The sequence below is a fragment of the Hemicordylus capensis genome, chromosome 1 (genome assembly GCF_027244095.1).
Source record: "Hemicordylus capensis ecotype Gifberg chromosome 1, rHemCap1.1.pri, whole genome shotgun sequence".
NCBI classification, from domain to species: domain Eukaryota; kingdom Metazoa; phylum Chordata; class Lepidosauria; order Squamata; family Cordylidae; genus Hemicordylus; species Hemicordylus capensis.
Window position 1 is genome coordinate 68,668,597 of NC_069657.1, and position 122,442 is coordinate 68,791,038.

At 43.1% G+C, this 122,442-nt stretch overlaps 1 protein-coding gene and 1 long non-coding RNA gene across 4 annotated transcripts; one reads left to right on the forward strand and one right to left on the reverse strand.

The window, feature by feature from the left end:
• Window positions 1-666: 666 nt before the first annotated feature.
• FSIP1 (fibrous sheath interacting protein 1) lies at window positions 667-120,749 on the reverse strand. 2 transcript variants are annotated; one of them, XM_053257562.1, is made up of 13 exons: window positions 120,628-120,749; window positions 118,678-118,810; window positions 117,624-117,798; window positions 116,796-116,897; window positions 111,600-111,772; window positions 108,139-108,232; window positions 85,336-85,428; window positions 81,948-82,060; window positions 79,428-79,538; window positions 77,430-77,594; window positions 61,435-61,569; window positions 3,968-4,505; window positions 667-871 (listed from the first exon to the last, which is right to left on the reverse strand). In XM_053257562.1, the coding sequence occupies exons 2-13, from the start codon at window positions 118,801-118,803 to the stop codon at window positions 867-869; spliced, it is 1,830 nt and encodes a 609-aa protein (XP_053113537.1). In that variant the 5' UTR covers window positions 118,804-118,810; window positions 120,628-120,749; the 3' UTR covers window positions 667-866. The 2 variants fall into 2 exon arrangements, with proteins under 2 accessions (XP_053113537.1, XP_053113527.1); XM_053257552.1 differs by lacking the exon at window positions 667-871 and having other exon boundaries at window positions 3,924-4,505.
• LOC128328032 (uncharacterized) lies at window positions 64,967-77,489 on the forward strand. Of its 2 annotated transcripts, none has more exons than XR_008308955.1 (4): window positions 64,967-64,997; window positions 74,461-74,531; window positions 76,354-76,558; window positions 77,386-77,489. It is a non-coding gene; the product is annotated as an uncharacterized LOC128328032 (long non-coding RNA). The 2 variants fall into 2 exon arrangements; XR_008308956.1 differs by having other exon boundaries at window positions 64,982-64,997; window positions 76,351-76,558.
• Window positions 120,750-122,442: the final 1,693 nt, after the last annotated feature.

The window sequence follows — 122,442 nt, forward strand, 5'->3', positions numbered from 1 at the left end:
AATAATGACAATGTTTGGCTAGATGCTGTCACAATATTTCATCTGCGCCTATATATATATATATATCTGTGTTATATGAATTAGTTCTCATAAAATGAAAACCTATATGCAGCATCATAATTCATACATTTATAACAGAGGGATCCTTTCTAAAAATGCTTTTGTTTAAATCATTCCCACATAGCAAGATGCAAGAACAAACATGTCTTGATCCCTTTAAGTAGTAGGAAATCAAGCTTTGGTTTTTAGCATCCCATGCCCTGCATACCTGCTGTTCAGATAAACTTGCAAAATACTTCATCTGTTCATAATTAAATGCAGCTCATTGTAAGGAATGTGGACCCTATTCTCAGTTACATAAAGCCACTGCTATACTGCATGTATAATGATGCCCCGAGAGTATACATGTGCATGTAGTTTGTGTCCTAAAACTTTGAGATTTTATAATTAGAATCAGGCAGAGAAGCTTATATGACTGTGCACTGCCCTGAGTTATTTTTGGATGGGCAGTATATACATGAAATGAAATAATATATCTACATCTTTTGGGATTTTTAAAGATGGGCATAAATGCAAGCTATTTCCAAATATCAATTAACACCTTTTATTTAGAAGTGTGACCTCAGCAAGAACACAAGACAAAAAAGAATCCAACAAAACAGAAAAAACCATTGTGAGACAAAGGTTTTTATTGAACAACAAGCTTTTAGGTTCAGGTGTGCATAATAATTTCCGAAATGGTCCTATGTAAATCAATAACCAGGGAACTAGAATTTACCAACGTTGGTTACGTTGGCTGGTTTAATGTCAGTTAGATTGGTTATGCCAGCAGCAAATAACTCTTCATGCACATTTCCCCCTTTCAATTAATCTGCAGAGAAACAGAACAATTCTTGGATTACTAAAAGATCTACAGTCTCCAAAAGTACAAGTGAAAAAGCAGCTGGATTCTGTCAGTCCCATCAGCCCACACTGGGTACTGGATTAGATACAGCGCAGCCAGTAGTAGCTTACATACTGTGCAGCAAGCCACACATCCAAGAGGGATGTGGGCTCACTGCTTCCATGGCACTTACCAGACAAGCCACCTCCCCCCCATGATAAAGAACTGCACCAAGGTGGTGCCAGGACACCTGGGAGACTCCAGGACAGGCATGCTTTTTGGCACACCTTTCTTCTCAGTCATGTGGGCTGCTTCGGCAGAGAAAAGTAGCATCCAAACCCGCCCCCCATGAAAGTCAAATGTTATATCAGAATTGATCCAAAAGTATGTAATGGACAGAACTGATCCAAGGATATTTATAGACATCTTGAAAAGATATGTGCTCTCTTTTAGCATGTAAAGAGATAAAAATGCAGACGATAGTATTCAGATGACAGACAATCACATATTTTAATGAGTGTTAGTGAGGTTAACTAAATTCCTGTTGGCTTACCTTTCTGGTATCCTTTACATAACCCAAAAGCCCCCAGTTACTAGCCATCTTAATCATCCAAATGGTCTTTTATTTTATTTTACTTTATTATAGCTATACAAAGAGAAATAGACACTGATTCAAAGGCCACAGAAATACTTCAATTCTGTTTAAAAGACCACAGCTCAGAACCTTCTTATTCTTCCAAAGAATCACATGAGTCAGACTTTTTGATTACCACTAACTATATATCAACCATAAAATGTGTGTTTCCAGGAACAAAATTCTCCTCATACAGGTGTGAAACAGCTCCTAACATATTTATTTACAGGCCCTTTTCCTTCTCTAATTTGTATCATTAATGTCAACTTATTAGGCAAATCCCACACTTTCAAATTCTGTTGTTGCATGTTGGCAGAATCAGGCCATCACTTATTATATTACAGTTATTAGCTGGTATATCCAGACTAATCTTGTGCTAAATAAATGTAGCTGCACCAGCCAGGATGTAGCACACAGTTGTGCAAAGCAAATCATCTCTAGAAGCATTCTTACACAAGTGCAACTTGTTGTACAATTCTTCTACACACCCATATAGATGCAAATAGAGAACTCCCTGTGCACTGTGCATTCGGGTGGCTCTTCCACTAGCAGTAGTGCAACTTGGCAGAGCACCACAGCCACAAAAGGTCCTTCCATAAGTGCCATTGCAGATGCAGTCTGTTATGTTTATTTGGTCTTTGTACACTGCCCTGAAAACTCCTTTAAAGGGCTGCATTAAAAAAAATTAAAAATAAGCAATCTCCAATTCTGTGCTACCAGTATTTTAGCACCTGATAAACAAGATTACGCCAGATATTGTTGAAGGGACTAGCTCCTTAGGAATACCCAGTAGCATCTTTATTATACCTAGCAGAATATTAAACATTGACATTTTCATTTATCACTGATACATTTTCCCAATAGTACTGTGGGTACCATCCAGCCACAGCCAAGCACTTTTACGTCCATTTTAATGGCAGAATTAAGAACAGGCTTAAACCCCCCCCCCTTTTCTAATTTTGGGACGCTTAACTGATTAACTCTGAAACATAATCTGTCTACTGGTTAGCCTATGTGTCTGAAACCCTGTCACAAAGTCATTATAGTATTTAAATAATAATAATTCCCAAACAGACAATCATGTATCATCAAAATACTGCAGAGAAATAAAATTTGCCACATTTAATAGAGCAATGCCCTTATCTTCCAGATATTTCATTGGATAAAATATTGGGGAATCCTTGGGGAATTCCTGCTCAGCTATATTCTCACTGGGTGACCTTGGGACGTCAATTCCATTTACTGCTAGAGTAGAGTAGAAATTTGCATGCTCACTGCTTTGGTTACCAGAACATGGATGCTACAGCTGAATGGGGTTTGTATATGTGGTTCCCCATGCATTGCCCCATCTTCAGATGTGGGCCTGATCCTCTTGCCACTGACACACACAACAACTTGTTATATTCGTGAAAGAGCAAATTCACCTGGACAGCTTTCACTACATCAAGAAAATATTTTTCAGGCTCATCTTCCCATGTGAAAAATGAGAATAGTAATCAAAACAGCTTAAACCCTTAATCCCCATCCTCAGACCAAACTTTAAGCTGGTCACACCTGTTCTTGCCCACCTTCTGCATGGCACCATGTAAACCAATGGCCAGGGCCACAATCCTGTACACAGTTAGGTCTAATTAAATCCCATGGAAGCATCCACAATCCACTACATTATTCTTTTGTGCAAAGTATTAAAAGCAGCAGTTCCAGTCCAGAGGGCCACACACTAAGCTTCTCTTATATATGGCTCCAAATGCCTTTTCCACTTCCCAGGAGACCCCACACCATTTGTCAGACTACTTTTACATCTTGTGTTTCAAAAGTGTGATACAGCATGAGGAGCAACGGTTAGAAGAAAAAAGGTAGAAGCTCTGCTGAGTGCTCAGAAAGCCTTGGCATACCTAAGAGGATCAGGGCCAATATATATCAGTTCCTTATTTGTGTACATTATAATATTACTGCATGCTCCAAAAAGAGCATTTTTCATATGCTCAGAAAAGACCCCCCCCCTTTATAACTGGATTTCTTTGTCAGATTCTTTTATTTTCTTTTAGTTTAGTGCTTTTTATGTTAAAGAAATGCAATGAGTTGACCTTTTGTGGAACCTTTTCATGCCACTTGTTGACACAAAGAACAAAAGAAATCTGTTTGCCTATTATTAAAGAGATAATTCATGTTTATATCCAACTCCATTGATGGCTGACATAATCAATCATTATTTTTAGTGCTTTTTCTAACAGAACTAATCTCGCAGCTATTTATGTCAGTTCAAGAATGTCAGAAAACATTGTGAAATTTTGTGTTATTTCTGGCATAGTTCTGTGCCTTATGAAAGGGCTTTTTTTTGCCCCATCAGTGTAATCATAATACATTAGTGCATACCTTTGGCGAGAACCTGCTTGGGTTTTTAAAATCATAATCAAAAGCTTATTCCAAAGGTTTATTAAGAACCTCACCTCCTCTGGTTTTCAATGGTATGCTGGGAATGTCGGCATCTGTGGATAGCTCATTGTTCACACTGATACAATAAAAAGGTTCATCAAGAAAAGAGGGCTTTTTCGGCCTGTCTCTGCTGATGGCTCTTGACATGAAGTAGTCTTCAGCACTGCTAGTACGTGCTATCTCCTCTTGGCCTTCTGGGTTATCATTTTCTTTTTTCTCAGTCATAGATTTCTCTGACGGTTGAGATTCAACTAATGTCTTGCTGAGAGCAGAGTCTGGGATTTCCATCATTTCCTTTGAATATATATCTTCATCTTCGGCTCCAACCATTTCTTGGCTTGTCAACATTCCCACACTGTGGGCACCATCAGCTGGTTCATTTCTACTGTCCAGAATGGTGTGTCCAGATGTGTCACAACAGGGACTCATTCCATCAAAAAGAGATCCCTGAGATTTTGGCAGGGCAAGCCTGTTTACTGTTCTTTGGGACTGCATGCATTCTTCCAGAAGGGCATTGAGCTGCTCTTCTGAGAGACAAGGCAGTCCCTCTGGCTGGAAAACAAGGAAAAGGTTCTCCCTGTCAAAATGTAACTGTAAATAATGCCATCATAAAACAGCTTGAACAACACAAGAGAAATAATGGAAGTGCTGATCTCTGATGCCAAAGGGCACACTCCAGGCTCCAAAACAAAGGGAAACTGCCAGACAATGAATTGAGAAAATTTTAATCTGTCCAACAACAGGAAATAAATTTGTCACCTGTGTACTTATTTAAAAATACAAGTGTGAACTCATTACCAGCCTGATCTGTAGAGCTTCCCTAGAGACAACACTTCCCCCCGCATCTGCCCTGCCACTAAAAGATGAGCCAAGAGCCACATTTCATCTTGGCCGCATGAGAAGTCCCACCCTCCAGTGGCAGTAACATCCAGCACTACCTGCAGCACACTGCCTGAATGGGGGTTACTTCATTATGGTGCCTTGCTGCAGTTACCATAAGATTAGCAGCAGCAGTGGCAGGAACCCTAGAGAGCTAGGAAGAGACTTTGACTTGATGTCCCCCAAGCATTTCTCTTAGCTGCCCTATCATCAAGAGATGAGCTAATGGCTCATTATAACAATGAGCTCATTATAACAATCATTATTGTATAATGATTATTGTTAGAGTAAACAGATGATTATAACAATATGTTATAACAATACAATATAATTTGTTGCAAGTCACTTTGGGGGATCATTTGATCAAAAGGCAGTTAGAAATTTTTAAAATAAATACACAAATAAACAAGATGGGACATAAATACCCTTTGATAATGTGCAGACAAAACTGGTCCCCTTGTGAATATGCTAAAAAATGGGGGGAGGGGAGATCAACCAATGTAACCAATGCTTCTTGAAGAAACATTCATGTTTCTTCTCTTGTCTCAGCTTAAACATAGTCTGTTTAATGACATTCTAAGGACTATATAGAGGCCCAGTAATTGTAGTGTAACCATGACCACAACCATCGGCCATGCAATCATGTACTTGAGCACCCAACTAGGGATGTGCCGAAATGTGATTTGGTGTCTGAATCATGGGCACGTCCCTTTAAAAATGAGGGCTCACACAATCCTTTTAAAGCAGAGGAGAGCAGGTCCATACCTGCTCCTCCTCTGATCTCTGCCATTGCTGTAATCCCAGTGCTCCCCCCAGCCATGCCCACACACCAGCGGGGATTCTCCCAGATGCCCCTGTGCAACACCAGCATACGGGGCAGCTGGGAGATTCCTCACCAGCACAGCTGTAGGGAGCGCTGGGATTATGGCAGTGGCAGTGATCGGACCAGAAGCAGGTATGGACCTGCTCGCCTACTCTTTAAAGGGTCTGTGTAAGCCCTTGTTTTTAAAGGGATGTGCCTGCGATTTGGGCACCGAATAACTTTTTGAGCACATCCCTACACCCAATCACATGGAGGGTGTTTACTGTGATGCTGCTACTAACATGGGTTCCACTGAACTCATTTCCAGTGATTGTAGCTTTTAAAAGAGTAAGCACCAGGGCTGTAGCTGGCAGCAGCTCCAGGACAGGATGGGAGGATGGTTGCCCCTTCCACTCCCTGCTGCACCTACTGTTGGGTGATGCATCTGCCCTAATCTGCTACCAGGTGCGGTACCCTGTGCTGGACATGCTGCTTCTGCCTGCATCAGGAAACCAATGCAGAGGGTGTTAGCAGTGCCAGGCACAGACATCTGGGCCACCCAGCCAGTGAGCACTTCCTTCTTCCTTCTTCTCCCTCACTTGTGAGAGAGGAGTGCCCGGCTGCAGCTGTAGCACAGGGAGGATGGCACCCACCAACGGTGGTGCAGCAGCATGGGGGGGTGAGGACAAGGGTGTGAACTGGGGGAGGAGGCGGGGTCTCCTGGCAAACTCTGCTGCCCAGGGTAATTGGTTCCCCCCTTGCTCTACAGTGGCTACCCCACTGGTAGCGACAATCATGAAAATGGTTGTGAGGGCCTGCTCACTTCAGAATAAATGGCTGCTTCATACTGGAATATCTCCCTGCAGTTGTAAATATAAGCACATTTCTAACCTTCCCGCTGAAATCAAAGGGATTTAAAAGTGTTTTGCTTTGGCTGGAACTAAAGTGGTGAAAATATTTTAGCTTATTTTTGACAAGGCAATTCATAGACTGACAGAAAACACACCCTTCTGACATGGCAATCATCACTGCTCTGAAATAAAGAAGCTATTGTTAGTGGGGGGAAGTACACTGTATTAGTGTTCCATTTACTGGACTACTGATATAAATATGGATGTTATATGGTATTACTAAACTATATTGTAAATTTCTGCAAATCTAGGAGTGTGTGTGTGTGTATGTAAGGTTCTTCTCTAACATTTCACGAATCTGATGACAGGCAGAAATTCAGCAGATGAAACTCCCCCCACCATATGGAAACATTCACTTGGTGAGCTTCTTCCTGTCAGTAGTTGCTAAAGAAGGCACAATACCTCTTTCAGGAAAAGGTGGCAACAATACTTGGGGAACTTGGGATGACTTAGTCTTCCCATCAGTAGTTGACTGTTGCAAAAATTGCAAGAGTGGGATGGCCATGGGAGTCAGCTATCTCTTTAGGTGAATACAAAAGCCATTGTTTGGTCAAACAATGGTTGTGTGAATCCATTCTTACTTCAAGTGAATGTGCTGAATTTACTTACTTCAAGTTACTTCAAGTTAATGTGCTGCTTTGTGTCCCATGAACTAATGGAAGCTGCTTCTGTTCAGGAAGGAGCTTCTGTTCATGAAGCACAAGGTTAGGATCCAACCCAATGTCTTTAGGATATGTATGTAATTCCCCTAACTATAGTCTTTTGTCTGTGCCTCACCACAATTGCCTATTCAGTAGATTTAACAATAAAAGAACTCTTCAAACCCCTCCCTAAGGGGTTTTCCTCTCTTCTTGTATTTCTTGCTGGCCTCCGGAGACAAACAGTCCTTGTGAAGAAGTAAACCAGTGAAGGCAATCAGCACACAGGCTCACATTTGGGTAAATAATTAGAAGATTGGGTTATACTTGCAAGGACATCTCTCCCGCTCCCCCTTTTAAACATGTACTGATAGAAGCACACTGCAGCTGTCTCAATATCTTAAGATTTTAGAAGTGTCAGATATTTGCCCAGAGTTTATTGCAATGTTTTAAAATGCACCAAAGCATTGAGCAAGGCCGTAGCTAAAGCAACTCCCACCTCATTCCTTTATTTCCCTCTTGCCAGTAGTACATTGCAGCATCCTGAGTGTTATGGATGTGACTGGCCCTTACAGTAGCCTAATGAAAAGGCACAATCCACCTAAATTGAAGCCCTTTTAGGTCCCATTGGTTTCAATGGGAGAGATTTAAGTACATGTCAACCCCCCCCCCCACTGAAACCAATGGGACCTGACCTCACTACTCACCTTCACATGGCCTCCTTACCCGACTGCTGCAATCAGAAGGGATTTTTTTAATTTTAATTTTTACCTCACAACAGGGAGCAACAGAAGGTGGCAAGGGGATAGGTGGAATTTGGAATGGAAAGTGCCAGTGCTGTAATGATACATGAGAAGTTATTCCCATTACGCTGGAGAAACAATTATCTGTCACAGCTCTTAAACAGTTTCACAACAAACAGAAATTCAGCAAGTGAAGCTTTTTTTCACTGCAGCATTTATGCTGGGAAAGTTACACCTGGTGAATGTCTGCCCGCCATATAAGCTGTTAAAGGTCACAGAACCTACATCGGAAGGAAAATATCCTACTCTGTACTATTACTCATTGCCAATTCTCTTTTTCACTGTTAACGATGCCCTCCCCTTCCCCAGGAAGCCTTCTGTGCCATCTGAAAATATGTCTCTGAGGGTTGCCCAGCCCTTAGGGACATATTTTTGGGTGGCACAGCGGACTTCCTGGGGAAGAGGAAGGTATCAGAAACTGCCACGCCCGCTGCTCTGGTGCAGTGAGTTGGAACATTCTGTGGCTGCTCTCTCACTGCACTGGTGCATCCTTGCTCTATATGTCAGCCTCTGGCTATGAGTGTCTTGGGTACCTACTCTGTACTATTTGTGACATTCCCATGGATGAGTGGTGGTGCAACATCTCTGCACAAGTTTGTTAAAGTACTATTGTGTTTTTAAATGTTATTTCCTTTAATGTTATTCCCCAGTGCACAGACTGTGAGCTGTGTGTTCCTAAACAGTGTGCATACAATAGCCACTCTTGAAGGTTGGGGACCCTAATGAATGGCATGGGATGGGGCATGGGAAGCTGCAATGGGAGGGAGGAATCCATGGAAATTCAGCACAAGTACCTTCCATAGGCAGAACTCCTCTCACAGAAGGTGTCTCAGCCCAGTTTCCAGAGATTCCTCCCACTGCACCCCCCATGCAATATCTAGGCTGCTCCTGAGAGTCCTCTTACCCCCCAGGTATGATTTTTAGGGGGCTTAGGAAGCTGCAGTGGGGCTCCCTACTAGGGCTACACTTACCCTCCCTGCAGATGAGCAGTGCTGCCTCCTTGGGCGGGTGGCTCTTCCGCCCAGGCAAGCACTGGCTCCTGCTGGTAGCTCCGGGGGCCAGGATGCAATGCCCTGCACCAACCCGGAGCTCCAATAATGCAGCACATGAGTGCACAGTGCCTTATGGGAACTCCCCTCCCCTCCCTGAGTGTGTTAGCCATGGCTTCAAGCAGCCACGTCTGACACACACACACACAAATGAGGATAGGGAGAGCTTGCTCCCTTAACCTCATTTTGAAGGGTGGCTAAATAGCCAGCTTTGCCACTGTGTAGCCATCAGGATCAGCCCAATCCCAGTGGTTCACACACGTGTGGAAAAACCAGGCTGGGCTACCTTAGCCTAGTTATGCATGCACGTGTGAATAGCCTCTATGTGTTTCCTTAACATTCAAATCCAAGTCCAATATGAAGTTGCTCCTTTACATTTTTTTCTGAAGTGTTAAACATCAGGGAGGCTACCCACCTCCTTCCACACACTCCAGCACTGATGCCTTACCATTTGTGAACAATTAATTCATTCAGTTTAATTTCACTTTATTCCTTGAAGGCAGTGAGCCTCCCCATCTCAGACTAAATCAAACATCTTGCCAGATCCTTCTGAGAACAGGAGAGAAGAGCAGCATGACTGTTTTCCACGCAGCAAGGCTATCCAGTCAGCCTCTTACGTGCAGATGGGATATCTTGCTATTATCTCTGAACTAAGATTTGTGTAAATCACTGCACAAGGCTAAAGAGAGGCAGGGGCTCAAACTATGTGTGACAATAACAGCTCAATGTATTTAAATCCAGATCTCCCCCAGACGCTATAAAGCTGGAAAGGGGCAGTTTGAAGGGGGTTCACAAGTTAGCACAGAGCCCTCTTCCTGCCTCCTGCTTATGCCCCACAAGCCCCCTCTCCACGAAGTGTTTTTCTCCCAGCTGGATTCACTTCTGGTATTGGAAGGAATCACATCATCACCCCCTTTCATTTCTGTTTTACTGAAGTAGATCCGAATTTAAGACACAGATCTGTTGCTTCACATGCAGTTTGAGCCTTACTGTACAGAAAAGGCCTGTTATATTTCCTTATGTAATGCAAACAGATACCTCCCCTGTCTGTAATTATTTAGCATTATATGTCAACAGATTTTATAAGACTAGAATATGGATCTTGTTTCACCATATACTGCTTAGCTGTGGCTTTGACTTTTAGTGAAAGGAGCACAGTAAGCCAAGAATGCTTAGATGTGGTTTTGGCTGTTTTAAATTACAAAAAAACCAATAGGCTTATCTAGTTTGCACGTTTGCTTTTATTTTCCAGCAAGTTAGATATGAAGTGGCATCAGCGCCCACTATCTCCCTGCTTATATTCTGGCACAAACTACTGAAAGATGTGAGGAAGATCCAAGAAAAAAAAATCATTCTTTTTATACCCTTTCTTAATATTTCAGCGTTTGTTAATTGATTGCGTGGGTAACAAGGAACTCTGACTAATGCTAGTATACGTAACCGATGCTCAAATGGTTTCTTAAGTTTAACAAAGCCCTCAATGAGCTTTAATTCCTGTAGTGGTCGCACTGCGAGGAGTTACAGGAAGACCAGTAGTATCAAAAAGGGGAAATATCCTAATCCCTACACTGTGTTTCTGCAGTGCTTACAGATGGAGGGCCTGTTCTTCCTTTTCCAAGGCTATCTGTTCACCAAGGTTGGCTCAAGACATTTGATCAAGACATCAAGAAATAATCAAATTATACTATAAACTAATGATTTAATATAATAGTAATAAAAATATATGAAGAAGAAGATCGGAGGAGGTGAGCTTTGACTCGTTACCATCTAGCCTCCTTTGTTGGACAGCTGGGAGTCTTTGAGCTGCCTCCCCACACCCTTGGTTTGCTGGCCGGAACAACTCAGACCAGCACAGTCCTGCTGCCTGACTGGGAACCTCCCTGCCTGAACTGTACCACCTGCAGGCACTGACTGATTACATCAGCCTTGCCCAGAGTCCTTCATGAGAGGAAGGAGTCTGGAGGCTTTTTAAGGAAGGGGCCTTTGGTGCTTGCCTTTGGTGCAGAGCTGAGGGTTGGGCTATACTATATTCAGTTTGGCTGTTTGAGGAGTTGCAGCGGTAAGTGTGCCAGCTTTGTTACTGAGATTGGGTTGAAGTAGTTGTAATGGGTCTGGGTTTGTCTGGAGATGGGGAGACAGGGGGCGCCTTCGCTGAATGTGGGGAAGCTATTCCGGTGGTGGTGGGGAATAGAAGAAGTAACGTTGGCAGGTCAACAGGCCATTCCAGGGGAAGGATAGTCAGAAATTTAATAGCTGTCTCCTCCTCCGGCTGACCTGCAAGCTCTGTGACCTTGGGAAGCACTGCCAAAAACCCACATCGCCTTACCTTGCTCCTTTGCAATGCCAGGTTGGTCCAAAATAAACCTGAACTCATCCATGATTTGATTATGGATGAAGGGGCTGACCTGGTGTGCATCACTGAGACTTGGTTGGAGGAAGCTAGTGGCCCAGTTTGGTCCAAGCTTCTCCCTCCAGGGTATTCGGTAGAGGAGCAGGTATGGGGATGTGGGTGGGGAGGTGGAGTGGCCGTGGTCTATAAGGATAACATCTCCCTTACCAGGGTCCCTGTTGGGGTATCACAGCACATTGAATGTGTGTACTTAAGTTTGGGGACCAGGGATAGATTGGGACTTCTGTTGGTGTACTGATTGCCCCGCTGCCCAATGGAATCCCTTACTGAGCTCACAAACTTGGTCGCAGAACTCGTGTTGGAGTCTCCCAGACTTTTGGTGCTGGGGGACTTTAATGTTCATTTCAGGACCAATTTGTCCAGGGCAGGTCAGGAGTTCATAGCAGCCACGACAACTATGGGCCTATCCCAAGTGGTCTCTGGACCGACATATATTGCAGGTCACACGCTTGATTTGGTCTTTTACTCTGATCAGGGTGATGTTCCATGGCCCATGGTTGACTCCTGTGATTTCCCCATTGTCATAGACGGATCACCATCTGGTCAAGGTTAGGCTTACAACCACTTTCCACCTCCACAGGGGTGAGGGGCCTATTAGAATGGTCTGCCTGAAGAGGTTATTGGATGCCATAGGATTCCAAGAAGCCTTGGAGGGATTCAATGTTGGCTTTGCCGGTGATCCTGTTGATGCCCTGGTGGAGAACTGGAACAACATGCTCACTAGGGCAGTAGACACGATTCCTCCTAAGCTTCCCCTCCAACCTGCTTTGAAACTGGCCCCTTGGTATATGGTAGATCTACGGGGCAGAAGCAGCGAGGTAGGTGACTGGAGAGCAAGTGGAAAAAGACTTGATTCGAATCCGACAGATTACGACATGGAGCACATTTAAAGATCTATGCTCGGGCAATACGTTTTGCAAAGAAGCGGTTCTTTTCTGCCCGTATTGCATCTGCGAGTTCACATCCAGCAGAGTTATCCATGGTTGTGAGGGGGCTAGTATGTGCCCCCCCTTCCTTGAATCAGAATTTGGAGCCATCAGTTACCCACTGTGATGTGTTTAAAGAATTTTTTGCAGATAATATCTTTCAGATTCGGGCTGACTTAGATGGAGACTCCACAACTAATTTGATGTCTGAATTGGAGGTGTCCGGCAACTCCTCTTATGTGGTTTGACTGGATCGTTTTCAGTTTGTAATTCCTGAGGATGTGGACAAGCTGCTTAGAACAGCGAGGCCTACCACATGTTCTCTTGACCCTTGTCCAACATGGCTTGTTCTATCTAGCAGGGAGGCTGTTGTAGGAGGCCTGGTAGAAATCATAAATGCTTCTCTGAGGGAAGGCAGGATGCCTCCTTGTCTTAAGGAGGCAATTATATGATCTCTTCTAAAGAAGCCTACATTAGACCCCTCAGAGCTGAGCAACTATAGGCCTGTCTCCAACCTCCTATGGCTGGGCAAGGTAATTGAGAGGGTGGGGGCCTCTCAGCTCCAGGAGGTCTTGGAGGAAATTATCTAGACCCATTTCAAACTGGCTTTCGGATGGGCTATGGGGTAGAGACTGCCTTGGTTGGCCTGATTGATGATCTCCAATTGGGAATTGAGAGAGGAAGTGTGACTCTGTTGGGTGGGAGGCACTGTTCTACAGTGGTTCTGCTCCTACCTCTCAGACAGATTCCAGATGGTGTTGATTGGAGATTGTTGCTCTTCGAAATCTGAGTTTAAGCATGGTGTCCCTCAAGGCTCCATACTCTCTCCAGTGCTCTTTAACATCTACATGAAACCGCTGGGAGAGATCATCAGGGCATTTTGAGCGGGTTGTTATCAGTATGCTGATGATACCCAGATCTACTTCTCCATGTCAGCTTCTTCAGGAGATGGCATAACCTCCCTAAATGCCTACCTGGAAACAGTAATGGGCTGGATGAGGGAGAATAAACTGAGACTGAATCTGGATAAGATGGAGGTACTTATTGTGCGGGGTCAGAACTCCAGATACAATTTTGATCTACCTGTTCTAGATGGTGTCACACTTCCCCAAATGGAACAGGTTCACAGTCAGAGTACTTCTGGATCCAGGTATCTCAGGTTGAGATGGTGGGCAGAGGGGCTTTCTATCAGTTTCGGCTGATACGCCAGCAGCGTCCATTTCTTGACATGAACTACCTCAAAACAGTGGTACATCTGTTGGTAACCTCCAGACTTGACTTTTGTAATGTGCTCTATGTAGGGCTGCCTTTGTATGTAGTCCGGAAACTTCAGTTGGTACAGAATGCTGCAACCAGGTTGGTCTCGGGGTCATCTCGGAGGGACCACATTACTCCTTTGCTGATAGAGCTACACTGGCTGCCAATAGGTTTCTGGGCAAAATACGAAGTACTAGTTATAACTTATAAGGTACTAAATGGCTTAGGCCCTGGGTATTTAAGAGAACATGTTCTTTGTTATGAGCCCCACCGCCCATTGAGGTCATCTGGAGAAGTCCGTCTTTAGCTGCCGCCAGCTCGGCTGGTGGCCACATGGGGACAGGCCTTCTTGGTTGCTGCCCCGAGACTGTGGAATGCTCTCCCTACTGAGATACGATTCTCCCCATCTCTGACAATTTTTAAAAAGCACTTGAAAACCCACCTCTTCACTCAAGCTTTCTCAGCTTTTTAAAATTTTAGGTTTTAATCTCTGGTTTATTTTTAAATTGTTGAATTGTTTTAAAGTTTTTGTATATGTTTTAACTTGTTTAATGCTATTGTTAACTGCCCAGAGATGAAATTTTGGGGCCGTGTACAAATTTGATAGATAGATAGATATGGTTGAGAACTATCTGGACTATATTAAATATAATGAATCCAAATCAATACAATATATCTATATGCCACAATAAAGTTGGTGGGAAATGATCAATAACATTTCATTACAATAGTCTATAGGTCTGATTGAAAAGATTAGACTGGATAATGCATTTCCAAAAAGTCGTGTCAATGAATGGGAGAAGTTTGACAGATGTTCCCTTGTAGTTGCAATGTCGCATTTTGATTGAAAGATAAAATTGAAATCTTGGTTTTGCCAATATCTAATCAATCTTGTGATTTTGCCAAACACGTTTTGACTGGACTAAGTCTTCATCAGTGGCAATTATCTGCAACTTTCATACTTCTACTGGCAGTCTCCAGTCCCAACATGGGGATTAAAATTGCCAATGTAATAAAATATAAAATATAAAATTTATATTTTAAATGTGGTTTTAGTCTGGTCTTTTAACTTGTTTATTAATCTTTTCTTTTCCATTGTATCTGTTTTGTTGAAGTTGTGAGCCGCCCTGAGCAGTAGTATACTGGAGGGGTGGGGTATAAATATTTTAATTAATTAAGTAAGTAAGTAGATACAATCAATAGCAGTTTAAAAAGAAAAGCAGCTATAAAATCAGTAAACTCCAGCAGAGTTGTACCTGAAAATTAAACCAGCTATAAAACATGTTGAAATCCCTGGGCAAATTAGAAATGTCAAAAAGGCAACTGAGTGAGTTTCCTTGGGCATGGGATTCTACATACAAGGTGCCATGACAAAAAAAAAACCCCATATCTGATCACCACTTGTTTAATTTTAGATGGAGAACCTGGAGTAGGGCCTCAGATAAAGAACCAAGGCTTCAGGAAAGTTCATGTGGAAGGCTACTACTAATACTATTATTATTTATATACCAGGGCTGTCCCTAGGGCATGGCAAGCAAGCGTGACCACCCCAGGCTTTGCTCTTTTAACCACCATTAGATTTAACTGGAAGGGGGCCCCGCACTGGCTGATTTGCCCCAGGTCCCACACCCCGCCAGGGCTCTCTAAAGACATCCCTGTTATATATTCCTACATGAAGGCTGCCCTTCAAGTAGCCAGGTCCCTAGTTTAGGGTTTTATAGGTAGTATCCATCATTTTGACTCATGCCTGGAGATGGACTGGCAGCCCATGTAGCTGTTTAGGTATTAGTGAGATGTGTATAGCTGGTCTCTAGCAGCTGTGTTTTGTTCTAACTGACGTTTCTGAGAAGTCTTCAAAGAAAGCCTCATGTTTAAAGCCAATGATTCGGATCCTAACTTACCACTCCATGAATGAAAGCTCCTTTTGCAAGGTGCCTGTCCATGAGCATAATTCTTCTTCTGTTCCACCAACAGAAATTAGTTTCCATTCATGGACCAGTAAGCTAGGATCTAACCCAGTATGAATAATGCAGAAATAGGGCACAAAGTCCTGAATAAACCCTATAGTTGTACACATAGACAATGCTGTTAGGTTAGATCAATATGCATACAAGATTACACAATTCTGTATTAGTGGGTTCTTCACCAAGTGAGGTTCTGCATGTAATTAACTACTGAAGACCAATGAAGGAATGAGCAGGCTACGTGCCCTATGTGCATAGTAGGAATAATCATGAGGAGCTCCCAGGGAATGCTATGGTTTTGCGGTAGAATTCATGAATTCCACTTATGGTATTTTATAGAGAAGCTTGCAGTAAAAATATCTTGTGGGCTTTTAGGGTTCTTTATGGAATAACTCTTCAGTAGAGAAACACCTCTGCATTTTAAAAGGTAGAACAGAACGTCATGCAAAAACCAGTGTGGTGGAGTTAATACATGGTTGGGGTTGGATATGTAAATAAGAATACTAATTAACTGCATAGCCACAGGCCAAAGTCATTTTTGAAAATAAATACATGATACAAAAAGATACAGAATCTATTTTTAAAAATAAATAAATCCAAAATTAAGACACAGAACACAATAAATGAACCTGGCTTATGGGTAGCAAGGCAACACTGGTGACATACTGGCTCTATGGCATATTTTTATGGCAATGTTTACATTTTTTTATTGTACCTCAGTACATATCTCATGTTAAACTGAACTAATGAAGCAAGAAAAAGTGCTGCAGAAAAGATGCAGGCTTAAAAGCAAGAATGTACAAAACAGTGAGTTTGCTCAAATATTCAAGTATATGTTAGAGACAAAGGAAAAAAGAGAGGGAACACTGGTATCATTGTATTTTCCTTTCTTAAATTTATGCCAGATGTACAAATAATCACTGTCAGCAACTCCATCATCAACTACATAATTAAATTCAAAGTGTCAGCTATTCCCAATCATCTCAAGTACACAGACATACAATGTGTGTACTCCTTTAGAAACAATTTAGTGCCATCTTGCATTTAACTTGGAATATGACTCGCCACTTCCCGTTTTGAATAAGAACTCAAAACCCCAGGTCATTCATCTAAAGTGGGCTTGCTACAGGGCACTACACTGAGCTTCTGCAAGCAGACTGTAATCTGAGATAGGATTACCCATAGCTGAGCACCAGACCCCATTTTCCATGCTAGGTCCATCCCCAGAATTTGTGAAGTAACTGCAAATAAGAGAGTGTCCCTGAGCTTTAGAAAAGTACTCCCTGTCTAGTTCACTTCCAGTGTAAGAGGAAGCCCAAGGAAACCACCCAAACTGCTTAAGCACATTGAGGTAAGGCAAAGGAGGAGCACGCCCAGCCTGCTGATGACGTTGGATGAAGCAGTTAGGTGGCAGATTGACAGAGCTGGCGGATTGCCCCTGGCTGCTTCTGCCATTCCATTGTCTCCAGATGTTTCATCAGGCTTGCCGCCTCTCCAAATTTCACCTGGTGGCATACATACATACCAGTCCCTAACATAAGGCAGAGGGTGGCATGAAGTGAACAGGAAATGTTTTTGGATCACTTCTTACTATTTTGTTTGAAGTGGCAGTATGGGACAAGGAACTGCCACCACCAGATAAGAGGAGGTGTGTGTGTGTGTGTGTGTGTGTGTGTGTGTGTGTGTGTGTGAGAGAGAGAGAGAGAGAGAGAGAGAGAGAGAGGGGGGGGGATCCTGGATGGGGAAAGTCAGTGTATGGTGTGCTCTGTCGGTGCAGGTGGGTGTGGCGATGGGGGAGACCAGTGTGCAGCATGTTCAGTCCAAGTGATAAAGTGGGGGAAATGGCTCTATCCTACTTTGGAGACATGAGCAGTACTAAAGAAGTTAGGAAAGATATGTCCTCCTTTCCCACTCAGCCAACAGAGCAAACCTTTACCTGCTCTGACCCCCCACTGTTATGTGAGTCCCTCTCAGTGACTCTCTCAGTGACCCAATTTGTCTGTCCCTCAGTCATTCCACCATGCAGCTGATTAAAGCACCTCTCACTAAGCATAATCCCAAATGTTCCCTCTACAATTTTCCTTGCATGAAGTGCCAATCCAGCAAGCCATGAGAGCAGTTCTGTCTTGAAGAACTCTGTTTTGCAAAGGCCCATAGAAATCCAGAGTTATCAGGACATTCCATTTAACAGATGTTTATCTGTATACATTAAATGAAACAAAGTAATATACAGATCAGAGCTATGCTGGAACATTACTAAATAAGTTGGTTCTTTCGTAGCTTTTGGGGAGGAATCTCCCTGCTATTTAGAGCAGCTCAGCTCTGAAACATGAGAAAGAACAATAAAAAGAAGTGTGTCTTCTCACCACTGAGCAACCACAATGAGTTTCCAGGCACCTGGTATTACCAGAGGTAAGGACTCCCAGAGAAGTCGTGAACCACAGCATAATTCATTCAGAAATTTTGCACTAAATAAAAATCCCCAGAGAAATTGATACGTACAGTACTCACAGGGAAGTCATAAGCAAGTTGTACAATAAAATATTTTCCCACATGGCTACTTCTGTGTTATATGGGGGTGCATTCATACACCCTGTTAAACAGAGAACAATTTTATTGGAAAGGCTGAAATTAACTCCTTGGTGTAAAACTATAATGGGCACAGCCATCCCAACATCATATCTATAAAGTGTTACATACAAAACACTTCATTCATTCATTCATTCAGTCATTCAAAAGTTCAGCACTTTCCTCTGATATTGTGAGGTTGTTCTCACAAGCAGTCAAAGCCAGGCTTAGGCAGCCAAGCCTGAGCTTGGCTGCCTGTGGGAACCACTGGGAGCCACGCGGATCCCAGAGCTGCTGCGGCGCCAAACCCGGAGCCGAAACCCAGCCCTTAGCCCAGGTTAAGGGCGCAAGAACACCCTTGGTGCACAGTGCACAAGGGTGCACAGTGCACTGTGGAACACCCATAGGCCAGGACAAGCCCCAGAATGATCCGCCCTGCTCTCCGCTGCATGGAGCAGTGCTGATTGCGTGGGAGCACACCCCACCAAGCACAGCATGACAATGAGTCCTGGCCTCAGAATGATCCGCCCTGCTCTCCGCTGCGTGGAGCAGTGCTGATTGCGTGGGAGCACACTCCACGCTCCCACCAAGCACAGCATGATCATCTGGGAGGAAGGCAAGGTTTGAGAAGCCCTCCCCCCCGCCCACACACACACGGTAGGTCATATGAATGGCCACAATCTATCCCACCCTTCCTCCAAAGAGCTCAGCTTAGGGCAGTATAAAAGTTTTCCCCCTTTATCTTCACGAAACCCTGTGAGGAAAGTTAGGTTGAGACTTATTGGTCCAAGATGACCCAGCCAACTTGAGTGGCGATTTCAATCAGAGTCTTCTTGGTCCTAGAGTCTGATGCATCAACCAACACACCACACCAGCTCTCATATTAGTTTAAAATAGCAGTTCTAATACTATTGGTATTAAAATATTGCCAACAATGTTTACAGAATTGTAGCCCTATTTTATGTGTGTTCTAAGAGAAACAAAACCTGCCAGCAGTAATTACAAACGTAAAATAAACTACCTGGCATGAATCCTGGTAAAATGCAATCTATTTAAGCTGAATTCAAAGCTTTCATATTTGTAACCAACCTTCTTTTCAAAGAATTTATTCAACCATTTGGGAGGGGGGGTTTGTTTCCAAAAGTAAGTACAATTTTCACCACATATTTCTTAGTCTTTCTCTCTCTTTCCCTGTTCAGTTGTCTTTTGGTTTTTATGGTAATGGCGGAGATAGCTGCAAAATTCTCAAGTTAAAGGCTTAATGCTCTTTTGCTAAGATAAACAGTCGGGGATTTCTATTCTCTTTCTTTCAGTGGCTATTGGAATTCCTGAAAATTATGCATACCTTGCTGAGCACAGCTGCAATTTGACATTCCCCACAGTAGCTTACCAATACCTTCACTCAAGCCCTGGAGGAAACATTCTCACGGAGCTTGTAAAGGAATTCACATTCATTGCTAACGCTGTCCTTGACCTCTCATAAACCAAGTTCTTCGGTCCTGCCAAACTACACCCCCATCCACATACATCTACAAAGCATTTTGGGAACTGTGACCACACAGCACTTTTTCTCAAAATAATTCCTTCCATTGCAGGCTATAAAAGCAGCATCTTCTTGCTGACTTAAGAACTAGATTATTTTCATGACTGGCAAATAAACCTCCTGCAGGTCCTGGGGTTCCCCTTTCTTTACTACGAACTCCAAGCTTTTCAATATGACGACACCACTGAATGTGGGCTCCTGCAATTATCATTTTTGGAATAAAAAATTCAATGTGGGGGAAAAAAATAAATGCATGTGAAAATAAAAATTTCAAAACTCTGTATTTTGGATGGATGCTTTTAAAGGAAAATCATACTGCACAGTTTTGTTCAGTTCAGCTTCCCATGGTTTTCATCCTTGAATTTGATCACTACCAGAAGGGGCTCCTAGTTTTAAAACTGTTGTGGTGCAGCGAGGACAGCAGCAAGAACTCCTATGGGCCCGCCCACCCAGCAGCAAGAACCCGCCCACCCCTCAATCATGACAGGTTGGGAGCTGGGTGACGGCGGTGAGAGAGCTTCTCACACAGGCCCACCTTCCTCCCAAATGACACAGGTTGGGCCATTTAACAGCAACCATTTGGAGAAACACATTCTTATAATTCTTCTAGTCGTTGCGCTCTGCAACCATGAAAAGTGATCTGGTTACCTTGAACTTATAATGTCTATATTTCTGTTGACTGTTATGAGTCTAAATCAGGGCAAGCATGACATCTGAAGTAGCTTGTGCTTCATTATGAGGGCTACTTTAGATATTATGATTTTCCAACATGGAAAGCACTTCTGTGTGGAAAATGCATGAAAGCTATGTGTAGTTTGCCACATGATCATCACTCATGTCTTGTTTCGAAAGACATGAAAAGCATGTCATGTTATGAAGACATGCAAAAAATATGCCACAATCCAGGACACAATTAAATACTGAGCTGGGTCTCACGATCAGTGAGACCCGGTTTGGGAAGAGAAGTGGGGAGAGCGGGCTAAGCCCGCTCTCCTCGCACACAAGCAGGGCGGGAGCCTTGGGCAGCCGGATTGGCTGCCCACACGATTGGCAGCTCCATGACGGAGCCGGCAGGGGCTGGGGAGTTCAGGGGCCATGCGCCCCCCGGAAGCTCCAGTATGCCCTGCGTGAGCATGCAGGACATACTGGAGAGATCCCCGGAGCCGGGAGGCGGCTTTTCGCCTCCCCTCCGGGGGTCTACTCGTGAGTAGCCGCTGCTACTCACAATCAGAAAAACCAGGTTTGCAGAGCACTCACTCCGCAAACCCGGTTTAAGGGGATGGGTACTTAGGTGGGTTAACCACCGGGAGGCAACTGGGCTCGGCTGTGAGCCTGGTGGCTCCCACGATAATCTGAAATCGGGCTAGGCTCCCCTAGCCCAATTTCGGCTGATTGTGGGAATAGCCTCACTGTGTTGTCTTCAGGCACTGTGAATCAACAGTGCATTGTCACTTTAAAAGCAGTCCAGCCTTCAGCTTACCCCCGCCCTCACATTCCTTTGGACAAACAGAAAGTCTGTGGCAGGCCTGTGTTTTCAGATCCTTGCTAAGGAGTTGTATATAAACCCGTTATATTACCAATACCTGTTCAGAACCTGGATCAGCAGTCAAGGTACACTTTAACCCCAATAAAATAAATCAGCTTATGTAAACTTAATTCCATACTGGGCTGTGGCAAGAGAGCATACATTTGAAAATGCAGCCAAACAGAGCTTTGGAATGTATGCACATGTACTGTAACAAAAAAAGACATGTGTACAACTATCGCATGTGATTATCCTAAACAGAAGTGATGTCTCTGTAGGCAAATAATAACATATGGAGCAGCCTTTAGTCATTGCGGGTACACCATAACTCTTAATGAAATTTAGAATACGTCCTTACACTTTCAGACAATAAAACTAAGGCCTGTTTTGTACAAACAAACAGCCATCTGGGAACTACTTGAAATCCAAACCACTTGATTGCTGCTCCATGTAGCAAGCTGTTTGTATGTGAGTGCTTGTAGCCCAAATTTCACAAGCACCTTTGCCAACTGTATTCTTTGAGAGGAGAACTGGTCTTGTGGTAGTAAACATGAATTATCCCCTTTGCTAAGCAGGTTTTGCACTGGTCTGCATTTTGATAGGTGACTACATGTGAGCAGTGGCGCACCTAGGTAATTTTGGAGCCTGGACCTGAAGGGCTTTGGAGGTGGCCCCCTGCCGCCATGAGGCCCCACCCCTGCTGTGAGGCTCCCCCCTTAAAATCTTTTAAAAGGAGATCTGCATCTGGGAGGCCTCCGTCCTGGGAGGCCTCCCCAGAAGCCTACTGCTGCCCCACTGTGCTGCTCCTTGCCATTTTTGCCATTGCCATTTGCGAGGCCAGGGGATGGGGGTTACTGAATTTCTCCTAAAGCAACCGAATTCACTTCTGGATTTTAATTTTCTTGTTTACACATTACCCCCCCCCCACACACACACAAAAACCCTCTCCTCTCATCTCCTTCCTCCCTCTTGCAAACCCACCAAACCAGCCACCCTCCTAAATGAGGTTAAAAGAACAAGTGCTCTCTTAACCCCATTTTTGCAATTGTCTGCCAGCCCCGGATGCTTGCGGGGCTCCTGGATGCTTGTGGGGCTCCTGGGCAGCTTAGGGGAGGGGGGTCTGCATAATGCACCACATGCTTGCACAGTGAATTATGGGTGGGGGGTGCTTCCCGGCACCCTGATCTCCACGCTGCCTGAGGCAGCTGCAATGTCTGGGTGTGCAATCTCCACACCCAGACTCTCTACGAGGATCATCTGTGGGGAGGTAAGCTTTTTAAGGCTTCCTACCCACTGACTCTGTAGCCCTTTCTCACTGATCATGAGAAAGGACTCACTGAAGCAATAGCTTGGGAGATCATACTGCATGTGCATAATGGGTTGGATCCCAATTAGTACTCCCATTAACAGAAGAAGTTCCACTTATGTGAGAATGGAGGGGTGGATTTAGCCAATCCTTCCTCCCTTGCATCCTTTGAAAATCTACTCCCGAGGGTTCCTCAGCCTCAAGGACTTATTTCAGTGGACTGAAGAGCAAAAGGGGGATTGGAGAGAACTGCTTTTCTCCCCTTGTGCAAACAAAAGTTTTGTTCATGGAACTTGTTGAGATCCAACTCCATACATTTTCTTAATAGCATAGCAGTTTCAGCACTACACTGTGGATTTCCCACCACCCACCCCCCCACGTGTAGGGTAATAAGAATCTTTTAACATTCACAGCTGGGTTTCTGATTTGTATTAATTTTCACATAGTTTGGTCTAGCGAGGAACTGCAGTTCCCTCAATTTCAAAAGGAACTTTTATTATCATGGTTACTAAATCAGCAGGCAATGTAAGCTTCAAATATTTGGGATTGGTCTTCCAAAGAATTAACAGAAGGCTGCCTTGTTTCATGACAGAGAACTCTTATGGAAAATTCTTGATAATATTTCTCAAAGATTATTATAGTAACCTAGGGGTGGGTGAAAGTCATTTAACTGTCATAATGCATTCTGCCAAAAGCACGGATGAATTTAGTGGGACTATTTATTGAAGTTGGTTAAGAAAAGACTTTGGGATGCTCAGGAAAACCTTTGAAGACCAATAGGCCAATACTATTAGACAAGTACTTATTATTGGGATTTGTAGTCTGCCTCTATTTCAAGGATTATACACATGCATGCAATCCGGAGATTTGGACTGAGTTGTCAGCAATATGCGGATGACACTCAGCTCTATCTCTCCTTGTCATCTGATCCTAGGGAGGCGGTGGATGTCCTGAATCGGGGGCTGGAGGCCGTGATGGGTTGGATGTGGGCTAACAAACTGAAATTGAATCCAGATAAGACGGAGGTACTGTTGGTCAGTAGGAGAGCCAATCGGGATGAGGAGATTTTACCAGTTCTGGATGGGGTTGCACTCCCCTTGAAGGAGCAAGTACGCAGCTTGGGGGTACTACTGGACCCAGCTCTGCTTTTGGAAGCTCAGGTGGAGGCGGTGGCCAGGGGTGCCTTTGCACGGCTTCGGCTGGTGCGCCAGCTGCGTCCCTTTCTCGAGAAGGCAGATCTGGCCACGGTTACCCACGCCTTAGTCACGTCGCGGCTGGATTACTGTAACGTGCTCTACGTGGGGCTGCCCTTGAAGAATATCCGGAAACTGCAGCTAGTGCAAAACGCAGCAGCGAGGGTTTTATCCGGAGTTGCCCGTTGGGAACATATCACCCCCATTTTGAAAGAGCTGCACTGGCTGCCGGTTCGTTTCCGGGTCCAATTCAAGGTGCTGGTTTTGACCTTTAAAGCCCTAAATGGTTTGGGCCCGGGGTATTTGAGGGACCGCCTGCTCCCAAGGGTTGCTGCCCGCTTGACAAGGACATCTGAGGGGGCCCTGCTCCGGGTGCCGACAATGAGGGAGGCCCGGCTGTCGTGCACTCAGGACAGAGCCTTCTGTGTTGCTGCCCCCAGACTCTGGAATGCTCTCCCAGTGGCCATTCGTTCCTCGGACTCCATCACGGCTTTTAGAAAGCTTTTAAAGACTTGGCTTTTTACCCAGGCTTTTACATGATCGTTTTCTACTGCGGCTTCTCTGTGTTTTTATTTGTTGTATTTGTTGTATTGTTTTTATGCCTGTTTTTATATGTTTTTATACTTTTAACATTCTGTTTTTATTGTCTTTTTATTGTATGTTTTTAACTTTTGTAAACCGCCTTGGGGTTATCTTTTTAACGAAAGGCGGTAAATAAATAAATAAATAAATAAATAAATAAATAAATAAATAAATAAATAAACAAACACATGGGGTTATACACACGCATGCATATACACATACACACAAAATTATATATTATCCCTCAAAAGGCAGTGAGCTCCCAAAAGCCTCATAATCTCTTTTATCATGTGAATGAAGAAGACTATTTTTTAATAGAGTAGACATTTAAAAATTACCCCTAAAGCCCAAACGAATGGGCATGGTGTTCATAACACTTTACTGCCAAAGTGGTACAGTGGATTGAAAGCTGGGTTGGACATAGGAACCCACATTCTTTTTATAGGGTGACATTTGGTGCATCTATATCCCTCATGTGGAACTATCTCACAGGGTTGTAAGTATACAGGAGATAAGAATGATAAAACCTTTTGGACACTGAAAAGTGCTACAGCAGGTCTACACAATTTGTGAAATTCAGACCACCCGCCAAGTAGTGTAGCTTGCCAGGTGCTTAACAATCCTCCTATTATTGCAGTTCCAGACAGGATGCAAAAATAAGTGGCTTATTGAACTCCTAGTGGGTTTCCATAAGTGGCTGGTGAGCTGTGTTCAGTTTAGTGGATCACAAATGGTGCAAGCTTGTGTTACTGGGACATACAGTAATAACAATAACAACAACATTGACAATAAAATTCAGCCATCCCAGGTCCTTGGGAAGGACTTGATGTCTGGATAAAACAAACCAGTCAATAACACCTGTCTGACTGTGTAAATAAATAATAATAATAATAAATTATAGCAGCTGAGAGTAGAGTCATAATGTCTGCTTGAAGCTGAAAACTAAGAGAATTATGAGAAGAACTGAATTTCCAGCACGAGCTACTCTCCCCAATAGATATTCTTTGTTAATGCATGTGCTTTTTGCAGAGGCTAAAATAACTTATTCCTGTTTATATTTCTTCGTCAAGCTTTCATAACATAATCTTCACATTGTTACACTATTAACCATCTTACACAGATGAGAATATATTCTGAATAGATAATAGACAAATCATTGTGAACTGGTGCCACACAAAAGCTAGCAAATGGAATCTCTCACATAAAACTTAGATGCAGAAAACAAAGCTCAGCAAATCTCAAGAACTTTTTTCTCAAAGCTAAGAAGTACTGGAAATTCATCTATTTCAAACTGATGCTTCAAATAAAATTTAAACAGCATTAAAGCACACAAAGAAAATGTTTTGGTATTTTGAAGGAATTCTCCCCCCCCCTCTTTTTTTTAAAAAAGAGAAATCTGAGAAATGAAAGAAATGATTTCTTGATGTTGAAACAGTCCATAGTTGAATGGAGTTCTACAGGGGGTTTTCTTGCCCATTTTAGGCCTCCTCGTACTCACTAAGTTTGATGAGAAAACTCCTTTTGCATGCCAGAGTCTAAGAGGAAATTGAATGCAGAACACTGACAAGAAATTAGTCACTGAATGCATGTCTCCATCACTGCCCCACATATCCTCGATAAACAATAGTACAGGGCAGCTGAAAAAGTGGTTTACACTGTCCCCAAAGGGCTCACAATTGAAAAAGAAATATAAGGCAGATACCAGCAACAACCACTGGAGGGATGCTGTGCTGGGGTTGGATAGGGCCAGTAGCTCTCCCTCTGTAAAATACAAGAGAATCACTACTTTAAGAGGTGTCTCTTTGCTCAGTTAGCAGGGGTTTTAATATGGTGGTTCTCATTTTAAGCAGGGCAGTAGCAACTGTCTCTGCTCAACCCAGCAGAGCATCCCTCCCACTGTTGGCATCTCCCTTGTTTTTTTTCCTTTTCTTTTTAGATTGTAAGCCCCTTTGGGACAGGGAATCATCTTCTAGTTCCTTTAGCTACATAAATCACTTTTAAAAAATTGGGCTGGGGGTGCCTGAGGAGGAGGTGGGCCAAGTGATGGAGCAGGGCGGCTGCCTCATTAAATGCAGCCCCACAAAAGGAACACACACTCACAGCCTGCTTCCTTCTCGGCTCCCTCCTCGAGGTACGGCTGCTCCCAGAGCAACCCCCCCCCACGGGGAGTTGCTGCTGCGCACTGGAGGCAACGTGGCCTTGCGAAAGGGCACTTCGATGGCAGCTGGCTGGCTGCAGGGAAGCACAACCAAAGAGGGCTGACAGGGGCTGAATTTGGAGGACTCCCACCTCCAGACCGCTCCAGAGGCAGCAGAAGCACCGGGACTTGGTTGGAGAAGGCTGCACATGCTAGAACTATTGCTATGGGTGCTGAAGTGGGCTTCCTGTTCCCCGCTGTTGGGGGTGCAGTGGAAAGGCCAGGGAGTGGCTGAAGGCTGGGGCAGGGGAGAGAAGGAGAACTGCATGCAGGAGGATATAGGGAAGAAGATACTCCAAATTTGATTTGATGTTAATCATACCATTTGGCCCTCTAAGCATTTTTAAAAATATATAGAATATAAATGACAGCAAAATATGACTGGATCCAGACTGGGATCGTGGAAGAGGCAAAGGGTTAAAACACCCTTTTCCCACACCACAGTTCTTATCTGGATTTTCTTCCCTAGCATGGTTGTTATTTACTTAAAAAACAAAAAAAGCACACAGGGCCAAATAATGGCTGACATTCTGACTAGCTCCAGTGGTTTCCATGCAGACACACTGACCTTTTTTTCCATTTAAGTTGTGGCTACGTGAGCAGTTGAGATGGAAACAAGGACCCACATGTTGTTCAACATGAATAGATTGGTTATGGTTAAACAACACGATTCCAATCTAATACCTCCGGAGCACAGGCACACTAGAAAAGCTCAAGACCAGTGACACTCCCCTACAAGCCCACAGCAGCACAGGTGATCAGCATCACCCCCATTATGCAGCTCAACATGTGGGCCCATGTTGTTGCTATTCTTTTTTAAAAACAAAGAAACAAAATTCTGAATTGATGCACAGCCCTTTTTCTTTCTCAAAACTCACGATTCTCCTCTCCCCACACCTTTTTAGGAAGAAATCCCATTATTACCTTACATCTGAGTAAACATGGGAGCAGATTTTATTTTAAAAAATAAAAGAGGGAGCAAAGTTAGTAATAAATCTGGTCTCCTTTTAAAAAAACTGAAGTGGGAAGTGATCAGGTGGCACAGTACGCAGGAGCAGAAAAGGGGAAGCATGCCCTTGGTAGCCAACCCCGCCCCGATACATCACCCGCTACGCAGAGCCAGCGTGGTGTAGTGGCTAGAGTGCTGGACTAGAACAGGGGAGACCCGAGTTCAAATCCTCATTCAGCCATGATACTTGCTGGGTGACTCTGGACCAGTCACTTCTCTCTCAGCCTAACCTACTTCACAGGGTTGTTGTGAGGAGAGACCTAAGTATGTAGTATACCACTCTGGGCTCCTTCGAGGAAGAGCGGGATATAAATGTAAAATAATAATAATAATAATAATAATAGTTTAGAAAGGCTTGTTAGGTGTTTAAGCCAAAAGCCATGCAGTTCATCGTCGCCTGGAGCAATCCAATTTTTAATTTTCTTTGCTCTTTCACTTATTAATTCTGGTGTTATTATTAGATCTTGCATTTGTTGGTTACATTTTTTGACCTCTTTCATCCAGCCTGCTTTTTTATTATAATCTATTGGATTGTCCCATAAATTCCCCCAGAATTGCACTGTTTCTTCTTTATTTGGTGTTTCTATGTTTCTTGCAGTTTCTCCTTCTATGTTTTGGTAGAAACGTCTCTGATTCAACTGGAATTGGAGATTCTGCCTGTGTTGTGTAGTTCTGGCTTCATATCTGCTAATCTTCTTGACACTGCTGTTATTTGCTGCTTTATTATTTCCAGGACTTCTCTAATTCTCCTTGAATCTAGGTGGTATTTTTGGATCAGATACTGTTTGGTGTTTTCATTCTTCAGCTTCTTGTCTTTCATATCTTTCAATTTACTAGCATCTGATCTAAGCCTGGAGATTTTATTTTCTAATCTAATCTTCCATTTAGGTGATGTACTACTTTCTTTTCTTACAGGTCCATTGGTCTTATATCCGAGCTCTTGTGTTGTTATTGTTGCTGCACTGTACATTAGTTGGTTTGTTTCTTGCAAATTATTGGTTGTTATTTCGGCAAGTGCAGCGTTGACATCTTTTAATGCCTGAGCAAGTTGTTTTTTTGGCAACTGTTTTTAGAGCTGGAAGTCGAACCCTGGTAGTTGTTTGGTTCATGTGCTCAGTTATTTTTTTGCTTTAGTTCTTGTTGCTTTTCTGTTAAACGGCATTTGGGTTTTTGAGGTGAAGGCAAAGGGGAGGTTGCCTGGTTTTGATTTTGAAACAGTTCAGCAACAGTGGCATCCTCGATTTCCAACACCTCCTCCACCTGCGCCTGAGCAACTGCTTCAGTTGGTGGTAATTCTTCTTCCATATCTTGAGCCTGTATTGCTCTTTGCAGTTCTTCCAGCTCAACTCCTGTGAATACTTTATTTCTTATTATGAATCTTCTCTGGTCTGCTAGCCTTTGTTCTGTTATTTCTGTATCTGGATGCTTCTCTTTCCAAATTTGGTACATTCTTTTTAAATAACCTCTTCTAGTTGGACTAGACTTGTAATAGCAGATCATTATTTCCTTGTTGGCATTTTTTGTATATTTTTTTCGGTTAAGCGATGTTTCTTCCAGTAACTTTGCTGTCTCCAGCCCTGGTTGCTCAACTGAAGATCCTGAGTCCTGTTGCCCACTTGCCACCAGATGTCCAGGGACTATAGCACCTGGCGCGGTCCTTGTTGACCCGGGCGACGACTGATCCGGTATAGATTTATTAAAGTTACGTCTCACCATATTGTTGATGGGAGAGGCACTCTTTGTCTGGCTCCTCTGGTGAGACCTGTCCAGTATGGTTGGACCTCTGGCATAGCTCTCACCTTTCTCAGAGCACGCAAGCCCCACAACCACGCCAAGGTAGTGCCTCACTGGGGGCCAAGGTAGTGCCTCACTGGAGGCCAAGGTAGTGCCTCACTGGAGGCCAAGGTAGTGCCTCACTGGGGCACTAGAAGAAGAAGAGCACTTCAACACCATAGGGGCCACAGAAATCACCATCAGCCAATTACAAAAAGCAGCTTTACTGGGAACAGCCTATATTCTGCGACGATATCTATAACAACTGATAATAAAATTCAGCAATCCCAGGTCCTTGGGAAGGAATCGATGTCTGGATAAAACAAACCAGTCAATAACACCTGTCTGACTGTGTAAACAAGAAATAATAATAATAAATAATAATAATAAAATACTCTCGCCATACCATTGCTAACTTTGTGAACATAGGAACATAGGAAGCTGCCTTCTATCAAGTCAGACCTTTGGTCCATCTAGCTCAGTATTGTCAACACAGATTCAAAGCAGCTTCTCTAAGGTTGCAAGCAAGAGTCTCTCTCAGTCCTACAGAAGGAACCTGGAACCTTCGGAGGGCATAGGTGGCCTGTGTTTCAGCCGGCTGACCCCCAACCCAGTGACTCCCCCACAACGCTTTTCTCCCTGCAGCACATGCGGCAGCGGCGACTCTGAGAGTGGCCTGAGGTAGTAGGCTGCCCTACCCTGCCACTCAGCTGCCCATGGCAGGGAGAGAGGGGGCTCCTCACATGAATTATTTTTTTAAAATGTGTATTGCACCTATCTTTGTTTCCTCCCAAATGACTATCTGCCCAAGCTAGAAAGCAATCAAAGTGCAGAACTGCATGTATTACATTGCTATGCAGCCTTTCCCTGAGGGCACAAATATCCAGTCAGAAGCAAACAGGAGGACCTCAGGAATCACAAACATTTTGTGCAGCATGGACAGGGGGGTGGGGAGCAAAGAAAGCTCTGGCTGTGTGTGTGTGTGTGTGTGTGGCTGTCTTGCATGTATACACATCCCTTCTTTGGAACGCAGCCTAAGTTGGTTGCAATTGTTTGTTTAGGGTTAAACTATCTTATTCACAGAAGCTAAATATGAGTAATAGCCTTATAAATACCAAATCCTAAGACAATGATCAAACATTGAACATATTTTAAATTGTGAGATCCAAAATACAGTGCTAGAGTCACTCTTGCATCTGTGAGAGGAGGAGCAAAAGGTCCCAGGTCCCGTGATCTGAATCAGTAACGCTGTGCAGAGGATTAAATTCCTAGGATGTGTGGAAGGGGCAGCAGGACCACACCTGCTGCCCCACCCCAGTTTTCATGCACTGGCCAGTTCTTCTGCACTGAGACTCCACATACACCCCGTAGTTTTCCAGGGAACACAGGAGGCCCTTTCCCTTAACATGCGAGTTTTTGGTGAGCAGAGAGTTGCCTTTAAGAGAGAACACTGAAACATTCACTCTCCCACCCGAAATCTGAAACAATATAGTGTGGGGGGGAATTTAGCACCTGATTCTCCTGAATCTGTTAACTGGCATGGATAGTACCTATAAATCCTGATATGAGTAATCCATGCTAGGTACCGCTAGCCACTGAGAAGTCATGCGCCTGCACAGTGCTGAGGTGGCAGCCCCCACCCACCCCAATGTTGCCAGTAAGCTATGAATCAGAGTTGCACTGCAAAGCAACCCTCTATCCTTCAGCACTGCATCATGGGATCATGATCCTTCGTGAACTTTTCTCACTGCTCTGTCAAAAGGGCTTGGCATAAAGCAGGTTGTTAGTATGCTATGCTGTATCATGTCCCCAGGTCCAGCTGCCAGACAGACCGGAACCGGATGTGCCCACGCCTTGCTAACGAGACACAGCCAAAGCTATACAGACCCACTGAAACAAAAGTAATCAATCAGGGAGTAATTTCCTCACCTCAAGAGATAAAAGGAAAGCACTCTCCAGGAGTGGCACAGATAAATGGCATATTTCCCAACTCGGTATGAATTAACAAACTGGCTGGCCCAAGGAGGAGTCACCATAAACATACTATAAGCCTATATCTTTGGAATTCAGAACACTATGATCTTGAGATAGATAACCAAATGTAGCTCAAAGTGACTCAGTCCAGCTAGCAATGGACATCTTTGTTTTGCAAGAATTCCTTTGAAGGAAAAGTCCCTTGATTGGTATGATTTTGAATATATCTGCCCTATCCAAGCGACATGGCCTCGGAATCTTTGGAGCCTGGAATGCAGCATCTTGGAACCTGTACCCACGGGTTGTAGCCCTTCGCTCCTCGCTCCTCTTCTTCGCTTTCCTACCTGATTACTCATGAGGAGGCCTCCCTAACAACTTACACAGGAAGGATAGGCAAAACTAATGTCTTGAAGCCTCCTTGCCACTTCTCTCTCCTTCCTCTGCCTCCCTTTTCTGTTTTCCAAGCACTTTCCACGGCAAACCTCTAGGCAGGCTCTGATTTGGAACTTTAGCCAAATCACTACAAGCCTTTACCATGACTTTCATTTAGAACTTTAGCTACGTTATTGAATTGCCTTGCCTAACCAAACTTCCTTTTTGCCTTCTATAATTCCCATTTTGACCTTTAATAAAGCTTTTAACTGTACCCACGTCTCCTCATCTTTTCCAAACACACCAAACTTGCTTAAATGACACTGAAGCTAAACTGCTCTTCAAGCCTAAATAATTTCCCCACTTGAAGCCAAAAGCATAGTTGAGGTGTCTAGCCAGCACTCTCGAGCACTTTTGGTAACATAGCCTCCATTACTGCTTGGTGACACCTTCCAGTAAAGGTGTACAGCAAACCGGCTCTTAAGCCACCTCACCTATAAAATCAATCTTCCTTCCTTCCTTCCTAAAAAGGCATCTAGTAAGCTACAGTACTCAGCTAGAATCCTGTATATAATGTGAGGGCCTGTTAGAGCTCAAGTTTGTATAGCTTCAGTTAAATAAAGTAATAGTAGCAATAATAGAAAATCTGACTTACATTTACATCAAGTGAGATACACACACTTTACCAGACACTTGCATTCAGTCATTCCTTAACCAGCAGGAAATGTGGGGGACTTAGGCCTGACTTCCTATGATCTCTTATAACATATGTTATCAAGTGCGCTTAGACATGATTACCAAGAACAGATATTACATATTTGCTTTAGACAACATCACACAATTGCTTTAGAGGGTAATGGGACTACAGGGATATTGCCCTTCGTTAAAAATGAGAGATCTGGCTTTTGTGTATTTCCTGATTTACCATGCAGTGGGAAGAAGATAGAGAGTCTGCTGAAATTTCACTGGGGGAAATTTCATGGAAGAGAGCCCCATTTTTCTTTGAGACATCTGAAAATCATGCATAAATCATACTCTTGAATAGAATTAGGTCAGAGATAGAGACATTTACGTCTAGACTAGTTTCCACACATTTAATTTTCTGATCTGCCCCTTAACCTGACCTTACCTAAATGTGACAAAAGTCACAGATTGTATTTATCGGCCACTTGCATGATGTCATTTGTATAAATACGATGTGATGAAGTACACTGCCCGTGTGCAAATACCTCTGAGAGTCATGCTCTTACTTCATATTTATCAAGACATATGGGAATACTTTTGAGTTTGCCAGACTCGTCTGTTTTTAATCAGCCTGATAAAGCACAGTATGCCATTCTAAGCGTCCAAAAAAAGAAGAGAGAGTACCAACCATAAAAAAGAAACCCCATGAAAGGTGAGAATGGATTGCTTGGCTCTTTAAAAAATGAGAAAGGTGTGAAGACTCTAGACACGTTCATATTTAAAAATAACTATTCTGGAAGTTTATCTTTAATTTTACTGTTTGTTCAGACTGGCATAGGAAAGTATTTTTATTTAAAAACTTTATTATAAATGCCATTATTACAGTAGTCACACATTATTCAATCCATGATACATCAGTTATTTACCACAGGCAAGATTCTAAAGCAGAGAGAAAAATGAAAACTGTACCCTGAAGTCCAATCAGAATTCAGTGTTCAACATTCAAGCTAAACTCAGAATCTAATGCCTAATATTTTCATACCTATGTCTATTCCTGTAATCTATGGATTAATACTAGTAGTGTGCAAGGTTCAGTTCGGGCACAATATAAAAGCCCTCCGGACCGGTTCGGCATGCCGGCGGTCCGGAGGTTTGGAAGGGCGGGGGAGTCTCTCTTTAAGGGGGGGGTGGTAGTACTTACCCCCCCCGCCACTCTTCCCCCTCCGGCGCTGGTACTTTCAAAAATCTTCTTGGGGCGGTAGAGTTCCTCTCTGCTGCCCCTACCCCCGTCGTTGTTATCCAAGCCTCAAACGGAGCAGAGCTAGCGGCGCAGACGAGCGCGTGCGCCACGAAGGCTTGGATAACAACGACGGGGGCAGGGGTGGCAGGGAGGAACTCTGCCACCCCAAGAAGATTTTTGAAAATACCAGCGCCGGAGGGGGAAGAGCGGCGGGGGGGGGGTAATTACTACCACCACCACCCTTAAAGAGAGACTCCCCGCAGTGCCAGACCACGCTTCTGTGGTTCCGTGCACATCCCTGATTAATACAAAGTCTCCAGAGTCTTGATTAAATCTGATCCTGCTCCACAGCCATCTTTTATATATAATTTTATACATATTCTGCCACATAGCCTCCTCCATTCATCTATTGTGGACACCTACTTCCACTTTTTTGCCAGCAATGCTTGGGCCACTATTAACGTATGTCCCACTATTTTTCAAAATCTGACATCCAACACATCTTAAATTGGTCTAAAGAAGAAGAATAGAGTCCAAGGGCAAAAGCATATCATGTTATTGTTCTAATAGTTTTTAATCAGTATTTTCAAAATAATTGTACATTCAGAGGTGTATCTAGGGAAAATAGCACCTAGGGCAAGCACTGAAATTGCACCCCCTGTCCAAACATCTGACACCCATCTTTCAGATAACTTTATCATAATATCAGCTGAAAAATACAAGTCAAGCTTGTTAATCTTTTAATATTTCAAAAACTATTTAGCAGTGGACATAGCCAGACCAAAAAATGCTGGAAAACTACACATTTCAGTATGCTGGGGCTCATGAAATACCCAAATACTATGCAGAGGTGAACTTGGAAAACTAAACAGAAGTGCCTGTCTAATTCTCTAACTATGCATTGTAGCATCACTATTACATAAGTTTTAAAAATAAATGGAAAATTTGGCTTTTCCCAGATACTCTGAAAATAATTAAAGGATATGCAGAGTAAACTGTCACTGCTTGGAATATATTCTAGTATTTCAGAAAGACAGTTAAAATTAGAGAAAGAGAGCAAGAAACTCCCAGTGGGCCTTAATACTAAGGATTTCACACTGATTCAAAGACAAACTCACCAATAGCCATATTATTAAAACATCCCATTTAATTCACTTCTCACAAGAAGCAAAGTAAGAGCAAATGAATACAATCTTAGCTCATAAGCTTCAGCTCAGTATTCACAAGCCCTGATTCTCTGAACATGGTGCCAAACTGAATATGTGTATAGTGACTTATATTATATTAATATTTAATAAAATGTTTTTACCTGTAGCCCCTTCGGGGGGGACTTCCTAAAGGCTGGGGGGTGTCTTCAAAGGTTCCCCCTCCCACTGCTGGCCTCTAGGGCCTCGCAGGGACCATTTGAGCATGTGTGGTGGCCATTTTTTAAAATAACTTTTTTTTAAAAATGGCTGCTGAAAACAAAATGGCTACCATGCATGCTCAAATAGACTCTGAGAGGCCTGGCATGGCCTAGGGCCTCACAGAGACCATTTGGGCATGCACAGTGACCATTTTTTAAAAAAAATTAAAAAATGGCGCCCCCCTTCAAGTGACGCCCGGGGCACGTGCCCTGCCTGCCCCACCATAGATACACCCTGTGTATGTTTGAACATTCCCACTATATGTTTTAAATTAGCCTGGTCCAGTTATATCACTAGCAATGTGCAACAGACAATACATCCTTGCAGTCAACTGGTGTATAATACCAGAAACAAACCATTTATTAAACATTCTTTTTGGCTGCTGTAGTCATTGGGTAATTTGGCCACCTCTACAAATAAGGTCAAATTGTTCTGTTAAATTAATTCAGAATATGGATATCAAGTAATATTTGCTGACCAAAGACCAAAAAATGGCACAAGGTGCTCAAGGAGAATATAGATTTTTTCTCTTTAAAGCTCTTTTAAAACAAGTGGGTAAGTATTATCAATGATTGTTTATGTCTAGGCAATTCTGGCTTGGACAACATCACTTCTATGAGGATTTTAATGATTCTGAACATTTTAATGAATGAAGGTCACTAACTCCATTAGACTCTTCTACAAAATTACCAACTGTAACATTCATATTTCATTATACTGTACTACCTGTCTACCTAGCAACCCCTTGTAAACACTTCAACTGTTATTTGCAAATGTATTTTGTGGGCTGCCAGCCACCTAATGGCACAGCAGGGAACCTACCTAGAGAGCAGGAGGCTGTTGCTTTGAATTCCCGCTGGTATGTTTCCCAGAATAAGGGAAACTCCTATATTGGGCAGCAGCAATATAGGAAGGTGCTGAAAGGCATCATCTCATACTGTGCAAGAAATGGCAATGGTAAACCCCTCCTGTACTCTACCAAGAAAACCACATGGCTCTGTGGTCACCAGGAGTCGACACCGACTCGACAGCACAACCTTTCTTTTTCTGCCGCCAAGAGTACACTCATAATGAAACTGTACCCATCCTGCTTTATGCTAGTGTAGCTATATGGTGCATCTCTTTCCAAATATATGCTTCTCTCATTCACACAACACTATATTTTTAGATGTACACCTAACAAATAGTGGCCCATGTTTTCTCTCTGCTGAGGACAATACATCATCAGATTCTTTTCTGAAAAATTGTTTTGCAAATTATTTTCTTTTTTGAAACAGCTGTCTTCTGTGTAACCTCAGTGGGAAACCACAAAATAATGGCATCCAAAGCTGCCTTAAAGAGGCACTATCATCTCCATATGTGCATTCCAAAATGAGAGACCTCATTGTGAAGTAGTTTAAGATGGTTTCTGTGCTTTTTCTTTTTCAGATTTAAACCATGCTATATTTTAAGAGGCGATCTTGCAGATATGAGTCTGCAATGAACCTTCGAGTCCTTTGCATCTTTCCTATGACCGATAATAAAAAGGTAACATAAGTGATGTAGCAATCACAATTTGAAAGACAAATTAGCCCTATTGCCTGAAAGGTATTTTACATTTTTTGTTCAAAGCAGTGGTTTAATGACAAATACAGCAGCTGTTTTTCAGCTATTGTGTGCTGAAGGAACATTTTTATCTCCCAAAAGAAGTGTTTATGAAAAATGTGTTTTGGGTGTGTCAGAAAAGTAAAACAACAGGAAGCACAAGTCACTTTGTTTTTTCAGTTTCTCTCCTCATCCCAACCCCTGCATATTTCATATCCAAAGCCACACGAGTTTATGGCAAAATTGACTGTGTGTGTGTGTGACATTCTGATAAAGCAGGCATCCCCAAACTGCGGCCCTCCAGATGTTGCTGAACTACAACTCCCAGCATACCCAGCCACAAAAAATTGTGTCTAGGGATGCTGGGAGTTGTAGTTCAGCAACATCTGGAGGGCCGCAGTTTGGGGATGCCTGTATAAAGCAACATTTTCAGCCACATTCAGTTCAAGGGTTTTGAAAACAACTGGAGTTAATCTAGGTTTAATAATTTGCAGGCTGCATTAATCAAACAAACTCTTAAGCATGCATAACTACTGGTAAAGTTTGGAGAGCCATTATTTGAGGAGGCAAGAATACATCAAATGTTATCACACTTGCACAGGGTTTCATTGGAAATATCTGAGAGCTAGCAGCTTTTGTAGATGAAATTAACTCATTGCAGGGGGCATTCATTTATGAGGTTCACATTAATGATTAATATAACTGTTTTTTAAAATGATGCAGTAGCTCTTGCAGGCAATTTCTAGCTAACAAGATCTTTGTTATAATTATTAACTTTTTAAACTTAACTGTGTTTCCCAGAACTACAGAAATGGGGCAGGGCAGGGCATTGTTTTCTGTTTTTCTTATTTTCCAATGGAGCATTGTCTTAAATTATTGTTAAGACATACGTCTCCTGAACCCTTTCTTAAAAACACAAATATCACATAGAAAGGAACACACATTAATGCTTATAATAATATTGCACAGTACTTCATATTTTTATAGCATATTTCAAGTGTTCAAAGCACTTCTATATCACATCAGTATTCCTTCCAACAACCCTCAGAAAGACTGGTATTATTATTCCCTTATATCAGTATGTAATATAATTGCAGATGTGGGAAAAGAAAGACCACATATAAGGCCATCAAATTTGTGACTGAGGTAAAAGACGAACTGGGGACTTCCTGGCTTGTATCTTATTAACTATGCTATACTAACTCACATGGGCATCAGCTGCCCAGAAAATATGCCTGGCTCAGAATATAAGAAGAGACTTACTGTTCTGGCTGGCTCAGCTGTCTCAGAATATAAGAACAGACTTACTGAATCAGGCCCAAGGCCTATCTAGTCCAGCATACTGTTCCACACAGTGGCCCACTAGATGCCTCTGAGAAGCCCACAGGCAAGAGGTGAGGGCATGCCCACTCTCTTGCTGTTGTTCCCCTGCAACAGGTATTCAGAAGCATCTTGCCTCTGAGGCTGGAGGTGGCCTAATAGCCAACAGATTAGTAGCCATTGATAGACCTCCATGACTTTGTATAAGCCCCCTTTAAAGACATCCAAGCTAGTGGCCATCACCACATTCCGTGGCAAAGAATTCCATAGATTAATTATGTGCTGTGTGAAAAGGTACTTCCTTTTGTTGGTCCTAAAGTTCCCACCTTCATTTTCATGGGATGAACCTTGGTTCTAATAGTGTGTGAGAGAGAGATATTTCTCTCTGTCCACTCTCTCTCTACTCCATGCATAATTTTATACACCTCTATCATGTCTCCCCTTAGTCACCTCTTTTTCCAAACTAAAAAGCCTTTGATGTTGTAGCCTTGCCTCATAAGGAAGGGGCTCCAGGCCCCTGATCATCTTGGTTGCCCTCTTCTGCACCTTTTCCAGTTCTAGAATGTTATTCTTCAAATATGGTCACCAGAACTGCACGCTGTACTCCAAATGTAGTCACACCATAGATTTGTATAAGGGAATTTAATATTAGCAATTTTATTTTCATTCTCCTTCCTAATGATTCCTAGAATGGAATTTGCCTTTTTCACAGCTGCCGTGCACTGAGTCAACACTTTCAATGAGAGCTGTCCATCACGGCCCCAAGATTTCACTCCTGGTCAGTTACAGACAGCTCAGTCCCCATCAATGTATATGTGAAGTAGGGTTGTTTTGCCCCAATATGCATCACTTTACACTTGTTTACATTGAACCATATTAGCCATTTTGTTGCCCACTCCCCCAGTTTGGAGAGACCCTTTTGGAGTTCCTCACAATCCGTTGTGGATTTCACTACCCTAAATAGTTTAGTGACACCTGCAAATTTGGCCACAACACTGCTTGTCCCAACTTCTAGTTCATTTATGAACAAGTTAAAGAGCACAGGTCCCAGAACCGATCCTTGGGGGACCTAATCCTAACCCTCCATAGTGAAAAGTGTCCATTTAATCCTATTCTCTGTTTCCTGTCCTTATACCAATCCACAGTTGAACATGTCCCCATATCCCATCACTGCTAAGTTTACTCAAGAACCTTTGGTGAGGAACTTTGTCAAAAGCTTTTTGGAAATCGAAGTGTACTATGTCAACCAGATCACCTTTATCCACATGCCTATTGGCACTCTCAAAGAACTCCAAAAGGTTAGTGAGGCAAAATTTGCCCTTGCAGAAACCATGCTGGTTCTCCTTCAAATGCTTAACAATTTTGTCCTTAAGTATGCTTTCCATCAATTTACCTGGCACAGAAGTTAAGCTAACTGGCCTGTAATTTCCCAGATCCCCCCCCACCCGGGATCCTTTTTTGAAAATTGGAGTTACATTAGCTACTTTCCAGTCCTCTGGCACAGAGCCTGATTGTAAGGACAAGTTACAAAAGATGTGCATCTTTTGAGGAGGGGGAAATAGCACCATGTGCTCCTCCTCCTAAAACAGGTCTCCATCTATGCAGCTTAAACTCACTGGTTTTCACCCATGTCTTGTAAAGCTAAGATCTGAAGAAATCCTCCAGCAATCCTTGCTTACAGCAGTTAACTAGACCAGGTGGCCCTTCAGCTGCTGTTGAACTACAACTCTCATCATACCCAGCCACAATGAATTAGAGGGCCAAGTTTGCCCACCCCTAAACTAGACTCAAGAGGATTTATGTTTTGTTTATAGAACTACCTCAGACTTACTCAACAATGTTACTTTATTTATTTGTCAATGGCTGACATTTTGCACAATGGAACATTGACATTTGGGACCCACCAGGCTGTTGTGCAACTTGAAAGACAGCCCTGATGCTGCACGCGCACAATGGGGCAGGTGCAGGAGAACTTAAAACCACATCTGTGCAGCAGACTAGAAATGGAAATTTCTGTTGGAAATGGAAGTAGTGCTGTGCTACTAGGAGTCACAGAACACAAGGTGCACCCATGGCAATTTGGGTGGTTTTAAAAACAAAACAAAACACAGAAGGATCTCATGCCATATCACACACTGCTTCTGAAATTACCAATTTCAAAATCATGGACAAGATGGGTTTGTCATATAAAGAGTGAGAGAGAGAAAGAGCTAATCAATAAACACAAATTCAAAGCTTGATTAATCATATGGAATTAGCTGCACAAATCTTTACACCCTAACATGTATAACAGTTCTGCTGTTTCATTAATAATCAATCAATCAATCAATATTTATTTATTCCTTATAAATGTTCAAAAAAGGTTCAGTCTTGAAACCCTTTTGAAAAGTCTTTCAAAAATCATATCAGATCACATTATACATTATTAAACTGTATTCTACTCTGCATTTTGGATTTGTTTATGTTGGTCAACAACATTAAGTTGGTCTTATTAGGTTGGAATCCTTATACTGGTGCTGTATTTTTCGATTTTGGTTAAAATTGAGTTTTGGACAGGCGGGTTTAGCCTCTTTGGCTATGAATGATGGTTTTAATTCGAGCTGGAAATGAGCTGTGTTGAGTAAATTTTCTTTTTTGGCCTCTCCATAGAGGATTTGCATGCTGTAGGAATTGAGCAAGCCAGGAAGTTAGTTAAGCAACATGTCCTGGATATAGAAGTTCAACAAGAAGGTGCATGGCTCAAGCAGGGTTTATACTTAGGGAGTCAAGCTATTAATCTTAAACCAGCTAAATACTTTGATGTGGTGCTTGTCCCTAAATTTAGATGAGCCCTTACTTTAGATGAGCCTTTACATTTAAATGTTCTTCCTACAGCAGTATTGGATGGCAGGTTTAAGGGAGTTCCGCTATTTTTACGACTTTGCCCATGTGGCAAAGGGGTTATAGAATCCACCTCACACGTTATTCTTTATTGTGATTTTTATAGGGAACCCCATTTAAGACTTTTATTTCCTATGTTAGACAATTTGCCTGGCCGGTCTGATGACTTTTATTTAAATTATCTTTTAACTAATGAGGACACTGATATTATTTCTGTTATGGCCAGGTTTTGTTATATTATTTGTAAAATATGTACTGGTTTATTGTAAATGTTTGCTGGTCAATGACCGAATAAACTTATAACTAACTTTGTTTATGACAAAACCTTGTGGTACATCTGACTGTTAAGACTTCCATGGTCAGGGAGAAATAAGCTAAATTCTGTGCAGTTCAGATATTGCATTTTCTTATATTCCTCCTTTTTTCAGAGTGTTTACACTTTGTTTCCTTAAAAAAACAGTTTCAATATTTCCTTGAAACAACAGTTTACTATAGAATGGTTAATTTGTTCTTAGTTAAGACATCAAAAACAATGTTCTATAATGGTTAGACAAGTGGCAAACTACAGCTTCAGGGAGTTATTACCAAACACACCATCATCTAAAAAGGACACGTTGAAATGAATGAGGGTGGGAAATGTTATGTGCACATTCTGTTCTGGAAATTATAAGATTAGTGAAAATAATAAGATTAGGGAAAGTTTAAAATCAAGAACAAAAACTGCACAATTAATTTTAACACTACACATTTTTCTTGCTACTAATAATGGCTCACATGTTCTGTAGTGTTAGAAGTGAAGAAGTGCAATGTCCATGCAAAAGGCTGCTTTGGAGCTCCACAAGATCATTGCTAAGCCGCCAAACATGCACAGAGAGGTGCTAAAAGTGATGCTTGGCTGCCAGGAATGTGTCCTTGAGGGCTCTGTGACTCTCAGGACATATTCCTGGAAGTCAAATGGCAGTTTTAGAGGGAGAAAAGATCAGCAAAAATCAGTAGCCCTCCTCCACTGAACACTTTTGGCTGCTCACTGAGGATCTTGCTGAGCTCTGAAGCAGCCTCTTGACCCACAGTGCTCAGAAAATCAAAGAAGGAAAAAGAGCAGTAGGTTCATAAGACCCTATTGCCAGATCATAGGTTCTGCAAGAAAGAGTTTTTACAGTCCTTCAGAGGGTGGGAATAAAGTTGACCAGGTAGGCTTCACAGGAAAGGGAGTTCCAGAGCCTGGACGCTACCACAGAGAAGGCCCTGTCCACAAACCACCTCCACCTCACTTCAGTCAGTGATGGAACCCGAAGCAGGGCCATCCCTGATGACCTCAGTGGACAAGCAGTTTCATATGGAGTCAGGCATTCCATCCGATACCCAGGGCCCAAACTGAAGGTCAAAACCAGCACCTTGAACTGGGCTCAGAAGCAAGTCGAAAGCCAGTGACAATCACAAGGGAATAAAATAATATGTTCCACAAAGCACATTCTCGATAACAGCATGGCCATAGTTTTCTGCCCAAGTTGCAGCTTTCAAGGACAGTCCCCATAGTGTGTGCTGAAACAATCAAATCTGGATGTGACCAAAGCTTGTGTTATTGTAGCCAGATCTGAATTCACCAGGATGGGCTATAACAGGTGCACCGGCTGAAGCTATGCAAAGGCACTCTAGGTCACAGCCATGACATGAGACTCTAGCATTAAAGCAGAGTCCAACAACAGACTCAATCTGCGAACCTGATCCTCAGAAGGAGAGCTTAATTTATCCAGAAGAGGTTGAATACTCAAACTTGGATCAGGTTTTATACTTACTAGCAACACCACTGTCTTGTCTAGATTAAGTTTCAGTCATTGGCCACATCCAGCCCATAATAGCCTCCAGAAGCTGATTAATGGTATCATAGGAACATAGGAAGCTGCCATATACTGAGTCAGACCACAGGTCCATCTAGCTCAGTATTGTCTAAGAATATAAGAACAGCTCTGCTGGATCAGGCCCAAGGCCCATCTAGTCCAGCATCCTGTTTCACACACTGGCCCACCAGATGCTGCTGGAAGATACAGGCAGGAGTTGAAGGCATGCCCTCTCTCCTGCTGTTATTCCCCTGCAACTGGTATTCAGAGGCATCCTGCCTTTGAGGCTGGAGGTGGCCGACAGCCCTCCGACTAGTAGCCGTTGATAGACCTCTCCTCCATGAAGTTATGCAAACCCCTCTTAAAGCCATCCAGGTTGTTGGCTGTCACCACATCTCGTGGCAGAGAATTCCACAAGCTGATTACGTGTTGCGTGAAAAAGTACTTCTGTTTGTTGGTCCTAGATTTCCCGGCAATCAATTCATGGGATGACCCCTGGTTCTAGTGTTATGGGAGAGGGAGAAGAATTTCTCTCTATCCACTTTCTCTACACCATGCATGATTTTATAGACCTCTATCATTTTCCCCTGCAGTCATCTTTCTCCTAAACTAAAAAGCCCTAGGTGTTGTAGCTCTAGGCTCCTGATCATCTTGGTTGCCCTCTTCTGCGCCTTTTCCAGTTCAACAATATCCTTTTTTAGATGTGGTGACCAGAATTGTACGCAGTACTCCAAGTGTGGTCGCACCATAGTTTTGTATAAGGGCATTATAATATTAGCAGTTTTATTTTCAATCCCCTTCCTAATGATCCCTAGCATGGAATTGGCCTTTTTCACAGCTGCTGCACATTGAGTCGACACTTTCAACAAGCTGTCCACCACGACCCCAAGATCCCTCTCCTGGTCAGTCACCAACAGCTCAGATCCCATCAGCGTATACTTGAAGTTGGGGTTTTTTGTCCCAATGTGCATCACCTTACACTTGCCAACTTTGAACCGCATTTGCCACTTTGTCTCCCACTCACCCATTTTGAAGAGATCCTTCTGGAGCTCCTCACAATCCATGTTGGATTTCACTACCTGAAGGAGTTTGGTATCATCTGCAAATCTGGCTGCTTACCCCTGCTTCTAGATCATTTATGAATAAACTAAAAAGCACCGGTCCCAATACAGATCCCTGGGGGATCCCACTTCTTACTTCTCTCCATTGTGAAAACTCTCATTTTATCCCTACCCTCTGTTTCCTGTCTTTCAACCAGTTAGCAATTCACACATGTACTTGTCCCCTTATCCCATGACCGCTAAGTTTCCTCAGGAGTCTTTGATGAGGTACTTTGTCAAAAGCTTTTTGGAAGTCCAGGTATACTATGTCAACTGGATCACCTTGCACACTTGTTGACACTCTCAAAGAACTCCAAAAGGTTGGTGAGGCAAGATTTACCTTTGCAGAAGCCATGCTGGTTCACTCCCAGCAGGGCCTGTTCTTCTATGTGCTTTACAATTTTATCCTTGAGGATGCTTTCCATCAATTTGCCTGGAACGGATGTTAAGCTAACCGGCCTGTAATTTCCCTGATCCCTTTTTGAAAATCGGTGTTACATTTGCTACTCTCCAGTCCTCTGGTACAGAGCCTGATTGCAGGGATAAGTTATATATTTTAGCAAGGAGGTTGGCAATTTCACATTTGAGTTGAGTTATTTGATGATTCTTGGATGGATGCCATCCGACCCTGGTGATTTGTCAGTTTTCAGTTTTTCCAGACAGTTTAGAACATCATCTCTTGTCACTTCTATCTGACTCAGTTCTTTAGCCTCCATCCCTGAAAAGCCTGGTTCAGGAACAGGTATATGCTCAGTATCCTCTGCCATGAAGATGGACACAAAGAACTCATTTAGCTTCTCTGCAACCTCCATATCCTCCTTAATCATCCCTTTCACTCCCTCATTGTCTAATGGTCCAACCACCTCCCTGGCAGGTTTCCTGCTTCTGATGTATTTAAAGAAGTTTTTGTTATTCCCATTGATACTTTTGGCTAAATGTTCCTCATACTCTCTTTTTGCCTCCCTTATTGTCACCTTGCATTTCTTTTGCCAGAGTTTGTGTTGCTTTCTGTTCTCTTCGTTTGGACAGGCCTTCCAATTTTGGAAGGAAGTCTTCTTCCCTTTTATGGCTTCCTTGACGGTTCCGTTAGCCTCCTGTACTTAGTGGTACCTTTCTTCATTTGGGGTATACAATCTAACTAGGCTTCTAGTACTGTGGTTTTGAGTAAACTCCATGCACTCTGGAGCGAAGTAACTCTCCTGATTTTCCCTTTCAGCTTTCCTTCCACCATACTCCTCATTTTGGAGAAGTTTCCTCTTCTGAAATTCAAAGTGTCTGTGTTAGACTTCCTTGGTGATTCTCTCCCTGCATGTATGCTGAATTTGATGGCACTATGGTCACTGTTCCCTAAAGGGTTGATGACATTGACATCATGCACCAGGTCCTGGGTGCCACTCAGAATTAAGTCCAAGGTTGCCTTCTCTCTGGTTGGTTCCAAGACCAACTATTCTAGAGCAGAGTCATTCAGTGTGGCCACACAGACTGGCAGCAGCTTCTCCAAGGTTGCAGGCAGGAATCTCTCTCAGTTTTGTCTTGGAGATGCCAGGAAGGGAACTTGGAACCTTCTGCTCTTCCAAGAGCAGCTCCATCCCCTAAGGGGAATATCTTACAGTGCTCACACTTCAGATCTCCCATTCATATGCAAGCAGGGAGGGTGGACCCTGCTTAGCTAGGGGGGCAAGTCATGCTTGCTATCACAAGACCAGCTCTCTGATTGCTTCTGAGGGATGAGTTGAAAAATAGGAGGTAGAGCTGGGTGTCATCTGCATGCATATTAATGACAAGGCAAACCTTCTTTGGGGAAAGAAAAGCTGGATTCAAATTATGCCGCTAAAACAAATTGTAGTTATTGAGGACAAGCCTGCAAAAGCAGACCTTTGTAGAAGGGAAAGGGGGACCCTTCGTATGCAAAGTATTTTGTATTGTGCCTACAGTGCAGAACCCTATGCCTACTGTTTAACGTGTTGACCCAAATAGATGACTCTGAATTTAAGATGATCCCCTTGAAATCACAGTTTAAATACATGTTATACCTGTATTTACTCAAAAGAAAGGGGACTCTGGGGCTATTCTCACGATCAGTCAAAATCGAGCTAGGAGATAAATACGGTGCTTTCCTTCTCCCCAAGTTCTTTTCTCCCATCTGAGTTCATTTCCAGGAATGGAGAGAGGTTTTAGCACCTCCTGCCCATAAAACCCTTTAAATTGGGGCAGGGGAAGGTCTTCTACATGGCTGTGGCAGATCTGGATTTAAACACAGTTTAGCCCTGGGGAAATGCAAAGAAACATCAATTATCTTGCGGAAATACTTTCACTACACTTACAAGAGTGAAAGATGAAGCAAGGCTTAATGGATTTATTACATGATATGGTATAATCACATTGCATCCCAGCTATGAAATACATTTTCATCAGGCTACATTAGGTCTTCATCTGACCAGTGTTGACATCCTGCCCTCCCTGCCACACACACACTCATGTTCCCAGAACTGTTTTCCTCCTCCAAGATAGGTCAACCATGAAAAGTACAGCCACAATTTAACCAAATCATTCTGTACTGGGATAAAAGCCAAGTTTTATGTTAGATGGCATAACAGAACTGTGGCTGTGAGATTCATTTTTCCTTTGTTTACTTATATATCAGACTTCAACAGGAGTGCTTAACCAGCATCTACATAATAAACTCAATACAATGTTAATTAGCAGTTAATATTTATTCAGAACAATGGGAGGTCAGCCTCTAGTTCAGTTCTTGAAAATACCATGCCAAAGATAATGGCTGACAGACAACCTGAATAACGCTGCATGTGTGTTTTTAACCAGAGCACATATGAGATAGAGAGGCGATTCTCACAGTCCCCAGGGGTGGGGTGGGCAGGTGTGGGGGTAAGGCTGCTCTTAACCTACTTTCCCCCCAGCTGACCAAACCATCCATCTTCAGCGTGCCTCCTGCACACCCACACCGTCAGCCCTGCTCCGTGCAGCTCCATGAGGCACAGAGCAGGGAGGAGGGATCCAAGACCAGAACCTGTTGCTCCAGCCTCCGGATATTTCACAATGCAACATGCAACAGGCGCATTGCATTGAGAATTCCCCCATCAGATGGTCACTCTATGCGTCCGTCCCTGTGTCTCCTCGGGCTGAACTCAGTCCAAGGAGACATATGATACCCAGCAGCTGGGGTAAGGGTGCAAGCACTAACAGCTGAGTTTCTTAAGAGGATTAGGTGGGAAGGGAGCAGAGGATTCTGCAAGAATCCCACTGCGTCTCCCGACTAGCGTAACCCTGGCTGGGCTGCCCCAGGCTGGTCATGAGAACGGTCTCAGTTGTGCTCTTGTACAAAAGCACCCATGCTTCACAAGTGTGGGGACTAGCATGGAAGTTAGTGCTGTGTGCATGCTGTTGTCAGAAGCATGCACACACATCTTTAGTAAGGAGGTCAAACAATGATTATTTCAATAGTGATTAAAGAATAGAGAGAAATTCAGGGGGTTATAATCTCGTCTACAACACTGAATCACAGATACATAGAATTTAAAATGTTGGCTCTGCTTGGAATGCAGTAGTCTAACCTCAAACAAATGGACTAGAAAGCTAAAGGAATCCTATAATTTACTTTTAGAGAAGTTCAGTGAGAATGGAAGTCTATAGTGAAAGGAATATTGGCAATTATTCCTTTCAGTAACTGAAGGGTAACATACAACCACATCTATTTGCTGTACATGTTCACAGTTGGTGGTTTTAAATTAGTTCATTTATTTCTATACAGAAATGTGTAGTCTTGTATAATCCTCTGAAAGATTCCTAAATGTGTTTAATTTGTCACTGGCTTTGCTCAGAGTATTCTAACGAAACTTTTTCAGGGAAGATTTAAAAAGTATGCTCATCATCAATTGTTTCTTGAACTACAACAGAAAGCTTAATCCATCAAATCTCAGGGCAAAGCCTGTTAATAACAAAAAGACTAAAGTGCAACCTCTGCCTCCCTTATCCAATTTAAGAACAAGTTACAACTCACTGAAGTAAGGACACATGGTTTAAAGCATACAAATGTATGCTGAAGTATAATTAGTTGCTATGAATTAAACCTGGACGGATTAAGCTAATTCTTGGAATGCTATTGTGGAGAGTGTGCTGTGTAGAAATAATGATCCTTCTGTTTGCACTGCAACTAAAGAGCTTCAATTTACTTTTGACCAATTTGAATAGAGAGAAAGGGTCAGCATTTCAAATGGTGGTCTTCTAAACATAATTAGCCTGAATTATGCCTGCTTCACACTGCTGTATTGGCAACCTGGTTACTGGCAGAAGGGATAAGGCAGTACCAAGCTTATTTTGCTGCTTCATTTATATGGTAATTACCACACTATACCCAGAATCGAGTGCATCTGCCAAAACTGAGGGCCCCACAATAATAAAACTGACATGTGCTGTGATATTATTGAAGTGCTGACTAAGACACTTCTTTTATCTCCTCTTGCAGCCATAAAATGGTGTTCATGTTATTACTAGCCGGGTATTTTAACAGCTCTGCATAGACAGCAATTATGTAACACATGCACAAAACAACAGAGTTTCACATCACTTAATAAATCCTTGAGCTCCCCTTAGTTTCAGCTCTCTCGCTGGCTGGATTTTATGGTCTGGTAGCTCCATCTGACTTTCAGAATACTGGAGTACATACACCACAAAAGTGGTAGAAAAATCACTAGGAACAACTGGTTTGTATTCTCATTCGATCTATATAATGAATGGGACATGGTGAATATTTATGGATTAATGAAAAGAACTGTTCACTCTCTTTATCCTGATGTACCTGCAACAAGACAACACTCAAAATACATTAATTTATGAAAGTATCCTTTAAATCACTTATTTGCTCTGATCTAGTCATTCTTGCAGTGGTGAAGCACTCAGGTCTATGTACATGGAGTAATTCTGTCAACAAAGACTGTCCATTTACTTAACTGGAGGGAAACTCCTACATATGCATGGGGTTTTTTCTCCACTGAAGAACATGGAAAAGCTCCACGAACATATCAAAACACATTCAGAGTTTCAGACAGACATAGCCAAGTAGAAACGAATAAAGGCCCTTAATTTCATTTGAAAATAAAAAAGGTAACTTTAGCTTAATTTTTTCTAATTAAAGGGAAATTAATGTTGCACAACTGTTATCATAATGACCATGTTAGTCCAGAATAGTAAAAATGTAATCAATAGTAATAAACAAGTAACATATCTGGTAGATTTCAATAGTCAGAATCACAGGATCCTTCAATGCAATAAATTGTCAATCACTCTCATCATGTTTTATTCTATTTATATATAAATTATATATTTAAACGTTTTCACCTTTGTATTTTAAGTGGTGGTTAATAATTGCCCTAAGCATAAGAGAATGGGCCAGGGTCCAAAGGCCCACAAAAAAGTGCCATGCTTGCAGCAGGGTTTCTCAAGGCCCCCATTTCCATTATAGGTTCTTGTGTTGGCCTTAGGTGTGATCACAGGATTCTTCGGCTCTCAGCCCACCCGTGTGAAAGAAACGTGTGTGTGTGTGTGTGTGTGTGTGTGTGTGTGTGTGTGTTTCGGGGGGGGGGGGATTAGAAATAAGATGTTGTTATCCACTTGCCAAGAAAGTAGAAATGAATGTAAGCAATTGTCATTATCAACATAGCATACTATTATTATATATATTATATGTATATATTATATTACAGCTTTACTATAATGTGTCAGTAAGAAGAGCTTTAAATGCAGGAAATGGGGGGGGGACCCACAAAAAACCCAACAACAAGCCCGATTCAGTCACCCCTGTGACACGGATGTTCACAGTGTGGAGGGGCAGTTGCTCCCCCCCATTCATGGCCAGATTAATGTGGAGCAGCAGATGATTGTATTAATATACTTTCCCCCACCCCTTGAAAACATACCTGTGGATGTCCATGCCCTGAGGGGTAAGAAAGTTCTGCTAGAATCACCCTGATTGGGTTTATAGGGAATAATTGTGAAAAATAATCGTTTACAGAGAATAACTACTAAGATAATGTTAAGATGTACAGTGGAATTTAGGTATAAAGGGAGTTCTCTCTTCTTTCTTAAGAGATCAATATCATACATATCCAAGATGGGATGCATAAATTAATGGAATTTCCTAAACATGACGTGCACCATGAGAGCAAACTGAAGCTGTTCAGCCCAGAAATTTCTTAGGGAGTCTGCTTACAAAATATTATTTGAGGGATCATAATGCAAATTCTTGAACAACTGCTTTCAGTAAAAATTTGCAGAGATGCTCAGCAGTGGTATAATTCCAGTCACTTTAACTAGTCTTCCATATGCCAAAAACTTGTTTGTATGCCCTGCGACACAAAGGGTATATATCTCTTAACACCCATTTAAAAGCCCAATTTGCATGGTCTTTTCTCCCACTCTTCTTTTTTATGGGAAAGTATCATCACCAAGTCGAAAGGCTACAGGAATTGATGGAATAGCTACAGAAATATGGCAGGCAACAGAAGAAGAAGCAGTTAAGGCTCTAACCAATCTATGCCAGCAAATTTGGAGAACGACACAATAGCCAACAGATTGGAAGAGGTCAGTCTACATACCCATACCAAAGAAAGGAGACTTAACAGTGAAAACCATCACACAATATCCTTAATTTCACATGTTAGCAAAATAATGCTCAGGATCATCCAAAGCAGATCAGAGCCCTACATGAAAAGGGAAATGCCGGATGTTCAAGCTGGTTTCAGAAAAGGCTGAGGAACAAGAGACATCATTGCTGATTCACGCTAGATAATTGAGAAAGCCAAAGAATAGAAAAAACTAGTTGTTGTTGTTGTACTGCCACCCTTCCAGAATGGCTCAGGGCGGTATACAAATATGTGTTTTATTGACTACAGAAAACAAAAGCCTTTGATTGCATCAACCATGTCAAGTTGTGGAATATCCTTAGGAACATCTCATTGTTCTCATGAGAAACCCATACACAGGACAGGAGGCCACGGACCAGACAGAACATGGTGAGAAAGACTGGTTCCAGATCAGCAAAGGAGAAAGACAAGGCTGTATATTAGGGATGTGCCCGAATCATTTTGGCACCTCTTTGAAGAGACACCGAAATGATTAGCTCCCTGCAGTCAAAACACTGATGACAACACTCTGATAGCTGAGAATGTGGATGATCTGCAAGCTCTAGTAATGAAAGTCAAGGAGCACAGTGAAAAAAATGGGACTATGACTAAATGTAAAGAAGACTAAACTAATGACAACGGGTACAACAACCAGCCTCAGAACTGACACCCCCCCAAAAAAGTGACCCCCACCTGCTCCATTACCCCTGCCCTGCCTTAACCCTAATTCCCATCTACCTCATCACCAAAGCTTGGCATGCTATTGCATGCCAGTCACCCCCTTCCCTCTGCATCATCACACCAATCTAGGGGGCATGGCCAGAATGGGGAACCCTCTCCAACCAGCAAGCTCCATCGCTGGCTGGATGCTTCCTTCCCCCCCCCCCCCCCCGCCACAAGCAATGCAGAAAAAGAAAGCATCGAGTCAGCAAAGAAAATGTTTCATTGACTAGAGAGGGCAAGGGGCTCCATGCATTCATTCCTCGCCTGGTCATGCCCCCTGCATCAGCATGATGACTAGGGGAGAAGGGGCATGGCCAGCATGCTTGGTGGCCTCAGCAACTTCTCCCTGGGTTGCTGGAAACCTCGCTACATCCCTGCTAAAGAAGATCCATATTTTAAAAGAGGCTTTTAAATATTTTATCTGCAGCTACTACTACTACAACAAATATTTATATACCACTTTTCAACAAAAGTCTCCAAAGTGGCTTACATAGAGAAAAAATTAATAAGTAAGTTAGTAAGTTGGATCCCTGTCCCCAAAGGGCACCAGCAACAGTCACTACTGTGCTGGGGGTGGATAGGGCCAGCTCATACTCTGAGGGTTTAAACTTTTTAACTTGCTACTTTTAAATTTTGTTTGTATTAATTTTATATAGTTGTATCTGTTTTATTAATTTTGTGAGCTGTCCCAAGCAAAAGTGCACTGAAGAGGTGGGGTATAAATGTTTTTTTAATATATATATATATATATATATATATATATATATATATATACACATACATATACACATACACACACACACACACACACACACACACACACACACACACACACACACACGACTTGAGGTGTATAGTGGAGAGGAGGGATATTTGCTTATTCCTCCACTTCATGAAGATTGCTCCTGCCCAGTAAGTTTTTGAACGGTGTACTTAGTCCGGAATCTGCAGTTGATACAGAATACGGTAACCAAGTTGGTCTCCAAGTCATCTCAAGGAGACCATTTTACTTCTGTATTGAAAGAACTACAGTGGCTGCCAATAGGTTTCTGGGCAAAATACAAGTTATAACCTAGCTGGTTATAACCTATAAAGCCTATAAACTGCTTAGGCCCTGGGTATTTAAGATATTGTCTTCTTCACCATGAGCCCCATCACCTACTGAGATCATTTGGAGAGGTCCATCTGCAATTGCCACCAGCTCGTCTGGTGGCTACACAGGGATGGGCCTTCTCCGTTGCCTCCCAGAGGCTCTGCAATGCGCTCCCTGCTGAAATAAGAGCCTCTGGCAACTTTTAAGAGGTCTTTAAAGACACTTTTTTTTCACCCAAGCTTTTTAACTAGACTTGTAGCTTTACATCATTTTAAGGTGTTTAAGTATATTTTAATTTGTTTTATGTTGTTGTAAACCACCCAGAGATGGAAGTTTGGGGTGGCGTACAAATAGAAGGAAGGAAGGAAGGAAGGAAGGAAGGAAGGAAGGAAGGAAGGAAGGAAGGAAGGAAGGAAGGAAGGAAGGAAGGAAAAAACTTATAAATATACAGAATAATTTCTTAGCTTGGGAAATTTAGTTTGAAAACACTGGCTGACATCCTGATGAAATTACTCTGCTGAAATTTAGAATAACTCCTGAGTAGAACTTTTGAGTAACTTAGTTTGGATTTCAGTCACTGATTCTACTGTTGAGTAGGGGGCCTCATATGAAGTATAGTACCTTTGTGAACTTCTATTTCTTGTTCTCATCAATAGTATTGAGAGAGAAACCAATATGCAGGACATGGATTATAAGTAAGTTCAAATCATCTGAATAAAACAATTGCCCAGGAGTTAGCCTTTGGTTTCCTGTTGCACATTGTTTGTGGTATAAAGGTATGGATGGAATGGTTGGGTTTTGCCCTGGTAATTACTTCAAGGAGGACTGTGCCACCAGTTTTATTCTCACATAGTTCTGAGTACCATATAAAGGAAAATCAGAGTGCAGACTTACGTAAGAAAATGTTGTTTATCACAGTTTTCTTACAAAAGAACACATGGAATGACTCCACCCCACCCCACCCCGGTCCCCCGTACTGGCATCTACATATGCATCACAAGAAACTCATGTGGATGTTTATACTACTGTGTCTTCTTAGCTTCATCATGTGAATGGTCAAACAAAATGTGACAAAGTGTTAGTCTTTGAAACGTATAACATTTTCTAATTAGTTTTGATTTAAAAGTTAGACATACCAAGAAATGAAGTTAGGGATGAACACATACACAAAAGGCTGTGGCCCTGCAGAGGTAGGCCACTGCTGCCAGTCAAAGGAGTAAAAGACCTGTGCCCTTGCTGTGGAATGGAAAACACAGAGCTGGGTCTCACGATTGGTGAGACCCGGTTTCTTCAGGTGAGTGGGGAGGGAGCCCTGGGTGGCCAGATTGGCCACCCACACGATTACCGGCTCCGTGACTGAGCTGGCGGGGGCTGGGGGGAGCGGGGGCCGATTGGCCCCCACAAGCTCCAGCATGCCCTGCTGTGAGCGTGCAGGGCATGCTGGCAAGACCCCCAGAGCCGGGAGGCGGTTTTTCACCTCCCCTCTGGGGCGTGAGTAGGCGAGGCGTGAAGCGATTGTTAGAACCAGGTTTGCGGAGCGCTCGCTCCGCAGACCGGGTTTTAGGCCAGGGGTTCTTGAGCGGGTTACCCGCTCTAGAACCACTGGGCTCGCAGCCAAGCCCAGTGGTTCTCACGATTGGAGTAGTTCTCACGATTGGGAAAAATTGGGCTAGGCTTTCCTAGCCCGATTTTTCCCGATCGTGAGAACAGCCCCATAGTGTGCCTTTGCAGAGACTTCTAGTGGCCAGCATTAGCCAATGACACATGAGACACAAGAGATTCATTATGACTATTACAATAGCTGACATCCAGATTAATGAAGAGAGTGTGTAGTGATCCTGTGTGTGCATTACAGGAAAGGAGCAATTTTTGTCTATTCCCCCTTCCCCCTTAAACCAATGGTGACTTCTGAAAATATGTCCTTGATGGCTGTAGAGCCTTCAGGGATGTATTTTCGGGAGCCACAGTTGGCTTCTGAGCAAAGGGGAAATGAAAGGAAATAACATTTTCCTGTAGTGCACGCAATGCTAATTGCATGCACACTTCGTTAGTTTGGATGTCAGCCACTGCCTATTAGGCTAGCTAGAAAGGTGCAGAATTAGAAGATAAAGTATGGACCTGTGAGAACAAGCAACAGTGTCTGTGCTGGGCTCTGGGAGCCACCTCAAGCCAGGCTCTTAGCCTGTGTTAATGGAGCGAGTGTATCGTTAGCCTCAGGCTCCAGGATCATGTATCAGCATGGGCTGCTTGCAACCTGTGCTGACAAAGAGACAAGCACCTAGAGAGCCGGTCTCCTGGGGGAATTCCCCAATGCACTGCGTTCATTGTGCAGTGCACTGTAGGTTCCCCTGGTCTCCGGAACACTGCACTGGTCACTGCTGTGGTGAACGTGTGCATAGTGGCATGGTGCAGCTGGGGCCAGTCTGGATCATCATAAGATAGACCTAACCTTACTTTCTCCCCGCCCACTCGTGTGAAAAGCCCCATCATGTCACTGTAAATGGTAACACAATAAGTAGATTGTCAGTATTTAAAATATTATCCTTTATATACAAAACTATTTTCAACAATGTTCAGCAACAGGTCTTTGGGAGCCAATGATTTTAAAGTCAGTGGACTTTGCTATACTAAGCTGAAATCAACTGTTTCTAAGGAATGAAGTGAAAGAATGTGGGAAAACACTGCTATAGCTTCCAATGAAGAAAAAGCTAAGATCAAACTGAAAACCAGCAGTACAAAACACAGATGGGGTCTGGAAAACATGTTCATAGACATTTTGATTGGAGACCTTTAATGCATTGGAATACTTTTTCACAAAGTGTTATATGTGAGGGAGATTACACCAATCAGATTACAAATCTTGAACTAATACTGTTAACTTAAAACACAGTACACAACATGCATAGATGGTTGAACAGATATACAGGATTGTGTGTCTCTATGTTCAGTTAAACAGCACACCTGTCCATAAATCAGTTAATTCAGTTTTGGCCAAATCATCTGAAGTATTACAAAATGTTTAGAGCCAAGACATTGAAGGGAATTTTCTAACTTTATTTAGAAATATTGGCTGATACAATGCACAAATTCTAAAGGGGGTGTAAAACATCAGCAGCTGTGCTACTGTGGACACAGAAGCAAGTGCTGTTGTTTCCTAACAGCGACTGTGCAAACAGCATCCCCACGGTTTCTCCCATTGTGGTGAATGGAAGAAATGGCCAGGATGCGGCTTGTGCAAATGCTGGTTGGAAACACCTGCTTCTGCAGCAGCCCCACTGCTGATATCTTCCGTCCTCATCAGATTTGTGCATGATGTCAGCCATTGTTTTGAAGAATCCTGAGTGCATTTTCACTAGCAAAATTCCAATGAAGTTGCCAACAGCCAAACCCTATGTATATTTACTTGAAAGAAAATCCCACTGAATTAAATGGACTTGTTTGTCATCAAGTAACTGTAGACTGTCATTGAATTAACATTATCAAAAATATAGTGGAAATCACAGCGTCAGTTCCTCTCTGAACCTTTCGTTCTCCACAAACAAAAATGCCATGTTTGTTTGACAGCTGCTGCCCCTCAACACTGGGCACATCTCCCTTTTTTAATTAAAATGGCAAACAGGCTTTTCTCCAAGCAGCAAGGCTCTCCTACTACAATAAGGCTCTTCCCTCTATCCACTTCCTCTCTATGGCACACTTAATTTGTGACTCCTAGAGAGCATACCTGGCTGCACTCTGGAGAAAACCACCAATATTATTGCAAAGGATCTTAAGGTTTTTGGAGAGGGAAACACATTTTCAGCAGCTATAGTGAATTTACTACTGAAAGAGAAACTGTTATCACTACAGTCATCCCTTGCCAAATGCAGTTTTCCCAATTGTGGTTTTGAGTATCCATGACTGGGAAATTGTGCCAGGTCTCACCAATTGCAGCCCAAGTATCTGCAGTTTGGCGATATTTTTTGGTAATTGGAGAGGTTAGGGTTAAGGGGTGATTTCTGGGGGTTCCGGTTGATTTGGGAGGGGGGGGTTAGGGTGATTTTCAGGGGTGATATCTGGGGGGTCCCCCCCACACTCCTCTTGCTGACTTGGTGATTTAAAGGGATTACGGGTGATTTTTGGTCATTTTTTCTGTATTTTCCAGTCTTTTTGCAACCACAATTACCCTAACCCCATTTCCAATGCTTTTCAAACTCGCCAACCGCGAATTCACCAACTGCAAGGAATGGAACCCTTGCAGTTGACAAGGGATGACTGTATTATTCAAAATAAATGACTGCGTACACAAGACCTAAGACACATTCCCAAGCATATCAGTCTTTGCTCCTAGGAAATCTATACTTCTAGCAACCAATGTGTTGTGTGAAGGAGACAGGCAAGGCAGATACGTGAGCGTTCGCACAAAAGTAAAGGGAAAATTTCTCAAGTATGAAATCCAGATTTACTTGCAATTTTTCTTCAGAAACATGGACATGTTTTCTGCAGTTCTCTTGGATTTACTATTTGAAAAAGAAACCTTACTACATGCAAATTCCTCTGGGCATCATGGAGAAAATTATTTTACAATAATTTATATAATAGAAGTATATAAATATATAAGTATTACTTATACAATATATACTTTTTAAACTATAGCATTATGGGTCAAATCTATTTTATTATTTAACTGTTATAAAAGCAGATGAAATGAAGATACCGGCTTAAAATCAGAAACAGTTATACAAACCATCTTATCATCCTCAAATAGCACCACTGACTTCACAGACTAGGATTGAATAGGCTGTTTTTAAGCAATTAACTGAAGGACTGCAGGGTTAACTAAGTGCACCCAAAATCTTACTTTCAGGTATTGAATTATTCTCCCCCCACTCCCACTTTCTGTCTAGAAGGTAATATAATTTGCCACTATATCCTGCACTTCAGTCATATTCACTGTCTGTGTGATGAATCTTTCACCAGGCTGATACCACAATCTCTCTCTCTCTCTCTCTCTCTCTCTCTCACACACACACACACACACACACACACACACACCTTCCCCTTTTGGAATCTTGGGTCTGGAATACTACAGCAGTTCTTACATTACAAAAGTAATGTCAAGTTGACTAAGGATTATGCAGTAGTGTAAGTGGCTTTTTCATTCCCCATTTAATAAGTTAACAATAGCTTCTACCCCTATAAGGTCTTGTGGGCATCCTCGCAGCTTAGGAAAAATGTCTGGTATGTGGGTGGGGGAGGGGGGCTGTATGCCAAAGCAGATTCCAAGAAACTGTTTTGTACTAATCAGACCTCGGAACTGACCTGTTAACATTCATTGTATTTTAATGAATCAGTAGTCCGGTGCATTCCAAAGTCCAGTCACTGCTTATGGTAGACAACACCACCAAACCACAGATCCGGGTCCAGACTTGTATTCCCATCAATAGCAAGGGTCAGTGACCAAGGGAAAAGGGGAGCAAAGGTCAGTGACAGAAACAGATGACATAGCCTGGGTTTATTTTTTTTAGTAGCTTGCCTACTACATTAAACTGAAGCTGCATACGCTATTTTATCTCTGTTATTCCACTGATGTTATTCCTATTTATGCATAAAATATCGGTGAAGTGCAATGTTAGCCTTTGGTCCTGGATGTATGAGTTTAGTCTCTTGCATTAGAGACTAACTAATATGAAAACATAAGTTTTCATAGCCTGCAGAATTTTAAAGTTCTCAGGATTGATTGTACTTCATTCCCAGATCAACTCCTTGCAAGTAAGTCTGTGCATAGGAGATTAGATTGTGATAGGCTACCACGCATAGATTTTTCCTGTAAAATCTACATTGATGTCAATTATAACACATTCTCCCCAAGTATGCCTTAAGAACATAAGAACACTATAACATAAGAACAGCCCTGCTGGATCAGGCCCAAGGCCCATCTAGTCCAGCATCCTGTTTCGCACAGTGGCCCACCAGATGCCGCTGGAAGCCACAGAAATCATTCTAAACAAAATCGTTGCCATGAACGAAACTGTTACATCTGGGTTAATATGCACTAATCAGGAAGCCTGAACTTCTGTTTGCTAGAAGTTAAGAAAGGTAATTTTAATGGGGAAAACCATAAACTAAGACAGACTGACGGAGTACTGAAGAAACCACAATTGGCAACCAACAGCTGTTTATTCACTACACACAGGAAAAGATTCACTGGTCTATTTTCTTTGCCGTTTTGCGTGCTTAAAGTGCTTGACATCATATCATTACTAGGGGTGTGCACAAACTGTTCAATCGCAAACTGGTTCTCCACAAACCAGGCTGATTCTATTGTAAACTGGACTGGAGGCAGTCCAGTCCGTGACTGAACTGAACCAAGCCCGGTCTATGTCAGACCAGTTCAGTGGTTCGAGAAGCTATTCTTGTAAAGGAGAATCGACTGAGGATTCCCCTTTACAAGCAAAGGGATGGAGGAATCCTTGTCTTTCAAAGTCTTCTAAAGGGTGGCGGGAGAGAGGACAAATTTAAAAGTAGATTAAGGTTCTTACTGGCCTGGAGGTGGCCGCCACCGTTCCTCAAAGCACCCCTGGCGCAGCCCAAGTGTGAAGCGTTCACTCCAGCAACCTGCTCATGTGGCGGTGGTGTGTTTTTTGCCTCCACAGATGCACAGAGGCCATTTGCAAATGCATCCTGCACCAGGGGGGCTTTGAGGAGCAGTGGCCACCGCTGGGCATGTAAGAACCTTAATCTACTTTTAAAGGTTCCCTCTCACTGCCACCCCAGCTGCCATTTAGAAGATTTTTCAAGGATTCCCCCACCACTTTGCTTTTAAAGGGGAATCCTCACTGTATTCCCCTTTACAAACATAGCCCCCTGAACCAACAAACTGGTTCAGTCAAATGGACCACCCTGTTGGTTTGACTGAAGCGGTTCACAGACCAATGGTTCAATCTGAATTTGGTCTGAAATTTGAACTGAACCGCAAAATTCAGTTTGTACACACCCCAGTCATTACATCATTTTACTGCCTCTTCTCAAGCAATTTCATTATCCCCTCTTCTACATGTAAGGTTTCTATGAAGCTTTAGGTTGTATATCAGAAAACAAGTATGGCAGTCTCCATGCCATCAGTCAGTGTGTCCAGTCTTCTTCGACAATGGTGGTCTTCATTTCTTCAGCAATATTCATTATTAGATTGCTACTTAAGAGCTCCCATTCACTTGTTTCAGACTGTATTAAAGCCTTACTAGCATGAAAATCCCACAGTTTATTTCACACACTGGAATAAAACAAAAAGTCACTTCACAGTATTGGGAGCGTCATCACATAATTGCAATGGATGTGTACAAAACTGTATGTACACAAATGTTTTGAAGCTTGATTTTACTAGTTTGGGTTACAACAAATGATTATGGTAACTATTTTGCTGCTATAACAATTTACCTAATTTCAAACCAGGACTAATAAAATACTCATCAAAAGTTCACAAAAATTCACAAAAACAGTTCTGTGGCTCACGAACTTCCCCTACTGCAGGCTCATACTAGATCAGACATGCAGTCATGTGCATCTCCTCAACTGCTGAAGGTGTTTGTTTTTTAAAAAACAAAAAAACAAAAACTAAAGCAGTCTTGAGGAAAAGAGCAGGCTGCTTTCCCCGTTCCCTCAAGCTATTTTCTACTCCAGATGAACCCTCAGCTGCAATTAAGTTACAGTCACCTAACTGAGGGTGGAGGTTCCATTGTGTCATTTAGATTGGATGAATAGCCCAAACTGGAGTTAAGAGAGGAAGCTCCACCCGCAGCTTCAATTCTATTGGCTGTCATGGCTGTCCTTCCATGGTCAGAGGAAGCCAGTGCAGCCAGTTCTGCCCCCTTTGCCAGCTCCCAGACTGAAAATCCTGATCATCTGGGAATACACCTGGTGGACTGGAAGCAAACTGAGAATCCATTGGACATGTAGTTACAAGGAATGTCCAAAGGCGGCCTTCTCCTCTCCCTTCTTTAGTTAGTTTTAACAATGATGAAACAGCTGTTGCTGTGTGTGTCTGTGTCTGTGTGTGTGTGTCTGTGTGCGTATGTGTGTGTTTTAGATTGTGAGTTGTCCTGGGCAGGGAATAATCTTTATTTTCTTTTGCTATGTCTTGCTTTGAGAACTTTCCACCCTGAAAATATGTTTAATCATAATACTTTGTATGCAAAAGTTCCCTGGCCTCTCCACATAGGAATGGAAAATATACCTGTCTCAAATCCTGGAGACAAAAATGAACTAGGTCTGGTGGTATATAAGGCAGCTTCATATGGTCAAACATAATGGAAATCACAGGAAATCTCTGATAAATAAGACCCTAGCTTTCACATGAAAAAAAAATCTGAAAGTGTTGCACTAATCAGGACAGGAGACAGATTTCTACAAAATTTTCTTCTACAAATCACATGGAAGTTAGTTAATGTAGTCAAACCCTAACATTCAAATGCAATTAACTTGTAATACATTCTTATTTAGAGATGTCATGCTTCCAATGAAGACTTATTTTAAAGAGGAAAAGGCCAAGAAGAGCAGCATGTTTGAATTAGACGCAAATCTCAGGCATGTTGCAGCCAAAGTTAAGCATTTTTAAGTTCCACTGGGAGATGTGCAAAACTCTCCCATTATGTGCAAAACTCTCCCAGTAAAATCAACAGAACTTAGAAGTGCTTAGCTTTGACTGGTTCATGCTTCTTGACTTCATTATACAAGCATACATTTTAGGAATACAGACGCAAGCACTTGATTTTATAGGCCAATAATAATACTACCTGATAAATTTCAGCTTTGCGTCTGTCCAATCTTTTTCTCATTCCAAATGATAAGGTATAGAGTGTTGTATAATGCCACTGAAGTGCTAAGCTTTATTCCTTTTACTTTTACTGGCAGTTTAATAACTCCTCCTTCACTAGATCAGTTCATTGACTGTGCTGATAAAGAAACTGATACTAAATTATTTAGGACATATTTCTCAATATCTTTAGAAAGTTGGGTTTAACATTAGTTTATATGGGGTGAGATGACCTTCATTCAATTTGACTTAACACAATGAAAAGAGAATCCCTCATAATTTTGAACAAACAATTAAACAGTATCCTCATACAGCAACTATGATTAGAAGCATCTCTGTAAGTTTTCTATTTGGAAACACAAAATATTACTGATAGCACAGAACAGAAAAACTCTTTTCATTTATAAACAATTCATGCAAACATTTTCTCTTTGTATTAACATTTCTTATTCTTGGGATATGCAATTCATGATAGCAGCGAAACTTTCGAATTGTAGAAGACTTACAGTCCCCTCCAGGTTTTTCAGTTGTTGATCAATCTCTCTAAGCCGGTTTTGCTGATCACGTTCCTCTTTAGTGTCTCTTAAAACCTTTTCACCTGGAACTGTTTCCAAATTTCTATTTGCATAAGCCAAAGACTCCTTAACAAAAGCAAATAAAAATAGAATCACTGAATTGTAGAGATGAAAAACAAAAGCAGACAATCTAGACCAATCCCCTCCTTTGAAGTAGGGACTTCTCTACACAAAATGTCCTTGGCCATTCCCAGATGGTGATATTACTTTGCTTCACCTCAGGAAGGGCAGGTATGCTTTCACAAATCAGGCAGATTTATGTCAAAGTCCATGCATATCGGGGAACACTCCATATATGATTCAGGTTTTTCCATGTGTATTGGAGCTTAGCCTTAGCCCACGTTATCTTCACATGAAAAAGTTCCACTTTTTACAGTGGCTTTTTGGGATACTTCGATATATTCAATATACACCAATGTTTCTTCTGAGATGTATGGAGGAGCCGTTTTGACAGAGCGCCTTTTCTTAAAGCCTCACTTTGCCCATTTTGTTTTTAAACATTTGCTTGATGATCTTGCAGAACATCGTTCTATGCACCCACATGATGAATTTTGTTTCCATCTGTCTCCCTCCCCCTTTTGAAAAGCCTCCTGACTCTGTTTGACTCCCAGTGGTATTTTATGGGGAACATAAGCAGGCTTTTCTTAAAGCGCCCCCCCCTCATGTTTTATCTTTCCTTATGGAAATCTGAGAAAAGACAATGGTTTAAAATAGTTTTTAAAAGGCCTTCTCCATATAGTAGACTAGGAAATCAAAGAGAAAGATTTAGCATAGCCATCTGTCTGATGTAATAGTTCACATTATTCTCTTCCTGGCTCAGGATCTCCACCAACGCAGAGATAGAATCCACAAAAGCAGAGTCTAGCAACGGAAAAGGGATGTTGCTTCAGCAGCTGCTGGGAAAGGATTGCCAGTTTTTAGGGCTGTTGCCCAGGCAGAGTGAATTAGCCTCTTCCCTTCTCTAGGGAAGGCTCTGTTGCTTAAACAGGCCTTGCCTGATTTTACATTTTTTACATGGTGAAACATCCAAAATCATGACACATATACCTCACAGGCTGAAATGGTACATTCCATAATTCTGTCTCAGTCTATGTAATGTATAGAATGGCTCTAAGCAGCTTGCAGATTACAATACGTAATTAACAGCACACCTGGTTTCTGTGTATTGTTATGTACACAAACAACCAATTTCTAATCTGCAACATAAATATGGTTGAAGGAATCAGATGACAACAATGCAAATGAAGCAGAACTCTCACTCTAATCCTAAATGAATTTATCTGGAATAAGTCCACTTCATTTCAATTTTTTTTACAAGTTATAGATGTCCCTGCAATAACATCAAATTTCAAATCCTTTACAATTAAAGAGGTAACCCCAGTTCTGTGGATAACTATTCAGTGCAGATTGCAGCAATGATTTCAACTTGAAAAATAACTGACTTGTGTATAAAAATACGATTAGTGGTCCTTCTACATACTATACAGTCTTTTAATTCCTATTGAATTTCTTACAGTGTAGATTGCTATTTGAAAAAGAAAACACACACACTGATCAAACAATAATTTTGTGTGCATTATGTGGAACAGATATTTTATTTCAAGCACTGTCTAGACTTTAAAAGTATGAAGGGAGAACAAATTTCTTTCTAAAGTACTAATTTCAAATATTCAGAGTACAAATTTCCTTCTAAAAATTATTTCATTTCTAGTTTTATTTTGAAGTATGGTATTACACTCAGAATTGACAATGAAAACATTCAAGTGGTGGATAGCTTCTGCCTTTTAGGATTGACCATCAACAGTAAAGGATCCAGCAGTCAAGAAATATGTCGCAGACTAGCACTTGGTATGATTGCAATGAAGGCCTTGGAAAGGATATTTAGATGCCGTGATGTGTCTACACCCTCAAAGATTAGAATCGTCTGGACAATGGTTTTCCCTGTGACACTCTATGGATGTGAAAGCTGGACTTTGAAGAAGCAAGATAAAAAAACATTGATGCTTTTGGACTTTGGTGTTGGAGAAGACTTTTGAGGATGTCATGGACAGCCAGAAAAACAAACAAATGGATCCTAAAACAAATCAATCCAAAATTTTCACTCAAGGCACAAATGACCAGGCTCAAACTATCATACTTCGGACACATTATGTGAAGACCCAGCTCCCTTGAGAAGTCTATAATGCTGGGGGAAATGTCTCTCTATGTGGTCACTAAGAGTCGACACCTACTTTACAGCACTTAATCAATCAATCAATGGTATTACACATAGCAAAAGTAGTATGGTTATATGCATAGTAACATTACAAGAGATAAGAAGCTCTCCCATTCTGTTTCACAATACTAACCCTGAGGTGTAGCCAACTTGTGACCCACCAGACAGAACACAGCACACCAGCCATACGTTGTGGCTTGCCAGGTGCTAAATCCCCTCTCCCTCCTTTTTTTTTGCAGTTCTACACAGGCAGCAAAACAAGCAGTTTATCTGGTCTATGGTGGGTTCCCATACATGCCTGCTGGTCTGTATCCAGCTTAGTGGGTCATAAATTGTGTAGGCCTGTTTCTCCTGCTTTAATGTCCTTCGCAGCTAGGCACAGATGGCAAGTATGAAAGCAGAACCAGATCACACAGAAGCTCTTCTCACAATCAGTGAGAAGAGCTTCCTCAAGGTCTGAGGGGAGAATGGGTTTTTCCGACCCTCCCCACAGACGATTCCTTACCGTTCCCTGGGCAGGCGGATCACACACTGACTAACGGCAGCTCTCCGGTAGGCCGCCTGCACCTTCCCATGCCCTGCAGCTCTGCGGGGGAGGGCCTGGCGCAGGGAAACAATGCAGCATGGTGCCCCGCCCCCACAAGTCCAAATAATGCACCTCATGAGTGATTTACATACAGCATGTATGTAACAAGTGAAATCCCTACATAGAACTAGATTTCATGAAGCAATTTTGTAACATGTAAAGTTGCCAGTAGATCTTCCACAAAGTAAATGTATCTAGAATAGGGCTGTGCAGTCCTATCAGTCTAATCAGCTAGGGATGTGTAAACAGGTTCGACCCCGAACCTGTTTGAGGTCAAACTGAACCCCCCTGTTTGGTCCAACCTTGGTCCGAACCCTCCTGACTGTTCGGGGGTTCGCAATTTAAAAAAAATAAAAAATATTTTTTTTTAACCTTTAGCCCCTTTGGGGGGCTTCCTCTAGGCCATGGGGGGGGGATCCAAAAAGGTTCCCCCTCCCCCCACCAGCCTTGGTCATCACTGCTGTGGCCCATTTGGCCACTTTATTCGGCTTTATTTCCACTTTATTCGCGCATGTGCAAATGGCCTCTGTGAGACCTGGCATGGATAGAGTTCTGACAGATAGAACTCCTGACAGATAGAGTTCTACAACAACAGAAAGGACCCCTGACAGATAGAACTCTGACAAAATTCCCTCCTGTTGTCTCAGAACTTTGTCAGAATTCTGACATGCCTTTTGGCAGAGGTGCACCAAGGTAGTTTTGGAGCCTAGACCTGGCTATGGGGTGGAGACTGCCTTGGTCGGCCTGATGGATGATCTCCAACTGGGAACTGACAGAGGAAGTGTGACTCTGTTGGTCCTTTTGGACCTCTTGGCAACTTTCGATACTATCGGCCATAGTATCCTTCTGGAGCATCTGAGGGGATTGGGAGTGAGAGGCACTGCTCTGCAGTGGTTCCGCTCCTACCTCTTGGGCAGGTTCCAGATGGTGTCCCTTGGAGACTGTTGTTCTTCAAAATCTGAACTTTTGTATGGTGTCCCTCAGGGCTCTGTATTGTCTCTACATGAAACCTCTGGGAGAGATCATCAGGAGATCTGGCACAGGGTGTTATCAGTATGCTGATGACACCCAAATATATTTCTCCATATCAGCATCATTGGGAGAAGGCATAACCTCCCTAAATGCCTGCCTGGAGTTGGTAATGGGCTGGATGAGGGATAACAAACTGAGACTGAATCCAGATAAGACGGAGGTACTCATTGTGTGGGGTCGAAACTTGGGAGACAATTTTGATCTGCCTGTTCTGGATGAGGTCAAACTTCCCCAGAAGGAACAGGTACGCAGTCTGGAGGTGCTTCTGGATCCAAGTCTCTCCCTGGTGTCCCAGGTTAAGGCAGTGGTCAGAGGTGCCTTCTATCAGCTTCAGCTGATATGCGAGCTGTGTCCATTTCTTAAGTTAGATGGCCTCAAAACAGTGGTACATCTGCTGGTAACCTCCAGACTGGATTACTGTAATGTGCTCTATTTAGGGCTGCCCTTGTACATAGTCCGGAGACTACAGTTAGTTCAGAACACGGCAGCCAGGCTGGTCTCTGGGGCATCTAGGAGAGACCATATTACTCCTGTACTGAAGGAGTTACACTAGCTGCCAATATGTTTCTGGGCAAAATACAAGGCATTAGTTATAACCTATAAAGCCCTAAACAGCTTGGGCCCTGGGTATTTAAGAGAAAGTCTTCTTTGTTATGAACCCCACCGCCCATTGAGATCATCAGGAGAGGTCTGTCTGCATTTGCCACCAGCTCATCTGGTGACTACTCAAGGACAGGTCTATTCCATTGCTGCCCCAAGGCTTTGGAAAGTGCTCCCTAGTGAAATAAGAGCCTCCCCATCTCTGACAATTTAAAAAAAGTCTTTAAAGACGCATCTGTTCACCCAGGCTTTTAACTGATACTGTTTCGATTGTTTTTAATGTTGTTTTAGAATATTGTTTTAATTTTTTTTAATTGTTGTGTGTTAAGTTTATTGTTTTTGTTTTTAACTGTTTTATGTTTTAATGTTTTATCTTGTTGTAAACCGCCCAAAGATGTAAGTTTTGGGTGGTATAAAAATATGTAAAACAAACAAACAAACAAACAAACAAGGCCTTTGGAGGCCCCCGCTCCCCTTCAAATTAAGCATCATCATGCTCCGCTGGGGAACCACACCCCCTTGGACAGACTAAAGAGGATTTGGGGGCCCTGAGAGGCTGGGGATGCCCTGGACATTGGCCTCAAAGTCTAGGGATAAGAGTGCTTCTGCCTTTTGGGCCTGTCACTGCACTAGCAGATGGTAGGGATGTGCATGGAACCATGGCGGGGAGACTCAAAGGCGGCAGGGGTCTATGTTTAAGAGCAGGGGTGGGTGCACTTACCCCTCCTGCCACTTTCCCCCCACTGGCGTCCGTGTTTTACAAAGCCCATCGGGGCAGCAGCATACCTCTCTGCTAACCCGTTGCCCCAACTTCCGGATATGACAGGAAGTCACCAAGGCGCCTGCATGCACTTCCGGTTCCGTGCACATTCCTAGCGGACGTCCCCCACCTCTGAGCAAGATCTGAATAGATAGAGGGACTGGTATTGAGGGGCAGCATGCTGGAAATTGGGTGGTGAGGGCGTAGGGCAACATCCATGGTGGACCTTCAAGGTCAGAGGATCCTCCATAAGGAGTTGCTCTTCTTTCCCTTGCCCCCAATTTTCAGCATGCAGTCCCTCAAAACAGCCCTCCTCTGTTGAGTCAGAAAAAAATGATCTCTGGCTTGGCTGCAGGGGTGGTTTTGAGGTGCTAAATGCTGAAAATCAGATGGGCAACTCCCTGTGGGGGCCCTCTTACCCTGTGGGAGTTGCCCTGTTCCCCCCACTCCTGATTTCCAGCATTCAGCCCCTCAACCCACCTGACAGAAAAATTTGAAAATTCTAACCTGATCCGACCAACAGTTTGGGGGAGTCATTTCAGTCCTCCCAACAATTTATCTGTCAGTTCCAATCTGATCAGATTTGACATTTTTCACCATGCATAGGCCTAATCTGAAAGGATAATAAGAAAATGACTAACAATAACATATTTTATTAAACTGCTAGTCAATTGTCATAGCATGCAATACACTAGTCAAAGGCTTTTTAAAAAAAATTACTTGTAACATCTGCCAGGTATTTAACAGCATCTGTACCACATGGCCATGCAAACCACCCAGTGTTTTAAATTTAATGCAAAGTCTGAAAAGATGAACTTATTTATCCACTCAAAAATTAAGACCAGAAAAGGGAACAAGAATACAGAGCATTATTCATCACTGGAATGAATGTTTCAACAAAGTTCTGCTTCTTCCTTTCCACCCCTCTCAGTTGTTGCTATGACATCATTTACATCCTGAGCCTAAAGCAACTGAGTTAATATTCGGCAAATATGGATGATCAAAGTTTATTACTGGCTACACATAAGAAACAGGATTTCTTTTTTAAAATTGCCAAAATAAAATCATCCAACTTTTAATTAAAGCCACATATTTATGACATGCAGTGCATTCTTCCCTTCAAATACTCAATATTTTAAACCAAAAAAGAGCAACTGGAATTAAAAGTCACTTGGTTTCAAGACCAACAGAATAGAAGCTGCTGACTGCAACATTTTGTAGCATAAGACCTCAGTCAATAGGTATGCCAATAGGGCCAATGCATTTCACAAGCTTCTGAGAAGCTACTATTCCTCTGCCAGAACAGATGCTTGCTTATCTAATTAAGCAGCAGTGAATGTGTCTTATGTTAACAAATGTTTAAATCTAAATTTTGCAACCCTTGCCCTTCAAATTATAGAAATTAAGAAGTTTTGCTTACTTTACTTAAATTATATCAGTTTCAGCCCAGTCCTTTTCAAGTATAGTATCAGAAGTCTCTTCAAGTTCATTTAAGTTTAGTCCCATATATGTAGGACTGCACTATTAGTCTGTTTGCAACATTTGTGTTAATATTGGGCAGAGAGCTTGCCATTGGCATAAAAGCTGCACTGTTATGCATTCAAATAAATTTTAGTCAGTGTATTGTACTAGATTAATAAAAACTGATAATTGATCTATTAAACCTTCATAAATTTGCACACAAGAAAAAAAATAATTATAAAGAAAAAAAACCCATATTAGGTAGTATCCAGACTAGGATCCAGACTAGGGCAGTCATGACTAAGCACTATTGAAATTAATGAGACAAGTTAATAAAAATTAATTTTAGTCCCATTAATTTCATGACTTTATCATGACTAAGTCTGTATGGTGCCCAAAATATTTGTTTTTAGATGATGTCCCAGTGTGTTTCAGCTGCCATAATCTTAGAAGAGACATTATTTCCCCTGCTCCCACACACAGGAGGAAATGCCACTTGCTGTGGCATTTGCCACTGACGGTTTTTATGAGTAGTAAAACATTTTTTCCAATCTGCTGACTGATTAATCAAAAGCACCTTTTTAAATTTTTTTTTTTAAATTTTGTAATCAGGCTTAGGCTTACAAAGAGCTATCCAGTAGCACAGAAATTGCATATATATGTAACCCCTTGTTCACTTGTAAACTGGTACCTTAATTTGTTGGTTTGCTGACATCTAACACAAGCCATGTGACAAAATACCTAGAAAGCAAAATACCAAAACACTGAATTTAACAATCCCCATGTCAAATCTAGCATGATGGCATTTGAAAACATTGGCTAATATTCTGTGCTGTGCAACACACAACATGAAAGGCAGCCCCTGTGGTGCTGTAGAGGCAGAAAGTTGTACAATGAGCTAAAACAGCACATGGGCACTTGTGTCGTAATACTTCCATGGTTTCTAGTGGAGGTAGTGCTGCAGAAGTGCTTGTGCAATGTTGTAGGTCATGTTATGTGTGTGTGTATACACACACACACACACACACACACACACTTATATCCCACTCTTCCTCCAAGGAGCCCAGTGTGATGTACATGGTTATGTTTATCCTCACAACAACCCTGTGAGGTAGGTTAGGCTGAGAGATATGTGACTGGCCCAGAGTCACCCAGTGAGTTTCATGGCTGAACGGGGATTTGAACTCTGGTCTCCCTGGTCCAACACTGTAACCACTACATCACACAGGCAGGGTATTTTAATGTTGTAACTCTTTTTAAAAGAAATAAACTAAAATTATTATCTCTTGCAAGCAGACAAAACCACAACATCATCAGGAATATGTTCTGCCTCCTGATATAAACACTCTATTAACCAAGGAATGAATTTCACATTGTATTTTTTTTTATTGTACAGCTTGAAAAGCCAGGCATCAGGGTTTCTGATTCATGTGCTGAGGCAAATAAACCCCAAAGCAATGGTGTGCCCTTTCTGATACTACAAAATATTTGCGCTCATTAAATGTTATTATGGACCTTTGTACAAAAAAAATTAAATGTGGGAACTGGCAAAAAAAAATTACTGAAACAGTTTGGGGCAACACAGGAGGGGAGCAGAGCTAATCTAAAAAACAAGTTTAGAAATTAATGTCAGAATATTTTATGTAATGTTACATGCAAATGTTTGACTGCTTTGGTATGTGGTTATACTGTACACTCTGATTTTTTGTTCTGATTTTTAATGAATGAGGAAATGCTTATAGGTAGTAGAGTTTGATAACTGTTTGCATGCAAATGCTAACATGCACAAAAACCAAAAAGCTTAGGGATAATAATTAAAATTACTATAAATTAAGCTTCCTGTATGGGCAGTTGATAAGTATTTTTTCTCCTTCATTACCAAGATGGTGTGAGAGCCCTGATAAATAGTAAAAGATAACAAGTTGTTCTAGTAAGAACTAATCAGCCTACTTTCCTTTCACTGCCTCTACATCTGGACTAAATTTAGTGCAAATCAAGGTCCACAAGTTAGATCTCTTGTGCCTCAAGTGTTCATGCATCCACCATCTTGGATCAGTGTGGATGCCATTATTACAGACTATACCACTGAGGTGTCCCTGTGTGTCACTCACTATAATTTGTACAATTTGGTGCAAATGGGTTAGACAGTCCTCAAGTTAGTGCACCTGTGCCTCAAAAGTTCATATGTCTGCCATCTTGGATGTGGGTAGATGACATCATCACAAACTACACCATTGAAGGGTCCCTACGCAGCACTACTGCTGCAGCAAATTTGGTTCAAATTGGTTAAGCGGTTCACAATTTAGCCCACCTGCGCCTCAGAAGTTTATGCTTTCACCATTTTGAATTAGAGTGGATGACATCATCATAAACTATGCCACTGAGGTGTACCTGTGTGTCACTCACTAAAACTGTACCCAATTTGGCTCTAATGGGTTAGTCCACAAATTAGCCTGCCTGCACCTCAGATGTTAGCGAGGCTGCCATTTTGAATTGGAGTGTATGGCATCATCACATACCATGTCATTAGGGCATCCCTACATGTCCCTACAGCTGTAGCAAATTTGGTTCAAATTGGTTACGCAGTACACACGTTAGCCCTCTTGCGCCTCAAAGGTTTACGAGTCTGCCATCTTGGATCGGGGTGGATGATATCAATTGTTATCAACAACCACAATTGTTAATTGTGGCTATATTGTTTTTAACTTGTTTTAGCTTTTATTGTTTTAATTGTAAACCGCCCTGAGCCATTTTGGAAGGGCAGTATATAAAATAAATAAATTAATTAAATTAAATATCATCACGAAGTACGCCATTGAGGTGTCCCTATGTGTCCCTACAACTGTACCCGATTTGGTTCATATTGGTCCAGATGCTGCAAAGTTGATGGCGTAGGGGGGGGGGCACACAGACACACACAGAATGCCAGGTGATAAGGTGATTCCATAAGCCTACTGGAAGGTAGGCTGAAAATGCAGTAATGTAGCGGTTATTATTTAATGAGTAATTAAGCTACACCTTAAATTGACAACTCAGTCCTCTACTTGATGCAAGGAGACCTTAAACTAGTGGAAAACCTGTCTCCCTGGTTCAGTGTTACAAGGACACCCACATTATTTGTCTGTTTAAAACGCTTATATGCCACCTTGCTGTCAGTGATCAAGGTGGCTTACAACAACAAATCTAACAATTTACACAACAAAACTACAGTATTTACTAGAGACCAGAGTCAAAAGCGAAAGAAACAAAATTCTTTTTAAGAAAAACCTCGATACCTCTTACAACAGATCAAAAGCAATCCTAAAACAGATCACTGCTATCATCTACTAATCTTGTACTAATAGCAATGGTAATTCTGGGGAGACAAGGCACCTGTACCTCCCCTACCACCAAGGCTTCAGCGAAGAACAATACTCTTCACAGAGTACCCCATCACAGAAAATAGAGTTTGCTCATGCATTGAAAACAACAGGTCAAGGGGGAGCAATTAAAAAGACTGCGCGATCTCACAGCAGATCCCTCTTTACCCATCAGTGGTAGCCTCCCAGTAACATTCTGCATCACCAAAGTTCAGGATAGCACACAGCCTTAGCATAACAACATGACTCCTAAGTTTGATCCTATTTTGCATCACAACTTTTGCTAATTGTGGCCTGTCCCTATATACCTCCAGGTTGAGCAGAGGGGCCTCAGATGCAGGGGAGGGGCTTGACTTCACCCTGCACTTTGTCTGCCAGACTTTGCTGCAGCACTGAGCCTGGCCTATCTCTGTAGGGCCTAGGTTCCACTCTTGTTGAGTCTGGATCATCATTGGCTGCCTCATGTTTAAATATGGAAGAACAAGAGGCACATCCTGTTAGGGCTTCCCTCCTGCCTCATTTCCTCCTTTATTAACCCATCCCCTGTGCAGCCCCCATCTTGTCCATTGCCTGTGCCGCTCATTCCTGCACCTTCTTTCTCTCTCCCCAGCCAACCACTTTCCCTTTTATTGCCCTCCTTTCCTTTTGGAGTTTCGCAGTTGGCATGCATCATTGGGCCATGCCGAGAGCTTGGCTGCATCTTCAACTGTGGGCCATTGGGAGCAGCTGGGCCCACCTTGCTTGCCCATGTCGTGGGCTGCCTCCATCTTGTTGGCCCATGGTGAGCCTTCCATACCACCGTGAGTTTGACTGCTGTTACTGGGGCCCCTCCAGCTGGCCAGGTGAGCAGGAAGGCATCAGTGATTGGGAAAACTGCATCCCCCTGCCCCCATTGTTCTCAACTGAGAACACTAGCACTGAAAGGGCACAAACTAAATAAAATAAACTAAATTAAGAGACAAGAATCATTATAGATTTAATTATAATGAGCATAAGAAGAAAGAAATGCTTCATAGAGAAAGATGGCTTTGATTAGAGCAATTTCCCAAGTAAAAAGCAATACAAATCATGGAAAAGAATTCTGGATCCAACCGGGCTGATTGCTAAAGAGATTAACATAAACGTTTCTATAACAGCCAAACCGAACTTCTCCTATATACTTAAAAACATTTGATAGGGATTAAGCTCACACAAATCTCAAATTCCTATATTCTTCAAATATAGTAACGAGTGGTAGGAACCAAGTCCCTAAGCTGTTGATAATTACATTTTGGTACATGATGCAATATTATTGTGAGGACTGCTTTGAAATTATCATTAAACACAGCTCTTGGCAGACAACGCTGAATATTTGGAGCACACAACATGAGAATAAATAGTTGAATTATGTTCTAAGTGAAAATATAAACAGATGGCTTAAAAACAACTATTTCAGATTATTCACTTTTGGAATCAGCCACTGTGAACTAGGTTTGATGGAAGTCTGTTGGAGCAACATCAGAATGCCCATGGCTGATCCCAGACGTTCCTAGTGCCCATTTTTGTGAGGCAGCAGCAGAGAAGTGACCCTTTTGACTGAATCAGACTGTAACTGACTCTGGGCCAGTCACTTCTCTCTTAGCCTAACCTACTTCACAGGGTTGTTGTGAGAAGAAACTCAAGTATGTAGTACACCGCTCTGGGCTCCTTGGAGGAAGAGCGGGATATAAATGTAATAAATAAATAAATAAACTGCCTTCTCCCATCCTCCCAATCTACAAATGGGCTTCCTCCAGAGGGCATTATGAAGATGCAGGAGCCTCTGGAGGAAGCCCATTTATGAATATAGAGGATATGAGGAGATAACAGAGCAACTCACTCAGCCAAGTGAGTCACTATATCAGTGTGTCTCTTCTAGGAACCTAAATCTAAAATTCCAGCACTGAAACCAAAGAGCCAATGGCATATAAACATCTTTAGTACTTATGCAGAAAGAGTGAATTTTCACAGGTTCTCTCATCCTCACAGGGGATAGGCTCAACACACTTTTTAAAAGATTAACAGCCTTATTCTCCTCTGCAGCTGATTGTCTTATGACATGGAAATAGTGACAAAGCACTACCACTTCTAGCAGCATATTTCCTTATCTTGACACAGGAAAGTGGGACTATAGAGGGCCAGCATGATGCAGCCTTTGTTAAGGAACTTCCCTCTACTCCTATAACTGATCCATTTCCTCTTGTTCTGAACAGCAAAAGGCTCAACCCACACTTCACAGGCAGCTACTTGTGGTACAAAAATTGTAAGCATCAATGCCAGTGACTATAGCTGCTACTTATGCAACCTACCTGTTATACCAGACAGATAAGCCTGCATTTACATGTCTACAGGAACATGTATATAGCATTATGAATATAACCATTTTTCCATGACACACTGTAGTTCTAACAATCCCAAATGCACAATACTGCAAATACCTCCATATCTTATTCTGACATTCCAAACCTACTTAAAACCACTTTCTTTTAATTAGCTTCCCAAATTAATGTCTCCTCTTTTCTTCCAAAATAAGGCTCTTTCCCATAAATCTGCACTGGCTCAATGCCCAGGATGGATAATCATCAGTCCTGGACCAGTGACAGCTTTGAGGTCCCCAGGCTCTGTCCTGGGAGCATAGCAGGAATAGGCTCTTGCTTTCAGGCACAGTCCAAGGCATTAGTATAAGGAGACTTCCTTTGATTATTGTTTTTCTGCCAAATATGACAGTGTGTGAAAGTCTAGAAGTTTGTGTTAACCTTTTGTCCATTTATGCTGCCTTTCCCCCTCGCATCTCATCATTCTAGTTGTTCTCAGATGTTTTATTTTTTAAGCTTAAAAAAAAATTATGGTTGCAGAAATAATGTGAATAAGGAATTACTTTAATTGCTGCTATGTAAACATTTTATTACTTATGTCCCTTTAACAGAAGCGTGTGCTAGTTGCTTAAGCCAGTTCAATCAAACAAAAAGTGATATTATCATTGGACATGATCTACAGGTAAAAGCAAACTCTCTGAATGTGGCTACCAGAAAAAGAACAAGTTGTTCTAGTAAGAACTAATCAGCCTACTTTCCTTTCACTGTCTCTACAACTGGACTAAATTTGGTTCAAATCAAGGTGCACAAGTTAGATCTCTTGCACCTCAAATGTTCATGCATCCACCATCTTGGATCAGGATGGATGACATTATTACAAACTATGCCATTGAGGTGTCCCTGTGTGTCACTCACTACAACTGTATCAAATTTGATTCAAATGGGTTAGACAGTCCTCAAGTTACTACACCTGCACCTCAAAAGTTCACACATCCACTATCTTGGATTGGGGTGGATGACATCATCACAAGCTATACTATTGGGACATCTCCATGTGTCCATACAGCTGTAGCAAATTTGATTCAAATCAGACTGTCCACAAGTTAGTGCACTTACACCTCAAAAGTTTATGTGTTTGCCATCTTGAATTGGGTTGTATGATATTGTCACAATTTACACCGTTGAGGTGCCCCTATGTATCCCTACAGCTGTTGCAAATTTGGTTTAAATCAGTTAAGCGGTTCACAAGTTAGCCCACTGGCACCTCAAATGTTTACATGTCCACCATCTTGAATTGGGTTGGATGACTGTCACAATCTATAACGTTGAGGTGTCCCTACGTGTCCCAACAGCTGTAACAAATTTTGTTCAAATCAGTTAAGTGTTTCACAAGTTAGCCCACTTGTGCCTTGGATGTTCATGCGGCCGCCATCTTGAATTGGAGTGAATGACATCATCACACACCATGCCATTTGGGCATCTCTATGTATCCCTACAGCTGTAGCAAATTTGGTTGAAATTTGTTAAGTGGTTCACAAGTTAGCCCACTTGCACCTCAAATGTGTACGTGTCTGCCATCTTGGATTGGGGTAGATAGCATAACCACAAACTATGCCATTGAGGTGTCCCTATGTGTCATACAGCTGTAGCAAATTTGGTTCAAATCGGTTAAGCGTTTCACAAGTTAGCCCACTTGACCCTCCAAAATTTATGTGTCCGCCATCTTGAATCAGAGTGGATGACATCATCACAAACTATGCCACTGAGGTGTCCCTGTGTGTCACTCACTAAAACTGTATCCAATTTGGTTCAAATGGGCTACACAGTCCACAAATTAGCACGCTTGCGCCTCAGATTAGCACACGGCCACCATCTTGAATTGGAGTGGATGACATCATCACACACCATGCCATTTGGGCATCCCTAAGTGTTCTTACGGCTGTAGCAAATTGGGTTCAAATCGATCAGGCGGTTCACAAGTTAGCCCACTTGGCCTCAAAAGTTTACGCATCCACCATCTTGGATCGGGTTGGATGACATCATCATGAACTACGCCGTTGAGGTGTCCCTATGTGTCCCTAAAGCTGTATGCAATTTGGTACATATTGGTCCAGGTGCTGCAAAGTTGATAGGGGAGGGACTCATGGACACACACACAGAGAATGCCGGGTAATCTCATAAACGTACTGGAAAGTAGACTAAAAAAGAAAACATGGAAAAGCAATCTTGAACAACTCAGTGGGGGCCTCATAACTGACAGGAATTGATAGAACAGGAAATGCACTCTGCATACCTGGCTGTCACTTAACAGTGTAGGGTTGCCTTTTCTTGGGATTGCCCTGGTACAGGACCAAACTAGGAACATCAGAAGCAGCCACTGGGACTGGCCCACAAGAAGTTGAGGCCCACAAGAAGTTGAGGCTGTTTGAAAAGTATTGCAAGAGGAGGTCCACCTGCTTTACTGTTTTGTTTTGTTATGTTTTGTTTTTAATGTGCTTCAGCAGATCTGAAGGAGTGAGACCACTGGACTGACACTTGAGCCTTCGACCTCATTAAAAGGATGTGATAAAAAGCAAGGAGCATTTGAACTGTGTCGTGGTGGGAAAGTCTGGTCGCCAATACTGGATTCATCTCATGTCTCCGTCCAAAAAAGGAAAGGACCCCCTTAACCATGTGCGCTATTTTGTCCACATCAGACATCCTCTTCTGGTAAGAATACACTTTTTCCTTGGCTTTTCCAATGGGGGTTATCACAGCTCAAATTGGTTTGTGCTTAAGTGTAAAAACGCTGTCTGTCAAACCCTATTCGGACATTTTGTAAAGCTTGACAAATCCCAGACACCAGAGAGCCACGGCACCTAGAAATTTAACCATGGGGCTTAACCTAACCTAATATCCTAACCATAGGATATTCAGAGGAAGAGTTATTTAATACATCTTTGACCCAGGCAGCCCTGTTTCTGTTCCAAGTATGTTGCTTGTAAGGGAATAAAGAGGAGCCTATTTACCCTCTCCCTCTACAATGCCCATCACCAAGTCTGGTAATTTTGTCCCATGTCCTTTGTCTGGTTCCCAAATCAAAATAAAATTTTCAAGACCTGCATTGGGGTGGAGCTAATCTTGTGGAAGTGAGCACAGACTGTCCTCTTTGGTAAGCAGCATTTGCCTTAGTTTGCATTTGGACAGTTACTACATGTGAACTCTGTCTGCTGTAAGATATTACCCTTAGGGGATGGGGACATAGCCCCGTGATGGAGCATCTGTTTTGCATGAAGAAGGCTCCCGATTCAGTTCTTGGCATCTCCATCTAAGGCTGAGAGAGATTCCTGCCTGAAACCTTGGAGAGCTGCTTCCAGTGAGTGTAGTAGACAATATTGAGCTAAATGGACCAATGTCTGACTTGATATAAGGCAGCTTCCTATGTACAACAGGAACCGTCATCTAATTGAATCTATTAATTAACTTCTATGCTTGAAAAGAAAATGAATGTGGCTAAATATATCTCTAATCCTGTCAAAACTCTTATCTGCTTCTAGATAGGAGCCATCCTAACACCATTTCAAGCCAAGTTGTACTATACCTGATAAATTTGTTTGTGGACCTTTGAACAGGAGCTCTGAACTGCAGACACATCGCCATCAGAGATTACTATTTCAAGTTTAGCATTGATTTCTGTGAGATGGTAATATTCCATTGGTTCAGGTGTGTACCCCTCACCTGGTACCAACCATCCAATTGCTTCTTCCTATAAGAAGGAACAATGAATTAAGTATCTGCCAAAATGATACAGATAACTAAGATTTAGGAAATCCTCTAAATTATTTATAAGAAGGAGAGGGAGAGGCAGAGGGAAAGGTAGAGAGAAATTCTCCGTATGCACATATTTAAACTATGCATGTATTTAAAACTTCAGTTCAGGAAGTCAAGTCTCAAATATATTTTCATAAATGGGCATTACTTGCAAAACAGGACAGGTAGAAATTCAAAAAATTCTCTTTTGAGGCAAATGACTGCAATTCCAATTTTGCTACACAGATTTCTAAATAAAATGATGTTCTAATATTAAGGTAACATCTTGAGATGTTCAATAATTACATATTCTTTTAGACTTTTGATGTGGCCCTGCTGATTTTAATCTGTCTGTCAAAATGAAATGTGTCACCTATTTCTGCTGCCAGTTCATTTCCAACTGATTAAATCAGTACATGCTTTTTCTAGCCACACAGTAAATAGTCATTATTAGACTTGTGGCATTCTACTTCTGGAAAATTGGTGGGTCAGGATGTTCTTCTGATGAGCTTTTAAAACTTTTTAAATGTTAACAAGTCTCCATTATACCATATTTTCAAATTACATGGAAAGCAATGATTAAGTAGAGATACACCCTTTATTGGCACATAAATGTGGAATGTTATAGAGTGCCTTCAGGAAGACACCACTTGTGTTGATATTTATGTATAATAAAATAACCCTCTGGTATGTTGGAGATTTTGGTCACCTTGCTTATCTACCATAATGGGGTATCCAATAATCACAAAGCAGACTGTGCATATTTCAGTTGTGGTCCTCTAGGGTCTCTTGTTTATGTCAAAACAGCAGATGGGGCATTAACACATTTTTAGCATATTTTAACAGCAGATGGGGCATAATCAGCATTTATTCCAACTTCGAAAATGAATGAGGAAGGCCTTACTGGAGATCCACATGTACACTGGAATTACCTGACTATCATAAATTAAAACTGTTACTGTTTCATAACAACTTTGGACTGTGATAAACAACAGTGCAATTTTTCTTTATAAAGATGATTAGAGCTTCTATTAAAAAGACACTTGTTATAGTGTCCACAAAACGCCACAAAATCCAAAATAAAACATAAGAATAAGAGCCCATTTGTAAGGACAGATTGCTTAATAAGGAGGAAATGTGGTAAGCATTTTGAATACACAGATGTGTAATAAGTTATATCATAATCACTGCACAGGTTTCTTGGGCATATTCAAATCTGCACCTTTGGCTACCTCTCAAAAAGTAAGAAGTTAATAACTTAACAGTAAGAAATATTTTGGGGCATCTCTTTCTAATCTGTACCGCAAGTCCCCAGAAATGTGATGCTGAAGGTCACAACAAACTTGTTTTATAATATATGTAGATATTCTCAACAATTTATGTACTTGTATACAGTTTGGATAAATAAAATAATAAAACTTTCAGCTTTGATGAGCATGACTAAGCACAACTGAAATCACTAAGACAAGTTAGTCATGACTAACGTTAGTCCCATTAGTTTCAATGGGACTTAATCATGACTATTCTAATCTGAATGCTGCCCAACATTAAAAGCCCAATTCACAAACAATTTTAATTGGTACATAGTAAAGAACAGAATGCCCACATTTTTTACAAGACCCACCAAGATCTAAGATTCAATTCCATGTACTAATATAAAGTGCTATCCCACCACTAGGAGCTAAAGAAGAATCTAGCACTATACTGAATCCTCTGGATAGAAGAGTACATAAGATTTATAATCTCAGAAGTTCAGTTGTGGATCACCCTAGATTAATATTCTTGGTACCTCAATTACTTGAAGTTCACTGCTCTCGTCTTCAGTATCTTTCAGCAATTCTGACAGCCTCTTCTTCTCTTCCTCCAGCATAACTATTTGGTTCCCTGAATCTTTGGCCAGCTGAACAAAGAAAACAATTTTGGAAGCTGGAAGACTGATAACGTAATGCTGAACTTTATATTCCATGCTCTTTATTAAAAATTCAAGTATGCTAATAGCAAAGCAAAGAAAAAAATGTTGCTACATTCAATGACAAAGGTGGTGGCCTGCAAGAACCTGATAACGTCTTTGATGCATAAGCATTTGCCCACCAAAAAGGACAAATCAGTTGCAAAGGACTTTTAGTAAAAGGCCAAATTACTACATACACTTGAAAAACTGTATTTTCAAGCAGTTTTGCATAAGCAATGGCTAAGCCCAATGCTTAAGGAACCCATGCAATCCACAGCCCAAAGTAGCTGCTTAGGAACAAATAACATGTAACGATGGCAGAACTGTATCTTTGGGGTCTGCCTCAGCCATGTGTAAAGCAGGTGATGCAGGTGCAATTTAAGACATAAATGGGTATGCTGCTGAATCTTCACTTGCTAATTTTCACTCCATCTGGGCTCACTTCTGGTATTGGACTGCAGTTAGGGGAAACAGTATCTCAGGGAATTGACTATGAGTATGAGGGGGAAGGAGATGGGCAGCAAGTAGGGAGGAGGGCTGGTCTTGTGGTAGAAAGCATGACTTGTCTCCTTAGCTAAGAAGGATCCACCCTGGTTGCATATGAATGGGAGACTTGATGTGTGAGCACTATAAGGTATTCCCCTTAGGGGATGGAGCTGCTCTGGGAAGAGTAACTAGGTTCCAAGTTCCCTCCCTGGCATCTCCAAGATAGGGCTGAGAAAGATTCCTGCCTGCAACCTTGGAGAAGCCACTGTCAGTCTGTGTAGACAATACCTTGCTAGATGGACCAATGATCTGACTCAGTATATGGCAGCTCCCTGTGTTCCTATCCCCCACAGGCATCCCTCATTCACATGCGCTCTTTGCACCTTAAATTGCTTTTCATCCAAATGCAGCAGACCTATATTTAAAGATAAGGGCTTGCTGCTATCATATATAGTTGGGCCATCAACAGCATAACAGATCTATGATGGCAACATCTAAGTCACAGGATCTTCACCACCACTCAAATGAGTTAGTAGTGCATAATCAGTGTACCAGGAGCTGCACAAATTTTATATCAGGGCTGCTGTCAGGAGTTCACCAACTTGGTACCTAGCTGAGGGTCCATGGTCAACCCCTGAGGCCCCAGGACCCACATGAGGGGTTCTGGAAGAAGTACTGCAAGTCTTTTGTGCCACTACTACCTTCTCCCACCCAGCTCCCTATCTGCAAATGGGATTTCTCATTTGCAGATATGGAACCGGGTGAGACAAAGCAGTGGCAGCAAAAGAGACTCCCAGCATCACTGACTCCATCTGCTCTTGCAAAGGGACTTCATCCCAGATTCTCCTGTGATATAGGGGCTCTGGTAGGAAGGCCCATTTATTAAAGGGGAAGGGAAGATGAACAGCTTCCATGAAGAAATTTTACAATGGTTTCCTCCCTTGTCAAGTAGGAGGAAAATAACAGGGGCAGCTCCTCCTTTTCCTGCTCTTCAAGGAAGAGAAGGAGGAAAGGTTGTTGCCACCAAACCTGCATCCCACTGCCATGTGTTGAAGTGGTGAAGGGTGAGAGCAGCTGCCTGCCCATGGACCCAAGGATGGGGAGGATGGGGTGACTGAGATAGGGCAACACAAAATAGGGAGGCCCCTGCAGGGTTTTGCCCCAGAGACCCCAACAACTTAGCATCACTCCGGCATTTATGGCAGTATAATCCTCCATTATTTCATTATACCACAAAGTTTAGGTAAAGAATTTCCCTCTACTTCCTGTTTGTAGAAATCACAAGCGCAGCTTCAGAAAAGTCTGATATGAAGTTTAAATAATATGAGAGGGTATTCTGCATCTGCACAAAAGTGTTTACAGATGTCAGGTCAGAAAATTCTAATATTTCTTCTGACATAGCACAGTCACATGAAAGGAACAAGAAATCGAATACCACCATCTGTTTATCAACTTTAAACAATACAATACAACAAATATGTATATACCGCTTTTTAACAAAAGTTTCCCAAAGCGGTTTACATATAAATAAGGTAAATAAATACATAAAATGGCTAAAATGGTTCTCTGTCCCCAAAGGGCTCACAATCTAAAAAAGAAACAGAAGATAGACACCAGCAACAGCCACTGGAGGGATGCTATGCTGGGGATGGATAGGGTGAGTTGCTCTCCCCCTGCTCAATAAAGAGAATAATCACTAAAAAGGTGCCTCTTTGCTCAGCAGGGGACCAAGTTATATTATAAACAAGCTGTATTAGATTTACAATACTGATAATATAAAGGTTATCAGCCCCTATTAATCCCTAAGCAATTAACTTTATGAGTCAAAGAATTCCAATCCTGTGTTTTGTAAGGCAGGTCTTTCATACATACCTCTATGTTCTTTTTAATAAAATCAGGAGGTTTTTTATAGCTTGTTTCACTTCTTGGACACATATTTTCTATTTTTTTTACTGAGCTTCTTGTTCTGTCTTCATTTAAACAATCTACAGTTTGGAAACACATATTGTACAATGTAATTGATAAAGAAACATAGTAAAGTAATTCAAAACAATGCCATTGATTTTGGATATTTTCTAGTCATGGGACTGAAAATGTCACTGAAATAATAGAGACTATGCTTGGAGTAACATTCACAGTTGTCCCTACTCCAGAGCAAGGAGTCCAAAACCAAGAACAGGGAATGCTGTTGCAGGCTAAGAACAATTGTAGATGCTAACTATCAGGTTTGGAACAAGTACATTGGTTATAATCCTGCACACAATTTTCAAGCAAGAAAACACCACAAACAGTAATGGGATAGGTGGCATCATCTGTACTGGGACCGGTGCTTTTTAATTTATTCCATAATGATCTAGAAGCAGGGATAAACAGCGATGTGGCCAAATTTGCAGATGATACCAAACTCTTCCGGGTAGTGAAATCCCAAACGGATTGTGAGCAGCTCCAAAAGGATCTCTCCAACTGGGGGAGTGGGCGACAAAATGGCAAATGCGGTTCAGTGTTAGCAAGTGTAAAGTGATGCACATTGGGACGAAAAACCCCAACTTCAAGTATACGCTGATGGGATCCGAGCTGCCGGTGACGGACCAGGAGAGGGATCTTGGGGTCGTGGTTGACAGCTCGTTGAAAGTGTCGACTCAATGTGCGGCAGCTGTGAAAAAGGCCAGTTCCATGCTAGGGATAATTAGGAAGGGGATTGAAAATAAAACGGCTAAAATTATAATGCCCTTATACAAAACTATGGTGCGACCACACTTGGAGTACTGTGTACAATTCTGGTCACCACATCTTAAAAAGGACATTGTTGAACTGGAGAAGGTACCGAAGAGGGCAACCAAGATGATCAGGGGCCTAGAGCACCTTTCTTATGAGGCAAGACTACAACACCTGGGGCTTTTTAGTTTAGAAAAAAGACGACTGTAGGGAGACATGATAGAGGTCTATAAAATCATGCATGGTGTGGAGAATTTGGAGAGAGAGAGAAATTATTTTCCCTCTCACACAACACTAGAACCAGGGGTCACTCCATGAAATTGATTGCCAGGAGGTCTAGGACCAACAAACAGAAGTACTTTTTCACACAACGCATGATCCACTTGTGGAACTCTCTGCCACAGGATGTGGTGAAAGCCAACAACCTGGATGGCTTTAAGAGGGGTTTGGATAACTTCATGGAGGAGAGGTCTATCAATGGCTACTAGTCGGAGGGCTGTGGGCCACCTCCAGCCTCAAAGGCAGGGTGCCTCTGAGTACCAGTTGCAGGGGAGTAATGGCAGGAGAGAGGGCACGCCCTCAACTCCTGTCTGTGGCTTCCAGCGGCATCTGGTGGGCCACTGTGTGAAACAGGATGCTGGACTAGATGGGCCTTGGGCCTGATCCAGCAGGGCTGTTCTTATGTTCTTAAACATGTTTACTCAGAAGTAACTCTTATTGGTTTGAACAATGCTTACTTTCAAGTAAATATGCCGGGAACTGCACACACTGGCTGACACATTCCAAACTGTAACATAGGGAGTGCAGACTAGCCTGTACTGCTGTGGAGCTCTAAATCATCCAGCGACACTGCTGTGCAAGAGGGTAGGATTGGTACTGCTGATTCTTGCACGATCCCATATCGCATGCCTCTTTCATTATTCCCAGTGAAAGTAATGCATGACATAAGGGCACACAAGAGTCAGCAGTACGTACTGCTTGCTCAACAGCATCACTGGGTTATTTAGAGCCCCACAGCAGTGTGGGCAGGTATGCATCACCTGTCCCATTACTGTTTTTATAATGAATGCAGTACACTTCCCTAGAAAGAAGGTGTCACCAACACTGTATAGAGGCAACCATTCTAGCTTACAAAATTGTATTATGCTAGCACTGAGTATGTTATGGACTTGTGACACAACAATGAAAACAAAATCACTGGGAAGAAACAATATCATGGTTTCTTGTACTGCAGATATGATGTGGTCACTTCCTCAAAAAAATTTAAGTGATCGTGATCTAAGCTCACTGACGACACTATATATTTGATTGTGCTGCTTTGCCAGACACTTCTGCAATGATTAAAAGGCAACATCTTCAAGCAAACAATACTTCATTTTCAGCATCTGTTCTCTCACCCACCTCCCTGCACAGAGGCAGCTTGAGGTGAGTCACAATGTACCACCTCACCCTCCTCACCACCACCACCCCCTTAGTGAGCCCAGAGCAGACACAGTCCCATCCTCGCCTCCCCAGCTCCGCCATTTCCTTTCCTCCCTTACTGAAATACAGATCAAGGCTGCTGCTTGCTCCTTTCTATAGCAAGCTGCATGTGCTGCCTTCAGTTTCGCCAGCTCCTGTTTCTCGCAGTTGCTGTGCTCTCCCTTCTGACACCAAGCTTGTCCATTTTTGGTGCTGGAGGCAGCCTGATATGGTAAGCAGTGACATGAGTTGTCTCCAGGGCAAGGACAGAGTACATGCTACTTGCTCTCTGCTGTATCAGGTAGCACGCACATCTTCCACTTCTTGTCTCTCAGAACTACCATGCTCCCCTTCCAGCACCAAACTCATTCACTTTTGGTGATAGAAGAGAAAGAGTAGCGCCAGCAAAGGGCAGGGGCCAGTGAAATGTAAGGCAGAACACACTCCCTGATATAGCAAGCAGGAGCATGCAGAGGCTCCAAGACAGAACATGTGCCTGGAAAGTGAGCAGCAGGAGGGGCAGTGTCCTCCTCTGGCCAGTGAACATGTGGTGGCAGCAGAAGTGAAGTTGCGTGACACCCAAGGTGAGGCGAGACACCCCAACTTGCCACCCTGATGCATGCACTCGCTGCCTGAGGCCATCGCTTCATCTTGCCTTATGGGGGAGCTATCCCTGCCCCTGCATGCTCTCTTAGTATTCCCAGCTATCTGAACACAAGAAAACTGTATGCAGTTCCATTAACCAATAAAGATGTTTACAGCTCCTCCTCTGAACCATCATTCATGGAGAGAAAGAAGGGACAGGAAAAGGGGAATGGCAGCAGGATCACAAAACTTGTTTTGACATGCTAGGGTAGCGAGGCCTCAATATACCACCCCAACTGCCTTTAAAAATAGGCCTCTAACAAACCTAGTTACTGTTCAGAAATGCAAACAAATAGCAAAGTTATCTCTGGTGAGATAGTTATCTCTATGACTAAAGTTATAGAGACTTTATGACTTTATGGGCACCATAAAGTCATCTGTTAATTACAGATGTTAACATTTTAATAAAGGAACAAAAGTATATTATTACAGTTTGTACCTTGCTTGGTTAATTTCCCACCACACTCATAACTTTCTGGTTGAATCTGTGTGTGAAATACACTAATAAACATTTCATCTTCTTCGATAGGACCTGTTAAAAAATATTATTGAATAATTGCTAAACATTCACATTTTGCAGTAACAAGATTATCAGCTTTGCATTAAGCAAGACAAGCAAAAAGTGCGTTGGATTTATAAACTCAAAGCATGGAAATCCCTTAACCTACCCAACATTTTATTTGTTTGTTTATTTGTTTGTATGTTTGATTGATTGATTGATATACCGCCCTTCCAAAATGGCTCAGGGCGGTTTACAGTTAAAACAAACCACTAAAAACAGTAAAGAGCTAAAACAAATTAAAAACAATATAACAACTAACAATTTAAAAACATTTTAAAACAACAATTAAACCACTACAGTAATTAAAAACCCCAAAATCAGGTTTTAAATTTTAAAATAAACCAGATTTTTAAAACCCCCAAAATTTAGGATACTGAGTAAGCTTGGGTGAAGAGATGGGTTTTCAAGTGTTTTTTGAAAATTGCCAGAGATGGGGAGGATCGTATCTCAGCAGGGAGCACATTCCACAATCTCGGGGCAGTGACCAAGAAGGCCCGTCTCTGTGTAGCCACCAAACGAGTCGGCGGTAACTGGAGACGGATCTCCTCAGATGACCTCAATGGGCGATGGGTAAAATTGAGTAAATTTATTTGAATTTTACTCAGATAATAGTGATAAACACTGATTTTCAGAACATTAGTATATTGTATGGAAGAAAGGAAGCACTAGGGTGGAAACTGGTCATAATTTTTGCCTTCAACAGAATGGTCCGTTTAATATGGAGGGAAGAGATGCCAGGGTTTCCTTTCTAACACTGCCTACATGATCAGCCCAGAATACCCTGGTAGTATCACTGATGTCTTCTTCCACACTCCTCATTCTCAGTGGTAGGTGAGGCTTTAAAAACATTATACTGCACTTATTTCCTACAAATCTGAAGACTGTATTTCTTCAGTTAGGCTTTGATACAGCTGTCCAAAATATCTGGTAATATCCAAATATCACATCCAGTCACTGAAGGGACAATAGAGAATACAGATAATTGCAGTATAAAAGTATAATTATACTAGTACATAGTCTGGGAGTACTCCTAGACCCAAAGCTCTCTCTGGTTTCCCAGACTGAGGCAGTGGCTAGGAGTGATTTTTATCAGTTTTGGCTGATTCGACGACACCAATTTCTGGAGATAAATGACATCAAAACAGCAGTACGTATGCTGGTAACTTCCAAGCTAGACTTCTGTAATGCACTTTTTGTGGGGCTGCCTTTGTATGTAGTCCGGAAACTACAGTTGGTGCAGAATGCAGCAGCCAGATTGGTCTCTGAGGTGACCTAAAGAGACCATATAACACCGATTGTAAAAGAGCTCCACTGGCTACTGATATGTTTCCGAGCAAAATACAAAGTGCTGGTTATTACCTATAAAGCCCTTAACACTTGGATCCAGGATATTTAAGAGAGCGCCTTCTCTGTCATGAATCCCACTGCTTACTGAGATAATGTGGTAAGGTTTGTTCATAGCTGCCAGGATCAGGCCTTCTTTGTGGTTGCCCCAGGGCTTTAGAATGTGTCCCCTGACAAAATAAGAGCTCCTCCATCTCTGGCTGCCCTCAAAAAATTGTTCACCTGTTTTCTCAGGCCTTTTGTTAAATGCATTTTTAATGTTGTTTTAATTGTTTTATTTTATTGTTTTAAATTGTTGTATACAGCCTTGGGATGTATGTGTAGGGCGGTTCATAAATGTGATGAATGAATAAATAAAAACATAAATCAAACAAAAAAATGCTTATCCAGATGACTCTGATTTCAGAGAGGGGGCCTTTTTTCTGCACTTCCACTTTCCACAGTCTAGACATAGAGGGCCACATAACACCATTCTTCAACATGGGGATATTATGGTGCCCATATTACAGAAGTGTGGGAAGCTGTCTTTTGGATGACCCCCAAAGCTCCTTTTTTCACAAAAGGAAGCAACACTGAATTAGAAATACCAACTGAACTTTTCATCTGCCAGAAATGCAGTGAAAAAGATGTGAACAATAAAGGGACACAGACATCATTTCCCACCTGGGCTTTTATCTACACCCAATTGGCACAGCGTTTAGGATCAAGTCACACAACTCAACTGGTATGTTGGGAATGGGGCTTGATTACATGTGCTGAAATTTGCAGAGTTATGCAGATTGGTTATTTACCCTTAAATGCTCTTAGAATAGTTGTGTGGGAAAGCATATTTCTAGTGCCTGAGATTAGCTAATGTTCATAAGCTTCCCATGCTTCAGCCAACAATCAGCCAGAACTTATAAGGTAAAAGTATTGAAGTAACCATTTTTCTCTGCTACTCAACATGCACAGACAGAATTCTTTTTTAAAAATGGAGAATTAATTTCTAAAAGCTTGTTCAAGCAAATATAGTGCCACCTTGCAATAAGTGTACATTGTCTAGTCTCCTAAATTTTTAAATTTAGGAATAACAGATGTATGGGATATTTCAGAAAGACTGAAATTGGTTTGACTGCTATTATTATTATTATTATTATTATTAAAACTTTTATACCGCCCTTCCAAAAGGCTCAGGGCGGTTTACATTAAAACACCTTAAAATCAGTTAATAATTAAAATAAAAATTATAAAACATAACAATGATTAACAATTAAAAACATCATAAAACTACAATTAAACAATCAAAACAATTTAAAAACAAATTTTAAAAAGCTGAGAAAGCCTGGCTGAAGAGATGTGTTTGAAGAGTGTTTGAAGCTATTGAACATGTAGCTGACAGTTAATCATCTAGAGCTAATGCAAAATTCATTCTAGAACATCCCCCTTAATAGCACCATGATGGATTATTAAATACTAAACTATTATGGAGCTAATTACATTTTCTCCTTTATTTTCAGGTAAAACAAACTCCTCCACTAAAATCAGACAAAATGGGCCTGACAAGTAAAGATGCAGGTATGCAGTACAAATGCCTCGAGCAAGGAAGATCCTATCAACTATTTAAACTATTCCAAATTCTCCCAGCCAATGAACTTGAATATATATGAGGCACATGATCTGTACAGATAAAGGTACTTTTTTAAAAGTAAAAGGAAGTGGGAGGTGTCGTTCTTTATTTTAGTTGAACACCCAACAAATCATATCACCATATTTTAAAAAACAAAGATTCCAAAAGTATGTTCTGTTATCAAATACTGACATCTAATGGTAGCTTTCTAGCCTTACACCTCAAGTACCACACCTCAAGTACCACACACATCTTCTCTTGAAAGTAATATAAAAAGTTAATCAACGTTTAAAGTACTAAATATGCCATATCTCGATCTTTTAGACTGAAAATTTGTGACTTACTTTTTTTCTATGTACACTGTCTAACAAATGTGTAGATGTAAGAACAAGAACAAGATAAAAAAGTAGAGCCCTCTGAGGACAGGGATCCATCTTATTTATTATTTCTCTGTGTAAACTGCTTTGGAAACTCTTATGGGAAAGTGATATATATATAAAAACACATCTGAAAACTCTACAACAATAAAATATTATTTCATATTTATTGAGCTAAAAATAATATTCTGGAAAACTTCCACTATGCAGATGAAGCAGGCTCATCTCTAAAAAACCTATTTATAGATGTCCAGCAACTGACCTAATCTGTTACAAAACCATTTTAGTCAACATCAATCTAGCAAGCTGTTAACAAGAAAATATAAATCAAAAATAGATGTTCTAATTAGAAGAAACTAACTGTTCAATTATAACTAAACATTCCCTGTTTAAGGCTGCAGGGCCTTAAAAGTAGACCTGTAGTACAACAAAAGTAGCCCTGTAGAGATGAAAAGGGGCGGGGGAGGCTTGTCCACAGTCACCTGAATTTAGCTTTAATGTGGGTTACCAACATTAAAGTGTTTGTGTGAACTCACGCCAAGGTAGTTTATGGCCCAAGATTCCCACCTTGGCATGGGTTCACACAATCACACTGATGTTGGTAACCCACATTAAACTTTGAATTCATATGGAGTGTAACTTTTGCAAACAAGATCTCCTGTATTCAGGCCGACGTGGACTCCACTGTTTTTGCAGGGTCTATGGAGGAGGTGTCCAGCAATCCTTCTTGCAGTATTAGATTGGATCAGTTTCAATCTGTGACTCCTGAGGATGTGGACAAGCTGCTTGGGGCGGTGAGGCCTACCACCTGTTCTCTGGACCCTTGCCCGACTTGGCTGCTTCTATCTAGCAGGGAGATTGTTGGAGATGGCCTAGTTAATATCATAAATGCATCACTGAGGGAGGGTAGGGTGCCCCCTTGTTTGAAGGAGGGATTGATTAGACCACTCCTAAAGAAGCCTTCTCTGGATCCCTTAGGGATGGACAATTACAGGCCAATCTCCAATCTTCCTTGGTTGGGCAAGGTGATTGAGAGGGTGGTGGCCGACCAGCTCCAGGCAGTCTTGGAGGAAATTGATTATCTAGATCCATTTCAAACTGGCTTTAGATCTGGCTATGGGGTTGAGACAGCCTTGGTCGGCCTGATGGATGACCTTTACCGGGGAATCGACAGAGGGAGTGTGACTCTGCTGGTTCTTCTGGATCTCTCAGTGGCGTTCGATACCATCGACCATGGTATCCTTCTGGATCGCCTGGGGGAGTTGGGGATAGGTGGCACTGCTTTGCAGTGGTTCCGCTCCTATTGGGTAGATTCCAGATGTTGGAGCTTGGTGACAGTTGCTCCTCAAAACGGGAGCTGTTATATGGAGTCCCCCAGGGCTCCATTCTGTCACCAATGCTTTTTAATATCTACATGAAACCGCTGGGTGAGGTCATCAGGAGATTTGGTGCTGGGTGTTATCAGTATGCTGATTAATTGTTAATTGTTTTTATCATGTTGTGAACCGCCCTGAGCCATTTTGGAAGGGCAGTATATAAATCTAATAAATAAATAAATAAATAAATAATAACTGTGGTCTAGTCGTTCTCTGCAACCCAAGCCCCAGGTTAGGCAGAGGAGGATGTACCTTTGCTGCTCTCCTTTCCCTCTCAGGAAAAACAGGTTGCTCACCTGTAACTGATGATCTGGTAGAGATCTGTTGATATCCATTAGAATGGGTTCTGCGCCTGCGCGGAAGCCTCTCGGTGTCGAGTTTTACAGCTCCTTTCAGGCGCCTGCGCCCCGCCCCACGTGACCACGTGGCTATTTAAGGTGGGAGGAAGCGCAGGCTGCTCGGTTCCTTGGAGACCGCCGAAGCAGTCGTAGACTCGTGAAGATTCACTTTAACAACCTATGGTGCACTGCAGAGGGGAGGTCTGGGAGGGTCTAATGGATATAAACGGATCTCTACCAGATCATCAGTTACAGGTGAGCAACCTGTTTATCTGGTACGGGATCCGTTGATATGCATTAGAATGGGTGTTTAGTAAGCTCCAGAAGGAGGAGGGAGCAGTGCCTCATTGCAACACCCTTTTGAGAATGCCTCTCCCAAAGTTTGCCTCCGCAGCGGACCGTAGGTCAACAGCATAATGTTTTACAAATGGTTCTTCAGAAGACCATGTAACTGCCTTGCAGATCTCCGTGAAGGGAACTCCAGATAGAAATGCTGCAGAAGTGCCATATGCTCTGGTGGAATGTGCTTTAATAGTCTTTGGAGCCGGCACGCCTTGAATTGCATAAGTGACGCGGATCGCATCCACTAGCCAGTGCGATAATCGCTGTCTAGACAGTGCTTGGCCCTTAGAAGACCCTTTATATGATATCAGTAGTTTCTTTGACTTTCTGAACGGCTTAGTTCTTGACAGATAGTATAGCAGTGCTCTGCGGACATCCAATGAATGTAGAGCCTTCTCTAACGGTGTTGACGGGGCTCTAAAAATGGTTGGCAGGACTATGTCCTGATTGACATGGAATTCTGAAATTATTTTGGGTTTAAATCTGATGTCCGGGTGTAGAAGAACTTTATCCGGGTAAAACCGGGTATATGGAACATCCATGCGTAGCGCAGTCAGTTCGCTAACCCTTCGGGCCGTTGTGATAGCTACTAAAAAGGACGTCTTCAAGGAGACATGATGAAGAGTAGCCGTGTTCATTGGTTCAAACGGCGGTTCTGTCAGCGCAGAGAGCACTAAAGATATGCTCCAGGGTTCAATAGGTTTGCGTGTAGGAGGGTAAAGATTGGACAGTCCTTTTAAGAAATTTTTACATGTCGGGTGGGAGAAAAGTGTCTTGCCATCCCACCCAGGATGTTTTGCTGTAAGGGCAGCTAAGTGTACTCGTATGGACACATTAGAAAGCCCTGATTCCTTAAGATCCGTTAGATACAGTAGAACTTGTCGTATAGATGCCTGCCGTGGTCGGAATCCATGCGTTCCTGCATAAGTCGAAAAGCGCCTCCATTTGCTAGCATAGTTTTTTCTAGTGGATGGCTTCCGGACGTTCAGCAAGATTTTCTTCAAAAGTTTATCCGCCATGCTGTCAGTTGAAGCGTCAGTACTTCTGGGTGTAATACCCGACCGCGTTCCTGAATTAGCAGGTCTGGGCGATTTGGTAGCCTTTTGTAAGTATGAGAGCTCAGTCTGAGTAAATGCGGAAACCATGGCTGGCGCGGCCACCATGGGGCAATCAGGATGCACCTCACAGGGGTATGCAGGAGATTGGCAACGATTCTGCTCAATAGTGGTAATGGTGGGAACATGTAGCACCGTTCCATCGACCAGTCTATCTGGAACGCGTCCCCCAGAGAGTCCGGGTCGTGTCCCGCTCTGGAGCAGAAGCGTCTGCACTTCGCATTTTTGGAAGTGGCAAACAGGTCTACTTCCAGCCGACCCCATTGGCTGAAGATCTGTTGAAGATACCGGTCGTTCAGTTCCCACTCGTGACGTTCCCTAGTGAACGAGCGGCTGAGATCGTCTGCTAACACGTTGTCGGAGCCCTTTATGTGAATCGCAACTGGCGTTATGCTGTTCCTGATGCACCAGTGCCAGAACTGGACGCTGAGAGCACAGAGGGATCTCGAGATTGTCCTTCCTTGCCTGTTGAGGTAGGCTATAGCTGTGTTGTTGTCCAATTGTAACTGGACTACCCTGCCCCGTAGCATGGGAAGAAAGGCCTTCATGGCTTGGAATACAGCCAGCAGCTCCAAGAAGTTTATGTGCAGGAGACTCTGGCTCCGTGTCCAAAGGCCCTGTGTAGTAGCGGCATTGCAGTGACCTCCCCATCCGCGGAGAGAGGCATCAGTTGTAACCCATACGGATGGGAGTTGGACGTGGAACGGAATTCCCCTTTGCAGATTCGATCTCTGGGTCCACCAGGAGAGTGACCTTCGGATTGGCAGCGGAACCGTCAGCAGTTTCTCGGGGCTGTCTCTGAGCAGATTGAAGGAGGACAGGAACCACAGTTGCAGTTTCCGCATTTTGAGGCGAGTATAACATACGGTTGTTCTGCATGACGCCATCAGGCCCAAAAGACGTTGTACATGCCAAGCAGTCTGTTGCGGCGTGGACTGGAAAGTCCTGACTAGGGACGCTATGGTTTGAAACCGATCCTCTGGTAGGAACGCTCTCCCCAATGTGGCATCGAGCCGAGCTCCAATGTAAGAAATGGACTTTGCTGGCGTTAGTTTCGACTTTTTCCAGTTTACCTGTATGCCCAAGTCCCGGAGAAGCTCCAGCGTGTATGTTATCTGTGATAGTAACTCCTCTCTGCTCCTCGAGGATAGAAGCCAATCGTCCAGATACGGATACAGTTTCAGACCTCTTGTCCGCAGATGGGCGACTACCACTGCCATACACTTCGTAAAGACACAAGGAGCTGTGCAAAGGCCGAATGGCAGCACCCTGTACTGGTACAGTGAGGTGCCCACTGTAAACCGTAGATACTTTTGATACGAAGGTCGGATCCCAATGTGAAAATAGGCATCCTTCAAATCCAACGTTACAAACCACCTTTCCAGATGTAGAAGAGGTAGGATGTCCTGCAACGTCGTCATCCGATACTTTTTCACTTGAATGAACTTGTTCAGATGTCGCAAGTCCATGATGGGCCGAATGCCTCCATCCTTCTTTGGAATTTGGAAGTACTAGGAGTAGAATCCCTCCCGGCGGTTTGCCCATCGTACTGGTACTACCGCTTTCTTGCCCAGGAGTTCCTCCAACTCCTGTAGAAGAGCAGGTGTTGCGCGTGTGAAGCGGATTCTCCTGAATTTTGGTCTGGTCTTGAACTCTATTGCATAACCTGATTGAATAATCTTCAAGACCCAACGATCTGATGTTATGTTGCGCCATGCATCTGCATGACTTGCCAGCCTGATTGTATTGGCGGCTAATGGGTCCGGTTGCGGGATGTTGTAGACCAGACTCCACTGCTCGTTGGTGTTCTGGGAGCAGGAGAATAGGAAAGTACCATTTGTGGACGATGGGCTGACTTGAACTTCAAAGACGCTGTTTGTTTCCGTCCGACTGTTTGCTACGTTGGTTGGACGTAAATTTTCCTTTTTGTTGGGATGGTCGCCTAGAAAACTGTTGGTAAGTTTTCCGGAAGTCTCTACGGTCCTGCTGTCTATACGATGAACCCCGTCTATACGAGGTACGCTGTCTATTCGCATAAGACGTCGACTGTGAAACCGTAGAAGTGAAGGTTTTAGCAGTAAATTTTGACTTCTTCATCTTCTCCATGGTGGCGTCAGTTTCCTCGGAGAAGAGACCTTTGCCGTCAAAAGGCAGACCCTCAATTTTGTCCTTCATGTCCTGTTGTAGGTTTGCCGATCTCAGCCAGGCGTGTCGACGTAAGGTGACGGCAGTTGTGATGGAGCGGGATTCAGATTCCTCCAGGTGCTTAGCAGTACTCAGCTGTTGGCAGGTAAGGTCCCTTGCCCTTTGTAATGTTTTCCGGAACCTCAGTTTTATTTCATCCAATGTCATGGAATCTAGATCTTTTTCTAGATCTTCCCAAATACAGTAACTGTACTTAGACATACAGGCTAGATAGTTCGCTACTTTCACCGACAAACAGGAAGTAGAATACAATTTTCTTCCCATCACATCTAACTTCCTGCCTTCTTTATCTGCAGGGGTAGTATGACGTCTAGTAGATTTGGAGGACGTGGCACAATCGATGACCAATGAATTAGGGACTGGGTGTTTAAAGAGGTAGGTGTTATCCCTTTCCTGAACTCGGTAGAGTCCTTCTAGTCTTTTAGACGTTGGGGTGGAGGTGTGAGGGACTTCCCAAGCGCACTGTGCAGCGTTTGAAATTATCGGTAGCAGGGGAAGCGCCACGGGTTCAGCCGACTGTGATCTACGCATGAAATTGTAGACAGGATCGTCTATTGTCTTCAATTGTGAACTAAGATCTAACCCCAGTGCACTCGCCATACGTTTAACATGGCAGTGGTAGGCCTTTAATTCCTCCGTTGGCGACACATGGGATGGAGTAGCCACATCAGGAGATGGGTCTGCTTCAATAGTTTCCCCATCGGACTCAAAGTCCGATGATCCATGGTGACTTTCTCCAGATTCTGCGTCTGAAATAGAATGGTGAGATGGTGATATAGCCCTCCTAGGGTGCGTGGTAGGAGCAGGGTCAGTTTGTGCATCCGCATCAAGGAATCTTTGAACCTCTGTTTGGGTTTGCACGGAGGTGGTGTGGACTTTTGTCTGTGTCCCCATGGTAGAAAATGTTCTGCTGAGAGGTAGAGCAGTTGTCATGGCAGACCTCCATGTCCAGTGCTCTTGGAAGTCATAACCTGCTCCAGGAGAAACAGTCCCTGGCAAGGCGGATTCTGTTGAGGGCGATACTTGATGGCTGAATCCACAAGTGTGCCATGGAGTTGGCGAGGCAAGTTGTCCAGCTGTTAGCACCGTGGTCCCAACTTTGAAGGTTGTGTCTTCAGATCTGGGAAAGCCTTGATAAGTAGCGGGAGTGGTAGCAGTAGAGTCCAGCATTTTAATCAACGGGTCTAATTGCGGAGCATCAACCTCTGCAGTCTCTAACATAGTAAAAGTCATGGGTGCTCGAAACCGTGGAGTCACAGTTGTGACATTCACAGGGGTATTCAGTGCTGAAGTTTGAATTTCTTCTCTCGATATCGACGGCGAACGAATCGGTGTCGGCGCCGGTTGCAGGTCCCTTGCAGTCGGTATCGAGGCATTTGCAGCTTGAGAAGGCTGAGCGAGTTCTTCCATCGGCATCGAGACGTTTCGGGTCTGTGTCGATGTCGATGTCGAGGGACAATGGGCAGTTGGATCTACCATAACCGGCATGGACGGTTGTGTCGACGTCGAGGTAGCAGCAGGTCTCGATGTCGACCGTGGCTCAGTAGCTGTCGGCATGGAAGGCGGTGGCGATGTCGAGCTAGCAGCAGGTCTCGATGTCGACCGTGGCTCAGCAGTTGTCGGCATGGAAGGCGGTGTCGATGTCGAGCTAGGAGCAGGCTTCGATATCGACAGGGGTTCAGCCGGAGACCTCGATATCGATGTCGATTCTGTAGGTGGCGAAGGTTGTGGCGTAGATTTTTTCGGTGCCATACTCGTCGATTCCGAGACGAACACAACCTCTTGCGCGGCGCTCGGCGACGGTGTCGATTCCGACAAAGCTCGGTGCCGTGATTTTTTGGCGGGAGCAGTTGCGGACGCCATTTTTTCTCCCGGCCTTTTCAAGGACTTAGGGGATTTCTTGGGATGAAGCTTCGAAGTTTTAAACTGGGCCAGACCCAGGTCCTTCGAGCTATGCGGCTGAGGAGATTTTGAAGAGGGCCCCGATAGGACATCATCATATAGAGCAGCCCTTAAACTCAACTCGCGATTTCTCCGAGTTTGCTTTGAAAATGATAGGCAGATTTTGCACGCCGCAGTCTTGTGGGCCTCGCCAAGGCACAAGAGACATAAATTGTGACGATCCTGTGAGGGCAATTTAGTTTTGCACTCTGTGCAGCGTTTAAAATTACGTTTTCCTACAGGGGATTCCATGGTACTCACAAGCTGAAGTCAAAAGCCAGAAATCAGTCCGATCTTTCGCCAAACAGTGGAACAAGAAGGCCAAGGTATTTTCAGTCCGGGTCAAAATGATAGTGGTAGTCAATAGAATAGTCAAACAGTCCAATATCAAAAGCCAGTGAATCAAAACTGAGAATTTTTTCCAAGGATTCAGTCGCGAAGGAGCCGTAGAAACCAAGTGATTTCCACGGCGGTCGCAAAGGAACTGAGCAGCCTGCGCGTCCTCCCGCCTTAAATAGCCACGTGGTCACGTGGGGCGGGGCGCAGCCTGAAAGGAGCTGTAAAACTCTACACCGAGAGGCTTCCGCGCAGGCGCAGAACCCATTCTAATGCATATCAACGGATCCCGTACCAGATCAGATTCCTGCACATGAAAAACTTGATCTGAAGGAATGGAAGAGCAGTGAAAATCGTGCCCCCTCCATTTCCCATGTGGCTTCAGAGGAAGACTGAAGTGAAGTTACTCCAGTCTTTTTCTGTCTCCACAGGGCTACTTCCATTGTCTTAGCCCTGCAGAAAATGTAAGCAAATAATAAGGGCGGAGAATGTAAGCCATTATTTAAAATATTTATATATCGCTTTTCAAAACAAAAGTTCTCCAAGCAGTTTACAAAGAAAAAGGAATAAAGTGGTTCCCTGTCCAAAAAGGGCTCACAGTCTAAAAGAGAAACCAGCAACAGTCACTGGGAGGGACATTATGCTGGTGGGATGGTTACTCTCTAGGGACGTGCATGAATCAATTCAGCGTGGTCTGCCGAATCATTTCAGCAGGGCAGGAAGTAGTATTTTGTTTATTTTATTGTACCTTTAAGCATGAGCAAAGCAGGTCTTTACCTGCTCCTCTGCTGCCCCACCGCTTTCCCAGGCGCAACGCAGCACCACTCAGAAGTCCGTACGCAGCCGCAGGGCTTCACCCAGCAATGTGTGGCATCAAGATGCACATGGCCACTGCACTTGCGTGGCCGGCCATATGCATGGCCAGCAACACCATGCTGACCACACACATGGCCACTGCGCTTGCACAGCAGTCATGTGCATCCTGCCACCACACACAGGTTACTGGGTGAAGCCCCCTGCATGGACTTCTGAGAGGCACAGTATCACTCCCAGAAAAACAGCAGGGTGGCAGAGAAGCAGGTAAGGAAATGCTTTACTCATGCCTAAAAATACTGCTCCCCACCCCGCCAAAACATTTGTGCACATCCTTTTTACTGTTCCCCAGCTAAATACAAAAGAGCCACCAATTTTGAAGGTGCTTTTTTGCAGTTAGGAGGGATGATGGGGATCAGAATGCTCCGTTTGCAACATGTGTCTGTTGATAGCTGTAGATTACATTTAATAGGTTAAAAGAAGGTCCAAATTAGCAGTGTTAAAAGACTGAGCCAAGATCTACCAAGAGGAACAGAGATATCTTCTGGATGCATTGGCAAACAGCTAAATGGGACACTGTAGAAATAATGTAACATGGGGGCTAAGAAGTGATGTCATCATTTCTGGGTGAAGGTTAAATATTCATCCAGAGAGGTAAACACCTTATTTTAAATGAAATAAGCAATATTTTACTTCACTAAAAGGCAGTTTCCATACAGAGAAAATGTGTCCTTGATGGGACATTTTTGTAAATAATTTGAAAGTCATTTGTTAAGCTCAAAAATTTCAAAAACACTTTGGTAAGGAAATGTACTTTTTATTCATCCACAATCACAGAGGACTGGTTTATTTTTCTGATGTGCATCTTAAAATACATATCAAGAAGCAACTGAAATTGAATACATGAAAACTGACCTACACATGAGAAAGGTCTTTGCCTTGACACAAGGGATAGCATTTTTCATATTATGGAGCGTATTTTCTCCATAAATAGAGGGGGGAAACCCATCCTGCTATGCTGCCTCATCGTGGCGGGGAGGGCAGTTCCTGGGAGGGATGAGTGAAGTACGCCGGGAGGTATACTCCCAGTAGGGTCACCCAAGGCACGAAGGTCATCCCAGCAGCCCAGCTAAAGCAAGCAGACACCTATTTTGGGCAGCAGTGATATAGGAAGGATGGTCACTTTAGTTACAACGACAAAGGCATCATTTCACACTGTGTGGGAGAAGGCAATGGTAAACCACTCCTGTATGTTACCAAGAAAACCACATGGATAGACAAGATAGAATGATTGTCGATGTAGTGCCAGATGGTACTCAACATGCTACTGAGGAAGAGCTGAGGATCTCTTAGAGTACCAATGGTGTTTATGACACGGTTAGGTTAAACCCTTTTGGACATCTAGCTGCTGATGTTGCCATGTGGGAAAAGAAAATCTGAAGCTGCATACACAGAATTACAGTGGGTACATGGAGCGTAAGAAGCATGAATACGGGAAAGCTTGACATAATGAAAGATGAAATGAACCGATTACAGATTTATATCATGGGCATTGTTGTGGACACCCTGACTCCAACATTAAATCCAGGGTTACCAATCCATAATTATGTAGAATCCAGGCCTGTGTCTGATTCAATTTTATTAAGGAATCAATTAATGCCTGAACTCAAATGAACTGGCCAGTACATGACACCCAGGTCTCATGAATTGCCTCTGGGACAGATGGTAATTGATTTGTGAAGGTAGGGGCAATACAGCATTGTTTCTCAATGTTTGTGAAATGGGTAATCAAGAAACACAATGGCCAGGCTTGGTTTCCTGTCTCACACATATCCAAATACTATTACTGTGGAATGCCTTTACAAATGCATGACAGGAAGATTTACACACACTAGCAATTTGGATATGTTGGTGCCCAGTTAATTCATGTTCAATCAGAACTCATAGTCCAGTTCTGTATCTTTACCGGTACCACTGAACTCCTAGCAACAAGAATTCAAATGGAGTAAAATGATTAAACTCCTTGCTTTCAGGTAACGTCTTTGGGGGAAGCTAGAAGCTGAGCTCGCATTTCCTCTTACAAAAAAGTCTACGTTAATCAATGGTGATTGATCCGATTTGCCAGGGGATAATCTTGTCTTTCTCTGAGAGGTATTTGCTATGTAGAATTAGAAGCATTGTTATACTCTATTGCTGTCTTCAGAATTCCACCCTAGGTAGATGCACACAAAAGAAAATGATTTAACTGCTCGCTCACACCTATAGCTTTGAATTTTCCTTCCTAACACTTTTTAACACTCTCGGGGGACCAGGCGCCAGAAAATCTGGAGACAAAAGAAGATGCCCATTTGCAAGCTCAAGAGATGCAGATTTGCTTTGGGAATGTCAATAGAACAATACTCTGCCCAAACAGGAGCTGGGACCCAGATCCTGTTTGCCCTGGACCGATCAATAATTAGAAGACAAGATCTGGAGAGTAACAGCAATTGACACCTTTTGTGATCCAGGAAGGATGCTGATATTTTGAATAGACTCTATGGAGATCAAATGATGGAACAACTATAAGAAGGGTTCTCTGGACATGGCAAATCAACAAGCTTTGCCTAACCAGCAGATCTTTGTTCATGTGCACATCCCCAGTGCCTGCTGTCTAGCTGCAGAGCTAACAGAGACCTGAAACCTGCAGACAAGAGATTGTTCAGTGATTCATGCCAAGGGGTGAAGAATCAAGGGCTGTCTGTGAAATACAGCGCCAGCTCTTTCCATCTGATGCCTCATCTCCCAAGCCTCGCAGCCAAGCTGTGTACACTTGCTGCCCCACATCGGATCCTGGTAAATATGGCCTTGGTTTCCACTTCCCTCCTCCCTACTAATCACTGCCCCCCCCTTTCCTAAGCCCTCCCTTCTTTCTTCTCTCTCTGTTTCTCTCTAAATGTTTTATTAGGATTTATTAGACAGCTGTAGTTATTGATTGCACACACATGTGATAGCTAGGCACATTGAACTATACCTTGTTCATGTTCAGTTTGGATGACCTGTTTGAATTTTATACTGATGAATAACTTTCTATAATAAAGCCCATTGAACTATTTTGGAGTGTTTTGGGTCTTCTTTCTAACTTTGTGCCCAGACTGTACATGGTCACTGTATAAAGAACTGGTCACTTTGTGACACTGGTGAAACAAGCTTAATTTCATATGCTAGCTCTGGAGCATATCTAGTGTACAAATCAGGCTTGGGTCACAACAGCATCATTGAATTAATATGGACTGGAATTGGACATTCAGTCACAAAAACATACCGTTTACTACTGAGGACATGAAAAACAAAGAAGGAACGGTGTTGCTTTCATAGTCAGGAAGGATATAGCAATGACAGTACTTAGGTACAATGTGGTCAGTGACCGACTAATATCAATTAGATTTTGTGGACAACCCTTTAACATGCCAGTTTTTCAAGTCTATGCCCCAACAACTGATGCAGAAGAAGAGGAAGTTGATGAGTTTTATGCTCAAGTTCAGTCTGAAATTGACAGAACATGCAAATAAGAAGTGATGCTGGCGGCTGGAGACTAGAATGCCAAAGTTGGAAATGGTAAGGAGGAAAACATAGTTGGACTGAATGGCCTAAGAAACAGAAATGAAGCAGGAGAACAACTTATTAGTTTCTGCCAATCCAACTATCTCTTCATTGCTAACACATTCTTCATACAACCAAATCAGCGCCTATACACATGGACCAGATGGAGTACACAGATGGAGTACACAGAAATCAAATTGTTTACATTATTGGTGTAAGGAGGAGGAAGAGCTCAGTTATAACAGCAAGGACATGGCCAGGGGCTGATTGTGGAACAGACAACAAACTGCTCATATGCAAGTTCCAAGTCAAGCTAAAATGAATCGTTGGCACTTACCTGAATGGTCATTCTCCTCAGACATATGGATTGTATCCGAGGAACATGGGTTGTCGCCACCTACTGCTCCGAGACAGGGCCAATCAGAAAAGATCTTGATAGCAGGAGGGAGGGACAACCCCCTCGCCTCTTCAGTCATTAACAAATGAGCTTCGAAGCTCCAAAAAAGGCAAACTAGAATAAACACTGTGGAAAACTAAAGTAAGGCAAGGTGCCCAAAGAAGCAACTGACAAGGATGCCTGGCCCAAGCCTAACACTGAAACACCCCCTCAATTAAACCGCAGAACAGAGGAGGAAAACACCACCCCACAGTAATATAGGGTACAGTAGAAGAAGGACAATCAGAGGGGAACAGGATCAGACACACAATTGGGTGGGTCGGATACAATCCATACGTCTGAGGAGAATGACCATTCAGGTAAGTGCCAACGATTCATTCTCCCTCAGACAAGGATTGTATCCGAGGAACATGGGACATACCCAAGCTATAACCCAAATCGGGAGGGCACACACCAGAAGGTCTGATCCTAAGTAGGGACCACCCTCTGCAATACACATCGGCCAAAGGATGCATCTGCAGAGGCCCAATCGTGTATCTTATAGTGTTTAACGAAGGTAGAAAGGGACGCCCAAGTGGCAGCTCTACAAATATCAGCTAAGGGGGCCAAGGTAGACAAGGCCGCAGAGGCTGCTGCGCTCCGGGTGGAGTGAGCGGTAATACCCTCAGGTGCAGTCTCTCCTGCCGCGGCGTAGGCCAGCTGGATAGTTTGGCAGATCCAGCGTGCCAGGGAGGAGACAGAGACCTTCCTACCCATAGAACTGGCACGAAAGGACACAAAAAAGGATTCGGAGACCCTGAAAGATTTAGTCCACCTCAAGTAAATACGGATCGCACGACAGACGTCCAATTTGTGCCATTCCCTCTCCTTTGGGGAGCAAGGATTAGGACAAAAGGAGGGGAGCATCAGCTCCTGCGCCCTGTGAAAGATGGAGTTCACCTTGGGAAGGTAAGTGGGGTCAGTGCGAAGAATCACATAGTCAGGAAAAACCAGGCACAGCTCCTTCCTGACGGACAAGGCACCCAAATCGGAGACCCGACGGGCTGACGTGATGGCTATCAAGAACAAAACTTTCAAGGTTAGAATCCGTAGAGGAACAGCGCGCAAAGGTTCGAATGGTGCCTTTGAGAGGGCCCCGAGAACTAAATTGAGATCCCGCGTGGGAAAACGATAGATGGGAGGGAGCTTTAAGGCAGCTGCTCCCTTCAGGAAACGCTGTACATGGGGATGTGCAGCCATGGAAGGGACTCCTGGAACCCCTAGCACAGACGAAATAGTGAACACCTGGCGACGCAGAGTGTTGGGACGGAGGCCCTTATCTAGACCCATCTGCAAGAAGCCTAAGACCTGCGTCGCCGAAGCCGCCAGAGGGTCCCCTCCGGAGGCGAGACACCACTGAGTATAGGCTTGCCAGGTGGACTGGTATATACGAGCCGTGGACAGCCGCCTCGAGGCCAAGATAGTATCCTGGACCGCAACGGGGTATCCACAACGCGCTAGAGAGTCCCGCTCAATCTCCAAGCGTCAAGATTGAGCCACGCTGGGTCTTGATGGACGGGACCCTGGTGGAGAAGATGCGCTCGAGTTCCCAGAGGTAGAGGGGGCTCTATCGAGAGGGCGACCAGGTCCAAAAACCATGGCCGCCGTGGCCAATGCGGAGCCACGAGGATGACCTCTGCTTTCTGGTATCTGATCCTCCGCACCGTCCGGGATAACACCGCAAAGGGTGGGAAAGCATAGAGCAGACCCTGTGGCCAGGGGGACATCAGAGCATCCACCGCCTCTGCCACCGGAGATGGAAACCTGGAGAAAAATCTGGGCACCTTGGAGTTGACTGGAAGTGCAAAGAGGTCGACTAGGGGAACCCCGAACCGGAGGACAATCTCCCTGAATGCTCGATCGTCCAGGATCCATTCCCCCTGATCCAGCTGAGACGGGCTTAGCCAGTCTGCCACCGAGTTGTCCACCCCGCTGATATGATCGGCCTCCAATGAGGCCAGGTTCTTTTCTGCCCAGCGCAACAGAGTCTCGGCTTCGCACATTAAGGGCCAAGACCTCGTTCCCCCCTGACGATTGAGATGTGCCTTGGCGGTGGCATTGTCGGTGCACACGAGCACGTGCCGACCTCGAATCTCGGGAAGGAATCGAGCCAGGACTAGCCGAATCGCCCGGAGCTCCAACCAATTGATGGATTGGCGACGCTCTACGTCTGACCACGGACCCTGAGCCACCTGAGGGCCGCAGTGACCTCCCCATCCTGAGAGACTTGCGTCGGTCGTCACCACGACCTGGTCAACCGGCAGGAAACTCACCCCCCTGCGGAGAGCCTGGGACATCCACCACCTGAGGGACAGATGAACGCGAGAAGTCAGGGACACCTTGAGTCTCGACCTGCTCGTGATGAGTTCCTGAAGGGGTAGAAGGAGCCACTGTAGAGGACGAGAATGAAAACGCGCCCAGGGCACAATCCCGATCGTGGAAGCCATCAGGCCCTGTAAGTGAGAGAGATACAGAATTTGTGCCTGAGTTTGACCCCGCAGCTTGCAGCAAGTGGCAAGCAACTTTTGTCTCCTTTTGTCGGTGAGATGGACCGTCCCCCGAGACGTGTCTATTATCGCCCCCAAATGTTGAATCACATTGCTGGGGACCAGGGAACTCTTTTTGTGGTTCACTAGAAACCCGTGACTGGCTAAGACCGCTAGGGTCTCCCTGATGTCCAGAAGCCCTTTGTCCCAAGATGGCGACCTTATTAAAAGGTCGTCCAGAAAAGGGTAAAGATGTATCCCCCTGGTCCTCAAGTGCGCCACGAGTGCCACCATAATCTTGGTGAACACTCGCGGCGCAGTCGAGAGACCGAAGGGGAGCGCCCGGTACTGGTAATGGACCCCTGCATACGCAAACCGCAGAAACCTCCTGTCCAGAGGGTGAATGGGAACATGGAGGTAGGCCTCCTTGAGGTCTATGGAGACCAAGTAGTCCCTTGATTGCCCTGATGTCGAGCAGGTGGCGAATTGCCTTGAGCATCAGGGCCTGCTTGTGTATGTTGCGGGATAGCGGAGAGGAGAGGAACTGGTCCGGGGGCTGGGATAGGAACTCCAGGCTGTAACCCTGGGAAACTATGCGCTGAACCCAGGCATCTGTGGACGTCCAGGTCCACTGGTGGGCGAAGAATGCCAGCCGGCCGCCCACCTGCGGCTCCGGCATGGAGTCATTGTGGAGAGGGGCATTTGAACCCGGACTTCGCATACTGGCCTGAATGCTGGAACTTCCCTTGAGGCCGGTCTCTGGAGAAGCCCTGGGGTCTGGACCAAGAAGGCTTGTCCTGCTTGTTCTGTCGGGCACGAAAATTAGACCGGTACCCCTTCTGCCCAAAGCTGCTTGAGGAGTGGGAGGAAAAGGAAGAAGAAGCATTAGAGAAGGATCTGCGCTCCTGCCGCTGAACGGAGGAGGGCATAGCCTTTTTCTTGTCTTTAGTCTCGACTAGCACGGGCTCCAATACTTCCCCAAAAAGCTTACCCACTTTAAAGGAAGAATTGGCCAAATTGCTCCTCGACTTCTGATCAACTGTCCAGTTTTTGAGCCATAAGTGTCTCCTGGCTGTGATGTCAGAAGCCATAGCCCGGGCAGACAGCTGGACGGCATCCAGGGAGCCGTCGGCCATAAAGGCAGAAGCCTTGCCTAACTTATTGAGACCCTGACGAAGGGCCACGAGCTCCGGCGGAACCATGGGAAGAAGGTCCCTAACCCATAAAACAGACGCTCGAGCAAAAATGGAATTGGCCACCAAAGCCCTGACAGCAAGGGCCGAGGCTTCATGTGATCTGCGTAATGCAGCATCACACTTCTTGTCCTCCACATTACGAAGAACCTCATCCCCGTCCTTTGGAAGGACTGCCCCAGTTACGAGAGCAGCAACCTCCTTGTCCACCGGAGGGACCTGTAACATATCCATAACTGGTTTGGGAATAGTGTAAAGTCGTCTAACCCCGGGTGGAGGACCCTTGCTTTCTAAGGGCCGGTCCCATTCACTTTGAATAATGTCTAGAAATATCTGGGGACAAGGGACAGCCACTTCCGGGGCCTTCAGCGAAGGTAACACAGCCGGATCCCCTTCTGGCACCTCCTGTGGTGGAGAAACAAACCCCTCCAAGCGGAGGGACTTCCAGGCCTTATGAAGGAGAACTGGGAAATCAGTTTGACTAAACAAACGATAGGGGGCCTGGGAAGGCGGCAAAAACTCTCCTTCATCTCCAGACAGCTCCCCCTCCTCCTTGCCTGAATCAGAGTCCTCAGAAGGCTGTTCCCCTTCTTCCTCTGGAAATAAGACGGGTGCTGCTGAAGTAGCCCCTTGCCCAGAAGGGCGAGAAGGAGCACAGGGCAACAGGGTAGGCGGTCCCAAAGGTGCCCGCAAAGACCCAGGAGCGCACGGCTGAGGTGGCAAAACGAGAGGATTTCCCGCCTGTTCCCCCGAAATGGCGGCCGAATCGACTGTTCCCGCCGCCTGGGGATTCAAAATGGATGCCGGAGTGGTGGAGACGAGAATTTGCCGGGTGAGATCAGGGACAAGTTTGCCAAACTCCTCCGCAACTACCCGCCGGAGGACGGCAGCGAAACTTGGAGGAATCTCCTCCTCAGGCGCACCAGGAGACCTCCGTTCTAGAGAGGGAGGAGAGGGATAGGCGCGCTTGGCGGCAGGCTCTCCCAAGCGTGAAGTCCCTACCTGGCAAAACGAGAGGGTTTCCCTTACTGTTCCGAATGGGGCCGGGGTGCCGCGCCACAGTCCATAACTCTCGGAGGGGACGGGATTCCCCCGCCCGGCTGATCCTCCACCTGAGTCCCCGAGCCGCTCTCCAATAGCGGCGGGAGGGACTGGGTCCCCCCGCCAGACACCCCATGCCCTCGACCAATGCCCGCAGGCGATTGAGGTGCGACGCGCTTGGCCGCGCGCGCTGCCGCCTTCTTCTCCTTAGAGAGCTTTTTCGGCTTCTTCGGCTGGGGGGGCTGAGTCACGGGTGCGGGTGAGGTAGCCGCAGCCCACTCAGCATGGCACACCGCCGGGGCGATGGAGTCCTCAGAGAGGGAGGGAGAGGCCTCCCTCTCACAGCGCGAGCCAGAAACCTTCATGGTTAAAAACTCACCGCCGCGAATGCAGGAGAGATTGCGAGCGGAGCGCTAGGACAGGTCTTTTCCCTCTTTATGCCCCAAACTGCTAGCTAACAGAAGGCAGTAGAAAATACAAAGAGGTGAAAACTGGAGTGAAGCAAAAGGAGAGCACCTGCTTGGAGCGAGACAGGGCTAAGACTGAAGAGGCGAGGGGGTTGTCCCTCCCTCCTGCTATCAAGATCTTTTCTGATTGGCCCTGTCTCGGAGCAGTAGGTGGCGACAACCCATGTTCCTCGGATACAATCCTCGTCTGAGGGAGAATGGAAAAACAAAGCTATCCAGCTTCCACAATATGATCTTGAGAATGTACCCGCCATTTTCAAGAACATCAGGAATCTCTTTGAAGTTCTGAATCTCATTGATAGGGAACCAGAGGAACTGTGGAATGAAATCAAAGAGGTTGTTAAGGACTAGTATTAAAAGAGACTATCAAAAACCAAGAAACTGAAGAAAGTAAAATGGATGTCAGAACAGACAGTGGAAATTGCCCAGAAGAGGAGAGAAACTGAAGTGAAGAAAGATAAAGACTTCTGGAAGGAACTTAATAGGGAATTTCAGAAAGCTCTTAGAACAGACAAGCAGCAGTAATACAAAGACATCTGTAAAGAACTTGACGATGGGAATAGACACAGAAAAACAAGGAAAGTTTTCCAAAAGATCTGTGAACTCAGAGGGAGGTTCCATCCTTGAATTGGTATGTTAAGGGATGCCAAAGGACAGATAGTAACTGACTCAGAGAAGATCAAACAGAGGCATATACTGAAAATAAGTACAGCAAGAACGTCAACATCCAAGATACTTCAGAGGATATTCCCTACTTGCAAGAACCTCTAATAATGGAAGATGGAAGTTAGATCAGCACTCTGGTCATTACCAAGTTGGAAGGCTACAGGAATTGATGGAATAGCTACAGAAATATGGCAGGCAAAAGAAGAAGAATCAGTCAAGGCTCTAACCAAACTATGCCAGCAAATTTGGAGAATGACACAATGACACAGATTGGAAGAGGTCAGTCTACATACCCATACCAAAGAAAGGAGACTTAACAGATTGCGCAAACCATCACACAATATCCTTAATTTCATTTGCTAGCAAAGTAATGCTCAGGATCGTCCAAAACAGATTAGAGCCCTACGTGGAAAGGCAAATGCCAGATGTTCAAGCTGGTTTCAGAAAAGGCTGAGGAACAAGTAACATTACTGCTGACACATGCTGGATAGTTGAGAAAGCCAAAGAATATCAAAAAGAAGAAAGATGTCTGCATTTTGCTAGAGAACTCAACATAATGGTTGGCTTCTTGGAAAATGAAATTTCCATCTACTGGATCTACTAACCGCCCAGAGATGAAAGTTTGGGGCGGTGCACAAATTTGATAAATAAATAAATAACTGCGGGAACATTATCTGGCAAAAAATATTTTATTATTATTTATTTGTGAGCCGTCCAGAGAACAATTGTTATGGGGCAGCCCATAAGTAACGTTGTTTTTATTGTTACTCCCCCATTTAACTGTCATAGTTGCTTTCCCTTTGTTCCAGTGCAAAACCTGTTATATTTCTGATGTACTGTACTGCCATTTTGAAAAAAGCTATATAAAGAGTAATCTTATGTACTCTTGCAGTGAACTCAGTGGGACTTATTTTCAATTATGCAAAGGATCAGGCTGTACATCCAATTTCCTTAATGCAACTAACAGTGATATTTTAGTATTGAAAAGCAAAATGTTGTCTCCTGTTTTGGTTACTTACCAGGTGTTTCTTGTAATGATGAAGTCAAAGCTAAAAATCTGCTGGTGTTTTCTACTTCTTCAGTAGTTACAGAGGAGCTTTGAGATGTCATAGACTGTATACAGACAAAATATATACGGCCCATACATGAAAGAGCAAAGTCCAGAAGATTGTGAGAAGAGCACAAAGCTGGGCATAAACTCAATGGGGTTACATGCAATACCAGATTTTCATATTTAGCTTTGTCACCACATGGCCTACTTAGCGGAACCTTTTTGTGACAACTTGCTTTAGATTAGTAACATGGTAAAAATTTCTTCAACTAGTACAACACAGCCACAAGCCTGGTGTAAGCACAGAGAAGAGCACTTTTCTTACCTCTAATATAAATCAGTGTTGTTAATACTGTGCTAAAGAACATGACTATACTGTATACTGAACAGTACAGACACCCATAAATGCTGCATCAAACTACATGCTTGTTATAATAACTATTAAAAATGTATTTGTATGTACAGGTTTAGCACAACTATGTGACTTAATGCCAGGTGGGCCTTTGGAATCCAGTATATTCAAAAATTCAAGATCTATCATTCACCAAATGATTTGAGTTGTCACATAACCATTTCTATAAATTCCCCATATAAGGCCAGCACCTGATTTTCTTAAACCAACAGGCAATTTAATTTGACTGAAACTGACAATTATAGACGAAAGAATTGTCAGCGTTATCTACATGAAACCGCTGGGAGAGATCATCCGGAGATTTGGTGCAGGGTGTTATCAGTATGCTGACGACACCCAAATTTTTTCTCCATGTCATCATCATCAGGAGAAGGCATAACCTCCCTAAATGCCTGCATGGAGGCAGTATGGGCTAGATGAGAGATAATAAGCTGAAGCTGAATCCAGATAAGATGGAGGTACTTATTGTGCGGGGTCGGAACTCATGAGAGGATTTTGATCTGCCAGTTCTGGATAGGGTCACACTTCCCCAGAAGGAACAGGTACGTAGTCTGGGTGTCCCAGGCTGAGGCAATGGTCAGAGGTGCCTTTTATCAGCTTTGGCTGATACACCAGCTGCAACCATTTCTTGAGCTACGTTTATTAATTTATTTAACATATTTTTATACTGCCCAAAACTTCCGTCTTTGGGCGGTTTACAACAAAAACAGAAAAGTTAAAACATTAGTTAAAACAGATACATTTAATTTAATTTAATTTAATTTAATTTAATTTTAAATTAAATTTAAATTAATTTAATTTAATTATTTATTCGATTTCTATACCGCCCTTCCAAAAATAGCTCAGGGTGGTTTACACAGAGAAATAATAAATAAATAAGATGGATTCCTGTTCCCAAAGGGCTCACAATCTAAAAAGAAATATAAGATACACACCAGCAACAGTCACTGGAGGTACTGTGCTGGGGGTGGATAGGGCCAGTGTCAACAAATGAAATTAAAAATTGGTTAAAATAAATGACAACAAAAAGTTAAAACATTAAAACAGTTTAAAACCTTTAAACAATATTTTAAAACAAAGTTAAAACTATTAAAGCAGTATCTAATTAAAAGCCTGGGTGAACAAATGTGTCTTTAGGTGTTTTTTTTTTAATTGTCAGAAATGGGGAGGCTCTTATTTCAGCAGGAAGCACATTCCAAAGCCTCGGAGCAGCAACTGAGAAGGCCCGTCCCCGAGTAGCCACCAGATGAGATGGTGGCAACTGCAGACGGACCTCTCCTGATGATCTCAATAGGTGGTGGGGTTCATGACAAAGAACACAATCTCTTAAATACCCAGGGCCCAAGCTGTTTAGGGCTTTATAGGTTACTAGTAATTTTAAGCCAGTTAAAATAACGGGCGCTAGTAGGATTGTGTAGAAATGTTTGTCTGATTTGTATCTCCTCCATAGCAAGGGTCGTGGTTTTTTCTTCTTGTTGTTTTTGTGTATTTATTATGTTTTTAGACAAACTGTTAACTTGCCCCCCTTTTTGTGTTGTTGGTGACCTGTTTAAAGTGTGTAAGAGTAAAATTTTCAATTTGGAAACATATTTAGTCATTACTTTTCCTTAGTTGACTAATCCGTTGAAAACACTGAAAGTCCAGCACAGGAAAATATGATAAGCAAAAATGCCTCAACAGAGCAAACACTATGTGGTTTACCCTCTGGGCTCCTTGCAGCTGGGATGGGCTCGCCGAAGCTGCCTCTGCCAGACCCGTTGCCGCCGTTTTTCTCCTCCTGGCGGTCGGGTCGGATATACTGTCCGCCTCCGTGCCACCAGGCCTCGGCCTGGATGTTGGATTCGAATTGAGTCTTGCTCCACTTGTGCTCCAATCGTTAACCTTGCTGCTTCAGGCCCCACAGTTCTTCCGTATACCAAGGGGCCAATTTTGCAGCAGGTCAGAGAGGATACTTAGGAGCGATCATGTCTTCTGCTCCAGTGAGTTTGCTGTTCCAGTTCTCCACCAGAGCATCAACAGGATCGCCGACAGAGCCAACACTAAATCCCTCCAAGGCTTCTTGGAACCCTATTGGATCCAATAACCTTCTCAGGAGGACCATCCTAATAGGCCCTTCAGCCCTGTGAAGGTGGGAAATGATTGTAAGCCCAACCTTAACCAGATGGTGGTCTGTCCATGACAATGGGGAAATCTCAGAAGTCCCCACCCATGGAACACCACCCTGATCAGAGTGAAAGACCAAATCAAGCGTGTGACCAGCAATGTGCATCAGTCCCGAGACCACTTGGTCTCATATATGACCTCAGAACAGTAGTACATCTGCTGGTCACCTCCAGACTATTGCAATGCGCTCTAAGTGGGGCTGCCGTTGTATGTAGTCCAGAAACTGCAGTTGGTCCAGACTGCGGCAGCCAGGTTGGTCTCTGCGTCATCTCGGAGAGACCATATCACTCCTATCTTAAAACATCTACACTGGTTGCCGATAGGTTTCCAGGCAAAATACAAGGTCTTCGTTATAACCTACAAAACTCAAAACAGCTTGGACCCTGGGTATTTAAGAGAAATGTCTTCTTCACTATGATCCACACTGCCCATTGAGATCATCAGGAGAGGTCCGTCTGCAGTTGCCACCAGCTTGTTTGATGGCTACTCGAGGACAGGCCTTCTCCATTGCTCCCCTGAGGCTTTGGAACACACTTCCTGCTGAAATAAGAGCCTTCCCATCTCTTACAACTTTTAAAAAGGAAGTCAAGACACATTTGTTCACCAAGCTTTTAATTAGATACTGTTTTAATTGTGTTTTTAATAGCTTTAAAGTTTTAAATTTTAAATTGCTGTAAGGTTTTAACCTTTTTATTTGTTGTCTTTATTGTTTTGTTGTAAACTGTCCAGAGGCTTCCATTTTGGGCAGTATACAAATGTGTTAATTAAACAAACAAAAAATAAAATAGATCATGCTAGTTTACATAAACGTTTGCTCACAAAATTATCTGAGAATTAAATCACATGCTTCTAACCTGAAAATCTTCCCACAGTTTTGTTCTCATTTCTCTGCCTTTTTTTTTAATGGCCCTTTCTTGAGATTGTTTGTTTGCCAATATCTCATCCAACCTTTTCATCTTTTTTATTGCTTTTTGGAGGAGCGGATCTTCTTCTCTCTCTTTAGAATCTTCCACCTTTGTAGAACTGCCTAATTAAACATAAAACAGACTATTAAAAATCAAAGTTGATCTTTAAAAAAAATCTTAGTAGCATTTCAGGATAGCATTTCAAGCTGAACAAATTAAAGTTGCTAAAATCTCACTTCTTCAAACATCTAATGAGAAATGGATATGTTTCAGCTTCGTGAATACCATAATATTTGTGTGGGTCCTTCAACCGTATGATCATACCAAAGAAATGAGAATAAATATTTTGATCACAAGATAAATTTGTTATGATTCCTTTATTTTTAGCTATCTATAGGTAACCACATCTCAAAAGGGTACAAAGTTGGAATGCTGACATTACATGGAGAAAGGTTTAAAATGAAGTCCATTCAACAAGAGTGAGAGATTATTTAAAAGAAAGCAATGTCATAAAGTGCAAAGTGGAAGCTATTGTGCTGAAGTGCTTCTCCTTGATGATAAGGATATTTTAAAACACAAAAAACAAATCAGGTCTGCGTGCCTTTCCTATACAGATTTTGTCTCTGTACAAACGATTTTGTCAATATATTGTTGTAAGTAATCTGTCATATTTCTGATAAGTAGTCTGTTGAATTTGTTCTGTCATACCTAGCTTCTAAAAGGGTGTTGTGACAGAACCCAGAGTTTCCCGAGACGCACAAGGAAAAAAATATGCTGTACTCCATAGAACTAACAGCAGTTTTGTGGCAGGGGCGGGATTTCCATGAGGGAGTGGGTTCAAAGGATTAAATACTCTTTTCCATAACACAGCTTCTATGATATCTAGCTGCCGCCCCCCCCCGCCCCAACCGCCCCCTGCAACTACTAAATGGTGGTAATCCTGTCATGGGAACTCCCATACCATGTATACTCTGGCCATAATTTACAAAATAGCATGTTTTTGATTGCAACACAAAGTCCCCTGAAAATCCCTTTGCACACCTTTTAGGTGATAAACAATGAATAGAGCTCCAAGGGAGGAAAGCTGGTCTTGTGGTAGCAAGCACAAATTGTCCGCTTTGCTAAGCATGGTCTGCCCTGGTTTACATTTCAATGGGAGAGTACATCTGTAAGCAAAACAGGTTGCTTACCTGTAACAGATGATCTGGTAGTGGTTCCATACATTCATAATGACTGGGTTCTGCTCCTGCGCAGACCATGCTTCGGATAGAATTTGCTAGCTCCTCATGACGCCCAACCGCCAGCAGCACGTGACTGCAGTACCCTTAAGCAGTGGTTGGGCGTCCCCTTCTTCAGTTTCTTGGTGGCCGATAAGCCACTGTGTTTGACTGGACTTGGGAGGTAGAATGACCGTAGAAGTAGACTTTGATGTAGCGTGTAGATGTAGACCTTGATGTAGTTTGTAGATGTAGACTTTGACATAGCTTGTCATCTGTCTGCAGTGGGGAAGGACGGGTAGGTCTTATGAATGTATGGAACCACTACCAGATCATCTTACAGGTAAGCAACCTGTTTATCTGGATAGTGGTTCCATACATCCATAATGACTGGGTGAATAACGAGCTGTCCATCCCAGTGGTGGGAGCAGCAAGCTACAGCAGAACTCTCTTCAAAACTGCCCGTCCAAACTCCGCCGCTGCTGCCATCCTAATGTCCAAGGCGTAATGTTTGATGAATGACTGGTGCGAAGCCCATGTTGCTGCCAAGCAGATGTCTTGGAAGCTGATACCTGCTAGGTGTGCTGCTGAAGTGGCATATGCCCTGGTGGAGTGGGCCGTATTGTTGACAGTGGTGCAACTTTCTGTAGCTCATAGGCCATCTTTATTAATTCCACTAACCAATACGCCAGCTTTTGGCGAGAAGGGGACTGGCCCCTATGCCGGCCTTTTTCACAAATGAAAAGGAGTCTCGTCTTCCAGATGCAATGAGTTGCTTTTAGATAGTAAAGGAGTGTCCTCCTCACATCCAGAGAATGCATTGCCCTCTCCAACGGCATTCCTGGATCTCTAAAGAAGGTTGGCAAGACGATATCTGTATTTAAGTGGAAGTCAGAGACGATCTTCGGTCTGAAGTCAGGATCCAAGCGCATAAGAATGCGGTCTACGAAAAATTTGGTATACGGCTCATCCATCCAGAGTGCCTTAAGCTCACTGACTCTCTGCGCTGTGGTTATTGTCACTAAGAATAGCGTCTTTAAGGTTGTCAGTTTCAATGACGCAGTAGCCATATGCTCAAAAGGGTGCTCCGTCAGCGCCCCAAGCACCAGAGACAAGCTCCATTTCTCTCCCAGCTGTCTAATTGGTGGATATAGATTGTTTATACCTTTAAGGAAGTCCTTACACCTAGGATGAGAGAAAACCAACTTGCCATCCCATCCCACGTGACGTGACAACAATGCGGCCATGTGAACCTTTATGGATACCTTGGCCAAGCCCGTTGACTTTAAAGAGGTAAGATATAGGAGTACGTCTTTTAGGCCGGCTGCTTTTGGCGAGAAATGATGCTCTCAAGCATATGCAAAGAACCTCCACTATTTTGCCTTATAGCTCCGTCTCATAGACCCTTTACGGATGTTCAAAAGGATCTTTCTCAATAGCCTATCCTCCAGGCCGTGATATTGAGCACTGATAGATTGGGGTGCAGCACTCAGCCTTGATCTTGAGATATCTGCTCTTTCCACTTGGGGAGACGTCTGTATGTCCCCTTCGAGAGTCTGAGTAGCTGTGTGAACCAAGGTTGACATGGCCACCATGGAGCTATTACAAATGCCCTTGAATGCTCCTGTAGCAGCTTGGCCACCACTTGCGGCAGGAGCAGAGTTGGTGGATACACACAGAAGAAGCTCTGTACCCACTGATATTGAAAGGCATCGCCTTTTGAATAAGTGCCCAGAACCATCTTGGAGCAGTACGTGTTGCACTTCTGATTGTGTTCCGTCGTAAACAGGTCCACCACTGGAAGGCCCAAAACTGCAAACAGTTGCAGTAGTGATTGTGTTGTGCATCTCCCACTCGTGCTGATGCAAAACCACCGCCCTGCTCAACAAATCTGCCAAACAGTTTTGGGTGCCCTTGATATGTATAGCCTGCAAGTGGATTTGTCTCGGGATACACCAATTCCACACCTGGAGGCTGAGGTTGCAGAGAGTTCGCGACACAGTACCCCCGTTTGTTCACATAGGCTATTGCTGTGGTGTTGTCCATCTGCAACTGGATCACTGCACCTGGCACTTTGTCTTGAAATGTTTGCAGCACCCTGTACGCTCCCAGCCGCTCCAGAAAGATGATATGGTTCAGAGCTTTGTTCCTGGTCAAGGCCTTGAGCTATTGCTGTTCCCATGTGAGCACCCCAGCCCCACATCAATGCATCTGTTGTTAGGATGCACGTTGGTAAAGGGGCCTTGAACAGCACCCCCCATAAGAGATGATCCGGTTTTGTCCACCACAGCAATGAAGTCAAAATCTTGCGTGGTATCAATAGCTGTTTGGACTGAGGTTCGACCATGGTGCGGAAGGAGCGGAGAAACCAAAGGTGCAGATTCCTCATCTGCAACTTTGCATACGGTACTGTGGTGGTACAGGAGGCCATCAAGCCTAGCAGTATTAGAATCGCCCTTGCTGATTGTTGAGGTGTTGTGTTGAATCTTCATATCATGGCACAGGTGCATAGGTATCTCTCTTCTGGCAGATACGCCCTCTGCTCCAGCATATCGAGGCGAGCGCCGATATACTGTAAGCTCCTTGTTCGTATTAGGTGTGACTTTTTCCAATTGATCTGGATTCCCAGGTCATCAAGAAATGTCCTCACCACCTCTATATCATTGTGAAGCTGCTCCTTGGTCTTGGCTGTTAGCAGCCAGTCATTGAGGTACAGATAAATCGAAAGCCCCAGTACCCTGAGGTGCATGACAATGACGGCCATGCACTTTGTGAAAACCCGTGGTGCCGTCACCAGGCCAAAGGGAAGAACATTGTACTGGTAAATTTGTGTTCCCAAGGTGAAGCGGCGATACTTTCGATGACTCTGTTGTATGCCTACATGAAAGTACGCATCCTTGAGGTCGAGCGTTGCAATCCATTGCTCCTCGTGGAGTAGCGGAAGGATGGCTTGCAACGTTGTCAACTGGAACGTTTGTACTTCAATGTATCAATTGAGCCAGTGCAGGTCCATTATTGGACGTATACCCCCGTCTCGCTTGGGTATTTGGAAGTACCGGGAATAAAATCCCGTCTAGCTTTGAGCCCACTGCACTGGTGATATGGCCTCCTTCTGCAGCACGTGCTGCACTTCCTCCCGCAATACTGGAATGTCCGGGGTAAATCTCATTCCTGTAAATGGTGGAACTTCCTTGAACTCCAGAGCATAACCTGTTGTGACTATTTGCAGGACCCATTGGTCTGATGTTATGCGGTGCCATTCCTGAGCATGGCTTGCCAGCTTGATGGTAGTTCTGGCAGGCGTCAAGTTGATCTTGTTCCTTGCGCTCTGGTCGTTGTTGTTTAGTTTGTGGGAAAGAGAGACCAAGATGTTGCTGGCTAGTGGGCTCGCAGGCTGATCAAAGTTGCTGCTTCGGCTGTTGTGCTACCTTATTGAGGCCTTGTTGTAAGACAAGTAATAAAATAAGCGTTTGAGGAGCAGTAGTTTCCGAAGACGCGATCGCTTAGGTGGTCAACAAGAAACTGAAGAAGGGGACGCCCAACCGCCGCTTAAGGGTACTGCAGTCACATGCTGCTGGCAGTTGGGCATCGTGAGGAGCTAGCAAATTCTATCCGAAGCATGGTCTGCACAGGCGTAGAACCCAGTCATTATGGATGTATGGAACCACGATCCAGATCTGTAAGATATTGCCCTTAAGGGATCGGCTGCTCTGGGAAAAGCACCTGCATATTTGCATGCAGATAGTTCCAAGTTCCCTCCCTGGCATCTCCAAGATAGGGCTGAGAGAGATTCCTGCCTGCAACTTTGGAGAAGCCACTGCCAGTCTGTGTTGACAATACTGAACTAGATGGACCAATGGTCTGACTCAGTATATGACAGCTTCCTACGTTTCCTCTGCCCATTCTGAGAAAGAAGAATTCACAATACCTGTTTGTAATTTAGTCAATTTATCCCAAGGAACAATGCTGCAGTCAGAAGGCCTGTCTTCAGCACAGTCATCTTTAGAATCTACTGATCTTACAACATATTCTGAAAAACAGAAGCCATTCAGAATACAATATAAACACTCCTGTCTCGAAAAAATATCTTGTGGTTGGCTTCATAGATACATTTCATAGCTAAGCACATCCCCCCACAGAAATTTCCGCCTCATCTCAGAGGACCAACTATTACATGAAACTAAAATAAACTGTTATAGTTTTTATCATCCCAAGAATGCAATATCCATTAAGTTTGAGCACAAATTTATCAAGTAAAAAGCTTATCACTTAATGACTAACAGTTTATCTGACTGTGAGTTGGTCCTAAGTTTAGAAACACTGGCTGATATCCAGATTAAATTACTCAGAAATAATTTTAAATGACTACTTAATTTCAATAGGTCTACTTAGGAGTAATTTAGTCTGGATGTCAGACTAGATGTCAGCCAATGGAAAGGCATGAAAGGAGGCAAGGAAGAAAAATTGGGGGGCTTATTCTGAATTGTACTATTGTACTAGTAATACTACTGAATAACTTTGTATATTGGTACAGTATAGGCATGCCTGAATAAGCCCTGAAGCGCAAAATCCTGTTGTTGAATATATTCATTTTTCTAGTGAAAATTACTCATACAGTACTATCTTTATTTTACATTCATGGAATTTCCACTCTGAAGCTCTACAAAGCAGAGAAGCAGAATTTTTCCATCATGATATAACGATAATAATGTGTCGTTCTATTCTAGCAAAGTTAACTTAAATATAACTTTCATACCTTTAACTTTATTTGTATTCTGTATCTGCAGCTGGAAACTACAATTAGTTTTTCTTTCCACTATTTCTTCTGAGGTTCTCATTTTTTTGGTCCCATACTCTTTTCCATTACCATCATTATTTTCTTTTGTGTTGTCTTCTGTGAGATTATTGTAAATCTCAAGGCAATAATCACCCTAGAAATGAATGTGCAAACTGAGAGTTTCAGCAGAGATAAAAATCTTCTTGTTAAAAACTGCTGGCTTATTATAATCTGGAACCATTAATAAAACCTACATTATAATGCCATGTTGGATATAATCCAAGGAACTGACAAGACTTTTAAGCACTTAAATTTTGATCTGTTTTATAGCACGCTTGTAAACAGCCACTCACCTGGTCACCTCTGATAAATAAGAATCATTTCGAGGGAACTAGACAGGAAAGCTTTACAGAGGTTGTTTTCCTTTTCCTTTTATGCCACAAACAACAACAACACCTGTGGGCAGGTAGTCAAAAAAAATGCATGGCCTTGCTTATAAGGCCGTTAGAAGCATAAGTCTTGCTTATATTGCTGTTATACACAGCAAAAAGAGAGAATGGGCAGCACCCGAGAATGAAAAATAAGCACAGAGGCAAGTCTCATATTGATATCTCCCAAAATATGATTTGTGCATACAATGAACAAATTATGTCTAAGCCTTGGAGACAGAATGCTGTAAAAGGTGCTCTACTAGATAAGGACCTCTAAGGAAGTCTTTTTAATGTCAACATCCATTAAGCATTTCACATCCTATGAATAAATTACCATTTCTGAGATAACAGTTTGAGGCTCACCTATCTTTGTGTTTTTTACACAGGTAAGCTGAGATGAAAGACTTTGCAAGTAAAAAGTACACATGTATCAAAGCTAAAATGCTTTATCACAAGCACTAAATGTGGGTTTTCCCGGCACACGCATCACTAATGTGGAAAAAAGTATAAACATCCCAGAAACCTAGAAGTACAAAAAATCTTAAATAAGAAAAACATAAATAAGAAAATAAGGCAAGGATTACAGTGGTCATAACAATTACCTTTGGTGAGTCAAGCTCTGGGGTTAGAATCTCTAAGGATGCACTTAAAACTCTGCTTCCATGATTAATTCTTGAGCTAGATGCTGGCCTTGAAATTTCATCCAGGCTTCCCCTTGTAATATCCATTTGTAGTCTTTAAAAAGCAGATAAAGACAGCATATACATGGAATAAATTAAACGTATTTCATAATCAAGTGTCACCTGCAGTCATCAGGCTACCCTTGTCTTACAGGTTTTTCTGCCTTAATGTTTATTAGATAGAGACAAAATTACATGACCACATGGAGCAATGGGATGTTAGTTAACAACTTATTCCCATGAACAAATTAAGAGGCAAGAATGTAGCTTCCACTCAGGTCTGCTCAACATACAATGGACTAGTTCAGACATAAAGTGGAGCCACAGTTAAATCTTGGTTTCACACTATAGCTCCGCTTGTGCATGAGTTGGAAGAATTCTACTTTCAGCTGAGATTAGAAACAAACCAAGATCAGTTGTGATGTCCAAACTGACCCATCTTGGTTTATTCAAACTGAGATATGCACTCAATTTGAAGTGGGTTTTTGTCACTTGGTTTACTTCAAACCATTTGGTAGGAATAAATAAACAAGTTGTTCTAGTGAGAACTATTCTGCCTACTTTTCTTTCACTATCTCTACAACTGGACTAAATTTGGTTCAAACTGAGGTCCACAAGTTAGACCTCTTGTTCCTCAAATGCTCACATGTCCATCATCTTGGATTGAAGAAGATGCCATCATTACAAACAACATCACTGAGGTGACCCTGTGTGTCACTCACTACAACTGTACCAAATTTAGTTCAAATCTGTCAGACAGTCCACAAGTTAGCACACTTTTGCCTCAAATGTTCACACATCTGCCATCTTGGATCGGGGTGGATGACATAATCACAAACTACACCATTGGGGCATTGCTATGTGTCCCTATAGCTGTAGCAAATTTGGTTCAAACCAGTTAGGCCAAATTTGTCCACTTATGCCTCAAAGGTTTGTGATGATGTCATCCACCCCCATTCAAGATGGTGATGTAGATTTTTCACCATCTTGAAAAATCCACCATCTTGAATGGGGATGGGTGACATCATCACAAACTACGCCATTGAGGTTTCCATATGTGTCCCTACAACTGTGCCCAATTTGGTTAATATTGGTCCAGGCATTGCGAAGTTGATGAGGGACACACACACACGGACACACAAGATGCTGAGTGATCTCATAAGCCTACTGGAAAGTAGGCCAAAAATCAGTCGGTTCAGATGCCACAACCAATCTTGGTTTGCTTCTAATTTCAGTCAAAAGCAGAATTCTTCCAACACGCACAAGAACAGGGAAGTGAGGAGCATGTAATCCTGAGGCCCGGAGATAGCACACAAACCAGGATTTTACCATGGTCCTGATGATGTCTGAACTGGCACATTTCGAGCTAAGAGCTTACCAATTCAGTCTGCTGCACAAAAGCTTCAGACACGCAGGAGCCCTACTATTAAGGGATGGAAAGAGGGCAAGCAATGTATGCAGAGGGTGGGGTGGCACCTAATGCATTATCCTAAGAGTCATGGGAGTAACATCATGTCTCTGTCCCCAAAGGGCTCACAAGCTAAAAAGGCACATTAGACAGACACCAGCAACAGCCACTGGAGGGACGCTGTGCTGGGAATGGATAGGGCCAGATACTCTCCCCCTACTAAATATAGGGAATCACCACATTTAAAAGGAGCTTCTTTGCCCAGTTAGCAGGGGTTAGCAGATAAGAACATGCGATTCTAATCAACGGCGACTTTCTCTGTTGTGCTATCCTGACAACCTGTCAATATATATTTAATAACGTAACATCCTATATACCTAATTTTTAGAGCTGGTTCGAGACCTTCGTTCCGCACATAGTGAAAAACGGCTATAATTTCCAAACAAAGCCCATAATAAACTCACCCAAATGAGGATTTCTGAAGAGTTCCGTACGAGACAGAAGCAGCAAAGAGCTCTGTAAACAACCAGCCATGAGACACTTAGCTTCTGGGTTGCTATGGCAACCCGTTCGAACTACCAAATCCCGGAAGTAGGGCGGATATTAAGGGCGGAAGTTAGACCTGTGGCTTCGCATAGCCGTGATAGACATGCGTAAGACCTGTTGCGGCTCCTTCACAGCAGAAGTATCTCAAGTCAAGGAGGTTTCTGTTCCATGCAATCAATTTTACGGGTACTCTTCTGTGTCCATGGTTTTCATTGATTGGGTTAATGTTTGGGTTTCTACGACTCTTGCAGTTGTCCGAGGAAGAATGCCTTACTCTGCCTTACTCGCGGGAATGGGCGTTTGCAGGACTTTTTCGGGTCGGGGTGAGGCAAAGTAAATAGAAATCAAAACACAATAGGTTGTGTCCAGTGTTAATCCTGTTTAGAGCAGCCCAGTTGAAATAACTGGGCAAGTTAGTAATGACTAAGGCTGAAATTCTGTACCCATTAACCTGGCAGTAAGCCCCACTGAATTTAGTGGGGCTTACTTCTGCGTAGACATGCTTAGGACTGCACTGTAATATAAGTACTGTTGTTTCAGTGATTCTACTCAAAACATCCTGATCAGTGAATGGAAGATTAAGTGACTGGTATTTTGTATTAATTATTGGGTTAAACAAATTACAGAAGTAGCTTTAAATACAACAGTTCAAACGCCAGTGGTATGTAGGGATCGAAATGTTGCATTTGGACAAAGGACTCAGATTTAGAGATCCATTCAGCCTTGAAACTTGGATCATTCACACAGTCAAAAACTGTAGTTCTACCCAGGTTTGGGAGCTGTGTGCAGAGGCGTATCTAGGGAAAATAGCACCCAGCGCAAGCGAGCACTGAAATTGCCCCCCCATATATGACACCCATCTTTCAAATAACTTCACCATAATATCAGCTTAAAAATACAAGTCAAGCTTGTTAATTTTTTAATTAACAAATTATGACACTACCTGAAAATTATAACTGCACCTTCCTTGCTTTCACTGATGCAAATTGCTGAGGCAGCATAGATACAGCCTTCTTCAGAAAGCAGGAATCACACATATCAGCTATTCAGAGAGGTACTGGAGACTGGATGTAGTCCTTACATTCCGTGATTATGTTTATTGCATTCCAAATCCAGCAGTGTGTATTAGCAACCCCCCTGCCTCCCCAGCAGCTATCTGCCAGTAAGCAGCAACATTCACATTTTTTATATCCAACTCTTCCTCCAAGGAGATTGGATTTGAGCGGGATGGGGAGAGAGGTTGCTACAGAGCCTGCAGAATTTAAGGAAGTTTAAGGAATAAGGAGCGCACCTTGGGATTGGTGTTTTTTGTCTTGAAGAGTTTTCAGTCATATGCATTGTCCCCTCTAAGGCGTGTGCGTGTGCTCACAAGTTTTCTGATGTCCGCTCAGTTAATTTTAGATCCCACTCAGGTTGAATCAGGAAGACCTCACTCTGAATGCTTGTGCACGCACACTGCCTTGATACTCCTGCCCAGAACAAAACTCATTCTGCACTCAGATGAAAAAAAATTAGAGAGAACACTGGTCATGTGTTATCTTATCATATGAATAATAAACACTCTACCATAGTCAGCTAGCAATGTAAGAAGTACACTATTTTGCCTTTGTATAGGTTTTCCTTATAACTGAAGCTTTCTTACTGCATTGAAGAAATGTATATCCAAGTATTACCCACAGATCACACATCAATTAAGAACAGTGCTTTTAACGGATTCACAATGCAGACTAGAG

What these genes read in the sequence shown, in the direction of transcription:
- FSIP1 (XM_053257552.1), bottom strand. Translation starts at nt 118,803, where the DNA reads ATGGATATTACAAGGGGAAGCCTGGATGAAATTTCAAGGCCAGCATCT. An exon ending in ATCATTACAAGAAACACCTG is followed by an intron (nt 85,429 to 108,138) that starts GTAAGTAACCAA and finishes ATTTTTTAACAG; the next exon opens with GTCCTATCGAAGAAGATGAA. An exon ending in TGAAAAACCTGGAGGGGACT is followed by an intron (nt 4,506 to 61,434) that starts GTAAGTCTTCTA and finishes CTTGTTTTCCAG; the next exon opens with CCAGAGGGACTGCCTTGTCT.